Raw genomic sequence first — 104,052 nt, 5'->3', positions numbered from 1 at the left:
CGTACTACTGAAACAGCGAAATGTTAGCTATAAAAGACATCACACACACACACATAAAGGAAATTGAAATTATATATATAAGCTAGTATTTTATTGTCAATTGTGAAGAATCAAATTATACGGGGTCCGGGTGTTTTTAGCTAACCTGAGCTGAAATCTTAAGTGAGCTTTTCTGATCAAAATTTGTCCGTTGTCTGTCGGCTTTGGTGTTGGCGTTGTCGTTGTTAAATTGTAAACTTTTCACATTTTCATCTTCTTCTCAAGAACCACTGGGCAGATTTCAACCAAACTTGGCACAAAGCATCACTAGGTGAAGGGAAATTCAACTTTGTTCAAATGAAGGGCCACACCCTCTTTCAAGGGGAGATAATTAAGATATATTGAAAATTTGTTGGTATTTTTCAAAATCTTCTTCTCAAAAACTATTAGGCCAGAAAAGCTGTAACTTGTACTGAAGCATCCTCAGGAAGTGTAGATTCAAGTTATATCAAATCATGGTCCCGGGGGTAGGGTGGGGCCACAATTGGGGGATGGATTTTTACATAAGAATGTATAGAGAAAATCTTTAAAAATCTTCTTCTCAAAAGTATCATTTAGACAGAAAAGCATAAACTTGTGTGGAGGCATCCTCAGGTAGTGTAGATTCAACTTTGTTCAAATCATGGTCCCCAGGGGTAGGGTGGGGCCACAATGGGGGGTCAAATTTTTACATAGTAATATATAGAGAAAATCTTTAAAAAATCTTCTCAAAAAACTATTTGCCCAGAAAAGCTCAAATTGGAGTTGAAGCATCTTCAGATAGTGTAGATTCAATTTGTTTAAATTATGGTCCCCAAGAGTAGGGTGGGGCCACAATGGGAGGATGGATTTTTACGTAGGAATATTAGAGAACATATTTAAAAATCTTCTTCTCAAAAACTGTTTGCCCAGAAAAGCTTAATTTGGACTTAAAGCATATTCAGATAGTGTAGATTCAAGTTTGTTCAAATTACGGTCCCCGGGGGTAGGGTGGGCCACAATAGGGGGATGAATTTTTGCATAGGAATATATAGAGAAAATCTTTAAAAATCTTCTTCTCAAAAACTATTCGGCCAGAAAAGCTCAAATTGGAGTTGAAGCATTTTCAGATAGTGTAGATTAAAGTTTGTTCAAATCATGGTCCCCGGTTGCAAGGTGGGGCCACAATGGGGGATGAATTTTTACATAGGAATATATAGAGAAAATCTTTAGAAAAATTCTGGAAAAGTTTTTAGTCCAAAGAGCAATAACTTGGGGGGGGGGGGGGGGGGGTTATATCGAAATAGAAAAAAAATTTCTTACAGGTACAACAAAAGGGGCTTACTATTTACCATAAACATATGTGGATATAATTCGGTAGAGTTTTAAAAAAAATTTTTGAGCAAGATCTATTGTACTTATTAGTTGTCAAGATATTTTGTTTTTGATACTGTAATGCTAATTGTTGCTCAGGTGAGCGATGTGGCCCTTGGGCCTCTTGTTTAAAAAATTACATTTGTTCTGGGTCTGTTGTTTTGAGGTCTAGACTAGCTTTAGCTGCATGCTCATGCAGGCCGGGTCTGCTATGAGTTTACTCGGGGTCAGCGCTTGTGGTCCCCGTTTTGCACTGAAGGGTGAAGCAGACACATGCATTTTTTCTTGCCAATGTCTGTAATTCTGACTCTGGTTTATTCCAAGTAGGTCTACAATTGTAGATATTTAGTCATTTTCAGTAGCGATTTAATGATCTGCTTCAGAGAAAATCGGGGTCTGCTTTCTATTTCTGCTTCAGGTCAGCCTGGAGGTGCTTGGGGCCAGCTCTGGATCCGCTTTAGCAGACCCAAAACAGACTCTGAGAAGACACAGAAAGCAGTTCCAGGTTTGGTTGGAGTCTGCCTTCTGTATATATAAGGTTGGGTTTAGTCAATGATGTACTATAGTCTGTCCCAAGTTTTTTTTCCTGCATATTTGAACGATTTTTAATAAAAATACACATACCTGTGACTGAAGTGCAATTAAAATCGATAGAAGGGGAAATTCCCAAGATAACTTCATTCACACATTATCATTTTTCCCTCGTAAAAATTCACAGGAACGAAAACAGATTTCCTACGGAGATTTATAATGGGGAATGTTGACATCTTTTCTCCATTCGGAAATACTCGGGACCCCTCGCGCAATTTTTCAACGTTATCATCCGGGCGTCTTCATCTCCTTGGCAATGGAAAAACCTCGTAGACTTTTTATTTTTAGCCGTGTACTGATACCCGACAAGCTAGAGGGGGCGTTTCAAAGGGGAAATCTTGGGATTTTTTCATACTATTGAATGAACATCGTCTGAACCAAGAGGTATTTATAAATATTGAATAATTTAAGAAAATATGCGGCAAAAATATCTTGGGACAGACTATAGCAGCACAAACACTTGCAACGTCATCTTCAAAAGTAACTTATTAGCTTAGAAAGTTTTACTAATGACTACTCGTGTATTTCATAATTTACACCCCACTGAAAGAAGCCATGTATATATATACACCAGTCATGAACAGTGAACAGTATGTTTCGGAGGCAATTAATATATGAAGGCAGATATTTGTGGTCAGATTTCTTAAAAAATTTTCATATAGGCCTATACAAGTTTTATATAAAAGAATGAAATGTTAAATTTTCAGAAAAAAAATAAAAAATTCCGCCCCCCCCCCCCCCCCCCCCCCTCAAAAAAATAATAAACTTCGCTCACATTTTAATGTTGAAAACAATCCCACGAGTACATTCAATACTTTGATTTCTTCTACTTCTTTTACTTCTTTTACTTTCATTTTCTAAATTATACGAGGAGTTCCGATATTTAATTGAACTATGTCTTTTCTGTCCTTCTGCGCTTAAATATATGTATTGAAAGTGTATAATTGGTGTGATTTATAAATATATTAATTATATCATTTGTGAATATTGTTCTCCAAGCATCTTTTAAAAATCTGAATGAATTCTTGTAAATATAGCAATGACGACGCTACAAAGTTCCGAACGGACTACTCCCATTATGAGGAAATCGCTGAAAATAAACAAATCCGAAATCGTCAAGTGCCATGAACATTTTCTGCAGGGTAAGTTTGGGTGGTTCTTAAAGTGTTGTATTGCATTGGTCTCTCTTTACGTGTCTAACAACAGCACTCTCTGCGATGTGTGTCATGAGCTTTATTGTTTGTAAACAAGATGTTTACAGAGCCATTTTATAATGGCCAACATGCTCGTGTAGGACTTGAACAGTTTAGATGGTACTTTTACATCTCTGATATTCCTTAAAAAACAGAAAAAGAATACTCTTGCCATTTTCTCTGTCAATTAATGCACTTTTTAAATGGCATTTAGTTTACAAAAGAAACCAAAGAAGAATAAATAATACCCCCCCCCCCCCCCCCCCTAAAAAAAAATTAGGAGGAGACATGTTTCTGTATTCCTCGGGTATGTTCAGGACTACCATGACTACGGGCTGCTTACTTTATATGTACATTAATTTATATAGTCATTCAGTGGTGATCAACTCGATGAGAGTCTTCATTTATCATCTGAATAGTATACTCATGCAAGAACTTACAATTATATTGACATGTCATGCAGCCTCACAACAATTTTATCTACATATTCATGATATTGTAGCTGTGTTACAAACTTTGTTCTCAAAGACTAAAACTCTTTTGGATACACTCTTTCTTCCTGGTGAAACATCTGGTAATGTACTTGATACATGCATACATTTTATTATTCTTACCTTTAAAGGATAATTTCCAAGATGATCGAGTTTTTGTGATCTTGTTATTTAGGAAATGAATTTGCCAGTGGTTGCTGGTTCAAGACCCAAGATTTTTTTGTCGCATTTATTTGCTTAAATTGTTTGATATTTATAAATACTTCTTGGTTCAGACAATGTTCATTCAATAGTATAAAAAAAATCCTAAGATTTCCCCTTTGAAACGCCCCCTCTAGCTTGTCGGGTATCTATACAAGGCTAAAAATAAAAAGTCTACGAGGTTTCTCCATTGCCAAGGAGATGATGACGCCCAGATGATATCGTTGAAAAATTGCGCGAGGTGTCCCGAGTACTTCCGAATGGAGAAAAGATTTCAACACTCCCCATAATAAATCTCCATAGGAAATCTGTTTTCGTTCCTGTGAATTTTTACGAGGGATAAATGATAATGTGTGAATGAAGTTATCTTGGGAATTTTCCCTTTCATTAATTTAAATTGCACTTCTGTCACAGGTATGACACTCATGCCCTCAGCACCACAGAGACTGTTATGAACATTGTCAAGCTATACATTATCTATGATTATGCCTCATGACTTGAATATCAACAGTTTTATTTATTTATAATTTATTTTTTTATTTGAACATATTTTATTGTTTAATCATATATATGTATAAGACACATTAAAATATGTTCAAATTAAAAAAAAGGTTTTTCTGATAGATATTTAAACAAAAAATGTACATGCATGCCAATTCTGCTATTTTGACTTGCAGTGCACACATTTAGTAAATTACATGTACATTAAAAATTTTACATTTTCAAAATCACCTAATTATTATATGTTTCATCATACCAGTACATGCTATGTTATTTTATTTTGAGCTTAATTATCTTAATTTGATTTTCAGTCATGGCATTCACCAATATAAAGCTTAATTTTGTGAGACTGGGCAGACTTCCTTCCCCAAAGTTATTAATATATGATTCTGAATCAGACAGTTTCAACAAAGTTCGAGCAACATGACAGGGACATACATATTGCATATTTATATAGCAGCAAAGTTTTACTTTAATGCGATTGGTAGTTAGTGTATAATAAAGGTGAATTAAGTCTTGAATTCATTAGTTTATTAACCTCAATTCAATTGTCAAACTATAATGAATCAAGATCATTTGAGATGCGCTTGCAGTATTGCTATAACATTAATTTAAATTGTTGACAACTATATGAAAATATAATATATATTAATTTATATTATATCATGTATATTATGATTATAAATATACAATACTGTATTACATACATACATACAAATATATAACATAAAGATACCGTAGTTTCATCAATATTCGTTGAATACCAATTTTCGTGGATTTCATTGTTTAGTTGATCCACGAAATTAAATGATTATCGAAGTGCAATTTCTATTAACATTTTGTATTGATAGGGCCATTGGCCACACATTTACCTATCCTTGAAACTGTGATTTTCATTTTATCCACGAAAATTGATACCCTTGAATATTAATGAAACCACAGTATTATATCTGCATTCATAAGAAATGTAGTACTACATTTAGCAGGTTGATTAAAATATAGTATGGTTTATATTTTGAAATTATTTATGCTGCAGATTGAAACCTGTTCTGTGATTTGTTGAGCTGTGTATAACTGTAGACAATATGGCGGGCGTGTTGTCAGGGTGCCAGATTGTCCTGGACCTCAGCACCAGTGTCGGCTTCAAGAAGAAACAGGAAGTCAGGAGTACCATCACACAAAATGGAGGAGTCATCTCCTACATAGTTACCAAGAAGGTAACAGTCATGTACAGTGTTGTTTAAAGTTTGAAAATCGCAATAATTAAATGGCAGCAGATCTTTTCAGTGGATGAAAAATGCAGTACATGTTAAATGAACAGTGTAATGTATATATTTGAGAGAGAGAGAGAGAGAGAGGAGAGAATTGATTTTTTACTTTTATATTGCAAGCGGTAAATAAAAACTAATGTTTTTGCATAAAAATAATTATTGATTAAATAAAGGATTTTTAAGTTTATGTAACTCTCTTATTATAATTTACTAAACATATATTAAGTCTTCGTTAATTTACTCTTGACAAATAAATATGATACAATACATGTACCTCTAGAGTACCCATGTTGTGCTGAATGATGCAGAGAAAGCAGACGTCAGCTATAAATGTAAAATGGCCACAAAGTTCCGCATCCCTGTGGTTTCGCTTGACTTTATTTTTGACTGTATCAGTCAAGGGAAGCTACTGGACACAGACAATTTTCTTCTGGTCGGAAAAACAAAAGCACAGGAATTCAGCTCAGGCAAAATATCAGGTAGGTTAAAAAAAAAACCATGGATATTTAAATGAGGGGGAGAGGCTGCAGAAGGAGGGGAATATTAAGTGAATAATTAGATATTTTTTCAATATATAAGGTGTCGTAATCTTTGATTTTATTATTACCATATTTTGGGGGGGGGGGGGTTTATAAGGAAATCGTTTAGAATAAAGTTTATAAATCTATAATTATATCGTCCTCTGCTCCTAAGGAGAGGGCGGTATACTGTTTTACCCTTTTGTGTCTGTCTGTCTGTCCGTAACAAAAAATTCTGTCACACTTTTTTCAGCAACTTTAATATATATTCATTGAATGTGCTTGAAATTTTAACACACTCTTTGTTTATTAATGCCATATGGTGGGATTTATTTTTGTACCAATCAGACATTAAGTTCCTGTTATATGATGACTTTATTTATTTTTATCCTAAATTTTCAAACAAATTTTTTGTCCAAGATTTCTCGGCCACTACTTTTACTTTCACCCTCGTTCACTTGTTCTTCGCCCAGTCTTGATTTCACCCAGATACAGTTGTGTCAAAAGAGATATAAATTGAGACATTGGAATTCGCCCAGTCTTAAATTTGCCTACTGACAACGAGGGCGAAGGGGGTCTAAAATAAAACAAGGGCTAATATTTCCCTGCGTACAGTAGTCTTTGCAGATGCTTGAAATTTAACACACTCTTTGGTAAGGAATATGATTTATCTCATACGTGTGGTGTATATTACCCGTGTGATAAACCTTTGCTATATCAAACAGGTGATGCTTTATCAAATACTTCCGGTCGGAACTACTTTTGACACAGTCCCTCGCTTCAACGCTTCAGTGACCTATTTTCGAAGATTTGCTAGTACTTTCAACATAACTATATAAACTACAAAAAGTGATATAACATGGATTTTGTCAAAGACTTCAATTACTTACAAAACACATAACTGCGTAGCATAGGCGTCGGAACCCGGGCTATTGCGGGGGGGAGGGGTGCTTAGCCCCCCCCCCCCCCCCCCCCACCCCACCCAACTCTTTTTACAAACTTATACATAACTGTAACCAAAAGACCTTTTTTTCTTGTTTGTCAAGATTTTTGATAAGTTTAGCCCCATTCAAACTTTCAATTTGCTTTGTGTAGTTTATAAAACTGCAAATTACGTTAACTATCAACGAGTTCATCCTCACGACGCGATGGAAACAGAGCATACTGGTTGTGCAAATTGTGTTTATATACAAGACCTTACCGAAATAATGTTTCATAAGACGTTGATTCCACCACCAGTAAGCATCCTTATTCACTATTTTCAATCCCTAATCATTAGGCTGGTGTTTGTGTTATAAAACATCAACAGCTGTTCCCTGTTGAGTCAATTCAAACTAACGTGCATTCGCAAATTTGTTTATGTCAACAAACTTGATAATTCAAGTCCTCTGATCAGTATATCCATTTAATCAAATGAATAAGCTCTAAGAAATATTATTTAGAGCTAAAAAATCATTTCAAGGTTTATTTCAGTGATACTTTACATTAAAACAGTTAGATTTATCTCAGAAATGACGTACTAAATTGTATTGCGCAAGGACACAAGAACTGGATAACACAACGTTGCATCATTGTTTTTAATCTTTGAAAAAAAAATCAATTCGGGTCATATAATGGACTGTCTCAAAAGCTTCATAATATAAATCAAATTGTATGAGATAAATAGAACATCTATAATTGTGTGATTTTATATTTGCTTTATCCAACTCGTTGAAATGGTTATATTCGCTCGGCAAGCCTCGCGAATATATACACCATTTCAACGAGTTGGATAAAGCAAATATAAAATATCACAATATAGATATCCTCTATATATCAAGATATATTTTCCGATCAATTAAATGTTAAGTGACGACTTTGTTTATTTTTAGTCTAAATTTTTAAACGTCAAATTTCTGTCAAAGATTTCTGAGCATTTATTCATTGCAGCTGCTTGAAACTTTAAAACACTCTTTGTATAGGCATGCCATATGTGGGATTTATTTTGGTAACAATTGGATGCCAACTTCCTGTTGGCCTGGATGTCGACTTTGCTTGTGTTGTATTTTCACATCGGAGCGGGGGTATTACTGGTGAGCATTGGCTCACAAATATCTTGTTTTATGGCTGCATTATATGTCTTTTGACTTTTTTCATGCAAAGCTGGGAAATCTGAGTTGAGGTCAGATGGAAAGAAAAAGAAAACCATTTCAACTTTTAATCCAAAGTCTGTGAAAGCATGGAAGGAGAAAGACAAAAATATGCCTGCGTTTGACGAAGAAAGTGAGGTTGCAAAGTTTGCCATGTTTCAGGTATTATACAATATGACTAGTGTACATCAGTTCTGTGAATGTAAAGGGACAAGGAGTAATAAAAAAAATAGTGTAGGTATGGTTCAGGTATCATGTAAATCTGCAGTGTTCAAGGTACCTCGCTACACCTAGATTCATACTTTAAGACACTACGTCACAAGGTGGCAAGTTAAATGTTTTGTTTAACTGTTTGTTTCATTTGATTTGGTTGTATATCATCATAACTCAGTGGTTAAAGTATTGAGCTTGTGAACCCCAGATCAAGAGTTCGAATCTGCTTGGGGCTTTTCTTCATGTTTACTGAACCAAATTTTTAAAAATAAGATCCTGGGTTTCTGATGTTGAGATAAAATAGTGAATGATCGAAACTAATGTAAAGGGTTTGATTTTATTATACATGTATTGCATAGCTATGATTTACATAAAATTTTACATGGATTATTCCTTTGATCACAGAAATATGACAAGAAATCAAACAGCACACAGTTTGGTGTTTTAGAGATTCACGCTCTCACCAGAGTTACTGCCTTTGATAACAAGGACCCCCCACCGAGATTCTGCGTTTGTTCTCACTCCGGAAGTGTAGAGGATTTACAGGTGAGAATTACTGTGGAATCATTTTAAATTAGTAGGGTCCAATTTTCGAGAATAGTTGGTTTTGTGCTTATTCATGGAGATGAAATTTCATGGAAGCGCCGGTTTTCATTTTCAGTATTAAGAAAGATAACTCTTTCTAAATTTGTTTTCTTCAAGGAAAATGTAATCACAACAATAGCTACTGTGAATATACTGATGCTTATACACAAACAAGTTCTTATTAATAACAAAGATGTATAATTTATTTATTTTATTCAATATTTGTGAATAATTGAAGATTAAAATAAAAGTGATTGAAAAGGTGATTGAAAAACTGCAGACCTTAATTTTCCATTAAATTTTATTCAATAGAATTTGATGTAATGAGACTTTTACCGTAATCAAACTTACATTTATTTTTAAAATTTAAATTTGAATTATTTGTTCTCTTATACATTTACCTCTGGTTAAATAAAGTACATGTATTACAATTTCCCAGGATAAAGGAGACGGTGGAAGCAAGGAGTACCGCTTCGTGCAGACGTCAGAGGAGGCCCTGAGTGTGTACAGCGCCCTCTATAAACAGATGAAGGATCCCCCAAGTGGCATGAATGTCTGTCACAAACCTCCCTGTCAGAATATTGGAACCAAACAGTTCCAGAAGGTACGAGGTTTGATTCAGCCTATTAGAAATAATTCACCATTCATTCGTGGTTAACATTGTTGGCTAAACTATAATTAGTTGTTGAATGTTTTCTTGTTTTTTCCAAAGTACTATAATATATTGTTTTTAATCACAAATAAAACAGCTGATACTGGAGTATGGGATGGAAGAGACAGAGTTGTCTGCCCCTGTGGCAGAGTTGATGCAGCACATTTGGCGGGAGGCAGGGGGAGAGATCGAGCAAGTCCTGAGTAGTCCACTACAGTCCATCAAACTGGACCAGGTGAGCTTAAGGCACCCCATAGTGATCAGTTTGTCTGTTTCTATGTTTCTTCCATTTTTCTTTTATGTTTTATGTTCAAAGTACATTGATTTATAGTCTAGTTCTTGAAAATGAAATTCTGACCAGATTACTTTTGGCACATTCAGGTTGAGAAGGCTACAGCCATTTTGACCCAGATGAAGGAGAGCCAATCAGACAACAGCAAACTCCAGGCTCTGTTTGATGAGTTCTACACGGCCCTCCCTCACCGACATCAATACAGGACAACCAGCTTCTCCATGTCATGGCTGGCCAGGAAACTCGACCTATGTCAGGTATGAGTCTATGTCACTCAGGTATGCCACTATGTCAAGCATTACACTATGTCACTTTGTCAGGCATATTGCTATCTTAGTTATGCTAGTAATGATACTATGTCAGTTATAACACTATGACATTATGTCAGGTTTACCATTAACTCCGATATTCCACTATGATGAACATTTTATATTGTTTCCTTTCAGCTAATCAAAGACGTGGTATCAGTAAGTGAGGCCACGAATTGGTCGACGCGAGGCAATGCGGAGGCTCAGTACAAGGCCCTCAGATGTCAGATATCCCACGTATCAGGAGGCCTACCCAGACAGGTCCTAGATATCCTCAACCTGAAACAGTGAGTTTAGTACAATATTGATCAAGATATCATTAATATTAATATCAGACCTAGAAGTAAATGTCTTCGATCTTGCATGTACTTCAATCAATTAGTGATATTTTCAATCTGAAATGTTAAAGATCTGATGTATGTTTGTTTCATATTACAGAGGGGAAGAAATGAGAATTCAGAATGTATATGCCATACATCGGCCCTCAGAGAGTGAGAAATTCCGCTCAGACCTGAGTTCCAGGCCTCTGTTTCATGCCTCCAATGCAGAAAACTTTGTTGGAATTCTCTCCAGGTAAAAACTAGCTAATTACCTTGTAGTCCAAAAAGTGCACTTTTTGTTGTAATGAGAGATATGGTTAATGTAATATTACAGAGGTCTCCTGATGCCAAAGGTCGTCGTCGATGACTACGGAGGAAAGAGAACTGATCCAGGAATGCTGGGACATGGGATCTATTTTGCAAGCTCTGCAAGGTGTGTGTTTCAGCAGTTGTCTGAACGAAAATATCATTGCCCAATGGGAAGATTTGAAAATTTTATTGAGTTCATGGCAATATTTTTGTGTTGAAGTATATTTTCATGTTTGATGTGAAATTCAAATCAAAAAGGGTTAAAAAGTCATGAAAATTTGGCTATTCAACCATTCCGGAAAAAAGTGTTCATTGTTAAAAATTATTGGAATGTTTTTTTATGGCCTGCAATTAAATTATAGTAACTGTTATAAATGATTTTAAAAAATCATATTCAAAATTTTTAGTTTTATCTTAGTGGTAATTTGTCAACAACCCAGCGACTTTTAATTAGACAATGACAGTTATTTTAATTATTGAACTTTATGTTTGTTCTGTTAAAGTCTTGATCTCTAATGATTCATCAAGGTTGCCTTAAGTTTGAATTATCAAAATTCACCTGTATTTATGATCATGCATTTTTAAAGCCTATTCCCTGACCCTTGTGTTCTCTCTCATAACTTTGTAGTACAAGCATAAAATACTCCAAACCAAGTCAAACCAGAAACACACGGATGATGCTTGTCAGCCAGGTGGCACTAGGAACCACGCTGGACGTGTACAAACATCAGCGGGACCTAACAGAACCACCCAGTGGCTACCACAGCGTCCATGGGGTGGCTGCCACAGAGGGGGTGGAGTCTGAGTTCCAGGTCAGTAGGTTGTACTGATGGTCAGGGAAATGTCATTAAGTTTATGACAGACAGAAAGTTAAGTTAGTCGTGTAGCATATTAGTGGTCTATCTGTCTTCGTGTCTGTCCTCAGTGATCCCTTTCAGTTTCAGTGTTATATGTTTCCCGTCTGCCTAACGCAGTTTTTGGACCCAATCTACATAATTTTCTGGGTTTATTTCTGTCCATTTGTTTATTTTCTACTTGAAATGACAAAATAACTTAATGTACATGAGACAAACTGGGTCACTAATTACAGTAAAACTTGGTAATAGCGAAGTCCTAGGAACCAATGGATTAACTTCGTTATATCAATGATTTGTAATATCCATATAATTAACAAATTGATTTCGTACTTAAGTCTAATAACTATTATAATAGTGAATTCACTATGTACATTATTTTTTTACCAGACTACAAATTTTGCTAATTTAGGGAAATACATTTTTTTTATACCGTTAATGATCAGACTGTGAATTGAAGAATTCATATGAAAATTTTTACATCTACAAAGTATTATTCCCTTTATTTCTTACGGAAACCTGTAGTTAAATCATAGTTCTATAGAAACAGCCAGACTGAAATCTACACGCCCCGTTTATTGATTGGTTAAAATCTACAGCTGCTGAAACTGATAAGAAACTGTCAGGACAGATATTGACAAGCACTGTTTATCGATTGGTCCAAATCTACAGTGACCTAGAAAAAATCATGGACTGCACGAAATAATCATAACGATGTCAGACTCAAAGTCTCACAGGAGACGATTTGGCTGTTTCTTTTAGCTAACATACTTAGTACGTACATTGACAGTAATTTAGTGAATTTTACTAACTTTTCATAATCAATTTATCAATTAGCTAAAAGAAAGATGTTTATATAAACAATAAAATGCTTCCTTTGATGATTCATTCGGGTTATGAAGGTAGCAATCAATGCAGAAAAAATTTACATAACCCGCTAATTTAAACGCGGCTTATGTATTTTTTCTGCAATGTCGCTACCTTCATATCCCGAATGAATCAACAAAGAAAGCATTTTATTGTTTACTAGATAAATTCATTCAAACTTTTATGATAAATGGTAGTGCAGACTTTTTTAACTGAGTGTGAAGAAATAAGTTATAAAAGTGTCAAACTTTGTTATTATTCAGCTTTTACTGGACTCAAAATCAGTTCGCTCTGTCCGTAAATTTCTTATGCCCAAATTTATTAAAACCGTCAAATTTCGCAAAGATTTGTAAAGAATTTTATCGGGTACTTCATCTGTATTTGTACTTAAGGAGTTTACTGTACTTAAATTGTCCAAAGATTAAGGTCACTGACAGGTACATTTAGTGGTTTAATTATACTTGAGCAGTACTGCTTTATGAGATACCCTTTCTTAAAAAAATTATTGCGTTAACTTTAATATATAGAATGTTAGAATTTTTATTTTTATAAACATATTAATCAAACTTAAGGTTTAAATTGCTGAGTGTGTTTTGTTTATGCTTGTAATAGGACGATGAGTTTGTTGTGTACAACACAGACCAACAAATGATGAGTTATCTCGTTGAGTTCACCATTGGCAGCGAGATTCCTGTTGAGATTTCTGTTGAAAAAGAGGCTTTGGAAAGGGAGGAAACTTTGTCAGAGAGCAGTATTGGTGAATGAATATTTTAGTAACCTATTTAGAATGAAATATTAAACATTACAATTTTCAATCTCTATATAAGAGTAAAAATTTTTACGGGTAACTTATTAGTAAGTATTTATTTGAAAAAAGACTTTAAGATATTTCTTTGCATTGGTATTTCTGATATATAAAACAAATAAACAGTCAGTAAATAAACTAAAAATGTATTTCTTTGTATTTAATTAATTCTGATGCGTGATTTGTTATTAGAACAGTTATTATAATTAAAATTGAATTCCAAGATATTTTGCTGATTGATTTTGCAGACATCAGCGACGTACATGATGTCACAGACCCATTGACAAAGGTCAAGGCCGGCTTGGTTTCCAATGACGACACCCCAGTTACTCTACTTGAAGCCCATATACGAGCTAAATTGATTGATCTGGCTGGGGAGGTAAACAATTACATACATACACTTTACCCAGTACTTACAAACTTAAATAAAGCCACTTCAACAAGAGCTTGGACTTTGGCAGTATTTGTCAAACTTGGATTTGATGAAGGCAGAGTCTACTCAAGGCCAACTGTTCAGTCATTGGCTAAATGATATGAATACATTGAACGAAATAACCTTTGTCCAACTTTATCCAGGGATGAATATTTTAGTTAAAACAGCATTAATTTCACACAATCTAGCTGACCTTATTTTAAAAAAATCCAATTTTGACAGTCTATTATATATATTTATAAGCTGCCTATTAAGGTAATCTAAATAAAAGAATTCAACATTTGACAGCTTATTATGATGATCAAACAAGAGGCCCATGGGCCACATCGCTCACCTGAGGAACAATAGGTATGATAAAATCAGCTTAATGGAGTCATAATACAAACTATCTGGACAATACATGTAGATCCTGTATAAATAAAATCCATTTTCCCCTGGATATTCTTATGTTTATAATCATTAGTCCCTTTTCTAACAAGATGATTTTATAGTCATATCATATGTTGAGTATTGCAGTTCTCAAAATGATTCTTAACAATAGTTTATATATTAGATATAAACGTACATCAAACTCTGAACCTTCTCGGGAGGCCAAAGAATTGTCCTGGGGCCAAAGTCTTAACAATTATAAAGAAACATCTGGCTGATTAGTTTCTGAGAAGATTTTTAAAGATTTACCCTATATATTCCTTTGTTAAATTTTGACCCCCCCATTGTGGCCCCACCCTACCCCTGGGGATCATGATTTTCACAACTATGAATCTACACTACCTGAGGATGCTTCCACACAAGTTTCAGCTTTCCTGGCTAATTAGTTTCTGAGAAGAAGATTTTTAAAGATTTACTCTATATAATCATATGTTTAACTTCGACCCCCCATTGTGGCCCCATTCTACCCCCAGGGGTTATTATTTTCACAACTTTGAATCAACACTACCTGAGGATGTTTCCGAAGAAGTTTCAGCATTGCCGGCTGATTAGTTTCTGAGAAAAAGATTTTTAAAGATTTACTCTATATATTCCTATGTTTAACTTCGATCCCCTATTGTGGCCCCACCCTACCCTTGGGGGTCATGATTTTCACAACTTTGAATTTACACTACCTGAGGATGCATCCACAAAAGTGTCAGCTTTCCTGGCTGATTAGTTTCTGAGAAAAAGATTTTTAAAGATTTACTCTATATATTCCTATTTTAAACTTTGATCCCCCATTGTGGCCCCACCCTACCCCCGGGGGTCATGATTTTCACAACTATGAATCTACACTACCTGAGGATGCTTTCACACAAGTGTCAGCTTTCCTGGCTGATTAGTTTCTGAGAAGAAGATTTTTAAAGATTTACTCTATATATTCCTATGTTAAACTTCGATCCCCCATTGTGGCCTCACCGTACCCCGGGGGTCATGATTTTCACAACTTTGAATCTACACTACCTGAGGATCCTTCCACACAAGTGTCAGCTTTCCTGGCCGATTAGTTTCTGAGAAGAAGATTTTTAAAGATTTATTCTATATATTCCTATGTAAAACTTTGATCCTTCATTGTGGCCCCACCCTACCTCCGGGGATCATGATTTTCACAAATTTGTATCTACATTACCTGATGATGCTTTCACACAAGTTTCAGCTTTCCTGGCTGATTAGTTTCTGAGGAGAAGATTTTTAAAGATTTACTCTATATATTCATTTGTTAAACTTCGACCCCCCATTGTGGCCCCACCCTCAGGTGAGCTAAAAAGGTTAAGTTTACAATACAATAAGTTGTTAAAGTTGGTTTCTGGAAGAACAGACTTTGAAAATTTTCTTAATAAATATTGACAAATTTTTTAAGTTTTTAAGATCTGTGTACAAACATAGAATTGTGAGCAAATCTCTGTATCTTGCTTATAATTCGAAGCTTAACACTCAAATATGGTTAGTAAATAGAAATTGTAAACAATTAAACACAAGAAACATGCACTACATGTATAACAAATAAAGAACACAATTTATTTTTTCGAAATGAATCATATATATACATGTATATACCTACATATTTCCGTCAGCGATATCAAACTCTATTTAAACTGAATAAACTCGAAAAAATGCCGAGCATCTCAACAAAACTTATTGCATTAATCTACATGTACCATTACGCAAAAGATAATGCCGAATTACCGATAGAATGAATTGTATTTCAGTACCCCTACATCCGATTTTGCTTAATTTGCGCAGGTAAACAGTTAACTGTTTGATTTACCGAAGTCTCTGTTTGATTTGATACGTAAAAATCACGAAATACAGACGATAGTTTCCAGGTTACAAAGCATAATGAGAACGAAACGAAAATCAGAACAAGCTAACACCAACGTCATGTGTGAAAACTGTCAACGCATTGAAATATTTAGCCTCAATTAACTTCACAAAATCGGCACCAATATATTTTGTATGTTTCAAAATTTCCCTTCATACGCGAACTGTTGCACAACAAGCAAATTCATCATAGTCAGATCGACCCTTTTTCGTATAATGTCATGGCCGCTTTAAACAAAGAACCTCGTTTTAGAAGTATGGAATCATTTTACCGCATGCCGAACCCGAAGCTATTAAACTGATTGAAACACGCATTTCCTTTATTATTATTTTCGTAATAACTCAGATTTGAAACAGAATTACCACTTAATTTTTGCAATTTATATTTTCCTTCCCATAAGGATAATTTATGCTAAACTAGGTTGAATTTGCCTCGGTAGTTCTTGAGAAGAAGATTTTTAAAAATGCACCCCCCTTTTTCTACAGTTTCAAGGTTTTCTCCGCTTTGAATACAGATCAAACTTTTATTTCTGCAATTTATATTTGCCCTCCCATAAGGATGCTTTGTGCCAAATTTGGTTGAAATTGGATAAGCGGTTTTAGAGAAGAAGTTCAAAATGTAAAAAGTTTACAGACGGACAGACGGACGGACAGACGGACGACGGACAAAATGTGATCAGAATAGCTCACTTGAGCTTTCAGCTCAGGTGAGCTAATAATATAGTTACATCCCACCAAAAGTCCAAAAAGCCACATTTTTAAGGAGATTAGTGATAAACAGTTGGTCAGTGTGGTCATCTTCATACAAAACTGAATGACCTTGTCACAACTGATAATTGGCTCAGTAAATTTCTATATCATTTATGGACGAAATCTATCATGTGAAATCTTTATTTAGAGGTATAAAAATTCTAATAATAGCCATAAACAACAAGCCTCATTTAGGTGAAAACTCAGAAGATTTGATGTTGCAATATACTAAAACTGCATGACTGTAAAAAAATGTTATACCTCTACAATGTTTGATTGTAATAGTACATCAGTATTTGGTTCGGTTGTCAGGTGGTGGTGTTACAAGAGTACCACAACAATAGTGACCAGGCCCTGGAGGCTAAGTACGTCTTCCCGCTAGATGACATGGCGGCGGTGTGTGGCTTTGAGGCGTTCATCAATGGGAAACACATTGTTGGGGAGGTAAAGGAGAAAGAGACGGCCCACCGGGAATACAAGCGGGCCGTCCAGGAGGGGCATGGGGCGTACCTCATGGACCAGGACGAGGAAACGCCGGTAAGATCAAGATGTTCACTCTAGACACAATGGTAAAAATATGATCAAGGTCAATCAACATTGCAGTTTTATTGAAAAAAAGCCAATTTCAATACATTTGTACTATTTAAATATCATATACTAAAATTCCTCTCTTGTGAATATATTACCAAAATTATTATGACCCACAAAGTTCACTGTACTATGACTCACAAAATTTAAATAAAAGTCACTACGAAAATTACTCAATTTCAATATTATTTATACACTGTATATTAAAACATCTCATTTGTGAATCTATAACCAAAATTACTTTGAAATAAAGAGTTAAGTATATTGGCAGTCATATCTTTGTTACTGTACAGGAGGTATTCACGGTCAGCGTGGGGAACCTCCCCCCGGGGGCTATGGTGGTCATCAAGATCACCTACGTCACAGAGCTACAGGTGGACGGTGACCTCATCAACTTCCGTCTCCCAGGCAGCGTGGCGTCATGGAAACAAAAATATGTTGACGCACCGGAATTCAAAGACAAGGTCTCTGATTCAATATTGATTGTTTGAATATTTATTGAAAGCTTCTTAAGATTAGCTACAGAACTGTAGCTCTATATACAAAGGTTGGATAAAACTGCCCTAAGGTCCTTCATAACAAATTTTCCCTGAGAGCTACTGTTTTTCGGTTTTTCAGGCAATGAATTTAATAAGAAAATGTGTCTTTTTAATATGTAAATGTAGGACTGGGACACAGTCCAGGTGGAAGATACCTGCTGCAGTGTACAGGTGTATGTAGACATGCCCTTTGACATCCGGAGTCTGGAGTGTCCCACACATAAAGTACTCTCCAAGGTAATCTATAGATACACTGTACAGTAACTGCTCTAATATTACCTGACTGATCAAAAACAATTAAAGAACTGGTATTTTCTAAGATTAAACTTTGAACATTTTGATGACATGAGCATAATGGTTAAAATTAATAAGAAATACATTGATGCATTTCAACCTTGTTCTGATTTTGAAGCAATATTTTTCATGTAAAATAATGTTTGCAGAGAACGGCCACTAAGGCTGTGGTGGAAATTCCAGACGAGTCAGACCAGACATTGGAGGATGGATTCCAGCTTCTGATTGGTTTAGCAGAAATCCACGTTCCGCGGATGTGGGTCGAGTCAGATGAAGGAGAGTCGCAGGTAGTTACAAGGAATTCTCATGAAATCAATGACTTTTATTTTTCAGTCATATACTGACAGTAGATGGAAATGGAAATGGAAATTCATAACATATGATTTGGATTAAGTAATTCACAAGAGAACCCAGGTATATGTTAGCAAGCAAACTGCAATGAGTATAACTTTTTGTTACTTCATTACTTTGTCATAGAGTGAGTAACGTTTAATTTTATTACTTTACATCAAGTTGAAATTTAAAGTACAACATGTATGACCACAGAGCAATTTAAAAAAAAATCGAAATTCACTGAAAGTAAGTGAACATTATATTAGGGTTATCTATATTAGGCATGCATGTTGACCTTTTACCCGGAGTTTGAGGCTGATGAGGAGTCAGAGGTTGAGGTCATCCTGATGATTGACAGCTCCAACTCAATGAAGGACTCCTCCCACCGTGATGCCAAAAAGGCTGCTCTCCTTGTGTTACATCTCATGGATCCAACATGGAGGTTCAATGTGGTCTCATTTGGGACAGGTATAGTATGGAGAGAGAGAGAGAGAGAGAGAGAGAGAGAGAACTTAATTTATGGATATAGCAGTGTATTGTTTTTACAAACATACTGTTCCGGTTTATTTTCAGAGAATGTATTTTCTCCCTTTTACTCTTGCAAACAGTTTTGCCTTGTTTTTGAATTGTAAGTTATTATACATGTTGTAACTATTTGTCTTTTTTTTTAGCATTCAGAGAACTTTTCCCATCGAGTCAACCAGCCAGTAAATTCAATGTACAGACAGCAAAGCAGCATATTCAGGTCTGCGTTTCACACAGGAAATATTATTTGTAGGTTTGCATGTTGTCATTTAAGGTAATTTAAAAGAAAAAATTGTAAAAAGTTTGACATCTGTTGCAGAAATTACAAGCAAACCAGGGTAATACTGAACTCTACAGACCCTTACACTCTTACTACCTTCTTAAACCAGAGAGTTCCACCAGGAATATTTTTCTTTTCTCTGATGGCTATATCAACAATGATGAGGATACCCTGGCCAAAGTTTCCCAGAATTCTCAACACACACGGATCTTCACCATGGGAATCAGGTTTCTTAATTAAAAACTTCTTCTTTAAAACTTCAACACTGGTGTGAAAACATTTATCTGAGTGTCCTTGCATATTTTTCAGTTATTTAATTTAAAACTGTAACAGTTTTGATTACATTAAGTAAAGATTAATATGTATGATGTGCAGAATCATACCCTAATCTTTGGTAGGAAAAAAATGTACAATAACAATTGAAACATTTTCTGTAAGTTTGAATGGTCAGGTGTAAAATGAAAAAAAAAATGATCAGGGTTTTTTTCCGTAATATTTCAATATTATGATATATGATAGAATAGTACAATTAATATGGTTGGAGAGTGTTCGACTTTGTATTTGTTCAACTTTGTATTTCTGCCCACAGCTCTGTAGCAAACCGTCATCTTCTGAAAGCAATATCCAGGGTTGGAGCAGGTTCCTATGAATTCTATGATTCCAAGTTCAAATCTAAGTGGGAAGATAAGGTAAATTTTATGATACTCATTTCAAGTTTAAATCTAAGTAGGAAGTTTAAATTCAATTGGGAAGATATGGAAACTCATACACTCAAAAATAAAAATTTTGTGATAAATAAAGAAACAATGAAATCAATGGGATTTCCAAATACTGGTATTACCTAGTAAATGATCAAGGTGTTTGACCTTTGTTTTTTGAAATATTGAAGATAAAACTGTTTTTGTGGGTTTTTAGGTTAGGTCCCAGTTACAGAAAGCGGCCCAGCCGGTGCTTACCTCAGTATCGGTGGACTGGCGCCATGACGACCAGCACCCCGCACCAATACAAGCTCCACAACAAATCACCGCTCTGTTCAGCGGCTCACGCCAAGTGATCTACGGATTCGTGGACAACTGCTACATGGTGACGTACAATCTCTTTTATGTTTGATTTCATTCCTACATAACTCTATAATGGTTTAATAAGTATCTTTGATCTTGAATTTGTAACGTGCATCCTTTGATTAGTTACTAATGGTAACCTGACAACCCTTGAATATTTACAATAGGTGGTTATATTAATTATCTAAATTTTCATCATTTTGTACACTATCAGATGTGTGTAGTATATGAATATCTGTTTTTCTCTTGAAATACAGGCTACTTTAAAAGCAAAGATTGGTGGTCAGGAGATATCTACTGTTGTCTCGACCTCTGACCTCAGTGTTACTAAGGGCAAGGTAAGAGATTGTTAGTAATGCATGAAATAGCAGCCGTTTTTTCACTGTTTATCATTTCCATGCACTTACGTTCCAAGTTTTTCTTAAGTGATAATTGAATGCATGTAGTGCTTAATAATTCTTAATCAGAGATTGTTGAATATTTTTCTTATCACTGAAATCATGTGACTGTTTATTTTTGTAGTTGATGACAACCATGGAAGACTAATTATTGTCTTATTATATTAAACACTGTCAGATATTTTTATCTTTAGGGCTTAGTTCATTCTACAGTACAGAATGTATTAAATTTAAAGCAATTATTAAGCCTGCTGTAATTTTTGAGATGCTGCTTGTAGATGCTGCACAGATTAACCGCAAAGGGAGTGATCCGTGATTGGGAGGACGGAGTTCTCTCCCCTGATAGGACCAGCCATGAGGTAATTAATGGCAATTTTATTCTTACTGTAAATCTTCTTAAAATTTGTTTTTAGCTTTTATTTCTGGAGTTCAATTGACTGAAGTTTAAGTTTATGTACTTTTAAAAACTCTAACAGTACAACAATTTTTGAAACTGAATCAGTTAGTATCAGTCCCATATAGTAGCCTGGAATCTATGTAAACAAGTAGACTTTCAATTAGATTTCTTTTTTTTTTTGGAGACTTTAAAGATTAATCATCATTAGTTATTTGAAAACAGTTTTTTTTACAAGGCAAAATATTGCTTTCACAAACCAGAATCACATTTCAGGAATAGCTTCCGATTCTACAATACTGCATGTGTTTGCTATCGCTTGTCTGTCACCTTTCATCCTTTAAGCAGTCTAGATTGTGGTGTCAGCAAACAAAACATCAATGTATACCATTTATTCTCCGACCCATAGGCCCTTATCATATGATGCATCCTCATGATGCATATATTATGGCAAGAAAGACATAAATTTTTTATAATGTTCATAAAAATGTAGTTAATATTTATTTTTTTGCTTTCTTTTCAACCCACAGGTTAAGAAGATGAACCTGAAACAATACGTCATTGAGCTGAGCAAGAGGTACTCCATTGTGACCTCACTGACCAGCTTTGTAGCCATTGAAAAGCGAGAAAAGGTAAATGTTGTTTACTTTTATGAATCAAGTAGAATATGTTAACTTTGAAATTAAAGCAGGTGAATGGGGATGCTATGTCCCAGTTTTCATTTCAATTTCATTTAAGGTGACTTTTTGCTAAGATAGATAACTAACTGGAAATAGTTACTCAGTCTGCATAATTGACTTATAGAATAAATAATTTATTTTTAACCGTGTTTTACAACGGAAAAATTTGGTCATTGAAATGGTGAAAATGGCGGGCGTGTGGGCAGGCGGGCGGCTGCCAATAGGGTACCCTTATTGTACGATTAACTCCTCCTACAGTTTTCAAGATAGGAAGTTGTTCTTTTGTGGATCAATTGTACATGTATCAGAGGTGTGCATATTGCTAGGATTTTGATTTCCGATGATTTATGAAAAAAATACCAGCTTTTAAACTTGGTTATTTTTTGGGGAAAATATTGCATATAGGGTACCCTCATTATACGGATAACTCCTCCTACAGTTTTCAAGATAGGAAGTTGTTCTTTTGCAGATCAATTGTACATATATCAGAGATGTGCATATTCCTAGGATTTTGATTTCTGATAATTATATTATCTTCTCTCTCCTTGGCCCAATCTGGCTCATCCTACACCCACAGAGTGCCTTTGGGTAAAGGGTGTGCAGTGACCGTAAACTATGTTCCTAGGTTTAAGGTTAAGGTCATAGCAGAATTAAATTTAAAAAATCCTTGTGGCAAATCTTCTCTCCATTTGGTCTAATCTGGCTCATACTTAACTCACAGAGTGTCAAAGAGTGTGCAGTAACCTTAAATGAAGTTTGTAGGTCAAGGGTCAATGTCATTTTGGACAACACAAAAATCCTTTTCAGAGCATATTTTTTCTTTCTTTTTGGCTCTATTTGGCTCATACTTCACATAAACAGAGCTTTTGAGTAATGGATTTGTTGGACCTTGAACCAAGTTTCAAGGTCAAATGTGAAGGTCATAGCAGAACTCTATAAAAAAAAATTCGTGTCCGAAGCATATCTTATCTCCCTTTGCTCCAATCTAGCTAATATAAAATGATACAAGGAACAGTTGTTCAGGTTAGCGGTGTGGCTGATGGGCCTCTTGTTTACAAGATGAGGTTGCTATGATATCTATTTCAGGATGAGGTAATGATATCACCAATATTTCAAGATGGTGTTAATGTTATGGTGAAATCTACTTCAGGATGAGTTTGACATGTGATGATATCAATTTCAGGATGGGGTTATTTTGTTGTATATTTCAGGATGAGGTTGATGTGCTATATTTTTCAGGATGAGGTTGTTGTGTTCTATATTTCAGGATGAGGTTATCCCAGATTCTTTCCCAGATATTGGGGATTTACTGATCAAAGAGGATGTAGATATGCTGAAATACCTTTCCTGGGACAATGAGGTAATGATCCAATTAAATCTTTCAAAATTAAAGAATTATGTTTTTTGTTTAGTTATTATATGGTAGAAGGACTCAACACAAGTCACAACACAATGAAATTTCTAAAGCTTTCAACAGATTTAAAGGGACTTAGACACGATTTGAGCTCAATTTTTTCAATTTTGTTTTTCATTTTTAATGTCTAGAGTGGTCAATAAGAATGTTTTTAATGCTTTTTCAAAATTTGAAAGTCAAATATCGAGTTACAAGCGAGATACAGAGGTTAAAATTATTTGTTTTGTAAACAAAGCTCGAGTCCTGTTATTGGTTACATATGTCTTGTATTGGTAAACGTGTCAATCTAATGTTGCATTTTGTTGTTGGTAAAATTATTTATAAACACATTGAATTAGTTTATCTTGTTTCCACAAGTTATTTCTTTACTTTTCATTATTTGTAAACAAATAATTATAAGACTCAAGCTTTGTTTACATAACACTCCTTTCACTCATCTGAAAATAAATATTTTCTTAACTAATTTATTGAAAAACAAATACAGATTTTTTTAGGATTGGTGCATTCGTTACAAATCAAATTTAATATCCATGCAACATACAAATAAATGGCAACACAAAATATTAGTTAATATGAAAAAAACATTTGGGTCAGGGCGGGTATGGAAAACCAAAGACACAACCTGTACTGCTTTGTAACGAAAGTCGCATCAATTGAATACTCCCCTGTAAATCTATTTATACATTTGTAGGGAGCGCAAAAGCCCTCGTGCATGAAATACCGGTAACCAGTCTTAAAGTAAACCAGATTATACGAAAACTAACAGAAATTAACAAGGTTAAAAATGTAAAGAAATGAATTGTATCTCGTTTGTAATATGACTTATAACATTCAAATTTTGGTAGATCATTCAATATACCCAAACTATTTTTATTTTAGTACATAAAAGTCAAAAATAAAATTTTCATTTGAAATCGTGTCTAGGTCCCTTTAAAGCACTTGAAAGCTTATTGATAAAATTAAGTCAACCAAAATTCATTGAACGGATCTTTTAAAACGAATTTTTTGTTAGAACACTTTCTAGTTATAGAATGTTAAGCCTTTTCCTGCTCAATGTCCAAGGCTGCCTGTACAGGTTTCTCTGCAAAATTTTATTTTTTGTTTGTATTGTTTTTCCATGTTAAAAACATATTAATACTTGTAAAAACAATTGAATTCATTCAAAATATGACTTGAGTTTGCATCCTCTTCTCTTTTGACTGTCTACAACTTCAATAGTATATGTAGCACTTGCCACATATTTCTGGAATTTATCAAATAGGAAACGAAAAATATAGATTTGAAAAATAACCAATAAGATAAAACATGTATTTATTATCTAGCATTATATATGTGAAGCTAACACTAAAAACAAAAATTGGTTGATGCAAACTTTTAACCAGTTTATCTCTGGTAATTAGTGATATCATACCTACTAGAGTCATCGCCAACGAAAGTTGGTTCACAATATACAGCTGTTTAGTATACATTGTCTATATTTTTTATTCATTGACTCAAATAAGAAATGTATTTACTACCGTAATTAGGCAGATACAACTTCCTATGAAGGGGACACATCATCAGAAGAAGGCACATCATCAGGAGAAGAAGAAGAAGAAGATGCAGATGAATTGTATTCATTAGAATGCATGTTAGATCCTGAGGTACAGTCCCTGAAACATTCTACTTCCCCACTTGAACAGTAAACACACGCTGAGTGAATGGTGAACAGAATATGGTTAGCACTTATGAATGGTGAACAGTGAGCAAACGCAGAGTGCAAACAGAGCGCAAACGAGAGCGAAAAGTGAAATATAAGATTATCCTTGTTGTAATATCGTTGATAAAGTTTACATTAAATTCTACAAATTAATGAAGTTCTGATTAATATGAAGACTCTGATGTGAAATGTAAGTTTCCTTCTACCTTTACACATGCATTCTTTCCTCATTTTGTTGTAACTCTCAAAGACTGATCCTTTCACTTTGGAGTACCAAATGAAAATGAATGAAGCGGTACTTATTATAATGATAAGAGAATGCTGAACAAACGGTGAGTCCAAGGTAAAGGCTTTTTGAAAGCACAGTGAGCACTTTGTGAACGATGAGTGCGAACGGACCAAAGAGCATGGCATGGTGAGTGCACTGTGAGGGCAGGGTAAACGCACAGAAAAATGGGAAAGTAGAAAGTTTCAGGGACTGTATGATATTGAAACTTCTACCCTATCTAGTATTTTTGATGTTGGATTTTTTTTCTGGAGAGACAGTCTGTCAGACGTTTTATATAACTGTTTGGTATTTACTATGAATGTAATATGATGGGTGTCCCAAAATAGCCTACTAGGCAGAACACATACCGTAATTTAAAATCTGTTCCCTGCTATTTCATTAGACTTCAATTTTTCCTTCAATCACCATTCAAAAATTCAAACCTGTACTTTATTTATTTCTTGAAAAATGAATATTATTAAGTAACAACAAGTTATGCCAGGCAGCGCAATGTGACACGTTGAAAATGCCCAGTCAGACTCTATGTATTGTTGCTGAATCCTCAAAATCAATTACGATAACATTTAGTAAATTTTATTTTAGAAAATATCTTTAAAAAAATATTTTCTTTTGCGCATTCAATATACATTTCTAGTTTTGGTTTATAAAATATTTTTTTAAGTACAAACAATCTGTCAACTCCAAACTTGCCCTGTATTTCATGTACTTGTCCGACTTAACAAATTGTGTTCTTCAGCATTTTGATGTCCATTTCTATCGACCAGGGTTTCTTTTGTAACTTATTGTCATCATTCTCGTCCCAATATTTTCAATTTTGTCAGACTACTAATTCACAAAATGCATTTCTAAGTTAATTTGTTAATTTATTTTACTTCAAAAGCCACTTTGTTTCAAGGTCTTTACAAAATGTTAGTTATTCAAATTCAGTTACCTCTGTGCTGCCTCAAAAGCTTACATCGTAATTTTATTACGACTTAAACTTGTCAAAGAATGTGCTATAAAATCTTTGAAAGTTTTGTTACATTCAAAACATTTTCTCTGTAAAAAAAAAAATTATTAACAAATTTGAACATTTTTTTTATTTGAATTTGAAGATGGAAGAAGTGGGAGATTCCTATGAAGAATTTTTTGACGGAGGAGGAGGTGGAGGAGGAACAGAGAAAATTGAAAGTACTGAGGTATACATGTATATATAAATTATCATAACAGAAACTTGTTCCAAGGAGTCAATTCAGGTTGTGCTGCCAGGCCTAGATCATTAGATCAAAGGTCATTAGATGTTTCAATCAGGCCTGGCAGCCACAATAGAATTATTTCATGATGATAAAATAATTATTATATGATGATGACTTTGGCCAACTACACAAGAGTCTCGATTGTCATCATGAATATTTCTTGCCTTAAACCAGTCTGGATGTGACAGGGCTTGGTCGTGATAAATATATAACATGATGATAAATATTAAATGATGATGAAATCTTTACATAACCCACCAGTTATTAAGGTAATTTATTACATAGCCCATATAAGGCCTCCAGATTAATTTAGTCTAAAATTTAAAAATTTAAATGTGGCAGGCAGGAACTAAACTTTTATTACAAGATGTATAAAGTTTTTGTATTAAATATTTTGAATAATAATGAATACCTGGTAATCATTACAGTGTTGTTCAATGTTGTCTGATGATGACGAAGAAGACGACCTTCAACCCATAGTGATGGACATGGGCTCTCTCTTCATGAAGGCGGGGTTTGCTGGCGACGACGCCCCTCGTGCCGAGTTTGAGACCACGGTAGGGCGACCCAGGCACCAGGGGGTCATGGTGGGCATGGGACAGAAGGATGCCTATGTTGGAAAGGAGGCCACAGGTAAGATAAATGTAATCAAACAGGTTTCAGGTAGACTTGTGGAATCAAAGTCACAGGTAAGACAATGAAATCATTGGTCACACGTAAGACAATTTAATAAAAAAAACAAAACACAGGTAAGATACTGTAAAAAAGGTCCAGATAAGACAATTTTTAAAACGTCACAGGTAAGATAAGTAAATCAAAGGACACAGGTAAGACATGGTAATTTAAGGTTACCGGTACATTACTTGTAAGACAAAGTGTTTGCTCTGTGTGTCATAAGTCACGAGATCACTCTCATCTAGGTAAAACAATATGTCAGTCGCCATAAGTCACGGGATGAGTAAGATAAGAGTTACTAAAGAGGTTTTTCTGTTTACAAGTAGAATTTTTCAAAGTTTCTATTAATATGCACATTTCATTTATTTCGTTATCTGTGACTTTGGCAATAACTCTATGCTACAGTAATTCAGTTACCATCATACAAAGATATTGTGAATGTACAAAATGTTTGTGGAAATGGAAAGTTTAACTTAGAAAAGCTTACAATCATGACAACTAATACTAGTGTGTTCTCTTTACCAGGTTCCAAACCTATAGTTGGGAAAGTTTTAAAAGAACAGTCAGAAGGTATATTCACAAAAGTACTATCAGTTTGTTTTAAACACATGATGATTCATGGCAATGCATAATGATTACTGAGTTTATTCCTATAAATTTTACTGGTATATTTTTAGAGTGCAGGCAAACAGTGAAATTATAACTTAAATACAAATTTTAACTTAAATACAATGGCCATGCATATCCAGTCCAATCCACACTTTGCAAAAGTTGTTTCCCTTTGCGGGGTCAACGAAAACGTCAAAAGGGAAAAAAAAAAGTTTTTCCTTCTTTATGCAACCAAGTATATGGGCGTCTTGTGATGAAATCTTTTAGAATTTTATTTATTCCATCTAATATATGTGTTTTGCCTCATCTTGGGCCAATCAAAATGCAGAACAGAAACGGATTTTTTACCTGTATGTCAAATGACAAAGTTACTTACCTTTTTAAAAACTACAAAGGCTACTGTGAGAAATCTATGGGTTTTTCCTCAAAGATGGTGGCAAAGTAACATAACTTTTGTAAAGTGTGGATTGGACTATTCCTAATTAGCCATTTTAACAAATCTAAATGAAGAAAATTTGGCACATACTGTTCTTTCTTTCAAATAAGCTCATGTTTTTTGAGTCTTAATTGCTTTGCTTCATACGTCAATAAATTATTTATAATTAAATATCTTTACTAATCAACATTCATTTAAAAGCCCACAAAGTACATGTAGTTGCTGCATTTTACCTATTAGTAATATATTTTGAATGTACATACAGGTTCAGCATATATTTATGGGGAGATTTCGAATAGACTCTGTCTTAATCAAACTTATGGAGATGCTACGTGTACATCTGGGAAAGACAATTGTAACCTACATGTAGCACAAACTTTAAATTTGATAATGTACAATGATATACGAGCCCAATATTTTCCAGACTTATATACAGTAAAACATGGTTAAAACGAACACGCTTATAATGAATTGATGCTTAGAGCAAATTGATTTTCATTCCCTTGACTGTATTACATATTGTAAACTTGACGGATATAAGGAATTATGCTTATAACGAAGTAAAATTGCCCATCCTTAGGACTTCGTTATAAGCGTGTTTTACTGTATTTTATTAATTTATACATATTTAATACATATCTACAATCACAACAACATCTAGTCTATATTAGTTTTATTATGATACAAAAGTTAATTTTATTAAACTTATTAAACTTAAATAAAATTTATGTGATTAGAAAGAATAGTATTTTATGTGAAGAGAAAGAATAGTGACTTAAATTGATGAACAACCTCAAATTACCGTACTTTCTTTATAGATGAGAAGGCCCAAGATAAAGTAGTGTTGCTTAGCAAAATGTCATCAGGTAAAAAAAAATTGATTCAGAACCTAATATTCAAATTTTAAATTTAACTCATCAGAACTAAATATTCAAAAATTAAATTTAACTATAAATTTCAAAATTTTTTATTTAAAAAAAAAAATGCCCTTTTACACTTACTGCTTTTCAAATAAAGCAATATGAAAGTCAGATGATGTTGATGAAAGAAGTGAGATTCAGATCTCGCACTGTCAATTCTTTTTGAAAATTTTCAATTAAATAAATTTTTTATACTTTTCTTTGGTTAGTAGAAGAAATCAAGTCAAAAGTAACGAAATTAAAATCATAGTATAAAAAATTGTAATGAGTAAACACAGGCAATTTTTTTGCCAATATTATGCTGAACAATATATGGCCAAATTTGTTAAAATAACTGTTAAAATGCTACTAGAAGCAATATCAAAACTTTTTCCATGGTTATAATAAATTATCAGTCAGACATGTTTTTAAACATCTGGAACAAGTGAAATAAATTATGCATTATTTAATAGAAACGAAGAAAAAGAAGATGGCTGGTAAAGAAAGTTACAGCAAAGTTTACAGTAGTGATGAATCAGATGAGGATGATTTCGGATTTAATTTGTTTGATGACGACGATGACGATGATGACGACTATGAGAGGCCGCAAAGGGGCAAGTTTATTTTGGTTTATGACATCTATACTTATAAATTAAGGCATTTTGCAAATAAACTATAAAACGCCTGCACCAGAGTACTTGCTTACACCTTTGGTATTTCAACACATGCGTGATGCTGTCCGTAAGGTATAATTGGATTTTAACTGATAAGTTATTATTGTGAAATTAATCAAAAACCTACTTTCATTTTCGATAAACAAGCCCGAAATAGCAAAAATGAGAGTAAGGTGGTGGACACGCTTTGGCGGATCCAAGTCAGGGATAGTTTGCATCAAAATATATAATTGCAATGAAATATTATTGAATGATAACGTAAAGAGTGAATATATTTACTGTGAGCCTATTTAGAGAATACATTAAAGTTAAGATTTGACAAACGTTGAAAAAATAAAATGAGTCAATTCGTTTCTTTAGCGGGCGATTTTAGTTTTGATACCCATTCGCTTGAGAACTTTCCAGAACGGGGTAACCAAGAACGCGAATGGACTAATTGACGAAAAGTGTACAACGGGTTCATCATGCATCGCGGGCAGATACCTTGGATCGGACTTCTATTAATACAAAATTTAATAAATAAAATGGAACAATTAATGCGATTTTAGTATTAATGAAAATAACTTTCCAGAACAGGTTGCCCAGAAACGAGTTGACTAATTGACATCATGGCCCTATATATAGGGCGAGTTAACATGTCGGCCAGGTACTTTAGACCTGACAAGTTTGGTTAAAAATATGTATGCAAATGGATAATAATGCATTACCTAACGTGTTTTAATTTGATTTTATACTTTTTTATATCACGACAGATGTAAACCTTGGTTAGTTAAACCTAAGACATAAATTTGTTGAAAAGATTATTGTATTCTACGTAAATGTTTAATTATTATTAGGGATGCCCCCCCCCCCCCCCAATGATCGTTTTTTAAAAACAGTCTTTTTATCTGAAGTTCTGATTTTTTATTCCCGTCCGTTCCTCTAAATCTGCAATTCAGTTTGGTTTTTTTATTTCAATTTTAAAGAAAAATGGGACAAAGATAATACTAAAAAGGAACAAAAATATGGTTCAACATATTAAGCATTATATGATAATAATGTGTAAAGTGTTAAATCCAGCGATTGCGCGGGGTATCATCTAGTATTTAATACATTTACGTTAGGCATAATTTTTCTATTCAATGCCATGCAGTTCCTACAGAAATATCTATTTTAAATTTTTTAAAGAATTTGTTCTTTCAGTGTTGATTTGCTTCATACAGAATGTCAATGAATTATTTATATAAATATCGTTACTAATCAAATTAAACAGATTTATCAAAATATTCATATCGTATCATGTACCGGGTACTATATCATATCATGTACCGGGTAACATTTCGTATTGTTATACTTTCGTGTTAAATACTGAAATCTGATTGGTTTAGACGCAGTTCATAATGTGTTCTATTACCCTCAGCGTTAGAAACACACTTAGCAACGGGTAACATAACAAATTGTTACATGTGCGAAAATTATGCGCGTACGGTTTGCCATACAATTCACGTTATTCCTATATAAAAGCAGTAAAGTTTTCTTTAAAATTAAGACATTCAGTATAATAAAATAAATAGTGCCTGTTTGGTAGGATAACAGTTGAAATTGACACCCCTCAAAAAACCATTGTCAACCTCTGCTTTGCGTCGGTTGACAATGGTTTTCTCGGGGTGTCAATTTCAACTGTTACCCTCCCAAACAGGCACTATTTATATATTATATACCGATAACAGGTCAGTAGGAGATTTTAAATGTCTAAAGGAAACATAAAAAAGAACTACTGTATACAGAGAAATATTCGCCCCTGTTTTATTTTTGCCCCTTTTGCCCTCGTTGTCATTGGGCGAATTAATGACTGGGCAAGTTTCAATATCTCAAATTATCTGTTTTTAAATACTACTGTGTGCAGATGGGGCAAAACTTTAAGCAAGTGTAAGAAAGGCTAGTAATGAATTCCACAATAAATTCAAATGTTAGTTATAAATGCATTGTTACTGTAAACAAAGACGACTGACCGTGGGCTACTAGGTACTGTATACAGGGATATTTTCACCTGGTGTTATGTTTCCCTTTCAAAGTCTTTCAACTTTTCAATATCAGGTCATGCACTCTATAATTATAATGATCTTTTTTTTTTTAAGTTATAGGTTTAATAGTTCTTTATGACAGATTTCAGGCAGTTAGGTTGTCTTCGTTACAAATATTAATTATGATTTAATTTTCTACTCCTTGTTTACATGACAAAGAATTATGAGCCCTGTACCTTGCTTGTAACTCTACAACTGACTCTCAAATTTCATTTGATCATTAGATATACATTTCTAAAGCATTGTAAATAATTAAAACAGAAAATTCAATTTGACCAAAATCATGAGCGTGGTCCATTAAATGATCTTTTACATTAATCAACTTCAGGAAGGATATCTAGTATAATTGGACAACCACAGTCTGCAGGAAAAAATTTAAGAGTGGATACTTTAAAGGCACCAGAGGTACAACTCCAATCAGCTTTTCAATCTTCTTTCAAATTGATGTCTGGAATAGCATTACCCGGTGTGATGAGAGGGGGAGTTTCTTCCAGAAAGGTACATGGAAATGTGTCTAAAGGAGCAGTTCCTGCAGAAAAATCCAAAGGATTTGGTTTTGGGGCATCTGAAAGCTCTTTATCTGATCCAACAAAAACAGGATTTGGAAGGCTGTCACCACAGCCAACACAAGAAATATCTGAACAATCATTATTTGGATCAGGATTTGTAGTACCTCCACCGGAACAATCAAGAGGTTTTCGATTTGGTCCATCATCACAAACAGGTCAGCCATCATCAATTGCTGGGCCAGTGTTTGGATCACCAACAGCAGGATTTGGAGCACAACCAATGATGGCATCACAGGCTGTGGGAGGATCATTATTTGGATCAGGATTTGGAGCACCTCCATCGGAACAATCAAGAGGTTTTCGATTCGGTCCATCACAAATAGGTCAGTCATCAGCACCGGCTGGCCCAGTGTTTGGATCATCAACAGCAGGATTCGGAGCACTACCAATGATGGCATCACAGGCTATGGGAGGATCGTTATTTGGATCAGGATTTGGAGCACCTCCATTGGGACAATCAAAAGGATTTGGATTTGGCTCCTCATTACCAATGGTACAGTCATCAGCACCTCCTGCACCAGTGTTTGGATCATCAACAGCAGGATTTGGAGTACCACAACAGACTGCTATAAGTGGATCGTTATTTGGATCAGGATATGGAGCACCTCCTTTGGAACAATCAAAGGGATTTGGATTTGGTTCATCAATGGAACAGCCATCGCCACCTGGTGCCTCATCATTTGATTCCTCGCCAGCAGGATTATTTGGATCAGGAGGCAGAGCAATGCCTCAAGAACATTCACAACAGTCTGATATGTCTTCAAGTGGGTTTGGGTTTGGAGTACCTAGAAATAGATCACAACCAGCTCCTCCTCCTCCTCCACCTGCCACTCCTCCACCACCTACTCCACCTCCAGTAGGACAGTCCAGAGGGATTGGCTTTGAGGTATCACCAAGAAACGAAATGATTCCATGTGGACCTAAAATTATATCTAGAATGGAAGGAGCAACAGGAGGAGGGCCGCCACCAGCCGCTCCTCCTCCACCTCCACCACTGCAACCACAGTCATCACCACCAGTGCCACCTCCACCTCCAGCTGCACCTTTGCATTCTCCACTTCTGCATACACAATTTATGCCTCCACCGCCACAGTCATCTCCACCACATCCACCAAAACCACGTCAATTATTGCAACAACAAATACAACGTGGAAAAATACTTAAAAAAGCAAGCCCGATCATACGCCCTGCTTCTTTTTGTGCAAATATAGCACTATCTGAGCCAATACTAGAAAGCCAACAGGAAATTACCCCATCATTAGATCTTGAAGTTGATGAACTTTCACCTGATTTATACGTTTCGGCAGCACCTCCATCTCCCCCGCCAATTTCAAGAAAAAAGTCGGAATCACCTACACCATTAATTCAACAGTCTGAGAGTGATTCAGTGAGGGCTGTAAAATCTCAATTAAAAAAAAAACGCCAGAGCATGTTAAAAGAATTCACAATGGCACGTGATGCAGAAATTTCAGATGCAATTTCATATACAAAGGAAGAGCAAGATGCACAGAAAAAACCATCTGGAGGTAAGTACAGACAAACATTAATTTGTTTTTAAATCAAACAAAATTTGTGTTCTGCAACTTACTATTATTTTGTAACTTTTGCTTTTATTTTTATATTGACAATGAGAGCAAATGAGGCAATAATAAAAAATGTTGCAATGAGATCCAAACATCCAAACAACACAGTATCCGTGTATAACATAACCATATAAAGCTTAACTGTTTTAAAAACTTAGTTTAAGGTATACATTTACTCAGAATGAAAAAACATTTCACTGATGATAATGAAAAACCATCTATTCAGTGTTAAAGACATATCATGGTAGTGCTTCTTTTCACTTTCCAAAAAGTAGGTCAATGACCTACTTTTTGAGATAATGGCCATTGAATATTTTTTGAAAAATCAAGGAAAATCCCATAAAATTTTACACTTTATCTGAAATTGTCTTAATTGTGAAAAAAAAAAATACAAATTGCGATCTGAATTTGAGAACTCAAACCCTGAGTAAACAACGTCCTTAATAATATTTCACAACACATCAAAATCATCATGTTGTAAATTCCTGTGCAGCATTATAGAAATAAGTTCTGGTATAGGTGTAGGTCACCTTAGCTGCTTTGGTAACAATTTAGTGAAAGTCAGTTAAATTTCTGAATTTTATATGCCAATCTAGGATGAAGTGCATGTTTAAAACACTTTGGTAAATTCAGACTTATTATATAAAATTTGTGTTGTAGAGTTCATCTTAAAACAGTACTTAGCATCCCCTGATCGGAAAGCTAGAGGTGGTTCAATGGAGAGGCGGTCATTTAAAGCAGGAAAGCCGAAACAATCATCTAGTGAGGTGAGACACTGTTTGCTTATTGATTGGAACATATGCATGTGTAGTAGGGTAAAGAGCATGGAAAGCTACTGCAGATATAGCACCATTACACAGTCAGGGTACTCAAAGTTAAAATAATGAGTTTTATAGAAATTATGACATACAGTCAGGCTTGGGGCGAATTACATTGTAAAGTAATGCATTGCATTACCATTACTTTATGAATTTGGGCATTAAATTACCATTACCATTACTTGATTTTCTTGAAGTAATGCATTACATTACCATTACATGACTAAAGTAATGCATTACCATTACCATTACTTTGTTTTAAAAAATTAAAGCTAACTAAGAGTTTTTGTAAATGTTTCAAATATAAAACACTCTTTAACATATCTACAGCTTCATGCTCAGTATCAGGTTCAAATTCAATGACTATACAAGAGTCGATCATTCTTTATTTGCTCAATGTATAATCATCTTGTGGCATTATGAACAACTTATTACATAAGTAAAATGAATAGATATTTATATATAGACATTTGGCATGATACAATGTCAGATACAAAATAAAGACACAGAATTACATGCATAACAAAAAACAATTTATTGAATAATGTTGCGGTTATTAAAAGCTAAATAGAGATATTTCCCCAGATTACACAAATCTTTATAATTTTGGACACTTAAAATTGTATTAATTCATAAACAGATGGTTTTTCCCAGTAATATTCTTTCTATATTTTAATCGTATATCTTTTTACTGAGGACACTTTAAGACAAAAGATTGCTATTGCACTTTATGATCGAAGTTTCAAAGGGTTCATCTTTTAACTGCATTTTATTAGTCTTCCCAGCTATACTAAATAAATGTTTTACAGGAGCAATCGAAGCTTGGACTGAAAAGTACTGTTTGACGATCTTTATCTTAGAATATATTAATTGTGCAATAATAGAAAAAATACAAGAATCTTGTATTTTCTATCAGTCCAAACTAATGTACAGGATACTTAATATGAGAGAGAGAGAGAGAGAGAGAGAGAGAGAGAGAGAGAGAGAGAGAGAGAGAGAGAGAGAGAGAGAGAGAGAGAGAGAGAGAGAGAGAGAGAGGAGAGAGAGAGAGAGAATAAGTAATTATTTTCAAATGGGTTATAATATTGGAAGTGATATTGATTTTCATCATGGATGGACAGTGCATTCACTTTGCTTTTAAAGGTGTATGTCTGTCTCCTATTCTACTGGGACATAGCGAAGGGAAGGGGATTGGGGTGTTTTGCACTTCTTATAACAATAGATTGTTTTGATACTTAGATTATCCTGGGGGCATAGTGTGTTGTTGACACATTTTTAATTGAAGTGCAAACTAATCGGAGTAAATTGTTTAAATGATTAAAAACTCTTAATAACAACACTCTTAAAAATGATATGAAATTGTGCTGTCATATTTAGTAATATTAACAATTCAAAAATGAATTTTTAAAAATCTTTTTTTAATAATACAATTAAATCATATTTATCCCAATAATTATCTCTTTCTCCTTTTAAATCAAATTTAATCAAATTCAATTTCAACTATTCATTTATTCATCACATTTTTTAAAGTGAACATGCATAAATAAGCATAGTAATGCAAAGTAATGCCATGTAATGCCAGCATTACACTAGATTTTGGAAAGTAATGAATTACATTACCATTACTTGTAATGCTAATTTAGTGGCATTACACATTACTAGCATTACTTTGAAATCATGTAATGCATTGCAATGCATTACCATTACATTTAGCATTACCCCAAGCCTGCATACAGTATAACGAGTAAGTTCTGTCGTTGTTTATTTTCTGCGGTATTTTGTTCAGCTGCATGAATCCCTCTACTGAAATTCTTGATCCCTGGGACAGGGGTTGAAGCTCTATGGTGGGACCAATATGGCCATATACTATTAGTTAAAATGTATTAAATCTTAGAAAATCTTCTTCTCTACTCCCACACATGTGGGCAAAAAACTGAATACATGGTTATGATGTCCACAAACTTATAATGTATTGAATCTTCTTCTTCACTCCCACATGTATTTTGGAAAAACCAAATTTTGAAATTAATGGTTCCTGGGTCAGTGGTTCGGCGGTAATGAAAATGTATTGATTAAATAAGTATTAAGTAAATGTACTATCGAACTTGAGAAAGATAAAGTCAAATATTGTAAAAAGTTAAGTTGTTAATTGCATGCGTTATTATGTTCACAATGTCCTGACGTTAAATTGTGAAATTGACTGCCCAAGCCATAGGAATTAAGTTGAGGTTTTTATTTTGGGGGGGTGGGGTAATTAGGGTAATTATGTGGGCTTTTCCTTTGCATTTTATACTTGTAATAAGCTGTATGCATAAATGGAACTGTGATTATTATAAAAGATTGACTATTGAAGGCCTGCAGACTTTAGACTTCAAAATTAAGCTTAGAATTAAGCTGAAAATGCAAACACGGTCTGGTACTCAGGTGACCATAAGGCTTGTGGGCCTCTTGTTTTTATAACTCAACAATGAAATTGTTGAAAATACTAGGCATATGAATATTTTCTATTTTAAGAATGAAATGACAACACTGCTTTTACTGGATGTCACCCCTTTACCTCTTGGTGTGGAGGATGCAGATGGCAATTTTATTGAAATTGTTCCCCGAAACAACACCATACCCAGCAGAAAAAGCCAGGTCAGTGAGATTAGTTCAGGGCTTTGCCTGAAACTCTGGATTCTTACTTGAATTTTATATACGTGTAAAATTGCAAGATGCATAATTTATGTACACTTTGCAGATTTCAAAACTTTTTACTTAATATTGACAGATCTGTACTTATTAATAATCAAACTTAATGATAAAATATATGAGTTAGCAATTTTATGTTCTCGCAATTTGATGCAAAATGGTCAATTCACAATTACATAATTATAAATATTATTATAAATAAATTTTTAGTAATCAGTGTTATGGTTGCAGTTACTAGGGATGAGCCCTAGTTATTATTTGATCCAGCTGCGGGATGCATGCATGTTTCTCACTTTAGATCAAAAATATGTCATGTATTAAATTTTATATTTATCAATATAATAATGGCCAGTTCTTTTGATAGGCTTCAAGTATGCTAAACTGATTGTACAGTAACTGTAATGTAATGGTTTAAAAGTTTAAAGCACACTCAGATTAAAGTTGTGGTAAATAATGAGAATACCATAATGATTCAATCTTAAAATGAACTAAGCAATCTTGTTTTATCAAGTGATCATGTTTTGCAATTTTAGTGGTATAGGTATGTTCAAAAATTTAACTCAATAATTACCTTTCTGGAATTCACCTTTGCCTTTTCTTTGAATGCCAGTTAAAGAGACATGCAGGTGACTCAAACTTACATAATTATTTTTTTGTAAAGATTTTTCATAAATTCAAAAAATTGGGAAGAAAGATAATCATAGCTAAGTTATGTGCATTCATCTGCACCTGAATGCAAACAAAAAATGTAATTTGAATGTCGTAGAAAACGAAAATTACATGATCCAGAATGGTTTATAGTTTACATCTAGCGTCATGTGAATTTCTTCAACATCCATCTGTGATATTGGTTGCCAAGATATACATGTACCTTTGTTTGAATACAGCCGCCCTGTTCCTTTCTCGGGCAATCTTTTTCTTTACGAAAAAACCTCGGTCTACTGACTTTTCGTTTTTCGTGGCTAGACTCCATGATTGTTTAATATGTTGTATATGCGTAATTGTAGAAGGAGGCGTGAACAATATTTACTGTTGGGCCAACAAGTAATTAATATATTTTTATCTGTAACAATTGAATTTTTACTTTATAAAACTTGTAATTTTGTGAAACTTCATATGTTCAGAACTGAACAAAATTTACAAAAGCCACGGTGACCTAAATATTTTGTTTTATCCAATTCACTTGTTTTTGCATCACCATGTCTCTTTAATATATTAATCATATGATTATTTGACTGTAATATGCCATTGAAGAGAAAAACTCAAAAACACATATCATACAATATGTGCAATGCATGTACTACATATACATGTATCCTGTATTAGCTAAGACACCCAACATTAATTCATGGTTTAGGACCCCAATACTTTCATACTTTTATTCTTTGTATTCTTCAGGCTTTCACATGTACTGATGCTGATCAGACTATGGCTGATATTCGAGTATATGAGGGCTGTTATAAAGAGGCCAAAAAGAACAACTTCCTGGGAAATCTACAGATTGTAAATAAACTAGTTTTAATATTAATCCAAACAGATTTTGTGTAAATGCATCAGTTGTATGACTCTGCTATTCTTGTTACAAAGTTTTGTTCTTAATGGAAATAGAAAGCAACTGAATCCAAACATCCATCTTTTGTCTGAAGTTGTTGAGACATTTGTTCAATAGATTTTAACATCAATTAATATTCAGTCGGCAAATGTATTCACAAGTCAGATATTATTTTAAATCAAAACTGTACAATATTTATGAAAAGGAAAATATTGGAGGCACGACTGTGGGCAGCACTTGGGTCACTGTTACCATCGACATTGATGCAAATGGTATAGTGACCGTGACTGTAAATGACTTAGAATCAGTCAGCCTGGGTTCATGTGAGTATCTTGTAGAAAAATGAAGACTAATTACATGAATCTATTATTTTCCTTGCATACCCTGTTCATCCTCAAGAGGCCATATAAAATGTCTCTTTCATGCATTTTTAAAGTGTATGATCAGTGCTCTCTAAGAGATTGGAATTAATGAGAATTTACTTTCAAATTGCTACTGGTATAGTCATTATTTTCCATTTGAACAGTTACTGTAAATGAAGGAAAGAGAAACTTAAGCCGGGAACAAATAGAAAAAATGGTTGAGAATGCAGATAATGTCCAGTTTCCAGGCAAGGTAAGCAATTGCTACGGCTAGAGCCTGGAAGAAATAGCTTGTTGCATAAATTGTAACCCCAATACTTTTGTCAAATTCTTTCCATGAAGATATTAAGGAATGAGTTGTTTAATAGGTGGTAACTATAAGGTCATTGGGTGAAGGATTTTGATGTACCAAGTAGTATGTGGAAAGTGCATATCCTTGGACTAGCTAGTTTTCTTTATTGAATTTCATTGTCTCAGTCCATGCAGTTCAATTTTGGTAGCAGCTCTCACTCTAGCATGGAGTGTACTTGTGTTAAGCTTATGACTTGGAGAGACCTATAATACATTGTTTAGTAGTACTGTTAAGTGATAGTAAATATACTAGACATTTTGTTTCTTGCATTGTTTGAAAAGTTATATGCATTGCTTCAACCCCCCCCCCCCCCCCCCCGAACAAATTCTTCTCATCATGATAGAAAAAAAATCTTTGGATTATGCCATTGCATGTAGGTTTGCCGTTGCTATGTTTGACTTTATTGTCTTTGAATATAACAGGGGTGTTTATAAAATGTACATGTATATTCAATAAACACCATCATTAAAAAAAAATCATGACTAATGTCCTCACTGTGATCTTTAAAATGTTTAATATGTAGATTTCACCAAGAAGATTGAGACTACCAGCATTACCAAGTGGACTGACAGAAAAAGGTAACTGTAGACTCTACACAATTCCTTTTTCTACTGTACCTGTAGAAGCACATATGATGCCATACATACATATATTTCTATTGACTGATGTTCATTAATTTCTGTCTTACATTGGCAGCACTGGACGACATCAACAGCTATGGTATAGGGACATCAGTCAGCAACATCAGGAAGAGGTCCCCCAACCTCAGCCTCTCCTCTCTCAGATCCATGTTCAGTATCCAACAGGTATCCATTTCTCTCTTCCACTCCTTGGCTTCATTTCTTATACAGTATTTCAACTTTTTATTAAGAAGTCTACATTTAAGTCTCTCTATATTTATGACATACATTGTAGAAGGAGTTTTTCTATTTGCAAATGTTTTGGCCCGTCATAAATTACCCCAGACTTATTTAGAAATAGATACACTTCTAAATAATACAGTTATTTGAAAATTGTTTTGAATTTGCCCAGTCTTAAATTCCCAATGACAACAGGGTGAAAGGGGTAAAAATAAAACAGAGCAAATACATGTACTATATTCTCCTATATACATAATATCTAAAAAAAATTTACTTAAAAGTTTGTGGTTTTTAAGGATTTTCAAATATCAAATTGTCAACAAGGGCATTGCAAAACGGAGCATCCTCTCGCGACATGACTTGTTGTAGGGGGAAATCCATTATTTAGGAAAAAAACGTAAATTTTTTAATCAAAATTTAGTATTTCTAAAAACAACTTTGAATTCATAATATCTATTTTATCCTTATCCCCAAGCTTTGTGTTGTATAAATTGGGGGAGGGGGAGATACATGTTCGTGGTTGCACAGTTTTCCTATTCCTAGCAGAAACTCAACACATGTACACATATGCTTTAAAGTTAAATAATTTAGATTCATTAAGTGACATTCATTTTTATAAAAGAACGAAGCTGAAGATCTAGCGATTTGTAGCCAGCTCTGATGGACAATTCTAGTTGCTTGTGGTATGTCAACCCATAGTACATGTAGTAGATATCTGTCAAAGTCAATTGCTTGTTTTGATGTTGATCGGATGACTTAGATTTGTTGCCCGCTTCAACTTTCACTTATGGGCAATCTTCTAACCCTCCAATACAACAAAACGTTTGTTTTTTTTTTACTTTTGCTAGATAAAAATCCCAAAATATCAAGTCGTTGATTTGAACTGCATACAGTAGCTATTTACTTAAGGTCGTACGTAAAATTACCGGAAATGTCTATTGTCAAGTCATACATAAAATTCATGTTTTAACTTTGCTTTTTTACGATAATTTAAAAAATATTGAATCAACTGACTTGGAAATCAATAGGGTTTGTCCTTTTACCATGCCAAAGAAGTGTACAAAGTTTGATGAATACTCATTAGAGGGTTTTCTTGGAATTTTGCTAAAGAGCTGACAATAGACACACACATACATACACACACACGCACAGCAGCCATGCTATATCCCCCTCGCAACAAGTTGCGCGAGGGGATAATAAAGTCTCTTATACAATAGTAAGGTAGCTGACACATGCATCTATGTCTTTAAGATCAATTCTATGTAAGAATCACTGATTTATAAAAGGCTCTGGCCACGCATAGTCACCAATTTTCCTTATATTTCATACATGGACACACCTAGGTGTAAAACGCAAAAAACCACTAAAAGTTGGTTGCTGGGGGTAACCGTTGCCATGGTAATCGAGGCTAAAGACGGGAAAATAGCAAAACTTACCTACTTTGAAGGCATATTAGAAGGTTTTGCCCACTAATGTAAGCTATCAAACACATAAAACAGCCTTTGTCCTATTTTCAAGTCTTTAGTTATATAAGAAAATTGATGGAGAAACCAATACTTTTAAAATGTTACCATGGAAGGAAACCATTACAAATTTTTAAAATCAGTTTTCTGCATTTTTTTAATAAGCCGAAATGGGAAACTGTTAAATTTTTACATCCATATCAATGTCTATGCAATATATATTTTATTATGAAAATTGACATCCGTTGCTATGGCAACAAGGCCAAAAATTAAGAAAAACTGAGAAATTAAAGATGATTTGGGTATGCTTTCATTCCTGATTTTAGAATTTATTTGCAATTGTTTTAGTTGGAACTTGTAAAAATATATCTAAATTTTCATTATACACCACACAAAGTTTTGTTATGCAACAGAGAAGTGTTGTTGCTATGGAAAATTAAGTTGCGTAAAAAATCACACAGAAATTCTTACTTTTTGAAAAGTCCATAGCAACGGCAGTTATTTTTAGAAAATTTAAGATTTTTTTTAAGTGTCATTGAGATTAAGGACATACTTTATTTTTTCTCACCATTTGATTTTATATATCTATTCATTATAAGTGAATAATATCCATTTAAAGATGCCTAAAAATATTATAACTTTCCTTATTTTTAAGCTTGTTACCATAGCAACGGTTCTCAATTTTCATATTTAAATTTCAAATTTCACAATCATAATAGTGTTAACCAAAGATTCCAAGATTTGCACTTTTTATTCAAATTAAATGAAGAAAACAGATTTTAAAATTTCTGTTTAGTAACCATGGAAACGCTCTTAAAATATGCGTTTCTCCATGAATAAATTTCTTTCTTTTGAGAATTGACAACTATTTTCAATAATATATTCTACCCTGGAAACCCCAAGATCTGCACATTACTCACAACATGCTCTCAAATACACATTAAAATGCCATTTTTACATCTTTACCCTCAGTTACCATGGCAACGGGACCACATAGCAACAAACAAATGGTGTTAGGCTTATTTACTCATTAAAGTGTATCAAATTGTCAAGTATGAAAAAAATCCGTGACTATGCGTGGCCACCGAATTTTGATTCTTACATAGAATTGATCTTAAAATTGTTAAAGTCATACATGTAATTATATATAAGTCATTAAAATTATGTCCAACAGAACAACTTATGGAAACTTGATAAGAGTTTGGAAGAAACTTTTGGAATTGATACAAAGAAATGCAGGGACATTCTACAAAGAGCTGGTCTCCAGTCACTGGGTAAGTATTTGACAATAGTGTAAATATTGTATATAGCTGTGGGAGTTATCTCTCTTGACAAAGTTATCATTTCATTATAAAACTCACCATGAAATGTAATTGAAAGATAATAATATTTAAAAGGAAATAGCTTCATTTAAATGGGTTTTTTTTATAGAATTTTTAACATAAAGGGTATGTAGTTGAGAGGTTTTATAAACTTGACAGAACAGTCATGAACTCACAGTTAAAAATCTTGCCCTCATTTTGATCTTTAAAGTCAAGTTTACCGTTGCATACTTACTGTTAAAAAATTTTCAGAGTCATAATTACATGTATATAGGCAATATTTTCCACAATTAAAAACTTAATTGCAATAAAAATTAATATTCATTTGCCAATGGTTATTTGTGAGTACAATGTACTACTACAGGTCAAAAAGTCTCGGAGGAAATCAATGAAATCCTCTCCTCTGCACTGGCCCTGGTCCTCATACACAAAGTAATTGCCCCAGAGTTATTCCCCATGGATTTTTCCAATCCAATTACGATTGCGACAGCGTTCCTAATGGCAGCCAAAAAACTGGATGGAATGACAGCCATGGGCGACATTTTGCCGTTACTGAAGACATCAGTGGACACGTACATAGCCAAGAGGCAGAAATACGACTGGGTGTGCGGCATGCTGGAATTAGGTCACTCTTGGGAGGAAGCGGCCTGTAAGATGCTGGGGTATACACAATCCTCTGTAAGGGATCCAGGACCCGTGTACATACCCGTTATGTAATCAACAAAATACATGAAGATTTTGACACGGATAATTCATTTTTTTGTTACTGTTAAAAGGTTTTTTAAATGCAGAAAAATCCATTTGTATTTATAACATGTACTGTATATTGTTTGTATTTATATACATGTACTGTATATTGTTTGTATTTATAACATGTACTGTATATTGTTTGCCTGCTAGTAACCATTGCAAGATAATTTACTGATGACATTAGAAATAAGAATTGGTGCATGGACAATATGCCTGCATGTATATAGACTGTACATGTTGATGAAATACGTACTTTCTCTTGGAAATCCCCCCCCCCCCCCAAAAAAAAATATAATAACACAATAAAAAAGACTAACAAAATAAAAAAGACTAGAATAAGATTAAAAAAATCAATTGAAATTGACACCAAAAAAAAAAGATTTTCAAAATACTGTGGTACCATGAAAAAAGGGCTACAGTGCTCGCCTAAAACCTAAAGTGAATTATTAAATGTTAATGATTATATTTGAAATGAATATATATAAACTCCCCTTATATTATGATTTGAATTATCTAATCAATGATTAGCAATAACACAGGCTTGGTCAATATTGATTAACAGCTTAAAAGTGTGGGCAAGGCTTGCTATTAAAAATCTTGAACCAGCCATTACCAAAACTTTACCTAAATCTCCATACAGTACCTTGTACATATACTCGCCTCATGTAGTTGATTAAAGAGGCAGGGTGATTAACAAATTAATTAACCATCACGCCTACGCTTGAATACGAGTAACGATTCCTTTGCAGCCATAAGGCTTTTAGCTTATAATTTAAATGAAAAAAAAATCAAATATACCAGTATTAGTGTTAAAAATATTGAATATCTTTCTACATGTATATTTGAACATAGAACTGTTCTTCTCAAGGAGATTTTTATAGCAGTTGTGTAAAACATTTACAAATTAACATCCAGCCCACTAATGTACATGTAGTGTATAATTCTGTAGACATTACACATAGCAACATACATATATTAGTGTATATTTACATTACCCAGTGTCTTTGCCTGTGATAACACTACGTATCGATTTTGTACTATATAACCCATAATACAAATGACGCCAAAATGAGGCGCCAGCGGGGTTTGTTTATTTTTATTTAAGTATTTGATCGTACGATGGCTAAAAATTATATAAATATAAATAATAAGGAATCATTCTTTGAATATTATGAGGTAATAATTTCAGTCGGGGCGTGATCAATTATTGGATTTGATCACGCTCCGACCAAAATTATCACCTCATAATACTCAAAGAATGATTCCTTATTCCTTATATAGATTTTGACTGTGATATGCATGTTCTAACTGAGCACTTGAGTGTGGAAATCTCCACATGGTAAAATGGCCAATATATTATTTTTTCAAGATATCTTACATGTCGCTATGTAAATAATTATATTTATTAAGGAAAGCTTTCTTTAACACTACATTTATCATTTATTTGTAATTTAATAAAATTTTAATATGAATCTATTTAAGGGGCAGATATATAAATTCTAGCATTTTGAACTCTTCAAATGTTAATGAAATCAGCTGTTCATTTTTTTTTATTAGAGATGGAATTCATAATACAACCCAGCAATTTTTTTTATACCACTGGCAGTTATTTTGTTCGATACAAACGGTAATTTTCTTCACACCAATTTCAAATTTTCACAAACCAGTTTTATTAATACAAGAGCTAAATATTGTAAACACATAAAATTGGGAAAATAAAATGTTAACTCAAATTTTGACCATACTCCTTTAAGATTTACCAATTGTTAATCAAAAAAAATAATTGTTATTAAAAAACAATGTTAGTGCCTTTACTTTGGACAATTTTGTCTGTTGTGCACAATTTTTCTTTAAAAAAAAATAAAGTTGATGAATAGTTTTAAAAAGTGTTGGCGTCTTTTTTTATATATATAACTGTATATTTCATATCCCAGTAAGATGGATGAACTCTTGGTATTTAATTTCCAAATCATAAGTTCAAAGGAATTAAATGCCCCATTCTGTTAAAAAAAAAAGATTTTTATGTTGACCAAGAAAATGTTTTCCTAACAACCCTCAAGACATAAAAAATTCCTGCATCTATATTTCTAAGAAATGAATGAGGAAACGCCATATGACCTACATCTGCTGTATTTCTGACAAAATAGGACTGATCTAAAACGAAAACCAGGTAAATCCTTGTTTTGGCGTGACACTAGGAAAAAATCAAAGGCCTGAAGGGCCTAAGAATCAACTCGCTGTGAACATGTCAATATTTTGTTGTGTTTGTTTTTATTACATTGTTAGTACATGTAATACATAAAAAAAATTCTGTCTTTTGTAAATAAATTAAATATAGGTGAACAAAGATTACAGGGCTCATTGTGGCAGACATCACCTTTATGGGACCAGCTTTATCATATTAAATTATGTGATAATAATATTTAGATATCCTATTTATTTAAAAAAATATCTTTCATGATTCATGATTTTTTTTTATCTTTGATATGTTGTAGCCAGTGATAATAAGATACTTCTATACTTAATTCATGATTATTTCAAATTCTGTGTGTTGAAAGCAGAAAAGGGTCAATAAATGTCTGATTCCTGAATCAACTCGTGTCAGTACTTTCAGTACTTTGATTTAACACGTTCTGTTGACATTTCAATGATAGACTGGCAATGCATAATATCGTAGGATAGAGACAATTAAAGGACCTGTCCAGTAAATTTTAATGACGAAGAAATAGGAGCTTTTTGCATTATATCCCACATTATCAATTCATGTTTGTGCTCAACATCCACTCCAAGAGATCCGATGACCGCAAAGTTCTTATTGCTTCGCGAGCTAGGTTTTATTTAAAATAGATTCTACGCTTAATATGGAACAAGGTTTTCACCGTGTAAGTTGTCGAATTCATGGGCGGCGATTGAACAAAAACTACCTTGATTTGTTTTATTTTTTAAACATCAAGAAAAACTATTAAAAATATATGTGTAAAAAAAGATAAGATTGTTTAACCATTTCAAATTGGAAATCACGCAAACAAAAGAGGTTAATGCATGAACTATTTTCATTAGCGCATGAATAATGTAGTGCAAAATTTTCGCAGAAACGGCTATGATAACAAGGACTTGCTCGCTTCGCGAGCCGACTCAAAAATCAACTGCATTAAGTCTTTTTTTAGTTTATTTCTTTATTATGTTGTAGCAAGTTCTGTTTTAATTTTGTCTACTCCTTGTTTGAGTTTGTCTGCGGAGATCAACAACACAGTCCGAAAAGCCTCAAACTGGTCCTCTGCATCCCAGGAACCATCTACCACCGTGTCGCGTTCCGCCTGCACCGAGTACTGGAAACTGGTTTCACTCACCTTCAAAAATCAAAAGTTATTTTACTTAAATATGTTACAATAGTTTTCAAGAGAAACAGAAATATCATGCTGTTAAATGTTGGGCATTTGTGATGGTATATGATGGCACTTAAGCTCAGCAATATTTATCAAGAATTAAAATTTTTGCAATGATATTTCTTATTCAGAGTAGACATCAGTACAGAATTTCTCGTCATGACAAAAATTGCTGAAATTATATACCTATATGAACAATATGATTACAATCATGTTCATCCCAGAAAATGAGAATACATCACTTTAAATTTTGAATTATGGAAAAAGAATTTTTACTATAAATTTTCTCTTTAACACTTTGTTTAATTTTATATACACGATATACCTCCTGTAGAAATTCTTCCTCTGCATTAGTGTAAAACAAGGGACTGTTCTTCTGGCCTTTCTGTCTGTACGTTTTACATACAAGAATGTAGTAGGCAAAGTCATACTTCATTTTCTTATTTTTGCATTTCTCCACTTCTTTTCTAGTTGAAAAAAATAAACAATATATTGACATTCATTTTTTCTAGTTTTTATCCTCCTAAAATAGATCCTTCATGCAATACTGTAAATTCCTAATTAAACGTGAGGAATTAATATCCGTGTAAAATTGCTGGAAGCACGTCCCTCGCAGATTTTAAAATCTCGCTTTTATTTTCTGAGAGTTAAGAATTATAAGAGATTAGGATAAAAGTTCTGCATTCGCGATTTTATATTCTCGCGTTCTGATACAAAACACCGGGATCGCAGAATTAAGTACTCGCGTAAAATAAGGAATCTTGTAATACATATGAAAACCAGACTTTACTTAAACCAATGATACAAACATGGGGAGAGATATCTGTGGGAAGGATGTTAATGTATTAAAAAAACCAGTCAGTCTGACTATACTTACAACAATGATTCAAACATGGGGACAGCTAACTGTGGGGGGATGTTGATGTATCTCTCACTGACCAGCAGCCCCACATGGTGGCCCCCATCATTGAGCACCTTGCTAAATCTTGGATCCCCTCCACACTTCTGACACTGATCTATCAGCATGGAACGGACCTGCTTCACGCACTCCATATCCTGACAACAGAAACAGTACCATAACATTATTATTATCCTGGTAATAAAAACAGTATCCTAACATTATTCAGGATCGTAGCTGCAGGACCGTAACTCCCAAGTCTGAAAAAAATTTTGATTGAAAACCTGAGAGGTACAGTTCCTTACATGTTAAACAAGAGGCCAATTGGCCTTAACGGTCACCTGAGTAGCATATATCCAATACACAAACTTGTCATGGAGTCTCATATATGCATCTAATTAATTAGGTTTCATACTGGAGTAGAAAAATTATAAATTTGTAATGACAACCACATTTAATTCAAAAAGAACTGTGAAACCTATAATTTTGGTGAAAAACTAAAAGATCTGGTCTACAAAATAATGAATTTAGTTTTCCTTTCAGGTGTGTGGGAGTAAAGAAGATAATTTTTTAACGTTATATGCATTAACATCTATACATCCATTTTGGCCCTGCCCTAGAGTCAAAACCCATACCCCAGGGGACATGAAAATTAAAATTTCAGTAGAGGACTTTCTGGTAAACATAATTATTAGTCGGTTTTTTTATACAAATGTGTGAGAATAGAGAAGATTTTTAAACATTATATGCATTAACACTTTATTGCCATATTGCCCCCCCCCCCCTCATGTCCTGAACCCCTGACCCAGGGGCCATGAATTTCACAATTTAGGTAAAGGAGATTGTGGATATCATAACCATGTATTCAGTTTTTTGCCCACATGTGTGGGAGTAGAGAGGAAGATTTTTTAAGATTTAATACATTTTTACTATTTGGCCATATTGGCCCCACCCTAGAGCCTGAACCCCTGACCCAGGGGTCATGAATTTCACAATTTAGGTAGAGGGCTTCATGGACATCATAATCATGCATTTAGTATTTAACAAATATATATGAGAGTAGAGAAGAAGATTTTCTAAGATTTAATACATTTTTACTATTTGGCCATATTGGTCCCACCCTAGAGCCTGAACCCCTGACCCAGGGGTCATGAATTTCACAATTTAGGAAGAGGGCTTCATGGACATCATAACCATGCATTTAGTTTTTAACAAATATATATGATAGTAGAGAAGAAGATTTTCTACGATTTAATACATTTTTACTATTTGGCCATATTGGCCCCACCCTAGAGCCTGAACCCCTGACCCAGGGGTCATGAATTTCACAATTTAGGAAGAGGACTTCATGGACATCATAACCATGCATTTAGTTTTTAACAAATATATATGATAGTAGAGAAGAAGATTTTCTAAGATTTAATACATTTTTACTATTTGGCCATATTGGCCCCACCCTAGAGCCTGAACCCCTGACCCAGGGGTCATGAATTTAACAATTTAGGAAGAGGGCTTCATGGACATCATAATCATGCATTTAGTTTTTAACAAATATATATGGTAGTAGAGAAGAAGATTTTCTACGATTTAATACATTTTTACTATATGGCCATATTGGCCCCACCCTAGAGCCAGAACCCCTGACCCAGGGGCCATAAATTTCACAATTTTGGTAGAGGGCCTCATGGACATCATAACCATGCATTCAGTTTTTTCCTCACATGTGTGGAAGTAGAGAAGAAGATTTTTGAAAATTTGGCTTTTTTTGCATATTTGGCCCCGCCCGTGGCACCCCAGGGGTGGTAGAGCCATAAATTTCACAATTTAGATTCTTCTTACCATAAAGATGCTTCACACCAAAAATGGTACGATTGGCCTGGTAGTTTTCAAGAAGAAGTTAAAAATGTAAAATTGTTAACGCACGACGACGGACGAAGACCAATTGCAATAGGTCACCTGAGTGACTCAGGTGACCTAAAAATTGCAATTTACAGCACACAAATATTGTTTATTGTTTGGGACTGCTTTTCGATTAATTTTCAGTTTCTGTTGTTATGTACCAGGGACTTCTATACGTACATGTAGAACGTTTTACTGCGATCGAACCGAGAATTGGTCCCTGATAAGGGCCAGTAATTTTTTTTAGGGATAAGTATATTTTGACGGACCACTGGTCCTACTGGCCTTAAGTTTTAAAAGTTTTCATGAAGACTAATTTCATCCATGTGTAATGAGTCCACAGTGTTAGTGATATTGTGTTGACCTCTGACCTTTTTTGTTTGTGACACTGATAACTGAAGTAGTGTAATGTTGTGTTGACCGCTGACCTTTTTGTCTGTGATGTTGATAACTGAAGTAACAGCGAGGACTGGGTCATCTTCTGCCATCTCCTCATCATCCTCATCTTCTTCTGGAACATAGGATTGCTAACGGGAAAAAATCATCCATCAAGAGATGCAACAAACTTGTTTAGATATCAATAATGCATGTATTACTGTCTCAACAAGTCACTCACACACACATGTTGTATATGGTTTTATTTGACAACAATTTAATCTACTTATGATTTAATTGACCGGATAATAATGAAGTGATGAGCAACGGTTTTACTTGTACTTGATTATAATGTTAAACGTGTTAAATGTGAAGGAATGCTTTTCATTATTCTGGTAGTTAAATCATTAGAGTTTTTTCAACATGAAAATCTGGAATCAATACTGCAGAATTGTAAGAGTAAAACAGATCTGATGATGTGACCTTGACTTTGGTCAAATGTCCTCAGGTCAAGGTAACAATTCAACTTAAATGCCAAGTTGAAACTATGAATCTGATGTTTTTAATGTAAAAAGCCTGGATCTGACACAGAAATTGAATGAATAAAAAGACAAACATAGATGATAATTCCAATCACAGTTCCTATATACCTGTCAATTAACTTTGTATAAATGGATATAAATTCATTTTTTTAAATTAAAAATTATTTCAAATATTGCTGACCTTTACAACACTACCAACTTGTCCTTGGGAAATAATGATGTCTGCCATTTCTGATAGGTTAATGTTGGCTTTCAAAAATAACTGAAAAATAAGAGCATGTGGAAATATTTTATCTTATTCTCTGGCTGTATCTTCCAACATCACAAGCAAAAAAAAGAAAATAAAGAGGTTTGCTAGAGCATAATTCTGCATACCGCTAAATAACATTTTTACTGCATGAAGAATAGATAATAAGTTTTAATGACAATTGATATACTGACACACATGTATCCCCTTAGCATCAATTTACTGTAGATTCCTATTAATATGTGAGGAATTAATATTTGCATAGAATCGCGAGGAGCACTTTTCGCTACTATTAGACAGATGTAAAGTAAATGCAACTATGATAAAAATTTGGCGTTCACGATTTTATATTCTCGCGATTTGATGCAAAAAAGTTGATTCGCAGAATTAAGTACTCGTGTAAAATAAGGAATCTATGGTATATATATATAATTATATATTATACATGTAATATAAATTATTAATTTATATTACTTGTAAATACCTGTTGTAAAAGGGTTCTAATTCCATGGAAATCACTTCCCTCGGGTACTCTTGCTTCGAAATCAACTTGGATCTCCTATAGAAAACAAAATTAACAATGGTAACCTGAAAGGTCTTCATAGATAGCATTCCATATATACATACAGATGTAAATGTATTACCAGGTTAATAATTTATTATTCCCCCACATACATTTGGTTTGAACACATTTTCATTGTACAAAATTATATCTGGGATAGGACAGAAACTTAGACCGCCCTCAGGCTCTCCTATAAATTATATATTACAATACAAATAATGCATACACTTACGAATTCTTACATGTCAATAGTTCAATATACCAGGTACAAGACCACTCACTCGACAAGGAAGTATAATATTATTGTACACAATTCTTTATTCCATTTAACAAATGAACCAGAGACCAAAATCATTTTGAAAGTTTACAATTAAGTTAAATAATTAAATTTTGAAAGAGAAGCAATTTAAATGCCTCCAAATATATATATGGATATACCTATTTTACATATACCTACTGTAACTAACAGGTTTATCTGTCGACTGCTACCAACTAAATGAGTGTCAGTTTTGTTCACTTAAACTATGCTTTTCTGAGTAGAAAGCAAATTTATCAACAAGCACATGACTCATACACATCTTTTATTTTTTTTCTTGAAGATGACGTATAATTTAAGTTTTGATTTTTGTTATCAAATTTAAATAAGATGAATGACAAGTAGTAAAATGGTGTTTGAGAGAACATCTACTACTGTATACTGTGTAGCGCAAGAGTAATCTATTTTACACTGTGGTAAGTACTGTACAGCATTTTCACCACCAACTTTGGGTGTAAAATCACTAACAGTGCGTTGGGCCCAGCTTGTTTGAATAGGAGTCACTGGAGGGTGCAATTGAAATTTTCCAAAATATAATTTAAGAACGTCATACAACATTTCTTTAATTCATTTAATCGTAATGATATCAGTACTAAACTCAATAAGTCTTAGTCTTCTGTTCATGTGCTTTACTTTAAAATCAAACTAAACCGATACGAGGATGACCGAGGAAACGCGGGTTAAACATGTGTCTTGCACAACACAGTGAAAAACTGTATTATTTGGAATTATACCTCTTTGATCTCCATCTCTGTGTCCTCTTCCATGTCTTCTGCATCACTATGATCCGACATTTCATCGTCTTTCGCGACATCTTCCACTCTTTTCTTTTTTGAAGCCATTTTCTTTCTTTTTTTTCTTCTTTTTATCGGGAAACTTTAGATTTCTATCAATATCGGAACCCCGAACCCGATTTGTATTTAAAATCAAAGTACTGACAGTATCTAAAGACGAAGTAATGGTACAAGCGTCAATTTGTTTACAAATAAAAAACTTGTAATATGTAAAATTATTACCATAATCTCTAGGAGAAATTTAGATTTTAAAGCTAATGCAGTCTCTCTATTTTTGCACGGGCATCTAACTTAAATGTATGCGCCTTTGGTTTAAACGCTTATTTTAAAACTGCAAGTGAGATGTAAACAGATAAGCTGAGTGTCAATTCATTATTCAATGTGCATTTTTTTTTTGGCGATATCATCTCATTTTATTTTTTTCATAAAGATAGCACGTGTCGAGATGGAACTTTTAAGTAAAATATTTATACTCTGACAGTGTCTGTGTTATAAATCAGTGTGGACATTATTCTGACAGTTTATCCAACAAGTACAAGAGAGTCAGTTAATCCAACAAGTACAAAAGAGATTTTGCTCTCTCTCAATGCACTGCTATATCTGTGTAAATTAAGCCTCTCTCTCTCTCTCTCTCTCTTTCTCTCTCTCTCTCTCTCTCTCTCTCTCTCTCTCTCTCTTTCTCTCTCTCTCTTGTTTGGCCATAAAGGAAACAGGCAGCTTATACAGATTTAGAATCGCTATCTTTGTAAGGAACATCTGAATACAGCAAGCACATGTACACTTATATATACATCTTCGCTAGTCAAGAGTGACGATTCACAGTGTTAGAGAATATAGCGGCTAAATACTGATAAACCGAGTACTTACATTATTATGATGAGCAAGGAAGCTTCCAAAATTAAGATATCAATTGCTCCCGATGCAGGGGAACGAAGGGGTGATTATTTCGTGAATGTGCATGTTACTTTTGTATACTGATTCTCTACAGTACGTCTGGTTTGCGTAAAGCATATTTGATAAGAGTATAGCCTAAAGTAACTCTTAACAATTAATTTGACAAATTTTATCAAAATTCCCAACCCACATTACTGATTTCAGGATTTTTTTTAAATTCGTGGATATATATTGAGATATGGATTTAAAACTTTTATACCGGAAAAATTTACTGCTTGTAATGGAGCATTAGGAAAACCATCATTTCAATAAACATTGAATTGTGGCACAGTGCAAGCTGTAATTAAATTGAGAAACCTGAAAAACTCTGTCACTCTTGATCAGTCGTATACGTAAGGTTTTGCTATTAAGCCTGAAACTCTGAAATTACAAACATGCATTGATTTTATGTATGCCCGTCAATTATAAAGCTGTAAAATGTAGCTTTTTTGTAGAATTAATGACATTTTATTACAGAATGCGTTGATCAATAGTTTTATTCAATCTAAATTGAACAAAGTATTACAGAAACCTAATCACCAATTGGCATAAGGGAAACAATATTTCTGTGTACAGAGAGTTATTTAATTTAATAGCTGTTAGATGTTGCTCGCCACTGCCTAATAACAGCAGCGGAAATCATTTTCTCGGGAAAAGAAGAGTGAGAGAAAGAAAAGAAATGACGGGCTTTGAATATGGAAAGAGAAAAATCAATTACAAGATCAAACGACAAATCTTTTGAAAAATTACAAATATCGCAGTAGTTCTGTAACTCCATTAATAACGAATAAAAAAACACAACAAGTCTAAATGGTGGTCTCTTTGAAGAGATACGGCGAAGCTCCGACGAGGATCTTTAAAGTCTGTCTGATCGAGAGAGGGGGACCGCAGCTATGAAGGAGGTGCGATGTGGAGTGTTTCCTCGCGATACGAGGCTTTAAGTCGCGAACAAAAGATTATTGATATATTACAAGATAACGGTCAGAGGAACTGCTGTTTAGGACTGCATGAACAATAGTCGACAATTACAAGATGTCAAATCAAACCAGACCTACACTTGACGTACAAATCACGCGGGATGTCGTCTGCGAACGCTTGTTGATTTCCGTCGGTGTTTGGTTCATTAAAATAAGAAAACATGCTACTTTCCTTGCATAAATATGGATAGAATTTGCCCCGAGAACTGTTTTGAAAATATGGACTTTAAAATTTGCTGCAAATAGCAGCGTGATCCATCGGTATGGAACAGGGAAATTTAGACAAAAATGGAGACGTTTCTGAAGAAACACAACCAGCGGATGAAGATGTTGCTAAGTCGACTGGCGAGCATCACTCGACAGAGGAAGCTTCCGAGAAGAAAAAGAAGGTCGGGAGTTACATTCTCGGGAAAACTTTGGGCGAGGGATCGTTTGCTAAAGTTCGTCAAGGCGTCCATCTTTTAGCACATGAAAAGGTAAGATTAAGCTCGAACAAAGCCTCAAAAGAATAGAAAGCAGTGGTTGGGGGGGGGGATAGTCACTCAGCTAGCTGTGTTATAAAACTGTTGAAAATGTTTGGGGTTTTTTTTTATAAAAATCATTGTTGACTATTTAACAAACTATACAAAACTTAGGTAGACCTAATGTACTCTTTTGAATCTGTCATCTAGCGGTTTAAATTCAAAAGTGTCAAAATTAAACTCCTTATTCCACGCCATGTCAATTACGCATTGACGTTGTTCGTAAAACCAATATTTCGTTGCTCATTTGTGTGTGTTTGATTTTTATCCATCGGCGTTTATCGGTCTTAATGTCGAATCCATGTAGTCAACGACAGTTATGAATCAGGTTTAAATGATTAAAATATTTAAGTTCCCGTGGCACGATATTAAATGTCTTTCTTCAAAATAATACACATTCAGAATTGAGCACTTTTACATACAAGCAAAACCCAACATTATATTTTACCTTTTAGATGAAGGCTTTAATTTTCATACAAAACTGCAGTGTATAAAGATAACATATTATATAATAGATATTTACTCTTATGTCAATGTCCATTGATGCTGTTTTCAGAACACATTTAAATAACATGAATAGATAAGCCACTCGTCGTAATTAAAGTCATTACTAACACGACATGAATTCACCATTTTTATAAACGCCGATATTAATTGTACAGAAAAAATATCTGGCTCTCAGTGAAAGAATGCCAATTGAATTTTTCTGAAACCAGTTTTCTGTCTATGAAATGATATATACCCTCTGTATACTGAACTGATATACATGTATACCCGATGTATACTCGCGAGCAATGTTGCTTTTTAAATTGTATACATAATGCCGCGATTCATAAACGAGTTTCATTTATCCATATATCAAATAGAACAGCTGTTTAAAAAAAGCTTTGGTTAATGCTTTAATTTTTCTGAAAAGGTGAGATGCTATCAAAACTTTGATGAATTTCGGAGATCATGCTTTAAGGTGAAGGTCCCGGGTAATAGCCGGTGTATATTATAGCAACATCAATTTAAAGTCCTAGATCTTATTTTTAAAATTACATTTATCACTTGACTGAGGTCGTAATAAGTGGCCTAAGATTCTTCATAGATTTTAGCGACACGGGTACTTATCCGAAGAGCTCTTGGTATTTGATCTAACAGCGGTCCGCCGATCTTGTAGTTCAAAATACGTAATTCTACTGTTATAACTGATAAAATGGCGGGATTGCCTTATCAACCCTCTCCCCATTTCAGGGATTACGAACTTGTCCACTTCTAAATTGTCAAACTTTGATGAAGAGCGCCAAATCAATAAATTTGGGATTTAAAAAAGAAGTTAAAAACAACAGACTATCAATATGGTGGGCATTTATTTAGAAATTTTTCGACTTGTTAAATGTCATCTTCCTTCGATTTCAAAATTTTTAAACAAAGACTACATTGAAGTCTGAGTAGGTAGAAGTGTATTTGTCCTGAACCCTGACCCTCTGATTTGATAGTTACCAAAATCAATGAAAGCCGCAAAAAATAAAGGGGGTATGTAAAAATATAGGTAAAGAGCATTGAAATTCTGTTAACACATCAATGCATGGCATCTGAAAAGAAAAAAAAAGAATGAGGACTTTAAATTAAATTTGATTTGATTCTCAATCACGAAGACATTTAACGAATTAAAGCTGATGTTATCGAATTTGTGTTCATTCAAATGCTCGGTCCATGTAAAGTGTTTTCAATGCTTATACCCGGCGCTTAATACCCCACTAATTTGACATTGAATGTATTTAATAACGTAACAATCCAAACCGGTTGAGACTGACGGAGAAACATTGACACAGTGTCAGTCTGTAAGGGATCAGTCTGAAGGTCAAGGTCATCTCCACAGGTCACTCACAGAGGTCACTCACCCCTGTCAAAATCGTTCTAGTTTGTGGCGCAGTCCCGATGTCTTGTTTGCCAATGTCTACCATGCCATATACACATCGCTTTTGTTTCACTGCAAATCATTTAGTTTGTATTATACACTTTACTTACATGTATACAAATTGATCGACCAGGAGCTTATTTTAGGTTTGTTATGGGTGGGGGTTTAGGGAGGAAAGAGGGTGGAAATTGACGTAAAAATGTCTCTTTGAAAATTAATAATTCAATTCTCACTGTGAGTGTGTAATTCATAATACAGGTTAATTAATTATTGGTCAGTTCCAGTAGCTCTGCTAAACTGGTGTTTACTTTTTATATAATTATATAGATTTAAGGCATTTCTGACAGAGAACTAAAACGAGTGAGCAGAACGAATCGATAGATGAAACTTTATTTTGAGAATGTTAAATGTTTTTTTGTCAGTGTTACAGTGTAACTTAATCTGTATTTTGACAGTGTTAAATTTATTTGACAATAACTAATTATTTTGACAATTTAAACTTTATTTGACAATGATAAATAATTAATTTGACAATGTTAACTTTGTTTTCACCGTGCCAATCTTGACTTAATTACCCATCTACTTTTTCAGATATATTTGTGTAATATGAATTTTATAGACAGTAACTGTTCATGTCATTACCATATTACATAAGGGTCAAGTAAAGTATGTATGAATGAATGATTAATAAACGAACAAATAAAACTGCACAATCCAGTAGCAGACGGCGAACTCGAAGTCAACTGATGAAAAGTGAAAGCTCCTTCTGTATGTGCTCGATATGATCAAGTAAAGGGAAATAAAAACCGTGTGTTTTCTACATGTTATAGCTCTTACAAAATGTCAATCACAGCGTTAACGTTTCAGGTTGCTGTAAAAGTAGTGCCAAAGAAAGCCGTGTTGGTACGTGAGTTTGTCCGTAAAAATGTCCGCCGAGAAGCCATTGTTCTACAGAAACTGTCACACCCCAACATCATTAAGATGTACGAGGTGATGGAAACGGAGAACTCCTATTACCTCGTTCTGGAGTACGCCGACTGCGGGGAGTTCATTAAGTACCTGTCAATCAAGTAAATCTGAGTACTCTGACGTCATCATAATGTAAAAATTTAAAAGACTCAACTGAACTTCATATGGTCATAGTTAATGCACTTTAAGATGCTATTATTTCAGATGTATATGAAACTCAATATTTTCATAAAACCATTCAAAAACTTGCAACAATCTGAAGATTTTAACCCATTTATGACACCCTGTATACATTTCAAGATAAGAATGAAGGACGAGGACATAATTTACCATATTCGAAAGTGTATATTTTCATGTTGATTTAGTTATACATCCAACCCATGCACACAGTTATAGATTTTTGAATGTATGGCATGCTGCATACATGCTATAACTGTGAAAAAGGTACAAAATAATGTTAATGTTTCCAAACATTTCAGAAAGTGTCTCCCTGAGATCGAATGCCGGAAGTACGCCCGACAGATCATCTCCGCCGTGGACCACATGCACGTATCTAACATAATTCACAGGTAATGTAGGCAAGTACTTTATTTTACAGGTAATGTAGGCAAGTACTTTATTTTACAGGAAATGTAGGCAAGTACTTAATATTACAGGTAATGTAGCCATGTACACTTGATTACAGGTAATTTAGGAAGATACTTTTATCTACTGGTACTGTACATACAGATACACTTAATTAAGGTGATGTTGACAGGTAACTTATATTATAAGTAACCTGGGCAGGCACTTTAGTTCACATGTAATTTAGACAGGTATGCTTGCCTACAGGTAACGTGAGCAGGTAATCTAATTCAAAGGCAAGACAGACAGGTACAGATTCTCAAGTCTCATGTTATGAATTCAGGTATAATTTAGTACATATGTTATAAATTCATGCATACGGATAGTTTATAGTTAGTTAAGGCGTCTACATTGTGAAAAAGTTTCACAAATCAGCAGAAAATAATTTGATTATGATAGATATCATGATGTGTAAGAAGTATATAGTCAAATAGGCGAAAATATGTGCAATTTTAGACAAAAGTGATTTTCAAAAATTTAATTCAGATTATGTATATTAAACAAAAGCGCATTGCGGATTCGAACTCGTGATTTGCGGTTCACAAGCCAGATATTTAACTACAGAGCCATGATTCAACCAAATCGATTGATATAAACAATCTAACAAACCAGATAAATCGCCATCTTGTAAAGTAGAGTCTTAAAAAGTATACGATATATATAATACTTATTATAAGTTCCCTTTCAAATCTTAATGATAAAAAAATATTTATACATTTCATAACACTAAACTTTTATGTGTGTTGATACTTAGTAAATAGTAAAACTTATTTCATTTAATACAAATTTTTTATGCCGAATAGCCTAACTGACATTATAGTTTATATTTCAAGTTTTGTGTAATTTTCAGAGATCTCAAACTAGAAAACTTCCTGCTGGATGCGAACATGGACATCAAAATCATTGGTGAGTTGTTGCCCTCTAAGAAAACTTGATTTTAACCAGTACATGTATATTAGATAATATAAACCATCAAGTAGCATACAGTAAACTTATCATAGGTCAATAACCTCATATAACCTAGTACATGTACACATGTAATATAACCCCTTGAACCCCCCCCCCCCCCCCTCCGCGCTTCTAATAAGCTTTACATATGTCTATTTTGAATTGGTTGAAACAAACCGTTGTCAAACACATGCAGTTTTAAAATGCTGTAGGATTTGTAAGCAATTTAAATTTAGATTTCGCACCTTCACCGTTTATAAAAACAGATATTTTCTTTATATATATGTATATTGCTTTCTGACGTAACATTTTCATGCATTTGGGTTTATTGTTTCTTGCAAAACACATGCAGCATTGCCTATATTTTACATCACAGACTAAATAACTTTAACATTATTTTAGACTTCAACCTAAAAACGTGTTCTTTTTATATTTAATTGTATAGTATAACTGGAGATTACATTTCCATTATTTCTGATTAATTACAGCCTTATTTCTTTGCCAGATTTCGGCCTGAGTAACGTGTTTTACGGGGAGACCTCGCTGTCAACACAGTGTGGATCCCCGGCGTACGCCGCGCCCGAGATCCTGAACAACCAGAAGTACGGGCCGGCGGTGGACGTCTGGAGCATGTAAGGGTTGACTGTAAATTTTGAATTTACCCGGTGTGCTAGCACAGCGTCAATTTTGAAATGCATCCACCCAGTACAATATGCATGTCTTAATGATATACTTTTATAAGGTCCATCTGTCAGTTTTCCTGAACTTTTCTTTGCCCTTAATTTTGTAAAATTTTTAGAAATAATCTGTTTGACGAGTATATATATTCTAGAGACAAAAGGATAAGGAATCGAATTTTCGGTTTAATTATTAATAAGCATTATTATAAAATACATTTAAGTGCTAAATATGCAAAAATATACACAATGCTATTTGATTATAGAAGAATAAATCATACTTGTAAAATAAAAAAAATTATTTAACATTTTCCTCTGATTTTAACCAAAGAAAAAGTAGCTTAGACTTATCAAAAAAAATCTTTAGGCAAACTGCATTGACATGCAAACATAAGGGGGATTGTCATATTACTTTAATTTCCATTGCACTTTTTTTCTAAGAAGAAAATAAATAAATTGCCTAACGTGTCGTAATATAGTAATTCTTCAAAGAAATAGAGTAAGAGTTGTTATAAACGTCTTTTGGATCTATCTCCTCCTGTTGTAGAGGGGTCTGTCTGTTCGCCATGCTTGTTGGATCACTTCCGTTCGTTCCGCAGCCTGTGAACAACATTGCTCAGCTTCACTCCTTAATTCTAAAAGGATGCGAGATCCCAGATACTCTAAGTGAAGGTGAGGTTTTATTTTCATTAAAAAAATCTTACCTGACGTGTGTCTGTTTTGAAGTGTGTTTTTACGTTTTTGTCACATTAACGAGTTATTATTTTGCATTTTCAACATTTATAGTAAGTACATGTAATATCGTTGATATTTTCGTTTACGCCTTTTAAATCAATGTTTACCTTTTACATACTTAAATAGTTATTTGATCCAGCAGGGGAGGTATTGAGCTTGACGATATATTAGCAACAGGGATTGCATAATGTTGAACTGTTACAATCCCTTCAAAACTCATTTCCCGTCAATCTGTAGTTTTTTAGTGATTTATTGCCCTCAAATAAATTTTAAACACATTAAAGATTTAAAGAAAGTTGATAATTTCTAGGTAGCCAGCGCTTTTTTACAAGATTAACCAAAGGGATTTTCCAATTCACTGTCAAAGTGCATTAGAAGGATATCGGTTATTGAATATCAATATCAGATAAAAATTTGTTATCAGTAAAAAAAACTTCGGTCCTAGAACTTACTGTCGAATAGGCAAGTATGTATATATCTTACTGTTAAAAAATTTCAATTTCTTTTTGTATTTGTAGAATGTCGAGATTTTCTACAGGCAATGTTGACTTCAGATCCAAGAAAGAGAATAAAAATGGAAGACCTTTTGCGACATCCATGGCTCCTTGGAGAAAATGAAGAACCCGTTTTTCGGCAGCAGGCAGTTGCAAATCTTCTGCCGCTTGTTCCGCAAGCCTCCGTCATAAATTACATGACTAAAATGTTTGACTTTAAGGAGAGTGAGGTATTAAATGCTCTTGGTGAACGGAAGGTCAATTCGATCGCTGCTACTTATTATCTCCTAAAGAAAAGATTCGATTCTGGATTACATCTAGTGAATCGGCCCCAAGGAATGAGGAATATTAATCACCGCCGGGAATCAGCATTTTCTGCTTTTAGTATTGAACTGAATAATAGAAACACCGCTTCATGTCCGTCTAAGGACCAGAGACAAGAACTCCCCTCGGACTCTAAACGTGTAATTACCGGTGAAATAAAGCACAATAACTACCGAAGTTATTTACAGTATGTCAAAGTGTCGAGAGAGAGAACCAATGCGTTTTCTAAGAACATTTTCCTAAGGCGACAAAAGACGCGGAGTTCTCTGACAAGGACGTACAACAAAGCGGAAAAACCCGAGAATTCCGTCCCTGATCTCATCATGCCAGAATCGGCGACAAAGCCTGACTTCAGACTAACATATACTCCTCTACAAGCAGATGCTTTGTTCGAATGGGACAAAGAAGGCTTAATACGTAGAGAACAGCGGCGTGTCCGACCCAAAATAGCGGAATCCTTCCCAAAAGAAAAACAGAAATCTCCAAACATTCAAAACTTGCAACTTCTTCCAATGATGGTTACCGGTGATAAAAAACGTGGACGCATTATCTTTTCCCCGCCGCCTCCTCCGAACACCTCTTTAGGCATGCGCGACATGCTTTCGCCCCCAGGTACGTCACAAGGGCGGCGGCAGTCACGTGAGGAAGAGTTGGAAGGTCAGACTAGCTCCCGGATACTAGTGCCTCCAGCGACAGCACCTACCATTAACCAAGTGTCTCTACAACTGGACACCAATTTATCCAATAACAACAACAGTGTTAAACCACATTTCGATAGTGATAAACTAGAAAAGCCAGACCTTGCCTTAGTTTTAGCTGACCCGTGTTCCCAAGAAATATGGGGTTCTTTTCAAAAACATAAAGCGAAGCTTATTAAAAGCGGAGCTGTATCTTTCAATCGGTCAAAGACTGTGTACGCAAACCCGATCTCAACCCAAAAATTGTTGACTCCTAGGGATCAGAAGGCATTAGAAGAAGCACAAAAAAATCATATAGTAGGAAAAGGTAAGAATTTCTTTACACAAAATATTGATTGAAATTGAAGAAATCCGATATATAATTAGTTTTATAAATTGAGAAAATTGTTCAAACGTAATATCTTTGATAGGACGCCTTCTTCTTGAACGCAGTTCTTCTCGAATAAGTGTTGGTTTCACGGACTTTCAGAAACAAAACGGATATATTCCAGAATACATTAAACCAAGCACTGCAATAGGCGGAACAAGAAGGCACGAATTTCCTGACGTCATTTGTTCCGCCAAATCCCGTGCCCGATCAGATATTATCGAGTTCGACAGAAAACCGGTTCCTAAGTTGCCTCAGATGAACATTGAGCCAATCAGACAGGAGAGGGGACAGGAAATAGAAATCCCCGCCACGCCCCCTTCGCCAGCTGCATACGAACGCCTTATTGTTGATGACGAAACGCCTATGATGCGCATAAGAATAACAAGCTCATTAAAACATTGATTTCAGAAGTGTTATTTTTATTTTAACTGATATGATCAAAAGTTTCAGTATCAATACAGATATTCTTTTTATGATAATGTTTCCAATATCATGTTTATTTTGGCTTTGGATTATTTTATTTGTTGCCGATGTTTGCAATATATTTTGTTGTAATGTGATTTAGAAACCATGTACAAATGTAATGTTGAAACAATTTGTTCAGAAATGTATTTAAATAAAAAAAAAACCATAGAAATTCTCGGTTATATTTCTTTTGTGCTGTTTTTATTACCTTAAAGACATGTCTTAGTTAAACTTACAATGATTAATATTGGATCTAATATTGATTGAACCCTTTTCCAAAAACTGAATTTGGGTTTTCCCCTCTATTTGTTTTAAACATGTCAATTCAATTTGTCCTATTTTACATAATGCGTTCAATATTTTTGAGAAAGCTTGCAAACTCCTTCATGCAATTCCGATACTGGCTGATTTAAACTGAGGCGAATTGTATGGGGACCGTTCTTTTGAAAAAATTGTTAAATGAATAGATTTAATTTGATAATTGGAAAATTCATTACTTACAAGTAATGTGGTATGTGACACCTTCACGTTGTGTGATATTATTTATCGAAATAAACAATAAAATCAAGTATAATTTTTAAATAGTTTCTTTCCCATTATCGATATGTTGCACCATAGCGCAGTGGGTTAGTGGGTTCACTACAAACCTGTAGGTCATGATTTCCATTCCCGTTGAGAACAAAAAATGTTTTAACTTTCCAAAATTTTCTAACACGTATATTTTTGTTGAATACTGTGAAAGAAAATTCTAAACCAGTGAAAGTATTTCAATTATAATATACTTTTATATAAATTAATGCACATTAATATCGATAGATATTCCTTACCACCTTAAGGGGATGGGAGGGTTGCTTTGAATTTCTCTCAGGTTGGGATACATAAATTCTATTAGCCTAGTCAATTTTCCCCTTTATTTATTTGACTTAGTTTTGCATTAAAGCGAATATATTCACTTATACAGGCCTATTATGTAATACGTATGTATTTATCATTCCAACATTATATTTAGGGAATTTTCTTCAACTCAGAAATGAAAAGTCCCTAAGATGTTTGAGCCTTGGGACATAGGAACGATAACCCTTACCTGAGGAACTTTCATACCAAATAAAATTTAAACTATTTTTGTGTTTATTTGCAATGATTTTCATTCAATTTTTTATGTCACAGTTATTAAAATATATTTTCTTATAACATCAAACAACCTTTTCAGATGATTTGTCAACAGAGCAAGAAAATATGAAAAATTATGTTTTGGGGAAATACTAAACAAAATTGCAATTATTAACATTTTTAATGTTAAGAAGTGTTATATTTTTTTTTATGTGTCCAAAGGAAATATGCATCCTATGACAAAAATTTTTCTATCAATTTGTTAATAGCTATCTTTTTAAAATCTTTTTTATCTTTTTATCTTTTTAAATTTTTTTTTACAAAAACACGAAAAAACATTAAAAAAAATCTTTAATAATACCTATATAATCCTTATCATCATTTTAATATTTGATAAGGATATGTTTTGTGGTCTATTGGAATAAACTGTTGGTGTATAGAGCCACCTTAAGGACGACGGACCCAATTCATTTCCACAACAGATTTTTAATTAAATTTTTTATATAATATTAATCAGTCAATGGCGAATGAAAATCAATAAAAAAAATCGAAGTACTGAGAGTACTGAAAGACGGGGTCTTGAAAGTGTCCTGGATTTCCTCGAATAAGCTTCCAAAATTTATGAGTTTGAATTAGTTGTTACAATCTATGTTAATTCGGCTATTTTGCAATTGTCTGATACTTTGTCTAAATTTTACTCAATCCCGGACTTCATAATTGTAGAAAATTTACACAATGTAATATATTATGTAAAATAAGACCCCAAGGAAAAATTTCAAAAATTACTACTAACCGGGAAAATCAAATAACTATATCAAAGTAGATAATTTTAATCATTAGATTTATTCAATTTTGTGATCCAAGGGAAAATACACAAAGCGGACGGTATCCATAATAAAAGTTTTATGAAAACCCCAAAAAACTCTAAAACTGCTGAATTAACAAACAAAGTGAACACCTGTATACCGAAAACACAGGCACCTGACGTTAGAAATATGACATGAATAACAGATATTGTCAACTCCGCCATTAGCGTGTAAATGTTACGGGACCAACCTTACTTTGAGAACTACAAGTGCAACAGCAATCTTGTATAAGTCATTAAATTTGAACCTGATAGTGAACATGAACACGAACCTGTAAATATTTTAAGCATGTTTTATTTATGAAATATTTACAAAAACTCTTAGTTTTTAAATTACTTTTTAAAAACTTATTGACTTTTCACAAAGTAATGCATTACTCAAGAAAATAAGTAATAGTACTGGTAATTTAATGCCCTAATTCATGAAGTAATGGTAATGTAATGCATTATTTTACAATGTAATTCACCCCAAGCCTGATTCCAACTAAGCCGGAAAACATGAACATTAATTTAACTTGGTTCTTCAATCGATAAGATTGTATATATTATTTGATGTTATATATAAGTCTTCCAAAATGTATAATTTATTATAGATTTTGCTTTCAATGCATTGTTTAAAATTTAAATTCAGTTTAATCAACTAAAGAGCCAACGAACGAGAAGGCAAATTCAGATTTGTTTTTATTTTCTTTGTACAAAATTCCTTTAAAGACGAACAGCAGTCATACCGCAAGTTGACTGGAAGCCAATGAAGCACCTATTTAATTTGTAAAACATCTGTGTATAACCCGTCCCGATTTTAACTTCGGCTTGCGCATGAAGTTTGGTGGTATTAAGGTGAACGATTATCAAAATAAAATTCACAACTTTTCAAAAATGGCACATTGCGTTCAGGAACTTTAATTTCGATTCCACCATCAACCTCTTCTATTGATTAATGAGCTCGTACACCAACTGAATCGTCAACGGTGCTGTGCATTTAGTTACGTAACTCATTCCACATTTGAACCCAAGCAAGAATATTTTGATCAATAACACTACTTGTTTATTTTCTAAATAGAACGTTATTTATACACAGAGGACTTAAAAAGACTTAATGCGTGTTTTTATAATACATATTTACTGGAATGCATGAACACTTTCTGCACTATTTTCTTACGCGTATACTCAATTCATGTGTTCTACGCGTGCCTTCCGGTTCAAGACTTCGGGTGACAGTAAACCAATAGACGGGGTCACGTGACCCCGTCTAATTACTCATAAATCATCGACCATATTTTACTGGGGGCGTTTCAAAATTTTGGTACGAAATTCCTCAGATATAGAAAAAAATGGGAATTTTCTGGGGTGTGGTACATAAACTGATTTTTAAAAAATTCTGCAATAGATTTTTTAATCCTATTAAATTGTAATATTAAGATGTCAATTAGCTTACCGATGAACAGAAAAAAAATGTAGGTAATCGACCTAAACGTTTTGAGGAGTTGTGTCAAAGTTCACTTCATGGTTCATTTTTCTTCATAAATATCATTGAAAAAGGACATAACAAACTTGTCGCAAATCGAGAAGCTTCGGACTAATTTTTTTTCTTAATTTTTCTCAACTAAAAATATTTTTGCATCTCAAATTATATTTAGGAGAATGAAAATTTTATTATTTCCGTAATTACGACAGTCATATTAATAGCATATGCGCGGATTTCTGCGCAGATGTACGATATCTTGAAGTTAATGAAAGATGCTTTTCACACCAAATGTACAACTGAAATACCACCAATGCATTACACAGACAACAATGGCACTGTTAATTTTGCATTCTCAGATAACGACAATATTGAACTTTTAAATTTATACTTCAGTTCAATTTCCAATTTTGATTATAACAATAAGAACTTAACTGTTTTGCTACACAAGTGTACAGACAATTTTTCAAACCAGTTACCTTGTTATTCAAGAACACGAAGTTTTTTTTACATTTTGTCAGTAATACCTGTTAATAAAGCGGTGGTTCCTGACAGTATAAGCCACAAAATGCTTAAATCCTGCAAAGAAACTATTTCAAAACCTTTGTGTCTTCTATTCAACAAATCACTATCATCTAAGACTTTTCCTGACTGCTGGAAATTGGTACATGTAATTCCTTTATTTAAGAAAGATGATCCATCCATCACATCAAACTACAGACCAGTGTCATTGCTGAGTTGTTTTAGTAAAATTTTTGAGGAATCCTGTTTAAACATATATACAATTGTTTATACTCCTACGACTTATTCTATAAATATCAGGCTGGTTTTTTGCCTGGACATGCAACTGTTTACCAACTTTTAGAAACATATCACTCTATTGTTAAAAATATTGATGATGGTAATTACTGCTGTGTGATCTTTCAAAAGCTTTTGACAGGGTCTGGCATAATTAAGGGTCTCACTCATAAACTTAAATCATATGGAATCTCAGGGCCAATTCTTGAATGGTTTATTAGCTACTTAAGTAATAGAACACAGAAGGTTATGTATAAAAACAAACTCTCAACAAAAGTTGTATTCTTTAGTTTTTAAAAATTTCCTAATTTGTTGTTTGATGATTGTGCTTTGGAATATGTTTCACAATACAAGCATCTATGAGTACTGTTATCTTCAAATTTAAGTTGGTCTAATCACATAAACATCATTGTTAAAAAACCTTACAAAAAACTTTTCTACTTAAAAAACTTAAATTTACTGTATCTAGAGATATTTTAGCACAAATGTATTTATCATTAGTAAGACCACAACTAGAGTATGCTGTTGAAGTTTGGTCTGGATGTATCCATAATTTGATTTGGATAAGCTTGAAAAGGTTCAATTATATGCAGCATGAATAGTGTCAGGTCTTTCAGTCATAGCTTCCAGAAATTCGTTATATATGGAAACAGGATGGGAACCATTAATAATGAGACGAGACCGCTTTAAATTATCTACTATGTTCAAAATTCATAACAATATTGTTCTTTTTATCTAAAAGATATAACTCCTGTAATTAGAAATGTCACTTCCAACTATAATACTAGAAACTCCTCAAACTATTCTTTGCCTAGATATAGACTAGAAGTTTTAAACAAGTCATTTTTTCCTGACACTATTCGCAAGTGGAACAGTCTGAGTAATAATACCAAGGAAGCTACTTCATTAAATACTTTTAAGAAAACACTACAGAGCGATTATACACAGTCTCCAAAGATTTCTTTTGGTAAAAGATTCTTAAATATCATTCATACGAAATTAAGGCATAATTGTGTTCCCAATTATGATCCTTATCAATGTAACATAATAGCCAACCCAATGTGTTTAATATGTGGACGTTTCAAAGATGCATATCACTTGTTCTTCGTTTGTAAAAATTATTCATTATTAAGACAATCATTTATGTATAATCTTTTATCGTTGAACTTCTTGAATATAATTGATGTACATTTGATACTTTGGGGAGACGAAATTTTATCTTATGATGAAAACATAAAAATATTTAAAGAAGTTCATACATTTATACAAAAGTGTGATAGATTTGTCTAAGTTTTTAAATTATTTGCATAACTTTCTTATCCATACTAATTCTAGATTTAAAACAAATGATTTATTTGTATTTCATTAAGTGTACTATAACTGTTATAAATGTAATCAATACGTGCAAAATTCATTATTTGCCAATAAACACGGTTTTTTTAACGTTGTCCGTGCGTAAATTTAATAAACATTTATCTATTTCAATATCAGAGTGCACTACATTATTGAGCTTTTTGATTTAGGTAAAGAAGATTTGCATAATTTCTGGTTTAAAAAAACTAAGACTCCAGAAATGAGAACGTGTGTCTATGCTTAATAAAAAGAACACTAAAAACAAAACATAATTCAGACTAATTAATATAATATTAATAAAAGCTATTATAAAAATGAATTTTTTGGAAATTTTTGTTTATGTATTTGATGTTTAAATTCTTTTTTTTCCGAGAGCTTTATAATTCTAAACTTGGACATTGGCTCAATATTATTGTTTCGTCTCAATTAATTTCTCATTTTTATTGCGTCTCCAAATTATCGTAAAACGGTTTGTGTTAATCAATTGTAGATTAGGTATCGGTATGGTCAATCATCAAACAATTATCACCTTTCAGGACAAGTGTCGCCTGAATAAACAACCCGTGACACGGGTCCCTGGTCTAACGCCAGGAGCCATGTAAATGACCATTTCAAAATAAAAATACTACTGTAACAGATTTTACATAATTTTTATGTTGATAAGCTTCTTTCCATATTGATTAATGGTTTATCATTTGATTCTCTGTCTACAAAGAATCCATATTTTTGTAGTTCCATAAAATCGTTACATCTACAATTTGTAAAATGTTATCTTCTAATACCGGGTTTTCAAGATCTACGAGGTCAAAATAGTCTTTCTCACATGCTACTCTACTGTTAAAATCACCAAATTGAATCAGACATACACATTCAGTAACAGTTGAAAATGTTACAATTTCTCTTTCAAGTTCGTCAAAAATTTCTAGGAATGAATAACGAGAGTTCACAGGTGGTATATACTGAGTAAATAGTTCCTATAATCAATTCTTCATATAAATGAACTACATCTGTTTTAACTCTAATCCATACAACATGGTCACATTCGTTGGTAATTAATTTATAAAGAGACAATTTTACCTAAAGTGTTACGTGCATATACAACAATTCCACCCGATTTATGAGATATTATTTACATTTACTATCTTTCCCCCTATCAAATTGCATTGATTTATTTGAGTGATATTTACGCATAACACAGAAGACCCAATCACCCAATCACCAAATCTGGTGCGTATGAATACTTCCTTTTTTTTCTCGAAGAACATGACAGACTCTCCTCGCGACTTCAAGCCAGATCACAACCTGATAGTATACTTACGCTGATTAATATTTCATTGATGTAAACATATTTTAACAGTAAAATGAATTCAATTGATTGATTTCTTAGTATACCAAAAGTAAATTCTTCAAATTACAGAATGAAAACAAAATTCTCTTATAAGTTATCAAATCTACGTGCACTATTTTTGTCAGCATGATTCGGCTGTTCCAATGGCTATTCCGTTAATTGCACATTACTTGTTGAATAAGACAGCTTTTTAAAAATAAAATGTTTTCGAAAAGAGAATAAATGTTAAAAAAAATAATGATTCAATGCTTAAAAAGGTATGTGTTTACTAATGTAGGTGTAATTTTCCACGTCTATAACATCAGCACAATCTGTTTTGGTTTCCGTTAAACACACAATGTCATGTTAGTTTATAAATTCTAGAAAATCTGGAGTTTGTAATATAAAGCAAATTTTTAATGAAAATTTACACGTATTTGCATCATTGTTTTTTAGTTTATCCATGCAAATGTGATATTGTGGAAACATAAACTAAAGAGCATCCCGTGATTAAGCGTGAATCTAATGCGCATGCGCAAGATTGTAAAATCCGAAAAATTCAGACGATTTCCGGAGTTTTTAAAGGAGTTTTCGTTGATTATTAATAAGCGAAGCCTGATTGAGAAAAAAAAAACAAATTGGTAATCTCCAAGTACCAATGATGTTAAAAATATGTAAAACAAAAGACAGTACTCTTCCAATTTCTCGGTATTAAAGCCCAAAAAGTCGAGTCTATTATTCTAATATAGTAGTATAGATTCAACCTGTTTTGACATCTTACCTGGCACCCGTGAGCGTTTTAATTATATAATTTGAACAGTGATTATTAAAACTAATTATAATTATTGTTACCTGTTCGTTTCATTTTTATCCACGCCCATACGTAATTAAATAACCAATTATATTATATATTTCGGGATTAACTTTATGGGCGTGACTTTGTAATTATCGTTAAAATAAAACCAAAAGCCAAACGCAAATTGTTACCTTTTGACATTTGCAATCTAAATTAATAAACTTCATAATTTGGCTTTATTTGAATATTTGGTTTTATTTCGAAGGTAAATATAATTTTCTTCTTCTTTGTCAATTTTTATATATATTTTTATTGTGAATTTATACGACCTTTTGACATTTGCAATCTAAATTAATAAACTTTATACTTTGGCTTTATTTTAATATTTGGTTTTATTTTTAAGTCCCCGAAAAGATCTTTATTCCTCAGCAAAGCGAGTACACAGAGCAGAACCCGTTGTAACAAAGGTCAGAATGGTAGGATATGGTAGGATATGAATGGTAGGATATGACAAAAATGGGGATAATTTATCTGCTGAATAGATTTCGTGCGTTATACAATTGTACAAGCAATTACTGTCCCAGAGAACTGGATGTGACCTCTGTAATGGTTGCGCCAGATCATCCGGTACTATTATAGATGCAATCATATTCAGAAAAGTTAGCGATACTGCTTAAGTTTATGTAATTTTTTTTCCACATGTTAACTCAGTGAAGTGAATACCGGATGCTGACAGGGAGTTCTTTATTTCGATATAATTTAAATCTGGTTGTAACGCGCTTTCTGATTGGCTAAAAATTATTTTATATCGTATAAAGAATGTTTCCTACGTCATAGTAAGACTAACGTCAAAAACGTATCAATACGCCTGACGTTACGTTTGAATTTTGTACAATTTAACATCATTTTAAAGGTCAAATGACCGTGTTTATCTACAAGGAAGAGTAAAACAATTAAATTATAAGCAATGAATTCAATATTTATTAGTTTTATACGATATAAAATGGTTTGAAACAGTTTACGCTTTTTTATAAACCGCTTCGCGGTTTATAAAGCGTAAACTGCCCCAAACCATTTTATATCGTATAAACAAATAAATATTGAATTCATTTCTTAAAAAAATATCGATAGCGTTTTTTCATTTAAGAAATAACTTCCGGTACGTTGTACGAAATTCTTTAAATTAGCAATATTGAAAGCATTTATTTGAGATAATTATAGTATTTATATTATAAATGGGAAAAATTGCATTTAAATAGGCATTAGGGTGGGGTGGGGGTGGGGGGGGGGGGCTCCGACCCCCGGACCCCCCCGCCCCGGGATGACCCGCCAGTGATCATTCAGTACAAATAAATATTGGCTGAAAATAGTGAAAAGATGTGCATACGGACTGTGCAGTAGTGATCCTAGGTATCCAGATCGGAATAAGGGGTTGGTATTTTACCCTTTTCCTAAGTCTAAAACAAATTTAAACAAATGTTTAAGGTGGATCAAGGCGTGTAATCGACCCAGACAAACTGAATGAACTGCAGACAGAAATTTTACAGCTTAAAGAAACAACTGATACTTTATAGGAGAGCCACATTAATAACATTTCTAGTAAATTGTGTAACTTGTTCTTATCCGCAGCAGATTTGACTTTAGATGTTAAGCGAAAACCAGGACTGACAATTAATTGCAATACTAAAAAGCCATGGTTCAACGCACAATGCAGAACGGCGAGAAGAAAAATCCACAACAAATTCAGGACTCAATAGAACTGTACATTAATGTATATAATTGTATATTAACGATTTAGAAAACTACTTCATACAAAATGGTATTAAAGGAGTCACTAGCCTCAGTGAGAAACTGGAAACTGAGATGTATACCATGTTAAAACTTTTTATCCTTTTTTACGCTGATGACACGGTTATACCCAGACGATTTACAAAATTCACTGAACTTTTTTTCTGAATATTGTGATCTGTGGAAACTGCAGGTAAACATTGAAAAGACTTAAGTGTTAATCTTTTCCAAAGGTCGGGTTACAAAAATAATTCTTTTATACAGATATGTACCTCTTGAAATTGTTAATAAATTTAAATATCTTGGTGTTATTATGCCTCGTAGTGGATCTCTTAAAAGTACGAAACACATTTAATTGAACAGCCTCAAAAGCTTTGTACGGTGTATTTAGAAAAATAAGATATTTTGTTTTACCAATCGACTGTCAATTTGATCTGTTTAAAAGTGTTATTAGCCCAATCTTTTTTTATGGTTGTGACGCGCGGGGCTACGAAAATACAGTTATTTTAGAGAAAATTTTTCCTTCTATCAGGACTTTAGAATTGAATTACAATACACGCAATCGAGAAGACTATACTATTCCAAAATGAAGACTAGAAATATTCAAGAAATCGTTTATTCCTGACACTATCAATAAATGGAATAGTTTAAGTTTACTTATCAGAAACAATTCCTCCTTTACAGGTTTCAAAAGCAGTATTCAATTAGACCAAATTAAACCCCCGTCCTATTGCTTCGGCAAGAGACGACTTAACATCATACATACAAAACTTCGACATAACTGTATCTTAAACTTCGACCTTTTCAGAAAAAATATCATTGAAAACCCTAATTGCCAATGCGGATTACCAGAAGATTCTTATCATTTGTTTTTTGGTTGTAAAAATTATACCAATGTACGAAATGAATTGTTTTCAAACCTTTTGAACTTAAATCAAATTAACATTATTAATTGTCATTTACTTTTGTGGGGAGATGAATCTCCGAGTGTCAATTTACACCAACATACTTTTTTAGCTGTTCAAAGATTTATAAGAGATTGTAGCAGATTCTTGTAATTTCAATTTTACTGCCTAGACCAAATTCAACAGAACTGTTTATACATGTATGTTTGTTCAATAAATTAACTATATTAGTAATATATCCATTTCTATGTACTTTCCATTGTAAACTACAATACAGTTGTAAATTGTTATACTTGGTAAGAACCTCGTAAGTTGTAAGAACTTGTGTTCGAACCATTTGTATATGTTCATGCAATAAAATATGCTCAAACCAAACCAGAGAAAGTTCATTTAAAATTTTTGAAATTTGTACTGCATATTAAGTCCAGTACCCCAAATTGTATGGTTTATGGAGAAACTGGGCGATATCCTTTGATAATATTTATCAAGGTACAGATAATAACGTACAGGGCCAAATTTTTAGTGGGGCATGATTGTAAACTTACGCATATAATGTATCGCTATTTTTATAAATGTTTTTCTGACGGTCCGTTTATAGTATATATGTTAGAGATATTCTTAACTAATGTGGTCTTTCCGATGTCTGGATTAATCAAAGTTTTTCTAGTACCAAATGGCTAAACTCTATTGCATTGTTAAAGAGACACATAAATCAGTTTTTACAACATTGGTACAGGAGTGTAGAAAATTCACCCAAATGTTTTAATTACAGAATCTTTAAGAAACGCTTTGGAAAGGAAATTTATCTTATGAAACTCACAAATGATTTAAGATTCATATTTACAAAATTTAGAACCTGTAATCATAAAATACCTATTGAAACTGGGAGATGGAATAACATAGAAAGATGTCATAGAATTTGTACACTATGTAATAAAAACGCTTTGGGTGACGAATACCACTATGTTATGGAATGCCAGTCATTTTCTTTATTCCGCAACAAATTAATTGAAGAAAAATATTCAACAAATGTTAATACTTATAAAAGCTCGATTCATCTAACTCTGTACTCTTCCTAACTTGACCCTGCGTTTGTACATTTGTAAATATTTTTGTTTTTTGTACCTCATGTACCATTGATATGATTTAAGAGAAATAAACATTCATTTAACCCCCCAAAACAACTGACCGTCGACAGAATTACCAAAATTAATAAACACTTAAGTTTTTTTTTAAAGATATCCAGTAATCTATGCTATGTTACCACAGGCGCTTGTTTCATTCAGGAGGTGTATTAACTATACACAATAACACAAGGTCTCCATCTTTTTTTTTTTAGATACAAAATGCATGTCATCGATTCAAACCCCCATATCTTTATTCATTATCCCAATATCTTTATTCATAATCCGTATATCGCGACAGTAACGCATGCAATTCTTAGCGGAAACCCCCTTCTAGCACCCGTTACTTTCATTCTTACCTCACCCCCTCGAGCACCCTGACACTGATCCTAATAATGCATGGTTCACCACTCACGAAAAAAAGTGCTGCTCTAAACTGCTCAGAACTTCTGGTTTAGCGATCGCGATTTGTTACACGCGATCTCATTCGCTCGAGCTGTTTAGTAATTGAAAATAGGAAACCAGATGTGAAACGTGAAAAAAAAAGATTTCGCATTTAGCGTGAAATGATATATCGCATTCCTCTTGTATGCTATTCTAATGAATGGAAAACACCCGAGAGAACCGTGACTGCAGCCACTCATAACTACAACCACCAAGTTGTCGAGCTTACACACCTTCTGGAGGGTATGGCTGTCAAACCAAAGGTGCTTGAAGTAAAGTGTCCTTTCAGTGCAAGGATCATGTCAATATCCGAGGCAATAGAATCAGTCAAAGACTTTTGTTTAGGTAAATTTAAGATTGAAGTGTAGAATTATGTTGGTAAATATTTGAATGTTTATTCATACATGTATATAATTGTTTATTGTAAATCTTGTTTTTCTATTTCTCAGAATATCAGTCGATAAAACAGGACTATCCACAGTCTCGTTTGAAGTAATCTTTTCATAAGTTCTATGGTCGATACAACGACCTTGTCAGCAAATACAATCTTCCACTGGGTCGCATGCTGACTGACGTTTTTCATACTAATTGCCTAGGCACCTGGCCTGGGGGCCATAAAAGTTACACGAGCTCACTTTCGATCTCAGTCTCACTTTTCCACTATATCTTCCTTTAATAAAAGTGAGACTTAGATCAAAAGTGAGCTCGTCTAACTTTTATGGCCCCCAGGCCTGATCCTACCTCATTTTTTCACGTACGAAGGTAGAAGTTTTACAAACTAAAGGAGGGTCATAGATACTATGACCAGGTGCAGGGACAACTGCACATTCTGAATAGATCGGCATGTGATTTTGTTGTTTGGACTACAAAAGATATTGCAATTTTTTTTAATGATTCGAGACAGTAACTGGACACCAAACATTTCAAAACTAATAAGACTTCTTATTTCATAAAATTATCCCACATATTCTTCAAGATTGATGTTTTGCTTATCCATTTCAAAGATTAAAATGATGTTAGTCGTTCTCTACATGTAAAACAAGAAGGCTTTATGTGAATCTTATTAAATCTCTTAAATCTTAAATTAAATCTTAAAAAACATATTTAAACATGTTTATGTGCTCTGTAATTTCAAATAAGTAATAATATTCAATTTAGTACTATTTTTTTCTTTATTTGAAATATCACAGTTTAGAATTCTGACAGACAGCATAAATAACACGAAAGAACAAATAATTGTAAATTATGGTCAATTACTGACATGCATACAATTGAAAGATCAGACAATAAACAATATCCATTAATTGCAGTAAATATTGATCATTTCAATTAAGCAAATTCCTCATTTACATGTATACTGTAAATGTTTTACCGGTTAAATTTATTTCAAGTGCTTCTTACACTTAACAACAAGAGGCCAATCGGCCTTAACGGTCACCTGAGTAACATATATCCCATAAACAAACTTGTCATGGAGTCTCATATATGCATCTTATTAATTAGGTTTCATACTGGAGTAGAAAAATTATAAATTTGTAATGACGACCACATTTCAAAAACTGTGAAACCCGTAATTTTGGTGAAAAACTAAAAGATCTGGTTTACAATATCATGAATTCATTTTTCCTTTCAGGTGTGTAGGACTAAAGAAGATAATTTTTTGACGTTATATGCATTAACATCTATACATCCATTTTGGCCCTGCCCTAGAGTCAAAACCCATCCTTGAGGGGACATGAAAATTAAAATTTCAGTAGGGGCCGTCATAGACATCATAACCATGTATTCAGTTTTTTTGCTCACATGTGTGGGAGTAGAGAAGATTTTTTAAGATTCAATACATTTTTCCTATTTGGCCATATTGGCTCCACCCTAGAGCCTGAACCTCTGACCGAGGGGTCATTAATTTCACAATTCAGGTAGAGGGCTTCATGTACATCATAATCATGCATTTAGTTTTTAACAAATATGTATGTATGGGAGTAGAGAAGATTTTCTAAGATTTAATACATTTTTACTATATGTCCATATTGGCCCCACCCTCGAGCCAGAACCCCTGACCAAGAGGTTGAATTTCACAATTTAGGTTGAGGGCTTCATCTACATCATTATCATGCATTTAGTTTCAAACAAACATATATGATAGTAGAGAAGAAGATTTTCTAAGATTTAATACATTTTACTATTTGGTCATATTGGCCCCACCCTAGATCCTGAACCCTTGACCCAGGGGTCATGAATTTCATAATTTTGGTAGAGGGCCTCATAATCATGCATTTAGTTTTTAAAAATATATATATATATGGTAGTTGAGAAGAAGATTTTCTAAGATTTAACAGATTTGTACTATATGGCCATATTGGCCCCACCCTCGAGCCAGAACCCCTGACCCAGGGGCCATAAATTTCACAATTTTGGTAGAGGGCTTCATGGACATCATAGCCATGCAACCAGTTTTTTCCTCACATGCGTGGGAGTAGAGAAGAAGATTTTTGAAAATTTGCCTTTTTTGCATATTTGGCCCCGCCCGTAGCACCCCAGGGGTGGTAGAGCCATGAATTTCACAATTTAGATTCTTACCATGGAGGTGCTTCACACCAAAATGGTAACGATTGGCCTGGTAGTTTTTAAGAAGAAGTTTAAAATGTAAAATTGTTAACGCAGGCGCACGACGACGGACGAAGACCAATGGCAATACGTCACCTGAGTGACTCAGGTGACCTAAAAACGATTTCTTCAATTTCACTCATTAGATTCAGTAATCTACTGAGTCTTCTCAGTAGTACTGCTGAAAGTATTTGCATAAGGATTTGATGTAATACTATACTGAAAACCTATTATGTATATTACTGTGTTCTACTGAGTGTCTTATATTTAGCGAAATCTCAGCAATCATTGGATCTTTAAAATTTACAAGAATGCAATAGACTTGAAATATTTTGGTGCTCAATTGCCGTAATGTATGAGGAATGTGAGATAAGATTTCAAAGTTTTTAATGCAATCATTATTGATGGTCTGAAAAACTTAGAAATGCACAACATGATCATTTAAATGCAGCAGATATTATTCATACAGTGTGCTTTGATTTCTATGTCATGTGGACAGGGAGGTATTACAACGGATACATCTTCTAGTGACTCGTTTATGAACAAACCAGTATGAATAAAGATATACAAACATTTAGTGCTTTTAACTTTATAATTACATTATGATAATAAAATATATATCTTAAGTTTAATTCATAATAGCATATAGATCCGGATATTTAGTGTTAAGTAATAAGTACACTGATATGTAAGTGTTTCAGTGTGCTTGTGTTAATTTTCATTATTGTATGCTTTTATATCTCTTTGAACAGCTAATGACGTCTTTAAGACCACGGCCATGTCTGATATGATTCATTTCAATTTAATATTTCACTGTATTAGTCATTTATCAACGGGAGTCCTGTTATCATTGTCCATTCATTATAATATACTTCATCATTTGTCTTTAGTACGTTATATAGTTTATATCTACTATGCCACGTTACAGGAGATAGCAGTCAGCTCCAGATTATTCACCTCTACGCGAGGAGAGAGGAGTACATTACCTGAACTATGCGAGAAGATGCACCTTCTCAAGAAGACTGATCGAGCCTACTCGCCTTGGTTACGATAATGGAACTCTTCACAGAGATATTTGTGATGTTATCCCTGAATAATACCGCTTTGCACAAGATGGATGTGACGTACGCTGAATTGAGAAAAAACGGAATGAAGCGCATGATATGCACTGAAAGTTGAGGACAATCTTCCATCACTTATCCGAAGCTCCAATCCAAGAAGAATAGCATCTACTGCTACAGCTGCTTCATCGTCACCATCCGGCATGTGTGTTGACATTCGTCTTCGAAACAATCCCAACTTGGATCTTGTGCGTGAAAACGCAGTAGTGTCCGCCTTTTTACAGCGAGGAATCTATGATTGAGATTGCTCACATTGACTGTCCCCTCTCCATTGATCAGGAAGTAGCGGGGTCAGTCGTAACTCGTGTACCGATGGAGCCTGTGCCTTTAGTGAAGGAGGTTCTTACGGAGGAGGACGAGTGTGTTGGGAACAAGGAGTCTTCACCCGCAGTTGTATCAAAAAAGCGAAGATTACCCTTGCGACATGTCCAGCAAAATGACTATTCCGAGACGGCTGACAAACGTGCTCGTTTATCCCCGGAAATTCAGGTGATAGTTGTAAGGCCACGTTTGAACTTTCAGTGGTGCCCCATTTCCTGGCTGCAATGTTAAGAACAGAAAGATCAAGCGTCAAGTTCAACAGTCCCACCTTCCTCGGATATTTAGTGACGTGAGACCGATTCGCTCTATGGAAAAGTTTAAGCTAAGCAAACTAAAGCTCACAGCGCTAGAGTCTTTCTTTGGTTAGGATTGTTCTCAGACACATTAGATTCTTCAGAAAACTACTCTTCATCCTGACTCAGTCGCGTGCTTTAAGAGATTATGTGACCATCAGAACTGGGAAGAACCTTCAGAAGTTTTTACTGTAGCTCCAGTCAACTCAACAGCTCTATTAACCCACTGGAGATGTTTAGTAGTACTAATTTCAGCTTTGCAGCCTGAATAGTTTGGCGTGCATGGACGTGTTACAGGTGACAGTCATTCGGTTTCTGATGTGAAAGGTGCATGGATACAGGTGTCAACCGTGGATTCAGCAGAGAAGCTTTTTATCAAACCAGAAAGAGAAACGTTAACTCCAGTTAATTAACATTCCATATACGAAAAATACTGCATATTTCTGGGCAAAAAAACCCCCGAAAAAAACCCATGACGAAATAAAAGGAATTGAAGATCGTACAGAGAGAGAAAAAGAATCAAATGAAATCTCGAAGTATTCAGACTGTTTCAAAGAAAGAATACATTACTATGCGATGTTTTAGTGTACTTGATGTTAACTTACAATGACCACGTGCACCTGACTTATAACCACTTTTTGGGAGTTGATTTTAATCAACTCTCTTATGCAGTTACTCAGGCAAACCGAAAGTGAAACAGTGTTTGGACCTAAGCACAAATCAACACCGCTGACAACATTTAGTTCTAATCAATAAATTTGTTGTAATGAGCTCTTAAGCATTGTTCTTCAAGGAAACTCATTTATAGATACCTTGTTAATAGTCGGATTTTAAATGGTACGAACAATTTAGATATTTTTTGAAGTCGTACATTTTATGTATTCATAGGCCAGTGTTCAATATAGTCTCGTTCAACCAGACGCTCGGCGGTCTCCGTAAATCTCCGACAAGCATAGAGTTTCTCTTGTTTGTCGGAGATTAACGGATACAGCTGAGCGTCTGGTTGAACGAGAGTAGAGTTTAATTTTGCTTGGATCCATACAATTTCTCATAACTATTTCGATTAATAATTCGTAGTTTGATGGAATATAATTCTTTGAATATTACACAACATGATTGATATTTTGATTTCACGAAATTCCTTAGGATTCATATTATAAAAATGTGCGTAATTCAAATACTTATAGGAATTTACTTGCCATGCAAAATAACATATCGTTGATTTTAAAATAAATAGCAATCGATAAAATCAACTCCCGTCAGTACTTCAGTATTTTGATTAAGGATATGTGAGCCTGGCAAAAACAAATCCACTGCGCAACTCGACCTGCCGAAAATAGGTCGTGGAAGTCGCGCTGTATAAATCAAAATATTTTATCAATATCAATAAACATACAATTGACTAAGATGTGTAATAATGAAGTCCAATTTTTAATTAATCGAATTATTAATTCTATAAATCTTATAAATATCAAATATTATCATGAACGACATAGCCTTTCCGAATTACGATAATGTTTTGACAGAACACTAAGTTGAAAGCAGATGATGAAGAAATATCGAAAGTTGGCATAAGGTCGGCAGGAAATGCAACCAGATACTCTAAAGTAACAGATGCACAATATCAGCGTTGGACCAGACCGAGTAGACCCCCTGATCACGATTACTTCTGCAATGAGCACGGTAGGTATAATTATTATTTGACACCCACCTTCCTTCGGAACCCAGAGACGTGTATTTATACTGTATGTGTACATGCTCATCTATGAAAACACGAAGTACAACAAATATTAAATCTTGTATATATTCTGATATTCATTTAACCATGCCATCAGTAAGCATTAATAGTCTTTCAAATCTTTCACAATGTAGCTGCAAAATTGCAGTTCTACGGAATAATCGGACTGACGTATCGTGCCCAAATTTATTTATAATGGTCCTTAAATCAAATTTTCTTTGCCATTGATCTGGGGACATAGTAGAGGACGCCTTCTCTGTCACCATCGAGAACGACTTCAACCTGCCCGATCAAAGAGCTGCTAATCGTATTATACAGAAGCTAAGGCCTGCCAAGCCCAAGGACCTAAATAACATTGAAGTATGAGTACATTCATTAGAAAACAATGAGAGTGTTGACTTAAATGCATCAGTATTTAATTATAGACAATTTGACGACATATTGGATTTTCATTTATATACCTACAAGTTTAAAAAACTTATTTACTATTGTATTTTCAGATTGACCAACAGTTCCCTGGATGTGATGATTTCACAAAGGGTGACGTACAGGTAGACAACCACACCCTCCTTGCAACCCCCCCCCCCCCCCCCCCATTAGAAGGAACTTCTAAAGACCGTGAAGAACTGTGTTCACATTTAAGATAATCCGTCAACCATCTGAACAGCTGCTTTCCATATATGGTATCAACCAGAAGGACGACTGCATGAAGCAAGTCCCTCTTTTGTTCGTCCGAATATATTTTTCCGCCACATGGATTGCTGTAAAGGAGGTGTTTTCAGACGCTCGGGTGCAAGGCTGCTCTTTCACAGGGGACAAGCGGTGATGAGGAAGTGTTGCGGACCTTGGACTAAAGACTGCATACGAGGAGTGACAGGAAGTTGATCGCCTCACCAGGAAACTGCTTGCCCTGCCATATCTACCACCAGGCCAGATTCGGGGAGCCTTTGTCAACTTGCGACAGTTCGCCAACACACCACCTTTGAGGCAACTGTTGCAGTATGTGGAAGAAACCTGGATTAACAGCGATGTACGTGGAATCTGCGAGGGGTCCGTGTTTCGACTGGCGGTTAGGACTGACAACGATGTTGGAGGTACATATATTCAGTATGACCAATTTTTATGCAATTTTATAAATGTTTAACAAATTTTTCAATAATTAAAAAAATAAAAGGTTTGTGTACTATACCGGTATTTATTAATTCATGCTTTTTAGCATGTTGAAAATTTATTTATTATTTCAAAATTACGGATAAAGGCTGACATCGTTGGCTGATTGGAAAGGCTGGGTAGCCCAAACTACAGTTCTACGTCCTGGTTCCCCTGCTGATGAAGGAAGCCACCCAGTTAAGTGTCACTGCGCAGCTCGTGGAGGAACAACAGCTGACGCAATACCAGAAGTTGACGTATTGTAGGATCCACGGGACACTCCCATGAGTTCTAGGCGGAATACGAGGATAGGACAATCGCCATATTTCTGTTTCTCAGAAACGTAGGACAAGTGGTCGCGCTAGGTGTCCCAAGACCAGACCAGTGATTGTGCATTACGCGTTCAATAAGATTCCGGAACTAGTGATTGTGTAAATTAGTGTTAGTAATATTTCTGGATTGCACTGATGGGAGGACTGTAAATAATGTATTATTTTGATTTTCTTAAAGGATGAGATCTCATCCCATATATAATACCCATAGTGGCCCTTTAAGTAAAATTTGGGGTTGAACTGTTTGCATGTGGATTAATATTTGTGTTATTAATAAAAAGGATGAAGAGTGTCAGACATCATTCAAGAAACCCATTGCAGACTTGCGTAAATGGGCATCATTTTTCCGATCACCTTCCTCGAAAGAATGGATAGCTGAAAGCACTACAGAGGGAGATGATACATCGGACAATGAAATTGTTGCTGTTCTCGACTTTTTAAGGCTTGACTGTTGTAGTTGTTTAGTGCTTGTTCAATGTTATGCTTTGTGCTTTGATCTCAATCCGCTAATCACACGTATTTAAATAAAAAGTTTATAAATGACATTATTCTCATTTTATTGTGTACATGGGTTGAAAGAGTTACCTATCCAGTTAGTATAAACGTCCTTGGTTACAGAGAAGGAAAGAAATATTGAGTTAAATCAGATTCACAAATTCTAACAGCACTGACACCATGGTCAAAGTATATTATATAAATAACATGAAAATACAACTAGCAGACTCTCAGTTTATAGGAATTTTATAAAAATATGTTTTATTTTTACTGTTTATCTGTGACTTATTGATAAAAGTTTAACTCAATCTGAAATAAAGATTGTTTATCAGGTGTTTCATTTAGACAGTGCCTTAAAGCTGCTTGGTCCGATTTATTTGTTATTACAGTATCAAATTTTTTTCCATACAAACCATTTATCGTAGAAAGTTATGGACTTTCTCCTATTTACACCAGCAGAATCAATCTCCTTTCAAAGTTAGAAATATTCAAAGTAAATAAAAATAATTTCTCTTTGGGCAAACGAAAAAACAAACCAAAATGCATCACGGGAATGTTTAGAAAAAGAAACCATTTGGTTTCGTCCCCCGAATGATTGGGGTCATTCAACACGCATGCTCTGCATCGATTGTAAAGAAAACAAACTTCAGAAATATTAGCGAACAAAACGTACACATGTTTATTTGTAATTTGTCATATCATTTCGACCTTTATTCAAAGCGATTCAAAGCGATGACAAAGTCGTAATACAACTATACCCGCCTCGTCGTCATGGGTGAAATTTAACATGAGGCGAAATAATGCGGTACCCTTTTAAGTCGTTTGTTTTGTTAGCAATAATGTGTACGTATTTTTCTTCATTGAAATTTGGCTTAATTGACTGGGAAAACAACTGCAATGTCTATTATTATACATATACTAAGCATAACCATCGTTTAAAAGCGTGCATAAAATTTGATAAAAAATCGGACCAAGCAGCTTTAAATGATTATGAAGCAAAATGACTTTGTAAATTTTCAAAGAGAAAAAACTTAATAAATCTGCCAATATATCTAGTAACATATACATGGTCTTCAACATGTAAGCATTTTTCAAGTTATGTAAATAATTCTTAGCATTTCCTATATATTTATCTGTTCTTGTGGCTGCTTTACTAAGATGGATCACCATAACATCAAAATTGGATTTCAATGCAAGCAGAGCCTTTGATTGACTGGCAAACCATCTCACCTACAAAAATTCGAAAATATTGGTATGAAGGACTGTGATACTGTTAGAATCGGTCTGGCTATGATAGGGAATGTTTAATTATTTTTAAAGTTTTTTTTTATAAGAACAAATAGATATTAGGATTACCTCCTTTACATCTAGAATGTTAGCCAAATCTGTGTTGATAATATTTGCAACTGCTTTAATTTCTCTCCTTTTTGGAGACCGATGGTAGTATTTCTTTATACCTGCTAAACCTTTAACAATGGCAGGGATCGAAATTAACGGTTGTCCGATTGCCCGGGGCAAGTAAAATTTCTGATTAGAAGTACGTCTTTTGTTTTGGTTACAAATAATTTTTATCATAAAATCTTTTCCAAATTGGAACTCTTCAGTCTTCTGTTACCTTAGTGTTTAACTTTAGGTAAGTCGTTCAATATGACATTCTAAATCTTGTTACATTGATTTACAGATCGCGCGAATATATATCTATGTGCTCGATGACAGTTCTTTTTCATATTACGGTATGTGCAGTCACGATAAAGAGCCAAACCATGTGCGTGTCACGATATTCTGAATGCATTTGTCGTAGATTATCTGGCAAACCAAACAGTAACAAGAGCATGTATCAAAAATTCCCTTCTGCAGGAGATTGCTTTTACTCTTTCATACTTGCTAATATTGTTAATATTTAGTGCTAGTATCGATCAGTGGATTTATCCGCCAAAACACTGTTAATAGACTTTGTAATATGTCGTTAATGAGTTCTTTCTTAAAACATCCATAAATACTTTTTATAAAATTAATACAATAAAATCAGTTAACATAATTTCCCCCTAAATCAACACAAATCTTACAATCTCACAGTCGAGTTCAAAGTCTGTGAATGGCTTACCATGTTTGGCTATTTTATAAGCAATGGTAAATACGTTTTTCAGTTTCAGTTTTTCTTGCTGCTTCTCAGTTGGTTTTATTTATTATCATTTGAACTGGATGTACTAACATTTGAATATTATCGATAAAACGAATGTTTACGCTTACTTATCGTCAGGTACTTCCCAATATTTGAAAAAAGAACCCCAGATCATCATGATCATGCAGCAAGCGATTACTACGCCTAATGAATTAACGAGGCCGGGTCTAATTTTTTCTGCCCTAGATTTTTGAATGAATGCAGCAAGCGATTACTACGCCTAATGAATTAACGAGGCCGGGTCTAATTTTTTCTGCCCATGATTTCTTTTACATGAATTTCTACATATATAATTATTTTTTTAAGATAAAAAAAATAAAACATTCCACACCGTTTGTTTAGGGGGTCATCTCAACTAAAGTTTGTTAATTTTTAACATAGGACTCTATGGGATTTTGCTTGAAATGTATCAATTTTGCACATTTTTTTAAAAACTTTTGCCCTAGGGATTTCTTTTACTGTTCTACATATTAAAGTTATTGCTAAAAGGCATCAAATGGTCAAATAAAAAAACCCTTTTACCTCCTGGTTTGTTCCAGGGGTCTTATCAAAGTTGATTTTTGTATGCCCAATTTCCAAGATTTGTCAGGTAATGGCTATTTCTTATTTGACAAAGGCGGAAAATGTGATCTTTATTGAATTATTAAAACATTCAGACATATTTAAGTAACAAATAAATATATAACATCACATATTAAGGGTCATTAATATAAAATACATGGTTTCTGTCTTGAAATATATGAATTAAGCTATATTTAGGCGGGTTAAGAAAACTTGAGAGGGCTAGGCTTGCTGAACCCTCTTCACAATTTCGACCCGAGCCCAAATATAGCTTATACTTCGAGACATTTATGTTTATTCCACAACATAAAATCAATTTTACGCATCAAACGAGCTATTTTCAACAAATTTCGCTGAATATCTGCAGTTGAAACTATTACGCCATGCCGTCAACAATGCAAATCGATGACGTCACAATACAAATGAAACGCTGCGCGAAAGCGTCCGTACTCGTTCTGTACTCGGCCTGGTTAAAGCAAATGACGTCTTGATTTTGCATAATAGTTAAGTCGTACATAAAATTAGTCGACGTTATGCATGATGCCTAACTTTGTTTACCATCGTTATTATAGCATTGAATGATTTATTTTTGACGTCGTCGTGTCAATAACTGCCGTCAGGTGAGCAGACAAATTGAATAACGCGCGTTAGCGCGTTATGATAATTTGTTTGCTCACCTGACGGCGGTTATTGACACGACGACGTCAAAAATAAATCATTTAATGCTTATATTTACATTCCCTTACTGAAGAAATCAATTGTTTACTTAAATAAATCGATATAAAGTGCAGATCACGGAGGGAGTGAGTAAGTAACAGCAAGAACAGCTGTTTTGCAAAACCGGTTCAAACTGGTTTTCACATAGACTGTTGAGATGTGATCGACGAGCATGAAAATATAATCCATGATAAATAACTCTTGAAATGTTGTTTTTAACAATAAAGTCAACTTTTTTGTTGAATAATTATAAAACATGGTGTTTTGACAACATTCATGCAATGTTTTTTTAACAGATAACATAGGAATCACTGTTTGAGAACTACTTATGTAAATTACTCGTAAATTCATACGCAGTGAATAGGTGTTGCATTTAGAGGCATTTAAACATCACGGAATTTAATGGAAAAACACAGTAGAATGTAAATATAATTATATACTAGCCCGACGGGCCACTACAGTCAGGATTTCAATCAGATTCTGAAGCAGAATTTTTATATCATTGAGACGAATCACAACACTGACCAAGCATTAGGTAATTTGTTTTGTGTAAAACACTGATTTACTTGGGTAAATCTAATTCAAGTTAGATACATACTCACAAGTTAACAAACCCATATGTATGACCTGAAGCACTCAAATGAAAAACTGTTTGCTTACAATAGTAACCACTTTTTCTTGGTTGCTTAGAGCTTAATTTTACTTACACAACTGAAGACAATATTGCAAGTCGAGTCATGTCAGATGTCTCGGAGGTCTTTGAGTGTATTGGTTTTTCTAAGGTAAATGCTCTATACACATAAACACCACCGTGCACCGAGCGGTACATCCATCACGAAGGGTACCCCTGCTCTTCATGACAAAATAAAATCTAAAATCCAAACTAGAGAAAATGGAATCTCTTGACACTATACAAAAGGTAGATCAAAGGGCGAGTTCACTTTTAGTCGCCGCCGAAAAGCCCAAGGACAAAGAAGGTGTTGCAGTTCCTATGCTAATTTTCCCTGAAGAAGTTGCAGAAAAAATAGAAAAATCAAAGTTAAAGAATTCGATGTAAATCTTTTTTTCATGCAACGTTGTACATAAAGCAGTGTAGAATTTTATTTGGAAAGTTTGTACTAACTTATTTAAGACCATGAAATAAATTTAAAAATAGCAGAATTCACGCTATATAAAAGGGGAATCCTCATCTTTGTGAAAAATGCCTCCTTGAAACAAAATTAATTTAATCTTAACGTTTATAGTAAGACAATTTTTTAAAAATTGCCACTTCCGATTTTTGTTTCAAAGATGCATATTTTTTAAAAAACCTCATTTTTGGAAAATATCCTTAATACCTTTGAAAACTAAAAATGACGTATTAAATTTTCCCTCAGTAGTTTATGTCTAGTTTAGTCGAGTGGTTACGCAGTTAGAATAGATTAAAACCGTGTATTACATTTTTGACTGGGTTCGAATCCTGGAAAAGTTGGATTTTAAAAAAAAAAAATTATTTCTTTTAATCGCATGGAAAGGTAATGTATAGAGATAATTTAAGAATGTCAGAATAAAATTATTTTAAACTCTAGTAATATTTTGCATGCCTGCTAATTTTTTTTTTCAACATTAACTGTGTGAAGTCCCCGTTATAAACTTGAAACACATTTCCTTCTGAACAAGAGATTTCAAAACAATGTACTTAGTATGCATCAATGTAGAAAGTTGATTTTCACCCTTTTTATGAAATAAATGGGTATGCTGATTTCAAAGATACGTGTACAGGTTGTTGAAAGCAAACAAAATCATTTTAGAAAGTATGAATCGGTGATGAAGCAATAGGTTACTGCAAATATGTACGGAAAAATTTGTACTTTTTAACTAAATTTAGCGTTTATTTAGATACTATAGAAACATAGGATGATTATAATTACAACTCTGACGGTTTTGAAGAGCCAGAATCAGATTTATTCATGTATCTCAAGAATGATATTTTAAACACGCTGGACAGTAGATATCAAATTGAGATATGTTAACATTCGAATACAGAAAATATGTATATGGTTATCTTTCTTACTGTATTTGGTGACTGTCGTGTTCGATAGAAATGCGCGTGAAATGTTTGTTTATTTTGTCTACGCAATGTGTCTATATTTAGATTTGGCTCTCAAGCGATACGGATATTTAAAGGTCCTTTCCACGTTAGGGAATAGTCCCACTGTTTTGCAACACCTTCTTACGTGTTTGTTTTTACCTAAAGACTTAAATAGGGCAATACTAAGACCCAAATTACCTATCTTTAAGAAAGCATCACTGCAGTCCCACCTACACAGTGAAGGAACGGAAATTGTACAGTTTTGGGTAGCGCTGTTCGTCGAAGCGGGCGAACAAGTAGTACAGTATTGTTGTAGGGGAATGGAAATTTATTCGTCAATAGTCTCTGAAGTGACACATTCTCACCATTTGGCAAGTATTCATTAAAGGTATACTATTTTTGAGTTTTCCAATTAAAAATGTAACGATTGTATTTAAACAGTCCCCACCTTTACAGCAAACAGCAACATATGAGTTTTCTGACGCTTTTCTACAAGAAAACGTATTTATAACTTGAAAAAATTGTTCCTTATGATGTCAGGCATTAAGCTAACAGGGTCGATCGCTTATTTTGTCGTATTTTTCTTGGTGTTTAAGATTTCTTTTTACATAGGACTTATATTTGTTTATTTGACGGGTAGCGTTTACATATGTGTATGGGTAGCTCTGGTATATTGTTAATCAACTGTAAGCGTAGCTCTGTGTAAAATAAAATAAAACAACAGAGATTAAAAAAAAAGCATAGAACACAGATATATGGAAAGAAAATTCCATTTAAAACAGATATTTTTGGGTTTTTTTCTCTCAGCATAACAAATGGGTAGATTTTACTTTTGTTGCTACTGCAACCACTCATCATTTCAATCGTTCGTTGCAGTTTTTGACCATTGTCACAGCATCCGCATTAAGAACTAAAAATAAAGATGCAAGAAAATACAAATACAAAATAAATCTCCACTCTTAAGAATTTTAAAATAATTTCATCGGAAATCTTAAAAGAAAAAAAAGTAACAATGGCAGGATTGGAAAAAAAATGAGAATATCAACAGTGTCAGATAGAAGTGCACACTGTCCCTTATCCCCTTTACAACCAAAATCAAAAACAGATATATCATCCAGGGAAAAATAAACAGGTATGTTTATCATCCCAGTTCTATCAATTTATAAATGACAGCTAGCTCATTTTTTTTCAAAACTGACGTAAATCCAAATCTTATTAAAATGTTTTATGCCTTGGGAGGGGGGATTTTTAACATCTGAATCCATCGTGAAACGGACGTGCATAACTGCCATGAAGTTGAAATGAAAGTAGAATGAATGTTAAATACCTTTTATTTCAATCAGACGAAAAACAAACAACCCAACGTTTTATTGAAAAAAAATGAAGCCCAAAGTTGTTGAAACATTACAGAAATATGAACAAGAAATCATATTTCTCAAATTTAACAGACTGATAAATGATCAAAAATTGCCGATGAAAAATATTGCATTCCTCCTAATTTTTGATTAAGTAGAATGGTTTTCATTAGAAAACGGGCATCAAATGAGATACACAGATTCTGTTAAACAGTTTTGGAAAGTTGGGGAACAATTATTTAAAGGAAAATTTCTTCCGTTCATGGGTATTTATTTATTTGAAATGAATTCTTAATGTAATCACCCAGATAGCAAGCTTATATTGGCCCAGCGATGGCCCGGTGTTATCATTAATGTGGGCCCAATTTCGGAAAATAACATCGGCCCAATGTAGTTTTGCTCATCGGCGCAACATTGCACCAACACGCTGGCGTGACGTTGGCCCATTGGCTGTAGACTGACAGTTTTATTGTTGGCCCAATGTTGGGGCAACAATTTAATCCAACCAATATTTCCCAAACTTTGTCCTTATAAAACAATCTCACAAAGATTAACAGTAAGTCTAAACTTCATTGTTTTCTCACAGAAATATAATCAATATTCAAATTTTCAAATGTTCTTTTTATAGTCGATCTATATACTTCCACATCCCTCAAATCTTCTTCATTTGTTTTCTTTACTCCTATATTCATCCCCTTTCCCAATTAGATGAATAACGAATCACAATAAATGCGTTTGGTCACTATCTTTAGTACAGTTCCAGTTTAGTTCTCTAGTTCTGACCTCGTTGATAACTTCAAAAGCCCGTTTTCGCAAAATGCTGCTGTAAAATAAAAAAATAATCGTAAAATGGAAAAAATAAATTGATTTAAATAGAAATGCATTTACATTATAAAAAAATTAATGCAGAAAAAATCTTCAATATATAACAATTTAAAAAAAAATGTAATACATTATTGTGTCTTATTAAATTTAGTTTTCAATCCAACAATAAATTTGATTGCGGGAAGGGGGCCTATTTTACTGTGCAAAGTTTCAATATGTGTATTAGAATTTTTTTTGCAATATTACTGCTTTTTTACTGTGAATAAGTCAATTTGAATTTTCCGGGGAAGAGGCCAGGGGCGCAGGGGTCTGGATATATCCGACCTTCTTTAGATCCGTGCAATACCAACAGCTTCTGATCTAATATTATCAGCATATCATGCCGATGATTTATCATACAAACACACGACAGAAGTATTTAATAAAGCTGCATTGAGGACAATTATATCATTTTGCCCTGACATATTCTGATCATCTCACATCAATGATAAAAAATTGTGCCTTTAATTCCTACCCTAAATATTGAATATTATCATAATATTAAATTTAGTTACCTTAGATGTTCCTTAACTTGAGCCGATAAACTGCATGGTTCTATTCATCTTCACAAATAATATAGGAGACAGCCATGTCACCGAGTACACGAGTTTGAACATCAGCAGGAGGATGTCTGTACAAGAAAATTGCCTTTAATTTGCTTTCAAATTTTCATTTTAAAGTATTGAGAAGATTATTGTATAATAATCACCCATATATGATAAAACTCTGTAAAAGAACATCTGCATACTTACAGTATTCCTGCAGGCAGCCATGATGATAGCATAAGATCAAGTTACTCTGATGGATTTGTCAAAAAAGACATCACAGTTCTTTTGGCGGTAATGTTTCATTCACGGGTGCAGAAAAGTTACTATGCATTGATACTGCATTTCATTCAAAGTGTAGACAAGTAAAATGCTTCATAATGGACACACATAATAAAGTCATGTACATTTAAAAAAAAAATAAACAACTAAAATTCTAAATCTGAAATTAATTTGAATACATTTATATTTATAGCAACCGTTATATAGCAACCGTTATATATTTATAATGTATTCAATATAATATAAATCTAAATTAATCTAAAGATCTTTAATTATAAAAGACTTTCAGTCAATAGTTTTTCAAAGACACACCAGTTTTAAAATTATATACTTTGTTCATCTTTAAAATAATCATTTATATAAAAATTCAAAACACATTTTAGTCCGTCGGCCCGACATCGGTGCAGTGTATTCGCGCCCACCGAGATCAATTTGATATTGGCCCAACGTTGGTACAATGTTTCTGTACCAACGTTGTATGAACTACGTTGATCCAATATTGGAACGATGCCAATGCACCAACAGTGATGAATACAAGGTTGGTCCAACGTCGTTCTACCAACAGCGATAGGTAGCCAACCTTGCAACCATAAGCCAACGTTGGGCCAACGTAAGCTTGCTATCTGGGCAGGCAATACAATCTAGTTCATACCCAAACATGTATTCTTTTTCTTACTTAAAGTTCAACGTCACTAAAATGAAATTTTTTTTAATCCAAAATATTATTTAAAAATTAATTACATTATCTTTTTATAATTGTATTTCAATTACATAATTTAGTTTGTTTTTCAATTAAAAGTATCCTCACGGTCTCCCAGTACCCTCAGTGCCGACCTCAGGATCTCGCAGTGTTTTCTTAGTGCATGCCACTCAGTGTCTCCTCAGATTTTTTTATGGTATCAGGGTATTTTTCATTGCATTGTGGGTAAGTGGAAACATCAAGGACAAGCATCGTTTGGAAATTCTTATCCTTCTGCGTCTGTTGTAAATTTCTTTGTCCCCGACAGAAAAACCTCAGAATAGGGAAAACTATACAACGTTGAGATGGTGGCCATCTCAAAAAGCCCCGCTTAAATAATGGACAATAGGATGAAAAGCATTTTAGAAAATTTTGCTTTGACCTTTTGCATTTTTGTTCAACCTAAGCAAGATAAAGCAAATGCAAAATAATCTACGGTCCAAAACTGATTATAAAGATATTTGCTTTGACCTTCACATTGACGTGGTTCAAATTAAAAAGTCACTGCACCCCATTAACCCTAAGCTCTGTTAATGTGAAGTAGGAGCCAAATCAGGCCAAATTGAGAATATATATGTCTGAATAATTTTTTTTACTAGATCCAATATGAACTTGACGTACAAACACCATATAAGGTAATTGCACACCCATTGATCGCTGTCACACTGTGAGAGAAGTATGGGCCAGATTGGACCAAAGGGAAAAAGATAAGCTCTGAACAAGGATATTTTATATAATTCTGCTATGAACTTCACATTTGTCCTTGAAACTTAATACCTACCGTAGAAACATGGGTTAAGGTCACAGCCCACCCTTTACCCAAAGGCATTCACTGTGATGTATGGGCCAGATTTGGCCAAGGGGAGAGAAGATATGCTTTGGACAAGAGACCTCGTACAGATATATGGGCGGGCAGACAGACTGATCACTATAGTGCGCCCTGATAAGGTTTATCCGTAAAAACGCCAGGCACATTAGAAGACACAATGAAGATCACTTCAAAAGATGATGCTCATGAAGTAAAAACATTCAAACTATGCGCAGATTGAAAACAATTAACATGGGGCTAAAAGATCAAACAAGATATGTTTTTGAAACACTTATGTCCCCTCCCTTGGAAACATCCACGAAGAAAATAAACGGAAGCTGCAGATAATTTTCTAAGTCAAAGGGGCATAAGTGTGTCGAAAATTGCTCGATCGTAACCGAAATCGAACTTGACCTAGACATTATTATAATAACTCTACATGTAGATATTAAACTCAACCTCTGCGAAGAAAAAAAACCCCGAGGAAACTGCAAATAATCGATGTTTTGAAGTCCAAGTGGCATAACTCTGTCGAAAAGTGCCGGATTGTCTTGACCTAGATATTATGTTAAATCTGTATACCAAATTTCATTTATTTCAATACCTGCAATCTCTGCGAAGAAATGAACTTTTGGTAGGCCGACACACCGACTTGGAGACAGACGGACAGCAGCAAAGCAATATGCCATCCCTTCTTCGAAGAGGTAGGGAAGGGGGCATAAAAATGGGAGACGTTAATCTTTTGGGTTGTGAAGGGCCTCCGTCTTTTTCATTGAGAAAGAAAAATTGAATGCAGATTTAGAATTACTTGAAACAATACCAAACTAGATGCTGTCATTAGGCAGTAATACCCGCACCAAGTGTTTGCCCCTAAATAACACTGTTTTGTACCATTTGAATTAAAATGAAGGCCACATGGAAGCTCCGGTAATACATTTAAAAATTATAATTTTCATAACTGAAGGATGAGATCCCTTCCCATATGATAATACACATGAGCAGCACTATATGTGCAATTTGGGGTTGAACTGTTTGCAGTGAATTTTCAGTTAATCAATAATCTTAACATTTCATGTCATAGAAAGTATAATGGTCTATATAATTATTACAAACAAAATTAAAAATTAAATTATGCCCCCTGCCCGTGGCGGTTGCCGGTTTCAAATTTGCTTCTGTGTACCTACATGTACATCATCGTGTGCACAAATTTAAAGAAGGTGTGGGAGTGATGGGTCCAGACCCCCCCCCCCCCCCCCCCGCAATGAAAATTCATTTATATCAATTGTAAAATTACCAAAAATACACCTTGGACCCCAATGCTCTTACAGACATGTAAACGCGCTAAGCCATTGGCTTCAATGTTAGGTAACATTATTTGGGGGGTAAACATTTAATTAATATTTGATATACTTTATTGTTTATCTCAATAGGAAGTATACATCACAATATGCAGGTGTCGTGCACCACCTTAAAGCTGTTATTTACCTAATAAAATAGTGCAAGTGGATTTGAAGAATAGGACATAAAAATACATGCATGTTACAAATAACCGATCTTGTCTGAAGTTAGGTACACAACACAGGTCTGCAGGTCTCATTAGCGGGTACTAGTTTTACCCAGCTCTTCGATTGTATACATACATGTCTGTGTTTTACATATGCAGAAAAGGATTAGTTAAGATCAGCTAAAGGAATTCATTATTGTGTTTTAATTGGATTATCATTATGATGTTGACCAATATAGGTAAGTATAATACATGTAGTAGCAGTAGCACAATATAATGAGATGCCAGCATACATGCATAAGTTCTACTTTCACTTTCTAAATGTGATCTTCCTTTGACAGCATACTGTATCATCATCCTTTAATATTTAAATAAGCTTATCATCGTTACCTATCCTATCGCATTTGTAAAGTTTCTGACATTTTAGTTGTAAAAGTTATTTTTTTCATTTGTCAGACTTGCACTATTGAGTTGACCCCATATTGACCCTGTATAAACAATTTCTTATTAAATTTGTGTATTACATATAAGTAGGTGTAGACACTTATCATTTTTATATGAGTTATATTAGGAAGGAAGGAGTATTTCTTTCTTAATGTATTATTATAATGCATCAAATACAATGTAGGTCATGACCTTATGGGACTGTTCTGACCCCACGGAAAATTGAATTAAGCAATTTCCAAACTGTTAATGTGCATCAGGAGCGAAAAAGCAATCAACCAATGGTTTGAAATTTGCTACTGTACACATGTAAGAATGTATTAAGATCACTTAATCTTTAGAACCAGGTTAGATTGGGAGGGGGGGGGGTGTTGAATGTGGAGTATTAACATTTATAATTTGAATCATATATATATAACAGTTTATATTTGAGTTTGTTTGGGGGTGGTGGTTCCAAGTAATATATTTGACAATTTTTAATGTAGTTTAAAATAAGACTAAGCCATACTAAAGTCATGAACATGAATAGTATAGAACAAAACGCAAACTAATACATGTATATATACATAGGAAGTATTACAAAACATAGATTATTGATCTATATCTAGGTTCTTAAATTGAATCATATATCATGTACATATTATATTATTGTTTCTTTGTTTAAGGCATTTCAGATGGTATGTAGGTCATGATCCCAAGTGCTCTTCCTGAAATTATCAAATATCATAAAAACCATTGAGATCCCCACCTTAATCCAAAGATAGTATTCCTCCTTAGGTCATGCAGGCGCATCAGATCATTATGGTATGTAAGTCATGACCCTAAGGGGTCATCCTGACCCCCTTAGAATCAGAAATTGTCAATTATCTTTAAATTATTGATGTTTGATGATCCTATCTCTATTTAATCTTTATTATTAAGTCTCCCGAAAGAAATTTGGAGATTTATTGTTTTTGTACAGTTCTTAATACATGTATTATTATTCATCGTCTTCTTTTTCTTCTTTCCCGCTCTGAACTTGTTTCTCGGAGATGGCTGAACAGAATCGTACAACACTCTAGGATATGATAGGCCTGCATATTTAGTTGTGCACCCTGGTTTGATTTTTCTCATTTTGGGATAGACAATAAACCACTTTTCGGGGGGGGGGGGGGGGGTGTCAAAGGGTGTGGGATCTAACATTGAACCTTGTAGGAAGAATCGTAGACTCTATTGTAAATGGTAACTTGAAAACGGACAAAGATACTAATATAGGGTTTTCATAATCATATATTGACTGTTACTGGCAATATATAGGGTTTATTAGATCTGACCCTGGGGTCATCCGCACCCCCTAGGAATTTGAAATTACCATATATCTCAGAAACTGTTATAATCATGACCCCTAAACCATATATATTCATGTTTCTGATGTCAAGGAGCATCAAATGTTATGTAGGTCATGGGCCCTGTGGGTGGTCCTGACCCCCTCAAACAGCAAGCCCCTTAATATCTTCAAAACAGTTGAGATCCCCACCCTTAAACCATATATGTTCTTGTTCCTTGTGTCAAGGGGCATCAAACGGTATGTAGGTCATGGGCCCCGAGGGTGGTCATGACCCCCCTCGAACAGGAAGTGCACGAATATCTCAAAAACGGTTAGGATCCCCACCCCTTAACCATATATATTCTTGATCCTTGAAGGGTATATTAAAAGGTATGTAGGTAATGGGCCTCAGGGTTAAATTTAATTTTTCAAAACCGTAATGCACATCTATAGAACAGTTCCTATCATATCCAAAGATATGATGTGTCTATCCATTAAATCATAAAAGGAGTTCTAGGATCTATATTTTTTGAACTGATAAACGTCAATTTTCTGCTACTTTTAGACTCCCTGGATGAAATTTTAATTTTTAAAACCTTACTGCACATATATAGAACAGTCCCTATCATATCCCAAGATATGATGTGTCTATCCATTAAATTATAAGAGGAGCTCTTGGATCTATGGTTTTTTTTGAAGTGATAAACGTCAATTTTCTGCTACTATTTGACTCCCTGGATGAAATTTAAATTTTTGAAACCTTATTGCACATCTATAGAACAGTCCCTATCATATCCCAAGATATGATGTGTCTATCCATTAAATCATAAGAGGAGCTCTTGGATCTATGTTTTTTTAAAAGTGAAAAACGTTAATTTTCTGCTACTATTTGACTCCCTGGATGAAATTAAAATTTTTAAAACCTTATTGCACATCTATAGGACAGCCCCAATTATATCCCAAGAGATGACGTATCTACTTCAAAAGTTGGGAACCATACATTTTTGCAAAAAAACGTCATTTTTTGTTGCCCACTGATCCCCTTAATAAAAAAAAAATTCTGGAACCTGATCACACCTCAATATGACACCCCCAATGATATTCTAGAAGATCATTTGACTACTGCCAAAAAAAAATGACGTTTTTGAAACCAGTTTTTTTGTAAAAAGCCGTCATTTTTCAGCCACTAAATGCCCCCAGGACAAAATTGAAAATTCCGAAACCTTATTGCGCATCTATAGGATACCTTAAAACATATTCCAAAAGATGATTCGTATACTGTTGAAAATGTAGGAGGAGTTCGAGGAAGAAGGTTTTTTGTGAAAAAACGTAATTTTTTACCAATTATTTGACCCCCAGGACTATCAGAGCATTTTTGAAACCTTTTTACAAAACAACATGATACCCCAAATCAAACTCCAAGAGTTCAGTTTGCTGGTTTATAAGATGTAAGAGCAGTTTGAGAAAGTAAAACGTGACAGACCGACGGAAAGACGGACGGAACAGAGTAACAACAATATACCCGAACTTTCTTTAGAAAGTGCGAGTATAACTAACTAGATAAACTAGAAAGTAAAGATATTCAGCATATCAAAGACATGCAAGATTCTTCGGCTTAAAATTACATAGGAAAAATTGGTTCACAGTTTAAGCTTGCGAATCGAAGAACTCCATTGGCAAAGGTGAAGAAGCAGATGACCTTACATTAGCAGCACCGCTTTAAATTTTAAAACTATCTCCAACATAATTAAGCCTTTCGGAGCTTTTGATGACACCATATGGTTAAAATTCTCGTTGACCTGCGTCGAACCAAGAAGTGCAAGCTCATCTGCCTTAGTAGCATACCTTATGAAAATATTTTTAAGGCATGTCCTAAACATTGACAGGTTAATAGTTTACCATAATGTAAATTTCTTGGTTTGTAGTACTTCTTTTCATTCTTAAATGTAACAGGTGGTGAAAAGTCAAGTCTCAACCGGGACTCGAACCCAGGGCCTCTGGCGTACCGTGCCATCGCTTTAACCTGTGAGATATTGAGACCCCATATATTGACTGAGTCACACACCTGTTAACCCGGCGACATACCCCCTCTTAGTAGAAATTTGTCCTCGAATTTACGAGTAGAACTCTACGAGTTAAGAAATTGTTGAGAACATGTTCTTAGGGAGTGACCGTGGGAGTTGTACGTTAGGCGCCAAATGTAACAGGTGGTGAATAGTCAAGTCTCAATTGGGACTCGAACCCAGGGCCTCTGGCGTACCGTGCCAGCGCTCTTACCACTGAAACATTGAGACTCGATATATCGACTGACAGTCGTACACCTGTTAAACCGGTGACATAAACCACAAGCCACAGGCATTGTGCTCTCCTAAACAACAGACACGATTTTTTTCAAAAACAAGCTGAGATGGTCAACGAATATAAAATAAAATATTTTGAAAAAATATTAATTTTCAATTTTTTTTTAAAAAATATTCCTTCTAGAAATGCACAAAATCTTTCCTAATCATATATGTGTGGAACTATTTTCTGTAATCCATCTGCTATTGCTTTTGGCTGGACCTTATTTTGACTTATGCAGTAAATGAAAAATTGCTCGGTGTGACTACGTACTTTTGTGTCTTTAAGGATTTTGTATCTATAACTAAGCTCAAACAAGGAATTTGTAAAACCCTTTTGGTATGGTTCTTATCCGCCTGCTTTGATATGGTACTGTCTACCGTAGCCTTTTACCGAGCAATAGTTGTGGAATCGTTGTCCATGACAAGGTAATCAACCTAAAACAAAAACAATTTAGGACATATTTTATTTCAGATCAACATCCAAGGAACCTTGAGTAACTTTGTGTGTTGCAACTTTGTATATTTAAATTCATAAAAACATATGTACTTTGCTCTATCATCATAAATTCTCTGGATCTTTTCACATGCCAAGGCTGGTTCCATGGCATTTGCAGAGCGAGACGGTCAGACCAATTGCGTGAGCAGTCATGTTTTCTTGGACACACTCTTTTTTTCCTGTATTAACTCCTTTTTACTCTATTCCAATGATTTAGTACACACCAAATGCAAACTTCATGGTTCAGTGACCATCCATTGTATTCATAATGATTAAACCAATTATTTGACAATAATAAGTTTGATCATTTTTAGACCTGCAAAGCACGTCTCCACTCTCAACTACGTAACATTTGTAAGAAATAGAACAACTGCTGAAAAAAACATATTTATCAAAATTCTCTTGATAACTGTCAGTTTCAATGATTTACAATAATTAGATGGACAAGATTATGTCTTTTAAATCCTTTATTTTGTTATGCAAGTTGAAATGGTCAGTCTTAATACATTGCTGCAAGTAAACTCACCTTTGGTAGAATCTGCTGTCAATGTTGATGATGTAGCTATTGATGGTGCTCTCTCACTTTAAACAGGTTTTAGGAGCAGGGGGTTGCAGAACATCTCTTCTCTTTCCTTCTCCTCAGATGCTCTTTTGTAAGTTCTGACAGCGGAACTTCTACTTTTTTGTTTATCCCAGCATCATCAAACATTGATTGCATATACTTACCAAGAATGTTAACACCATTAACATAGGAAGTAAATTTTACAATATTTTCTTTTCCGGGAGGACGAAGTTTTCTATAAAAGGGGCCTTTGTTTGTTTCGCATGCAAGGTTGCGACAGAAGAGATCTATAACACACCTGGAATTTTTAGGACAATAGTATACAGATTCTCTGTATATATAACAACATCCATGCCTTCTCAAACTCTCTCGTTCATCACAGCATCCAAAACCGATGTGGTTGAACAAATTTGTCTCTGGACGTCTATATTCCTCCTTGATCCTCCTGGATCCCTGCCATAATGTTGTATGGGGGGGGGGGAGGGGTTGGATCCTGATATAAATTTTTAACTTAAAAAACATGTTCTCTCTCCCTTTTTCGGCCTCTATCTCTTCATATTGTTAAAGAAAATAGAATATACTTACCATCTTGCCTCCATGCGTCTTTAACAAATCTTTACAACCAAAAGTCCAGTTTGTCCTTGTTCACTGCCTCAAAACATAAGGGGACAGTTCTCTATCTTTCAAGAAGTACACCACCCTCCTATTTCTGTTGTTTGCCCAGACCAGCCATACATTTACTGCAAATTGCTATTTTGTCTACTCTTTTTAGGAATTCTCTGGATTCTGTTTTACCAAGTCAGCTTCCGATATAGTTTCAGAAAACCGTTTGGAGATTAGTGTCTAGCACATCCGAAAATAAATCATGACTAATATCAAAAAGACTTTTTAGTACCTGGCTTAAATCTAATTGGAAATACATCATGTACTAAACTTGCTTCTTTCATAAATAGATGGGTGAATGTGTGATTTATTGTTTACTTTAAATTCTACTCACTTTCAAACTTTACCTGTTTAATACAGGTAACCTGCCCCAGGGCACAAATTATCACCCAGCCTAGGTGGACAACACCTGAATTGTAACGAGATGTTTGTGAAACACTTATGCACCCCTCCCTTGGAAACATCCACAAAAAAAAATGAACGTAAACTTCAAATAACTAGAATTTTTCTAAGTCCAAGGGCCATAACTCTGTCGAAAATTGCTCTATCATACCCAAAATCAAACTTGATCTTGATATTTGATGTACACGTTGGACGTTTTAAATAAAACGAGGAGGCGCGCAGCTGTGTGTTGTTACTTTTATTAGGACCTATGGAATATATAAACAATACAACTAAATTACAGTGACATGAGGCACATGTATACCGGTTAGTACCCTGCATTTCTTGACAAATCCTCACGAGATAGCAGAATCTTCCATGTGTTCCAAATATGCTGTATATCGCTAAGTCATTCTTGTCTTACAAACATATCTCTCCAGTTAACGGATTAGATTGAAAAATGCCCATGATATGATTAAAACACAATCAAGTCTTCATTAAAACTTATCTTTAAACTGTTCACAAGAAATAATTCACAAAGATTGAGTTCAAAACCGTTACTGGACACCTCGTTGAAAGACAACTCGTCGAATGCGACAACTCATCGAAAAAAAAATGAAAACATGAACTTATTGGAAATGTAAATTGAGCGATTTTGAGGGGACTATAATTAGAAGTGGCCGTACAAATAGAAAATTTCAATAAAAAAAAATACAATCGTGTCAACTGTCGGGGAATGAATTGGACTTTATTTAAAATACCTTGAGTTGCTTATCAATACAATTAAGTATTTATATAAAATAATAATATGAATAATTGTGGATATTGCCGTATCCATGCGTTGTCTATTCCATGACTTATCCTTTCAATGAGCTGTCCATTCTGTGAGTTGTCGCATCGATGAATTTTTGAGAGGAGTTGTCTTTGGATGGGTTGTTATATAACTGTTCTAAACCTTAGGTCATTTAAACTGTTCACATTTAATCGCCATTCTAATCTAAGCTGTATATTTTTTTTTATGGCAGACTGGTTGGGGTGAAATCCATCACTTGTCCAGATATTTCATGTTGGCCTCCTTTGTACACGAATACCCCTGACGAGTTCAGATTCGGAACTAGCATAGGACCTTAAAAGAAATATGACGACTAGTCCACCTTCGGTAGTTAGCCCTCTTGGTTTTGTCCGATAAAAAAGGCTTCCAACGATAACACATTACTAAAAGATATAACGAGTCGACTACGCTATGGATTGCCTAAATGACATCGATGGTGGATACAGCGCTTCCGATGTCATTTTCCCTAATTTGTGGAAAATCTCTCGTTTAATGGAATTCCTTGTAGTCTTAAAGTTAGCTACCAAACTAAACTAAGTGCGTAGTTGCTCCTTGCAATCCAAAGAACTTCACCATGTAGATCGAAGATGGAGGCCTATGCTGAATTGTAACAGTCTTTCCATAAATAAGTCCTGTCACAAAGCTCTGTCCAAAAATCGTAATTCTCTCAATTGGTCTTTGATTGAAGGTCAAATAAATACTTTCGTTTGGTATGTCTTCAACAATCTAGAGAAATGGCTAATAAACTTCACAGACCCATACATCATTTTTAGTTAAACCCTTCTCCGTGCCATGAATGTACATAGGGCCGGTGCTTATCTCCGGTCTCCGTGGTGCTAAGCGGATGAGAGTCATTGAGTCTTTTGGATGGGACACCAGTCCATCGCAAATAAACCCCCAACATAGACGGTACCCAATTTTAGCTGGATGGACAGAGGCAATGTAGATAAAGTGTCCTGTCTAAGTGCACAACACACAACATCAAGTGACCACAGCGGGGTTTAACCCAGCGACCTTTCAGTTACTGGCCTAACACCTATAACCACTGAGTTATGTGCTCCTCTTCTATTTATACACAAGTAAAAATGACTAAAATAAGACTAACAATGATATATAACACAAACGTGTCATAACCATGTACACTTAAACAACTATTAAAATTAACACCATTATGTAATGGACTCAAATAATGTTCTAATTAGAGTCTCTCTTGATATTGAAAAATTATCTGTTCTAAACTGTGTATTGATGCAGTATTTATATGGATTGCCTGCCATTCGTATCAATTAAATAATGTATTTGCTCCTTTAATAAATATCAATGGCATATATCCGCAGGTTAATTATTCTATTAGCTTCAA

The 104,052-nt window shown here is 34.1% G+C and overlaps 3 protein-coding genes and 1 long non-coding RNA gene across 9 annotated transcripts; 2 read left to right on the top strand and 2 right to left on the bottom strand.

The window, feature by feature from the left end:
• Positions 1-2,878: 2,878 nt before the first annotated feature.
• LOC105321916 (protein mono-ADP-ribosyltransferase PARP4) lies at positions 2,879-44,630 on the top strand. 5 transcript variants are annotated; one of them, XM_066071897.1, is made up of 44 exons: positions 2,879-3,104; positions 5,385-5,565; positions 5,900-6,098; positions 8,280-8,428; positions 8,885-9,025; positions 9,504-9,668; positions 9,814-9,951; positions 10,098-10,265; positions 10,455-10,603; positions 10,755-10,889; positions 10,971-11,069; positions 11,574-11,757; positions 13,279-13,423; positions 13,720-13,850; positions 17,259-17,483; positions 17,828-17,998; positions 18,200-18,310; positions 18,517-18,654; positions 18,982-19,168; positions 19,372-19,445; positions 19,545-19,732; positions 20,095-20,194; positions 20,421-20,588; positions 20,824-20,904; positions 21,243-21,323; positions 21,889-21,990; positions 23,306-23,398; positions 24,979-25,095; positions 26,535-26,618; positions 27,104-27,308; positions 27,876-27,920; positions 29,214-29,261; positions 29,768-29,912; positions 32,364-33,424; positions 33,569-34,126; positions 34,844-34,950; positions 37,516-37,638; positions 39,091-39,195; positions 39,450-39,567; positions 39,771-39,859; positions 40,482-40,536; positions 40,655-40,764; positions 43,456-43,555; positions 43,968-44,630. In XM_066071897.1, exons 2-44 carry the CDS (start codon positions 5,434-5,436, stop codon positions 44,318-44,320), a joined length of 7,077 nt encoding a protein of 2,358 aa, XP_065927969.1. In that variant the 5' UTR covers positions 2,879-3,104; positions 5,385-5,433; the 3' UTR covers positions 44,321-44,630. The 5 variants fall into 5 exon arrangements, with proteins under 5 accessions (XP_065927969.1, XP_065927967.1, XP_065927966.1 ...); XM_066071895.1 differs by having other exon boundaries at positions 24,979-25,083; positions 32,364-34,126; XM_066071894.1 differs by having other exon boundaries at positions 29,768-29,908; positions 32,360-34,126.
• A 2,878-nt stretch (positions 44,631-47,508) lies between these two features.
• On the bottom strand, positions 47,509-53,474 carry LOC105348716 (protein BCCIP homolog). The gene is made up of 7 exons (XM_011458263.4): positions 53,313-53,474; positions 52,185-52,259; positions 51,635-51,715; positions 50,965-51,063; positions 48,617-48,795; positions 48,065-48,206; positions 47,509-47,703 (listed from the first exon to the last, which is right to left on the bottom strand). Exons 1-7 carry the CDS (start codon positions 53,418-53,420, stop codon positions 47,533-47,535), a joined length of 855 nt encoding a protein of 284 aa, XP_011456565.3. The 5' UTR covers positions 53,421-53,474; the 3' UTR covers positions 47,509-47,532.
• A 1,660-nt stretch (positions 53,475-55,134) lies between these two features.
• On the top strand, positions 55,135-64,142 carry LOC105321909 (hormonally up-regulated neu tumor-associated kinase homolog). 2 transcript variants are annotated; one of them, XM_011420396.4, is made up of 8 exons: positions 55,135-55,758; positions 58,574-58,776; positions 59,155-59,244; positions 60,150-60,205; positions 60,753-60,879; positions 61,472-61,596; positions 62,178-63,482; positions 63,645-63,824. In XM_011420396.4, exons 1-8 carry the CDS (start codon positions 55,546-55,548, stop codon positions 63,674-63,676), a joined length of 2,151 nt encoding a protein of 716 aa, XP_011418698.3. In that variant the 5' UTR covers positions 55,135-55,545; the 3' UTR covers positions 63,677-63,824. The 2 variants fall into 2 exon arrangements, with proteins under 2 accessions (XP_011418698.3, XP_011418697.3); XM_011420395.4 differs by having other exon boundaries at positions 55,139-55,758; positions 63,586-64,142.
• Positions 64,143-91,227: 27,085 nt separating this feature from the next.
• Positions 91,228-92,800, bottom strand: LOC117688209 (uncharacterized). The gene is made up of 3 exons (XR_010709801.1): positions 92,541-92,800; positions 92,304-92,419; positions 91,228-91,747 (listed from the first exon to the last, which is right to left on the bottom strand). It is a non-coding gene; the product is annotated as an uncharacterized lncRNA (long non-coding RNA).
• Positions 92,801-104,052: the final 11,252 nt, after the last annotated feature.

This window comes from Magallana gigas, chromosome 9 (genome assembly GCF_963853765.1).
Source record: "Magallana gigas chromosome 9, xbMagGiga1.1, whole genome shotgun sequence".
In the NCBI taxonomy this organism is placed as follows: Eukaryota; Metazoa; Mollusca; class Bivalvia; order Ostreida; family Ostreidae; genus Magallana; species Magallana gigas.
Note: the sequence above shows the minus strand (reverse complement) of the source record. Positions and strands in the feature narration are given on the sequence as shown.

What these genes read in the sequence shown, in the direction of transcription:
- LOC105321909 (XM_011420395.4), top strand. Translation starts at nt 55,546, where the DNA reads ATGGAACAGGGAAATTTAGACAAAAATGGAGACGTTTCTGAAGAAACA. An exon ending in ATCTTTTAGCACATGAAAAG is followed by an intron (nt 55,759 to 58,573) that starts GTAAGATTAAGC and finishes TTAACGTTTCAG; the next exon opens with GTTGCTGTAAAAGTAGTGCC. An exon ending in GCGGTGGACGTCTGGAGCAT is followed by an intron (nt 60,880 to 61,471) that starts GTAAGGGTTGAC and finishes CTCCTGTTGTAG; the next exon opens with AGGGGTCTGTCTGTTCGCCA.
- LOC105348716 (XM_011458263.4), bottom strand. Translation starts at nt 53,420, where the DNA reads ATGGCTTCAAAAAAGAAAAGAGTGGAAGATGTCGCGAAAGACGATGAA. An exon ending in TTAGAACCCTTTTACAACAG is followed by an intron (nt 51,716 to 52,184) that starts GTATTTACAAGT and finishes CTTATTTTTCAG; the next exon opens with TTATTTTTGAAAGCCAACAT. An exon ending in AGGAAGAATTTCTACAGGAG is followed by an intron (nt 47,704 to 48,064) that starts GTATATCGTGTA and finishes TGATTTTTGAAG; the next exon opens with GTGAGTGAAACCAGTTTCCA.
- LOC105321916 (XM_066071894.1), top strand. Translation starts at nt 5,434, where the DNA reads ATGGCGGGCGTGTTGTCAGGGTGCCAGATTGTCCTGGACCTCAGCACC. An exon ending in GAAGTGTAGAGGATTTACAG is followed by an intron (nt 9,026 to 9,503) that starts GTGAGAATTACT and finishes ACAATTTCCCAG; the next exon opens with GATAAAGGAGACGGTGGAAG. An exon ending in GAACCAAACAGTTCCAGAAG is followed by an intron (nt 9,669 to 9,813) that starts GTACGAGGTTTG and finishes CAAATAAAACAG; the next exon opens with CTGATACTGGAGTATGGGAT.